This window comes from Hyla sarda, chromosome 4 (assembly GCF_029499605.1).
Source record: "Hyla sarda isolate aHylSar1 chromosome 4, aHylSar1.hap1, whole genome shotgun sequence".
NCBI lineage: Eukaryota > Metazoa > Chordata > Amphibia > Anura > Hylidae > Hyla > Hyla sarda.
Window position 1 is genome coordinate 38,828,262 of NC_079192.1, and position 144,179 is coordinate 38,972,440.

General features: G+C 44.1%; 2 protein-coding genes and 2 long non-coding RNA genes across 9 annotated transcripts; 2 read left to right on the forward strand and 2 right to left on the reverse strand.

Moving 5' to 3' along the window:
• Window positions 1–8,944: 8,944 nt before the first annotated feature.
• On the reverse strand, window positions 8,945–70,993 carry LOC130367795 (intercellular adhesion molecule 5-like). Of its 6 annotated transcripts, none has more exons than XM_056570586.1 (7): window positions 70,962–70,993; window positions 36,475–36,786; window positions 31,783–32,070; window positions 26,953–27,225; window positions 21,752–21,982; window positions 19,348–19,614; window positions 8,945–9,522 (listed from the first exon to the last, which is right to left on the reverse strand). In XM_056570586.1, exons 1-7 carry the CDS (start codon window positions 70,984–70,986, stop codon window positions 9,326–9,328), a joined length of 1,593 nt encoding a protein of 530 aa, XP_056426561.1. In that variant the 5' UTR covers window positions 70,987–70,993; the 3' UTR covers window positions 8,945–9,325. The 6 variants fall into 6 exon arrangements, with proteins under 6 accessions (XP_056426561.1, XP_056426560.1, XP_056426563.1 ...); XM_056570585.1 differs by lacking the exon at window positions 70,962–70,993 and adding an exon at window positions 57,646–58,480; XM_056570588.1 differs by lacking the exon at window positions 70,962–70,993 and adding an exon at window positions 52,676–52,870.
• On the forward strand, window positions 53,043–62,222 carry LOC130367798 (uncharacterized). The gene is made up of 3 exons (XR_008892178.1): window positions 53,043–53,111; window positions 61,041–61,192; window positions 62,162–62,222. It is a non-coding gene; the product is annotated as an uncharacterized LOC130367798 (long non-coding RNA).
• Window positions 70,994–94,604: 23,611 nt separating the features above from the next.
• On the reverse strand, window positions 94,605–96,334 carry LOC130367799 (uncharacterized). Its single transcript, XR_008892179.1, has 3 exons — window positions 96,250–96,334; window positions 95,901–96,165; window positions 94,605–94,668 (listed from the first exon to the last, which is right to left on the reverse strand). It is a non-coding gene; the product is annotated as an uncharacterized LOC130367799 (long non-coding RNA).
• A 634-nt stretch (window positions 96,335–96,968) lies between these two features.
• Window positions 96,969–102,753, forward strand: LOC130367341 (uncharacterized). Its single transcript, XM_056569752.1, has 5 exons — window positions 96,969–97,086; window positions 97,515–97,591; window positions 99,346–99,621; window positions 101,223–101,320; window positions 102,478–102,753. The coding sequence occupies exons 2-5, from the start codon at window positions 97,546–97,548 to the stop codon at window positions 102,751–102,753; spliced, it is 696 nt and encodes a 231-aa protein (XP_056425727.1). The 5' UTR covers window positions 96,969–97,086; window positions 97,515–97,545.
• Window positions 102,754–144,179: the final 41,426 nt, after the last annotated feature.

Below are 144,179 nucleotides of genomic sequence, written 5' to 3' on the forward strand. Positions count from 1 at the left end.
CTGGCACTATGCGGGCTTTGTAAACCCATGTGGCCTTCAATTCCGGACAAATTTTCTCTTCAAAATCCCAATGGCGCTCCTTCTCTTCTGAGCATTGTAGTTCACCCGCAGAGCACTTTAAAATCACATATGGGGTATGTTCCTACTCAGAAGAGATGGGGTTACAAATTTGGGGGGGCTTTTTTCCTATTTTCCCTTTTGAAAATGAAAAATTCAGGGTAACACCAGCATTTTAGTGAAAACATTTTTTTTTTTTTTTTACTCATCCAACTTTAATGAAAATTCGTCAAACACCTGTGGGGTGTTCAGGCTCACTATACCCCTTGTCACATTCTGTGAGGGGTGTAGTTTCCAAAATGGGGTCACATGTGGGTATTTTTTTTTTGCTTTTGTCAGAACCGCTGTACAATCAGCCACCCCTGTGCATATCACCAATTTAGGCCTCAAATGTACATGGTGCGCTCTCATTCCTGAGCCTTGTTGTGCATCCGCAGAGCATTTTACACTTACATATGGGGTATTTCCGTACTCAGGAGAAATTGCGTTACAAATTTTGGGGTCTTTTTTTCCTTTTACCGCTTGTGAAAATAAAAAGTATGGGGCAACACCAGTATGTTAGTGTAATTTTTTTTTTTTTTTACACTAACAGGCTGGTGTAGCCCCCAACTTTTCCTTTTCACAAGCAGTAAAAGGAAAAAAAGACCCCCAAAATTTGTAGTGCAATTTCTCCCGAGTACAGCGATACCCCATATGTGACCCTAAACTGTTTCCTTGAAATACGACAGGGCTCTGAAGTGAGAGAGCGCCATGTGCATTTGAGGACTAAATTAGGGATTGCATAGGGGTGGACATAGGGGTATTCTACACCAGTGATTCCCAAACAGGGTGCCTCCAGCTGTTGCTAAACTCCCAGCATGCCTGGACAGTCAGTGGCTGGGAGTTGTTGTTTTGCAACAGCTGGAGGCTCCGTTTTGGAAACACTGCCGTACAAGACGTTTTTAATTTTTATTGGGGGGGGGGGGGGGGGCAGTGTAAGGGGATGTATATGTAGTGTTTTACTCTTTATTATGTGTTAGTGTAGTGTAGTGTTTTTAGGGTAATTTCGCACTGTCGGGTTACGGTGAGTTTCCCGCTGGGAGTTTGCGCTGCGGCGAAAAATTTGCCGCAGCCCAAACTTGAAGCACGGTCTGTTAGTACATGCTGGGAGTTGTAGATTTGCAGCAGCTGGAGGCACACTGGTTGGAAAATCTTCAGTTAGGTTCTGTTACCTAACTCAGTATTTTCCAACCAGTGTGCCTCCAGCTGTTGCAAAACTACAACTCCCAGCATGTACTAATCACCGAAGGGCATGCTGGGAGATGTAGTTATGCAACAGCTGGAGGTACCCAACTGCAACTCCCAGCATGCCGAGACAGCTGTTTGCTGTCTGGGCATGCTGGGATATGCAGTTTTGCAGCATCTGGAGGACTACAGTTTTTAGACCAGTTCACGGTGATCTCCAAACTGTGGACCTCCAGATGTTGCAAAACTACAACTCCCAGCATGCCCAGACAACAAACAGCTATGTGGGCATGCTAGGAGTTGTAGTTTTGCAAGATCTGGAGGGATATAGTTTAGAGACCACTATATAGTGGTCTCAAACTGCAGCCCTCCAGCTGTTAGAAAACCACATATTCCAGCATGCCCAAACAGCTGTCTGGGCATGCTGGGAGTTGTAGTTTTGCAACATCTGGAGGGCTACAGTTTAGAGACCGCAGTCTCAGACTGTAGCCCTCCAGATCAACTTACCAGCTTCCGTAGGATCCAGTGAGCCATCCTCTTCTGACGCACGTCACGCCGCCCGCCGATCACTGTTGCCGCAGCCTCCGGATCGGTAAGTGGACGTCGGCGCCCGGTCCCCTTCGGTTCCCCGTTCTGCCCCGCCTATTGTGGGTGGGCAGGATGGGGGGAAAAAGAAAGTTAACCCCGCCGCCCCCGGTCTGCTATTGGTCGTCGCCTCTGGCAATCAATAGCAGACCAATAGCAGGGATAGGAGGGGTGGCACCTCTGCCACCTCACTCCTATGCCTACAGGGGGATCGTAGGTGTCTTAGACAACCGCGACCCCCCTTATATTCCGAGTCACCGGGTCACCATAGACCCGTATGACCCGGAATCTGATTGATATCAGCAGTCACCCCGGTCCCCGCCCGGCGCGAGGCGGGGACCGAAATTCCCAGGGGCGTATGGATACGCCTTGGGTCCTTAAGTACCAGGACGTCAAGGCATATCCACACGCCCTAGGTCCTTAAGTGGTTAAAATACCTCCTGTGAAAAAGGGGAGGGGTGCACGGCTACAGAGGGTGCTATTCCCCCTAAGTTGCACAGACAAACAAAAGAAAAAATAGCTGCAAACTTCTTTTTTGTATACTCTGTATTTGCCACAGCAGCATGCACTCGTGTATTAGGTAGTTGTGCTGGCTATTTTTCTAGTCAGTGTGGGAGGCCTCAGCATTAAGCTCAAAGTCCTTTGCACCATACTACAAGTCACAGCAAGTCTACAGGGCTCCAAAGGGTTGCACAGCTTCTCCTCTACTCTAATCTGCACTGTGAGGATTGTAACATGTAGTCCTGCCTCAGCAAAGACAGTTATCCGTAACCTGGCATCATTATATTTCTTATCCAGTGCCTGGCCCAGGAGAAGCTGTCCTAATCTCAGACCGTGTAGATTAATGGTGCCCTGGCATCACGATCACACCCATACACCCTGAACACAGTACCCCCCCAAATTGAGTGCCACATATGTATAACATTACTCCTCAATTATTTTGATCTCCGGTATATTAGGATATCCCAAAATAACACATTGCTGTGTGGGGTAAATACACTCAAAATAACCGTGGCTACATCTGTATAACAATGTAATTGCAATTGTGGCTATGTGTCTTGGAGCAGCTGACCTATACAGACTGTAACCTTTGAGGGTTGTCCAAAAACATGACAGCGGTATCCCATTACATCTGCCTAAACATTTCACTTCCACCAGAGGTGGTTTCCTCAGTTTACGTGGTTTGATGCTGGATAAGATCTTGGAATTTCTCCAATGTTATTTCATGTAAAACCAAACAAGGCAGAAATGAACTGGACACTTTGTACTGTACACTGACTGCAGTTTGGAAACCACCCAAATTCCATGGATTATTGGGAAACTGTAATGTTCTCGCCGTGTAGATATTCCTCACTAAATGAAGCCGTAATGATTTAGAACTGTTGCTGTATAGAAGGGACCGGCTGCAAGTATGTCCACTCTTTCCAGGGACACCCAGCAGAATTGTGAACAAAGCTCTGAAGTGTAATGCCGGCTATAACTCAGTAAACTATGAGAATTGCAATGTGAAAATTCCATAGTAAAATGGAGCACAAAAGATGTAGAATTGGTGCTTATTTTCTATGTATATTTACTGGGACTTCACCTGAGGATTCCACTAGAAGAATTAACATTTTCTTCCTTCCAGCAGAATTCGGATTCTCTTCGGATATTCTGTCACCCAAATTCTGCTGTTTTCACAGAAAAGTGGAAATCCCATTGATTCAGTTCCATTTGGATTCTGCCTTCATTTTCCATAGTGTGAAAGAGACGTAACATGACCACAAGACCCAGCCTGACCAAAGGTCTGATGACCTGAACTGACAGCTCTGTGGGGGCATTTAAAGGGGTAGTCCAGTGGTGAAAAACTTATCCCCTATCCTAAGGATAGGGGATAAGTTTGAGATCGCGGGGGGTCCGACCGCTGGGGCCCCCTGCGATCTCTCTGTACGGGGCCCCGGCTCTCCGCCGAGATAGCGGGTGTCGACCCCCGCACGAGGCGGCGGCCGACACGCCCCCTCAATACATCTCTATGGCAGAGCCGGAGATTGCCGAAGGCAGCGCTTCGGCTCTGCCATAGAGTTGTATTGAGGGGGCGTGTCAGCCGCCGCCTCGTGCGGAGGTCGACACGCCCCCTTCCAGCGGGCTGTCGGGGCTCCGTACAGGAGATCGCGGGGGGCCCCAGGGGTCGGACCCCCCGCGATCTGCAACTTATCCCCTATCCTTATGATAGGGGATAAGTTGCTCACCACTGAATCACCACTGGACTACTCCTTTAATAGCATTGGGGAGCACTTTGACTTCCTTTGGGGGATAACTATAGTTATAAGGGCACTGGGACAGAAACAGGCACAGCAGCAGGATGGTACTGTAGTAAGGGCCTCATGTTCGAGTTCTGGGGGCGGAGGGATACAACATGCACCTCCCCCGGTGTAGATGCCAACATTATTGTACTGGCCCCGCATCCTGACCACAGAGGCCTTTACAGTGGTCAGAAGTAGGTGACTGAGATTTGTTGGTCTATACAGGAGCTGTGTACTGGAAATGATAGGTGTGACATTGTGTTGTTGTGAGGTCAGGTGTTTGTATTGATAATTCATCACATCAAACTCTAATAGAAGACTATAACACAAGGATTTTAAACATAAGTGTGTGAAATTCCACAATAAAGCTTTTGGCTTTTTTAGGTACTAGTACTCCTTTTTAGCTGCAGGTGCTAGTGCTAATACTCTCCTGTGACTTCCATTCCTAAAGGGTTAATGCCGTACATCGGTCCGGTTGGCAATGTTTGAAGGTACATGTGAGTGTTCACTTATGTGCAATTGAGTAACCTTTCCGTAGGATGCAGTGACCTTTCCACAGAATTCATGTACAGAACTATCTTGTCAAAGAAAAAAAAGACAACTCAATCTGCTTCCTGCTGGAACACATCCCGACAGGTCACCCGACAGGTCATGAGGATGCCGCCCTTACAATGGATGATGAGGAGTGGCATGTGTTGGTAGCCCCTGGACGGGCGGGGAGCAGGAATTTCCTTTTGCAGAACTTTATGATACAGGGGGGATAAGAGATTGTTCATGTCAGGCTACAATATAAGAAAGACCTGACACAGCATTGAGTGGTGTCGGATGAGGGTAATGTGCAATTAACCTTTTCGTGACGCCAGGGTACGGTTAGCCTATACACCACGCGAGGTTGAGCCAGCTTCTACTGGGCCAGGCACGGGGTAATAAGTACTCTGGCGAAAGGTTACGGAAACACAGACTTTACTGAGGCAGGATAGATGATAAAATCTGTTACAGCTCAGATTGGTATAAAGAGAGGTGCAAGATGAACTTTGGAAGCTTATCGGCTTGCTGGGACTTATAGTTGATTGGGCTATGTATGACTGACTTGCTGTAGGGTAACCCACGCTTGCCTTTAGTGACTGTATGACTGACTTGGATCCCCGGGACGTAAGTGCTTAGAGCTAGGCTTGACATTCACCTGGGTACTGGGGTTATTCTTTAGCAGATGAGTGGTTGCAGGATTAGACTTGAGGTCTCCTCAGAACATCTCACAGACTCACTTCAGACTTCTCCAATCTGTACCTCAGCATAAGACTGACCTCTGAACTCCTACCACACTATATTTGGAGCATTCCCATTGGGCAGATAAGTCACATGGTCCAGGGACGTCCGGGCCCCCCTGAAGCTCCGGGCCCCATACAGGTGTATGGGTTGTACCCCCCTGATGGTGGCCCTGAAAGTCTCTATTTAGGATTTAGGGGAGTATTTAGGTCCAGTGATCTTGCGGAGTTAACAGGGATTGAAGTAACTCACAGTTTTTCAGAGATGGCCGCGGCCGCAGGGCTTAGGCCTAGCAAGTGCTGATGACAGCTGCGCAGATCCGTCCTCATCAGCAGCGCAACGTACGTTGGAGCGGTGCTATCCCGGTCTCTGCCAGTGCACAGCACTTTGTTTTACATGCTGCTATTAGGTCTGTATCCCTTCATGCTGCATCCACAGGCAGCTGTTATATGCACATAGCACTTTTTCTAAATGTTTACACTGTTAAGCTCTGTATATGAGCTTATGCCATATATTCCATTATTTATGTACCTTGATCTCTTTCTGTGCAGAGCCGGTGATATCACCATCGATTGTTGTATTCCTCTTTCTCGCATAAAATATTCGTTTGGAGTTTATATTTTACGGCCTGCACTGGTTATTTGGGTGTCACTAGACAGTAGACAAAATTCAGTGTAACATCCTCCCAATACTGTGTCCATTGGTTTGTATAATGATAAGGATTATATAGGTTGGAGCCATAAGAAAACCATGCGGTGCCACTGTCAAACCTCCTGTTCCCATTGATTTCGATTGGAGATGGGGAACCGCACAGAAAAGAAGAGAAAGCTCACTAACTTCTTTTCACGCAGTTATGCTCTGAAGCTCCCATTGAAGTCAGGGAAGGGTTCCCCTGTTTTGGGGCCTGGTTACAACTGTGACCTCTGTGACCCCTATAGCTGTGCCGCTGGACAGATAGATAGATACAGTAGATAGATAGATATGTGGTGGTCCGGTACAGGAGTTGTACCCCTGTACCCTAGCTGCCTTTTCAGGCAGCCTCCCTACAGTGCCCCCTGGCCCCCTGCATAGTTATCTTTATGCTGTGTATTGTATATAAAAGTATTATGTCTTTAAGAATTGTTGACATGTGATTAACCAGTGTCATGTGATTGTAACCCAGTGAGGTATCAGTGACCATGTGACCTTAGGGTGATCTATGGGACCCCTCCTAGTCTCCCCCATATAAGCTCTGGGAGGAGCTAGCTCGCTCTCTTGAGTTCCTGTTAAGTCTTTGCTGAGGTCCAGTGCAGTCAAGTCCTAAGAGTCTGTCTGGAGTCCAGAGGAGGCCTCAAGTCAACCACGCAGCCACAAGTCTACAAGCCCTACAACCCCCAGGTCCCAGTCAGAGCCTGGTAAGCAACAAACGGGGTATAGTCAATCTCAGTCAAGTCAGTCAAAGTCAACCTGTCTTCAGTCAGCATGGCCTGCATCAAAACTGTCCCAGTCCACTACAAGTCCCAGCAATCCCTAAGGTCTCTGAAGTCACTGGTTCCCTCCGTGGGCCTGGCTAAGCTGTATAGACTATTCCACCTGTCTAACTCAGTAAAGCTGCCGTTGTTCTGTAACTTGATGTCAGAGTCATTATTGGCCCCCATGCCTAGCCCAGGATCCAGCGGTATACCTTCGGTTGGTATAGATGATAAACCATGCCCTGGCGTCACGAACACAATGGGTTAATGCCATCTGCCCCTAGGGTAATTCCATCTGCCCTGCATCACACCCTCTGCCACAGATAGATAGATCCAGTAGATAGATAGATAGATAGACGTGTCATGGGAGGCTAGATAATTTATACTGTTGTTACCAGGATGATTCAATTGAGCAAAACAAGTGATGAAATAAATTGAAATGTATTCACTATAAATCAGCAAACACAACACATTACACAGAATACAGAAATAAAAGCACAAGTACCTTTGGGCCTAGGGCAAAACTAACCTTCCCTAGGTACCATGGTATAAATTCCAATAAAACCAAACAGTCCTGTGGTTGTAAATAGTCCAAACAGATGGTAGGTCCAAGTCCTTGGTATTCCCTGGGCTGACCTGCGAAAAAACTCTTTCCTCATTTTCTTTCCTGGGCCCAGAGTTTTGAAAACTGCTCGCACCCCTTACTAGACAATACCCACACAGCCCACCAGAGGTCATAAATACCAGTGCCGACTAGAGATGAGCGAACTTACAGTAAATTCTATTCGTCACAAACTTCTCGGCTCGGCAGTTGATGACTTATCCTGCATAAATTAGTTCAGCTTTCCGGTGCTCCGGTGGGCTGGAAAAGGTGGATACAGTCCTAAGAGACTCTTTCCTAGGAATGTATCCACCTTTTCCAGCCCACCGGAGCACCGAAAAGCTGAACTAATTTATGCAGGATAAGCCATCAACTGCCGAGTCGAGAAGTTCATGACGAATCGAATTTACTGTAAATTCGCTCATCTCTAGTGCCGACCACTCTTATTCTACCCTATTAAATCCCTTTTTGATTGCGTATGGAATACATAGAATTAGTTTCTGAAAATGCAAATTGAGCCTAATAGATGGTCAGAAAACAACGGCCATCTATTGACTACATCTGGGAAATACATTACTGGGTATTCCATCATCACACTGGTATGGGATATAGTCTGCACCATGGCTGCAAGATATACAGTGGTCCCTCAACATACGAGGGTAATTCCTTCCAAATGAACCATCGTTTGTTGAAACCATCGTATGTTGAGGGATCCGTGCAATGTTACATATAGGAGGTTATACTCACCTGTCCCTGCCGCTCCGGACCTGTCACCGCTGCCCTGGATGTTGCCGTCCATCGCTGTCGCTGCGTCCCTGTGGTGTCCCCACCGCTCCGGAACGTCTCTGCTGCCCGGGATCGTCGTTCCTTATCGCCGTCATCATGTATATTGGATGACGGGACGTCGCGCGCGGTGACGTGATGATGACGAAGGAGAGCGCCGGCGATGCAGGGGATCCCGAAGAGGACGGTCCGGAGCCCCGAGGACAGGTAAGTGACCACCGTAAACGGCTATCCGGCGGGTTCGGAAGCAGTCAGCGCTGCCGGATAGCCGTGTATGCGATGGCCCCGATATACAAAAGCATTGTATGTTGATGCTGCCTTCAACATGTGATGGCCTCTGAGAGGCCATCGTATGTTCAAATGATTGTATGTATGGACCATCGTAAGTCGGGGGGGGGTCACTGTACATTATCGACAGACCCCCAAAACACAGATCAAGGTAATAGGAGAAAAGGACCTTTATTAGGGAGCCTGGGTACCCCCTTCTTCACCACAAGATGATAGATAGATAGAAAGATAGATATTAACTAGATATAAGTGTATTGATCTACAGTACGTCTCTCTGTATAATGACTGTGAACCAGTGTTTTCCAATCAGAGTGCCTCCAGCTGTTGCAAAACTACAACTCCCAGTATGCCCGGACAGCCTTCGGCTGTCCGGGCATACTGGGAGTTGTAGTTTTGCAACAGCTGGAGGCACCCTGGTTGGGAAACACTGCTGTAAACAGTTGTGTTGTCTCAGCAGTTTCTAACATTCTATTTTACACTTTCAGCCTAAATCTGATTGGTTGCTGTAGGAAACACTTGTATATTTTTTTTTTCTAAACAAATAATATTTGCTGGAATCTGATTGGCCGTCATAGACAACACCTCCTTTTCCTATTCGTCAGAATTCCCCTCTGTGTCCAGGACAAAGTACAATGATTGGGGTTTCCATGGTGACGGGCAGACATTGTCCTCATTGGCTCCAGAGGCCACAACATGGCGGCTCAGAGAAGAGTCCATATTTACATGGTTGGGGCTCACTGCCCGGGTTATGATGTTCCAATAGGAATTTCAGTCTTACAGCCTCAATATTAAACATTAGATGCGTCATTCGCTGGGCTCTCCGGTGTGGGGCCACTATTTTGGGGTATTTGGCTCTGGGTCAGATTTGTCACTTCATAAGATTCCGTTCTCTCTTTTTTCCACAAGATACACCAGAATGCGACTACAATGGCTACAGTGAGCACTACGCAGATCACTACGCCAATGATCAGTCCAATATTCATTTCTGTAAAGGAAAACAGAGACACCAATCAGTGAGATGTAGATCTGTTCATGCTGAGCTGCCTTGTTCATGAATAGAATTCCTATCTCTATCTTATATGAAGGATAGCCTTATACCTATCTCTATCTTATATGAAGGATAGCCTTATACCTATCTCTATCTTATATGAAGGATAGCCTTATACCTATCTCTATCTTATATGAAGGATAGTCTTATACCTATCTATATCTTATATGAAGGATAGCCTTATGCCTATCCCTATCTTATATGAAGGATAGCCTTATGCCTATCTCTATCTTATATGAAGGATAGTCTTATACCTATCTCTATCTTATATGAAGGATAGCCTTATGCCTATCCCTATCTTATATGAAAAAATAGCCTTATGCCTATCCCTATCTTATATGAAGGATAGCCTTATGCCTATCCCTATCTTATATGAAAAAAAATAGCCTTATGCCTATCCCTATCTTATATGAAGGATAGCCTTATACCTATCCCTATCTTATATGAAGGATAGCCTTATGCCTATCCCTATCTTATATGAAGGATAGCCTCATGCCTATCCCTATCTTATATGAAGGATAGCCTCATGCCTATCTCTATCTTATATGAAGGATAGCCTCATGCCTATCCCTATCTTATATGAAGGATAGCCTTATGCCTATCCCTATCTTATATGAAGAATAGCCTTATGCCTATCTCTATCTTATATGAAGGATAGCCTTATACCTATCTCTATCTTATATGAAGGATAGCCTTATGCCAATCCCTATCTTATATGAAGGATAGCCTTATGCCTATCTCTATCTTATATGAAGGATAGCCTTATGCCAATCCCTATCTTATATGAAGGATAGCCTTATGCCTATCCCTATCTTATATGAAGGATAGCCTTATGCCAATCCTTATCTTATATGAAGGATAGCCTTATGCTTATCCCTATCTTATATGAAGGATAGCCTTATGCCAATCCCTATCTTATATGAAGGATAGCCTTATGCTTATCCCTATCTTATATGAAGGATAGCCTTATACCTATCTCTATCTTATATGAAGGATAGCCTCATACCTATCTCTATCTTATATTAACAATAGCCTTATGCCTATCCCTATCTTATATGAAGGATAGCCTTATGCTTATCCCTATCTTATATGAAGGATAGCCTTATACCTATCCCTATCTTATATGAAGGATAGCCTCATACCTATCTCTATCTTATATTAACAATAGCCTTATGCCTATCCCTATCTTATATTAGCCCCTTAACGACGCAGGACGTATATTTACGTCCTGTGCCGGCTCCGGCGATATAAAGCGGAGTCGCGTTGCGACCCTGCATCACATCACATCACATCTCATCAACGGCCGGGACCCGCGGCAAATACCACACATCGCCGATCGCGGCAATGTGCGATATTAACCCTTTAGAAGCGGCGGTCAAAGCTGACCGCCGCTTCTAAAGTGAAAGTGAAAGTATCCCGGCTAGTCAGTCGGGCTGTTCGGGACCGCCGCGGTGAAATCGCGGTGTCCCGAACAGCTTACAGGACACCGGGAGGGCCCTTACCTGCCTCCTCGGTGTCCGATCGACGAATGACTGCTCTGTGCCTGAGATCCAGGCAGGAGCAGTCAATCACCGATAACACTGATCACAGAAGTGGCGGATCCAGGGGGGGGGGGCAAACGGGGCAATTGACGCCCCCCCCCCCCCCCCCGCTCCCCCCGCTCCCTAGCATGGTGGAGCCGAAGCTGTAAGCTCCGGCTCCACCATTCACTAACCTTACACACACGCTATGCGTACACAGCATGTGAGCTGCGGGGACGAGATCCACTAAAAGCCGGCGCGAGGATGTGACGTCATCGCGCCGTCCCCGCGGCCTGCATACTGGAAGTAAAGGTATGCTCAGGGATTAGGGATATGCGCTATTGTTAGGAGGGGGGGTCAGAGAAAAGGGAATATTTCATGAGGGTCTGCAGGGCAAAGCATAGGGGGCATTATATGTGAAGAGCACATGACAGGGGGGCCCCCTGTCCTGTGCCCTTCACATATAATGTCCCCTGTGCTGTGCCCCTCACATAATGCCCCCTCTGCTGTGCCACACATATAAATTATATGTGTGGGGCACACAGCACAGGGGGCATTATATGTGTGGGGCACAGCACAGGGGGGCATTATATGATATAATGCCCCCCTGTCCTGTGCCCCTGACATATAATGCCCCCTGTGCTGTTCCCCTGACATATAATGCCCCCTGTGCTTTGCCACACATATATATTATATGTGTGGGGCACAGCACAGGGGGCATTATATGTGTGGGGCACAGCACAGGGGGCATTATATGTGTGGGGCACAGGACAGGGGGGCATTATATCATATAATGCCCCCTGTTCTGTGCCCCACACTTATAATGCCCCCCTGTCCTGTGCCCTTCACATATAATGTCCCCTGTGCTGTGCCCCTCACATAATGCCCCCTGTGCTGTGCCACACATATAAATTATATGTGTGGGGCACAGCACAGGGAGCATTATATGTGTGGGGCACAGCACAGGGGGCATTATATGTGTGGGGCACAGGACAGGGGGAATTATATCATATAATGCCCCCTGTGCTGTGCCCCACACTTATAATGCCCCCTGTGCTGTGCCCCTCACATATATTGCCCCCTGTGCTGTTCCCCTCACATATATTGCCCCCTGTGCTGTGTCCCACACATATAATGCCCCCTGTGCTGTGCCCCTCACATATAATTCCCCATCATGCGCCCCTCATATATAATGCTCCCATCATGCGCCCCTCACATATAATGCTCCCTGTGCTGTGCCCCTCACATATAATGCCCCCATTCTTTGCCCCTCACATATAATGCCCCCATCATGCGCCCCTCATATAGAATGCCCCCTGTGCTGTGCCCTTCACATATAATGTCCCCATCATGCGCCCCTCACATATAATGCCCCCTGTGCTGTGCCCCTCACATATAATGCCCCCATCATGCGCCCCTCACATATAATGCCCCCTGTGCTGTGCCCCTCACATATAATGTTCCTGTCATGTGCTCCAAACATATAATGCCCCCTGTGCTGTGCCCCTCACATATAATGCCCCCTGAGGGGACAGGACATGGGGCTTTATATGTGAAGGGCACAGCACAGGGGGCATTATATGTGAGGGGCGCATGATGGGGGCATTATATGTGAGGGGCACAGCACAGGGGGCATTATATGTGCGGGACGCATGATGGGGGCATTATATGTGCGGGACGCATGATGGGGGGTTTATATATGAGGGGCACATGATGGAGGCATTATATGTGAGGGGCAAAGAATGGGGGCATTATATGTGAAGGGCACAGGGGGCATTAAATGTGTGGGGCACATGACAGGAGCATTATAAGTGAGGGGCACAGCACAGAGGGCATTATTATGTGGGGAGAACAGGACGGGTCATAATTATTATATGTAGGGGTACAAGATGGGGCATTATTACTATATGTGAAGGCACAGAGTGTTTTGCCTTTCAGAAGTATAGTGTATATTATGAGGAATTTCTGGGGTGGTACATTTTTTAGGGGCCACAATACATTACGATATTTTACTCAGAGGGTGCACTGCACAGCAAGTTATATTCAGAGAGTGCAGTGTGTGGTAGTATTAGATTTAGAGGGCACAGTATGTGTTAGTATTATATTCAGTGGGTACAGTGTGTGATAGTATTATATTTAGAGGGTGCAGTGTGTGATAGTATTATATTTAGAGGGTGCAGTGTGTGACAGTATTATATTTAGAGGGTGCAGTGTGTGATAGTATTATATTTAGAGGGTGCAGTGTGTGACAGTATTATATTCAGAGGGTGCAGTGTTTGGTAGTGTTAAATTTAGAGGGCACAGTGTGTGGTAGTATTATATTCAGAGGGTGCAGCGTGTGGTAGTCTTATATTCAGAGAGTGCAGTGTGTGGTAGTATATTTAGAGGGCACAGTGTGTGATAGTATTATATTCAGAGGGTGTGGTGTGTGATAGTATTATATTCAGAGGGTACAGTGTATGGCGGTATTATATTCAGAGGGTACAGTGTGTTGTATATTCAGGGGGTACAGTGTGTCAGAATTATATTCAGAGGGTGTGTGCCAGTATTATATTCAAAGAATACAGTGTTTGGCAGTATTATAATAATTATTGTTTTCATATAGAGGATCAGAATGTGCTGACATAGTGAGGAGACGTCTGGGCATCAAGTTCTGCAGAGAGAAGATTTAGCTGGAACAAATCCTGGCGGTATGTACCATCTGAATTAGATAAGGAAAGACTATAGAGAAGACGTCACCTGTAATCACTGATATCATTGTGTATTCTCCTCACTATAGAGAAGACGTCACCTGTAATCACTGATCTCTATAGTGAGGAGAATACACAATGATATCAGTGATTGCAGGTGACGTCTTCTCTATAGTGAGAATACACAATGATATCAGTGATTACAGGTGACGTCTTCTCTGTAGTGAGGAGAATACACAATGATATCAGTGATTACAGGTGACGTCTTCTCTATAGTGAGAATACGCAATGATATCAGTGACTACAGGTGACGTCTTCTCTATAGTGAGGAGAATACACAATGATATCAGTGACTACAGGTGACGTCTTCTCTATAGTAAGAATACATAATGATATCAGTGATTACAGGTGACGTCTTCTCTATAGTGAGGAGAATACACAATGATAAGACGTCACCTGTAGTCACTGATATTACTGTGTATTCTCCTCACTATAGAGAAGACGTCACCTGTAGTCACTGATATCATTGTGTATTCTCCTCACTATAGAGAAGAGTTCATCTGTAATCACTAATATCATTGTGTATTCTCCTCACTATAGAGAAGACGTCACCTGTAGTCACTGATATCATTGTGTATTCTCCTCACTATAGAGAAGATGTCACCTGTAGTCACTGATATCATTGTGTATTCTCCTCACTATAGAGAACACGTCACCTGTAGTCACTGATATCATTGTGTATTCTCCTCACTATAGAGAAAACGTCACCTGTAGTCACTGATATCATTGTGTATTCTCCTCACTATAGAGAAGACGTCACCTGTAGTCACTGATATCATTGTGTATTCCCCTCACTATAGAGAAGACGTCACCTGTAGTCACTGATATCATTGTGTATTCTCCTCTCTATAGAGAAGACGTCACCTGTAGTCACTGATATCATTGTGTATTCTCCTCACTATAGAGAAGACGTCACCTGTAGTCACTGATATCATTGTGTATTCTCCTCACTATAGAGAAGACGTCACCTGTAGTCACTGATATCATTGTGTATTCTCCTCACTATAGAGAAGACGTCACCTGTAGTCACTGATATCATTGTGTATTCTCCTCACTATAGAGAAGACGTCACCTGTAATCACTGATATCACTGTGTATTCTCCTCACTATAGAGAAGACGTCACCTGTAGTCACTGATATCATTGTGTATTCTCCTCACTATAGAGAAGAGGTCATCTGTAATCACTGATATCATTGTGTATTCTCCTCACTATGTCCCATCAGAGCTGGAGTTACTTGTAAGTTCTGCAGTTATGATGGGTGAAACAACAACTCTCAGCATAACCTTACCACTGCTTAGGTCATACTGGGAGCTGTAGTTTTAAATGGTAAAAATTTCTTTAGCACTTTCCCATTCTGTGGCAATTGGTATATTTGATTATTATGCTGACATATGAGCATGGCCAAAAAGTCTTAAACAAGGTTAGGACTGTAGGATACATTTAATAATATTGTAAGTTCTGTAATCTTTTTTTTCTGTGCGCCAACACAAAATACTCTAATAGTGCCCCTCCCGAGACTCGACTCTGGATCCGCCCCTGGATCACAGGCGTGTTAATACACGCCAGTGATCAGCATAGGAGATCAGTGTGTGCAGTGCTATAGGTCCCTATGGGACCTATAACACTGCAAAAAAAAAAAAGTTAAAAAAAAGTGTTGATAAAGGTCATTTAACCCCTTCCCTAATAAAAGTTTGAATCACACCCCTTTTCCCATAAAAAAAAATAAAACAGTTTGAATAAAAAAATTTTTACATATGTGGTATCGCCGCGTGTGTAAATGTCCGAACTATAAAAATGTATAATTAATTAAACTGCACGGTCGATGGCGTACGCGCAAAAAAATTCCAAAGTCCAAAAAAGCGTATTTTTGGTCACTTTTTATACCATTAAAAAATGAATAAAAATCAAAAAAATGATCAAAAAGTCCGATCAAAACAAAAATCATACCGATAAAAACTTCAGATCACAGCGCAAAAAATACCGCCCTGTACATGGAAAAATAAAAAAGTTATAGGGGTCAGAAGCATTTAGTCATGATTTTTTCCAGAAGTACGACAAAATCAAACCTATATAAGTAGGGTATCATTTTAACCGTATGGACCTACAGAATAATGATAAGGTGTCATTTTTACCGAAATATGCACTGCGTAGAAACGGAAGCCCCCAAAAGTTACAAAATGGTGTTTTTTCTTCGATTTTGTCGCACAATGATTTTTTGTTTCTGTTTCGCTGTGAATTTTTGGGTAAAATGACTAATGTCACTGCAAAGTAGAATTGGTGACGCAAAAAATAAGCCATAATATGGATTTTTAGGTGGAAAATTGAAAGGATTAGGATTTTTAAAAGGTAAGGAGGAAAAAACAAAAGTGCAAAAACTGAAAAACCCTGAGTCCTTAAGGGGTTAACAATAGCCTTATGCCTATCCCTATCTTATATGAATGATAATCTTATGCCTATCTCTATCTTATATGAAAAATAGCTTTATGCCTATCTCTATCTTATATGAAGGATAGCCTTATGCTTATCCCTATCTTATATGAAGGATAGCCTTATGCCAATCTCTATCTTATATGAAGGATAGCCCTATGCCTATCTCTATCTTATATTAACAATAGCCTTATGCCTATCCCTATCTTATATGAAGGATAGCCTTATGCCTATCCCTATCTTATATGAAGGATAGCCTTATGCCTCTATCTTATATGAAAAATAGCTTTATGCCTATCTCCATCTTATATGAAGGACAGCCTTATGCCTATCCATATCTTATATGAAGGATAGGCATAAGACTATCTTTCAGATAGGATAGGGATAGGCATAAGGCTATCCTTCAGATAAGATAGTGATAGGCAAAAGGCTATTCTTCATATAAGATAGGGATAGGCATAAGGCTATCCTTCATATAAGATAGGGATAGGCATAAGGCTATCCTTCATATAAGATAGGGATAGGCATAAGGCTATCCTTCATATAAGATAGGGATAGGCATAAGACTATCTTTCATATAGGATGGGGATAGGCAAAAGGCTATTCTTCATGTAAGATGGGGATAAACATAAGGCTCTCCTTCATATAAGATGGGTATAGGCATAACAGGGATGATGTACTTGGAGGGATTCAACAAATGGAAAAGGATTTATGTAAACTAGAGGAATGGTCAGAACTCTGGGCACTGACATGTAATGTGAAAAAGTGTAAGATAATGAACCTGGGATGTAAACACCCTTGGACAGATAACAGAATATGTGACACAGTCCTAACCTCAGTATCTGAGGAAAGGGACTTAGGGTATGTTCACACTGTGGAATTCTGCAAGTATAATTCCGCGCAGTGAACAGTACCGTCAGTGTGAATGGGTCTTCCGAGAGACCCGTCCACACTGCAGAATTTCAGCGGCGGACAATTGTGCCGCTGAAATAGTTCCGCACAAAGAAAAAACATGATCTCTAGTTCCACGAGTACTGCATAGCCATCAATGGTGACAGTGCAGTGCCCCACGGTCCTACCGCCGAAGTATTTTTGGCGGTGGCCGCCTGACGAGTGGAGATTCTGCAGTGCAAACATACCCTTAAAGGTGGCAGACAATGTAATAGAGCAGCGGGAAATGCCAGAAGAATGCTTGGCTGTATAGGGAGAGGTATTAGCAGTAGAGAAGGAAGTGCTCACGGGTGTATGGGGAGAGGTATTAGCAGTAGAAAAAGACAAATGCTAATAGATATATAGGGAGAGGTATTAGCCTTAGAGGGAAGTGCTCAAGGGTGTTTAGGGAGAGGGACTAGCAGTACAAAGAGGGAAGTGCTCATGGGTGTCTATCCCTGTTACAAATCTTTGTGTCATCAGCAAAAAGACCAATACCGAACCATCAATATCGCTGATAAAGAAATAAAAAAAATAAATGGGTCCCAGTACATTTCCCTGAGGTCCCCACTGGTGACAAGATCTTGCTCTGAATATTCTACATTGACTACAACCCTCTGTTGTCTGTCCCTCAGCCACTGCCTAATCCACTCAACAATATGGGAGTCCAAGCTCAGACTGTAGTTTATTGATAAGTCTTCTATGTGGAGAGTGTCAGAAGCCTTACTAACATCTAGATAACCAATGTCTACTGCCCCTCCACCATCTATACAATGTCTATTGCCCCTCCACCATCTATACAATGTCTACTGCCCCTCCACCATCTATACAATGTCTACTGCCCCTCCGCCATCTATACAATGTCTACTGCCCCTCCGCCATCTATACAATGTCTACTGCCCCTCCGCCATCTATACAATGTCTATTGCACCTCCGCCATCTATACAATGTCTACTGCATCTTCACCAACTATACAATGTCTACTGCACCTCCACCATCTATACAATGTCTACTGCCCCTCCGCCATCTATACAATGTCTACTGCCCCTCCGCCATCTATACAATGTCTATTGCACCTCCGCCATCTATACAATGTCTACTGCATCTTCACCAACTATACAATGTCTACTGCACCTCCACCATCTATACAATGTCTACTGCATCGCCGCCATCTATATAATGTCTACTGCCCCTCCGCCATCTATACAATGTCTACTGCCCCTCCGCCATCTATACAATGTCTATTGCACCTCCGCCATCTATACAATGTCTACTGCATCTTCACCAACTATACAATGTCTACTGCACCTCCACCATCTATACAATGTCTACTGCCCCTCCGCCATCTATACAATGTCTACTGCCCCTCCGCCATCTATACAATGTCTATTGCACCTCCGCCATCTATACAATGTCTACTGCATCTTCACCAACTATACAATGTCTACTGCACCTCCACCATCTATACAATGTCTACTGCATCGCCGCCATCTATATAATGTCTACTGCACCTCTTCCATCTATACAATGTCTACTGTACCTACACCATCTCTTATTTTAGTTACCCAATCAAAAGAATCAATAAGAATAGTGTGACATGATCTCCCTGAAGTAAACCAATGTTGTTTTTCATCCTGCAATCCATGGGATTTTAGATGTACCGCAATCATATCCTTTAGGATGGTTTCCATTAAATTCCCCCTTATCGATGTCAGGCTTACTGGTCTATAGTTGCAGATTCCTCTCTACTACCTTTTTGTGAATGGGCACAACATTTGGTATTTTCCAATCTTCCGGGACAACTCCTGTTACCAGTGATTGGTTAAATAAATCTGTTAATTGTTTTGCTAGTATATAGCTAAGCTCTTTTAATAATTTTGGAAGAATCCCATCAGGCCCCTGTGACTTATTTGTCTTTACTTTAGACAGCTGACATAGAACCTCTTCCTCTGTAAATACACATGCATCATATGATTCATTAATCTGCCCCCTAACTGAGGTCCTTTTTCTTCATTTTCTTCTGTAAAAAGAACATTGAGGCAGTACACTAGTCCTTTATCCTCTTCTACTTACCTTCCTTCTTTTGTTTTTAATCATTGACAACTCCTTTATTTCAAGGATATTGTTACTCACCAGACACAACCGTCACCTCCCGCTTTGTACTTGATTCTCCATGCTGGTTCCTGGCCACACATATGTAGGTTCCACTGTGGGTCTGAGCTGCTGTGCGGATAATGACTGAGCTTTTATCTGCGGAGTATGTGACCTTGGCATTATTGGGGATCTGCCAACTGTATGTGGGATCCGGTAACCCCTCCGACTTACACGTTATATTTAGTGGATCTCCTATTGTAATTTTTGCATTGGTAGAAACAGTCAGGACTGGGATCATTGGTTTATCTGAGGGAAAAAAGGAAAATAGATGTTTTTATAAGAAATCTTGAAAATGGATATCCACAAGGTGGCGCAAAAGAATAGGGGGTGGGACCACTATAATCTGTGTTCTCCCGATTGTCACATTGACTGTTTCATAGGATTTCCCCCTATTATGGCCTTCTAATCAGGACACCAATTTTTCTTCTTGGACCCAGTATAAATTAGGGAGACTTGAAGGCAATGCTTCCTGGGAGAATATATGCTAATTAGCTTCTCTATTGCCACCTATAGGACAGAGGTTTTTTTCTGTGGACTTACCATATATACTCGAGTATAAGCAAACCCGAATATAAGCCAAGGCCCCTAATTTCACGCCAAAAACCCAGGAAAAGTTATTGACTTGACTATAAGCCTAGGGTGGGAAATACATCATCCCCTCATGTAATCATCCAGACCCCCTTCATCACATCCCCCCCCCCCATCGGCTGTCCGGGCATGCTGGGAGTTGTGGTTTTGAAACCTCTGGATTGGTTGAAGACCAATGCGGCCTTTGTCATCATCCAGCCCCCCCCCCCCTTTGTTTTGTACTCACCTCCCCTCGGCGGGAAGTTAGGGTGAGCTGGTCCGGGCCATCTATGCTGCAGGGACCGTCCGGTGGGGATGGTTAGTCGTTGTGGGCTGTCCATTTTCACCGGGGGGGGCCCTCTTCTTCGCGTTTCGGGCCTGCCCTGGAGTAGTGATGTTGCCTTGACGACGATGCACAGGGACGTTCATACGCAACGTCCCTGTGTGTCGTCATCAAGGCAACGTCACTAGTCCGGGGCCTAGCCCGGAGCGTAGAAGAGGGCCCCCTGGTTAAAAAGGACAGACTGCAATGACTAACCATCCCCACCGGACGGTCCCTGCAGCATAGGTGGCCCGGACCAGCTCACCCTAACTTCCCACCGAGAGGAGGGGGGGGGGGGGGGGCTGGATGATGACGAAGGCCGCAGTGGTCTTCAACCTGCTGACCTCCAGAGGTTTCAAAACTACAACACCCAGCATGCCAGGACAGCCGATGGCTGTCCGGGCAAGCTGGGAGTTGTAGTTTTGAAACCTCTGGAGGTCCGCAGGTTGAAGACCACTGAGAAGGGATTGGCAGGCGGAGAGTTCACTCGAGTATAAGCCGAGGGGGGCGTTTTCCGCACGAAAAATCGTGCTGAAAAACTCGGCTTATACTCGAGTATATACGGTATAATTCTGTCCAGTAGTGGACATTACAGCTCCTAGAAAGGCTGTCACACAGTTTTCCTAGACTCCTGATTTCCCTGGAGTGGGTTAAATTTTCGTAAATGAGTACACAGGTTTGAGAGCAATAGGAAAGCTGGATGAATATGCTATTCATAATTGGTGACACATTTATTTGTCTCCAATTTACTTATAAGCCAAGGCAAGAAGTGACTACAAAGAGCATCTCTTGATCTGGAGGACCAAGTACAGAAGTGATTTTCCAGGCAAAATTTCCTGAATAGCCATCCTTGGCCTCATGTAATACTTTATTTGCCCTTTTTGTGGCGCTGCAGGGTAGCTGTCCACTTGCTGCCAATTTTCCCTAGAGATTTGAGCTGATTGCTGGGGGTTACTTTTCATTACCAAGAGCAACTGCTAATTACTCCTGCAGTGGCCTCTGCTGGAGAAATGTGGCATTACATGGACCCATTCAAAAATAAAAAATCCACTAGAGGAAAATGTCTTCTTTTTTTTGTTTTTGTTACTGTATATATGCAAAACTTCACGGCATACATAAGATGCGTTCAGTAAGATCATGTGACACCTAGGCTCATCCTTCCCTAGTCCGTGCTCATCATATAGGAGCTATGTTAGCCACTGAGGCTGGTAACTTTGTGATGGTATTGGACATACAGTATTTATTCTCTCTTTTGTATGCTTTTATGTTTTGCCTATAGAAAGTAACATAAAAAGAGAAGAGAAAATGTTTCCCGTAGCTGATACAGAACGTGGTTATTGTTTGCTGTGTATCCGTTTTCTACAGCAGCTCTGCCCCCTACAGCTCAGGACAAGGCTATGTCAATGCTCGGTAAAGATGCTGATAAAGATTGTTCTATGCCGTATAAGTTTAGCGTAACAATGACGACAAGATCATAGAGGGCAGCAGACGTACATTGCACGGTTACATTGATCTCCTTCGATACGTTTCCTCTCTGGTTTGTTGCCTGACATGTATAAATCCCGGACATGTCTCTTGTTATTATATCTCTGTCCTTTATATAACGTCCATCGGCTCCGCATTCTACTATCGGCTTTGGGTTTCCGTCAGCCTGACATGAAAATGTCTGTCCTTCTACCAAAGGTAAAATCAAGGGGCAAGAACTTTCAGGGAACTCTGGGGGATCTGAAATGGAAATAAAAACATTAACTATCACATCTATCATTTCTATATCATATCTATCCAGGAACAGCCCTACCATGGGACCCGGTGGGACCATTGGTCCCAAGTGGCACTTTGCTGCATTTTTTTTTTTTTGGGCCACCTAGGTCCATGGTCGGACTGGCTCTGCTCACAGTTCTAAAGTGGCCGCGGCACTAGCGCAGCCTGAGCTGCTTAATAGTGTAGTGGCCACTTTAAGACAGGGAGCCGGTAGGGACTTCGTGCAAGTGGCGTTCCTCCGCAGACCTGCACAGGAGAAGGTCAGTGACATCACTCATCAGGCTGACGATGGAGAGCAGAAGCGCTGTTCAGCCCCTATGAGTGTGTTTATATGTGTCTGTGTGTTGGGGGAGAAATCTGCTACTTACCTAATGTGGGGAAACTATGCTGCCTACCTAATGTGGGGCAACTGCTGCCTACCTAATCCTGCAGATTAATGGGAGTTGCATTGATGTGGAGCTCTTGAATTTGTAGTGCAATTTTATAGCATAGTACTTTTTTTTCTTTTGGACCCAGACAGCACAATAGAGAACCTATATAGATGCACCAAACTGACACAGTATTATGAGTAAATATAAATCTTTATTATAATCAGATAAGATAAAACATGATAAAAAATCAGCAGCAGTTAGAAAGAAAACGACTCCGAACACAAATATTAAATAATGTCCAATAGGCACATGGAATGGCACATAAATATAGGTATACAATACTCAATGAAAAGTGGACTTAAAAACAAGCCACAATACATGTATATATATATAAAGAATACACCTAAAGGTGCCTAAGTAAACCCAGTACACTAATGTAAACAAAAAGGACATATACAGAAGTGTAGCTAGTATAGTGTCATTTGCCCAGTGCTATCGGCAGTATGAATACAGGGAGACAAGGATGTTGACCATACATATCTGAGGGGAAACAAACCACCTCGGTAAAAGTTGGAGCATCGGTTGTCCCTGAAAAAAGTTTTATTAAACATATAAGACTGTCCATGCACCTAGCCAACTGACACCCAGCTATACTTACAAAGGTCGGGAGACTAGGGGTAGGCTCCTGACCTTTGTAAGTATAGCTGGGTGTCAGTTGGCTAGGTGCATGGACAGTCTTATATGTTTAATAAAACTTTTTTCAGGGACAACCGATGCTCCAACTTTTACCGAGGTGGTTTGTTTCCCCTCAGATATGTATGGTCAACATCCTTGTCTCCCTGTATTCATACTGCCGATAGCACTGGGCAAATGACACTATACTAGCTACACTTCTGTATATGTCCTTTTTGTTTACATTAGTGTACTGGGTTTACTTAGGCACCTTTAGGTGTATTCTTTATATATATATATACATGTATTGTGGCTTGTTTTTAAGTCCACTTTTCATTGAGTATTGTATACCTATATTTATGTGCCATTCCATGTGCCTATTGGACATTATTTAATATTTGTGTTCGGAGTCGTTTTCTTTCTAACTGCTGCTGATTTTTTATCATGTTTTATCTTATCTGATTATAATAAAGATTTATATTTACTCATAATACTGTGTCAGTTTGGTGCATCTATATAGGTTCTCTAGTATTTTTGGGCACCGAACAGTGGTTTATACCCTGTTTGTTTTTGGCCTCAATTTATTGGTTTATATCCAGACAGCACAATGTCTTGGGCTCGACCTCTATCTATCTATCTATCTATCTATTTATCTATCTATCTCGTATCAATCTATCTCAAATCTATCTATCTATTTACCTATCTATCTATCTTTCTCATATCTATCTATCTAATGCAAATAAAATGGCACTACCAATATCCAGAGTAAAGAAGAAATTCGGGGTGCCCGCATATCTGGAACCTGGGTCCGCCGGTTCCTTAATCCAGACAAAGAAAATATGATGCAGCACTCCACAGGTAGCAAATAAGGTGGTTTTATTCCATCATGTGCATAGACAACGTTTCACCAGTCTCACACTGGCTTTTTCAAGTGAATAATAGTGATACAGGTGGGTATTTATAGACCGCCCACTGGGTCATGTGACACAAGCAATGCATGATTTACATATGTAAACAGAGACGATCATGGTACATTGTGCAATAAATAATGCAAAAACATAGTGCTAAATTCATATATAAACATACAGTAATCATCAGTTATATAAACATATACGTTTTACTTAAAATGTAGATAGTGCAGTGACTGATCCATAATTACGTGTATAGCCGTGAATGCCTTCCGGGGTCCCACCACGAGGTTTCCTGATCCCAGGCGCCAAAGCGCCGGGTGTGTAGTGTGCATCAAAGCAGAAGAGAAGTACTTCCGGGTCGGGAGAGCGCGTCCTCGTATCCATAGAATCAATTCACTGGTCAAGACCAGTATATGGAGGGTTAATCCAATCACTTTTCCAATAGATTACCCCTTGGGGCAATCAAATAGTACCCTAATTTCCCATATACCAACTAAAATGCATATACTTTATTAAAAACTAATCAAAGATAAACCACACATTTAAAAAGTATCAGAGCAGTATTCCTTAGTTTGGATCTAATGTCTTGTAGTATCTCTCTCACTGAGATTGTTTATTGATATCTGTTGCTGAGTGTGCCTGCAGCTCACACTCTGCTTACTCCGGAAACTGCTCTGATATGGTTAAAACACCCTACTCAGCCCCCCCCCCCCCCCCCGACATGTTTCGCTACTATGTAGCTTTGTCAAGAGGTATAGGACTTCAGAAACCCCATACCTCTTGACAAAGCTACATAGTAGCGAAACATGTCGGGGGGGGGGGCTGAGTAGGGTGTTTTAACCATATCAGAGCAGTTTCCAGAGTAAGCAGAGTGTGAGCTGCAGGCACACTCAGCAACAGATATCAACAAACAATCTCAGTGAGAGAGATACTACAAGACATTAGATCAAAACTAAGGAATACTGCTCTGATACTTTTTAAATGTGTGGTTTATCTTTGATTAGTTTTTAATAAAGTATATGCATTTTAGTTGGTATATGGGAAACTCGTATCCATAGAAACCCGACTCCAGACTTCCGGAGTCAGGTTTCTATGGATACGAGGACGCGCTCTCCCGACCCGGAAGTACTTCTCTTCTGCTTTGATGCACACTACACACCCGGCGCTTTGGCGCCTGGGATCAGGAAACCTCGTGGTGGGACCCCGGAAGGCATTCACGGCTATACACGTAATTATGGATCAGTCACTGCACTATCTACATTTTAAGTAAAACGTATATGTTTATATAACTGATGATTACTGTATGTTTATATATGAATTTAGCACTATGTTTTTGCATTATTTATTGCACAATGTACCATGATCGTCTCTGTTTACATATGTAAATCATGCATTGCTTGTGTCACATGACCCAGTGGGTGGTCTATAAATACCCACCTGTATCACTATTATTCACTTGAAAAAGCCAGTGTGAGACTGGTGAAACGTTGTCTATGCACATGATGGAATAAAACCACCTTCTTTGCTACCTGTGGAGTGCTGCATCATATTTGCTCTATCTATCTCATATCTATTTATCTATCTATCTATCTCATATCTATCTATCTATCTATCTATCTATCTCATATCTATCTATCTATCTCATATCTATCTATCTATCTATCTATTTATCTATCTATCTCATATCTATTTATCTATCTATCTCATATCTATCTATCTATTTATCTATCTATCTATCTCATATCTATCTATCTATTTATCTATCTATCTATCTATCTCATATCTATCTATCTATTTATCTATCTATCTATCTATCTATCTCATATCTATCTATCTATTTATCTATCTATCTATCTCATATCTATCTATCTATCTATTTATCTATCTATCTATCTCATATCTATCTATCTATCTATCTATCTCATATCTATCTATTTATCTATCTATTTATCTATCTATCTATCTATCTATCTCATACATATCTATCTATCTATCTCATATCTATCACAAATCTATCTATAAGGATCCCACCATAGCACATGAAGTCCATACAAAAGTGTGTTTTTATTTCATTAAAAAAAAAGAGTGCCAATTCATGTACTTATCATATGGAGTTTGTATTTTTTGTGATATGCTTTGGCCCTGTGATGCTGGTGGAGCCCCCCTCATGAATAGTAGGTGTGAGTGGTTGTTTATCAGTATTTTGTACCTGAGCATTGTGGCTGATCTGCATCATAGTGGGAATAGATGCCTAATCTGCCCTTGTACCAGTAACCAGTAAGAATGGCCGCTCCTCTTTCTTTCTTTTTTTTTTTTTAATGATTTTTCCCCTCCATTTTTCTGTGATCTTTTCACGTGGTGTATTAATTACTAATATAAATATTTATGCAAAAAATATATACAGTGACCCCCCGACCTACGATGGCCCCGACATACAAAAGCATCGTATGTTGAAATTATCGTATGTCGGGACCATGACATAAAAGGCTATCCGGCAGTGCAGACTGCTTCAGCTGCCGCCGGCTAGCCATTTAGTGTGCCCCGTGTGCTCCGGTGATGGTCACTCACCTGTCCCTGACGCTCCGGACCGTCCTTTTCAGGATCCCCTGCATCGCCATCGCTCTCCATCATCGTCATCCAATAGGAGCAGCGTGCGCAGCGACTTGATGACAGCGATGAAGAGCGACGATCTCGGTCAGCAGAGAAGGTCCGAAGCGGTGGGGACACCCCGGGGATGTGGTGACAGCGATGGAGGGCGACATCCAGGGCAGCGGTGACGGTCCGGAGTGGCAGGGACAGGTGAGTATAACCTCCTATATGTAACATTGCACGGATCCCTCAACATACGATGGTTCATTTGGAACGGATTACCATCGTATGTTGAGGGACCACTGTAAGGTTTTATACTGCAAAAGAGATGAGTTGTCTTCGAAACTCTTATGGACAATGAGTAGCTCAAACACAACCACAAAACACTTACATTGTATTTGTAGGGTCTGAAATAAAGATCGGGATATGCCCAAATTCTCAATAATATAAGCTGTGCAGGTGACGACAAGGCTCAGAGTTCTCCTGCTTGCTGTGAATGTGTGGGTCAGCATAGAGGTCTCCTCCCTCCGCTCTTCTTTACCATCCACACTAATAGACAGACCATAAGGCTCGGGTCGTTTGTTAGTTATATGACAAGTAGCCGTCACATTCTCACCCAGGTCTGTGACATTTCTGGATAGAGAAAAACTCACGGCAGGAGGCTCTGGGAAAGAGGATTGAGAAGTTGTTACTATGAGCAGATACAGGAGGTGACATTTACCATCATCTGTAGCATAGTCAGGATAAGCGGAAGGGCTCCTACAATACTACTACAGCTAAGGCTGGGTTCACACTACGTTTTCTCCCATACGGGAGCGCATACGGCAGGGGGGAGCTAAAACCTTGCGCTCCCGTATGCCTTTGTATGCGCTCCCGTATGTCATTCATTTCAATGAGCCGACCGGAGTGAAACGTTCGCTCCGGTCGGCTCATTTTTGCGCCGTATGCGCTTTTACAACCGGACCTAAAACCGTGGTTGACCACAGTTTTAGGTCCGGTTGTAAAAGCGCATACGGCGCAAAAATGAGCCGACCGGACCGAACGTTTCACTCCGGTCGGCTCATTGAAATGAATGACATACGGGAGCGCATACGGTGACATACGGGAGCGCGAGCTTTTAGCTCCCCCCTGCCGTATGCGCTCCCGTATGGGAGAAAACGTAGTGTGAACCCAGCCTAATACTAAGGAACATGCACCTTAAATATCAACATAAGAATCCCCAGATGTCAACTGGTGCCAGAAAGTGAAGCAGATTTGTAAATTACTTCTATTAAAAAATCTTAATCCCTCCAGTACTTATTAGCTGCTGAATTCTACAGAGGAAATTCTTTTCTTTTTGGAACACAGAGCTCTCTTCTGACATCATGACCACAGTGCTCTCTGCTGACATCTCTGTCCATTTCAGGAACTGTCCAGAGTAGAAAAAAAAATCTCCATAGCAAACATATGCTGCTCTGGATAGTTTCTAAAATGGACAGAGATGTCAGCAGAGAGCACTGTGGTCATGATGTCAGCGGAGAGCTCTGTGTTCCAAAAAGAAAATAATTCCCTCTGTAATATTCAGCAGCTAATAACTACTGGAAGGATTAAGATTTTTTTACTAGAAGTAATTTACAAATCTGTTTAACTTTCTGGCACCAGTTGATTCAGAAAAAAAAAGTTTTCCACCGGAGTACCCCTTTAATCCAACCAATCCTCCAACTCCCGGAATGTTGCACCATATACTATACCAGTGGTTCCCAACCAAAGCGCCTCCAGCTGTTGCGAAACTACAACCCCCAGCATGCTGGGAGTTGTAGTTTTGCAACAGCTGGAGGCACCCTTGGTAGGGAAACACTGACCTATACTATATACTACTATATAGTCCAACATGCTGGGAGCTGGGAGTTGTGCTGAGCCACAGGATGTATCCAGGACATGCTGGGAGTTGTAGTTAGTAACTAACAGCAACTCCCAAATTTAATTTAAAAAAAGCGATCAAAAAGTTACATTAAAACGAAAATGGTACTGTTGAAAACTGCAGATCGGGGCGCAAAAAAATGAGCCCTCATACAGTCCCATTTAAGAAGAAATAAAAAAAAGTTATAGGGGTCAGAAGAGGAAAAAAAATTCCCTGCATATGTTTATCCTGTGATGTCACGCATATATAATGAATTATGCAAATTAGCATGGCCAGTATTTTATTTTTGCAAGAAAGGTGGCAACTCTACTGGCACCGGATCTGAATACGTCATCAATAAACCGATTATTCCTTATGTTTAAAATGGGTACTCCCGTGGATCAACTGGTGCCAGAAAGTTAAACAGATTTGTAAATTACAAATATGTCAAAAATGGAGAGGCTCCTGTGGAAAGTTTCACCAAGTGACCTGGGCAGCTCAAACTGGCACCTGTACCTAAGGTGTCTGAAAAAGGCTACTAAATAATGGAAACTATTGAGGCTCAAGGTCTGTAGATAAAGTACACACTTGTTTATTGATAAATAATAAAAATAAACAATAGGATATCAAACTGACACTCTGGGATCACAGGGCCCTTGTGTAGCCGTGGTCGGGAAACCGCATACGGCCGAAAAAGCAGCCGACCGGAGGCTGCGGTTCACTCCAATCGGTTCCCTATACGGCTGAGTGCGGGCGCCGCATTTAAGCCCCGCCCACCCCTCCTCCCAGCCGTATACGGGAACCGTAATGACAAACCGTAGTGTGAACCCAGCCTTATTTTGCACTTGTTATCTGTCTTTTGAAATGCAACAGTTCTGTAGCAATTAGGTATCCACACTTTAGAGGTCGCAGAGGTAATGATGTTCCTCAGTGTAGCGATTACAAACAGTCTCTGAATACAGTAATTGTTCAGTCCACTACCGCTGGTAACAGTAGTCAGTGCCGGCAATTGCTTAAAACTATGCGCATAGTATATAATAAATGGAAATCTCTCACCGGTCCAGATGTTGGGATGTCGATCTTATAGTTACCACTCCGTGTTAGTAGCGATGTCTAACAGCCGTCTATGCCCGCTCTCCGGCCGGAGAGCGCACCGCTGGAGTCTCGGCCGACTCCTAATTCCGTGGAGCTTGCTGATGGTGGGCGAAGTATTCGGAGGCTGCAGCGCTTCGGAGTGGCGTCCTCGTGGAGGTAGCACGCGCTTTTGGTCTATGACCGCACGTTCTGTAGATAATCCGTGGTGGTTTCTATAGACTACAGATAGTACAAACGTGGTCTTAGAAGTCTTTTTAGGGGGTCGCTGGACGCGTTTCAGCACCCACTAGGTGCTTTCTTCAGCAGCTAAAGTATATAAGTCCTGGGGGTCCGAGTTGGTTTATTATATAGGGTTAGACTCCGCCCCTCCCAATAATGATGTCACACAAGTAAATAAACATTGTAGTAAATCTTGTTATGTGAATGTCAGTGTTATCAATGAGCCAAATAAAGGGGAACACTACATTTACTAGAGTAAATAGATGTCTATATAAATATATTAATGTCTCAATAGATAAAAATTACTAAGAATAAAATAAATAAATAAATATTGAACAATATATTAAAAAAATACTCTAATTTAGAAACCAATATATAGATAAATAAATAGTTACATATATAAATAAATACATGTATTTTGGTAATATTGATAATATATAAAAAGGGATAAAATATTGGTGTCTTCCATGGATCATTATGATTATATATAACTAGATGGTTCGGAAGACACCTCTTATAGCTACCATATATTCTAGCGTAAATTATATAATATGCCCAGATAATGATAAAATTACAATAAAAATACCAGAAAACACCAATAAGATAGGATTTTCTGGTATTTTTATTTTTATTGTAATTTTATCATTACTGGGCATATTATATAATTTACGCTAGAATATATGATAGCTATAACAGGTGTCTTCCGAACCATCTAGTTATATATATTCATAATGATCCATGGAAGACACCAATATTTTATCCCTTTTTATATATTATCAATATTACCAAATAACATGTATTTATTTATATATGTAACTATTTATTTATCTATATATTGGTTTCTATATTAGAGTATTTTTTTATATATTGTTCATTATTTATTTTATTCTTAGTACCCTTAATCTTAGTAATTTTTATCTATTGAGACATTAATATATTTATATAGACATCTATTTACTCTAGTAAAGTTAGTGTTCCCCTTTATTTGGCTCATTGATAACACTGCCATTCACAAAACAAGATTTACTACAATGTTTATTTACTTGTGTGACATCATTATTGGGAGGGGCGGAGTCTAACCCTATATAATAAACCAACTCAGACCCCCAGGACCTATATACTTTAGCTGCTGAAGAAAGCACCTAGTGGGTGCTGAAACGCGTCCAGCGACCCCCTAAAAAGACTTCTAAGACCACTTTTATACTATCTGCAGTCTATAGAAACCACCACTGATTATTTACAGAACGTGCGGTCATAGACCAAAAGCGCGCGCTACCTCCACGAGGACGCCACTCCGAAGCGCTGCAGCCTCCGAATACTTCGCCCACCATCAGCAAGCTCCACGGAATTAGGAGTCGGCCGAGACTCCAGCGGTGCGCTCTCCGGCCGGAGAGCGGGCATAGACGGCTGGCTGTTAGACATCGCTACTAACACAGAGTGGTAACTATAAGATCGACATCCCAACATCTGGACCGGTGAGAGATTTCCATTTATTATATACTATGCGCATAGTTTTAAGCAATTGCCGGCACTGACTACTGTTACCAGTGGTAGTGGACTGAACAATTACTGTATTCAGAGACTGTTTGTAATCGCTACACTGAGGAACATTATTACCTCTGCTGACCTCTGCTGTCCATTTTAGGAACTGTCCAGAGCAGCATATGTTTGCTATGGAGATTTTCTCCTGCTCTGGACAGTTCCTAAAATGGACAGCAGAGGCCAGCAGAGAGCACTGTGGTCATGACATCAGAGAAATCCAAAAAGAAAAGCATTTCCTCTGCAGTATATAGCCCCTAAAAAGTACTGGAAGGATACATTTTTTTAATAGAAGTAATTTACAAATCTGTTTAACTTTATGGCACCAGTTGATTTAAAGAAAAAAAAGTTTTCCACGGGAGTACCCCTTTAAGGATATGATCATGGCTCTGTTTGTACGTCACTTCACCTTCCATGGATGGTTCTGGTTCTGGGTGAAGGTATCGAGACATTATGATCTGGTGGATAGGAGGAACCCCAACAACTTACCATAGATATATACATTCACCGTAGTCTCATTGGATAAATTAAATAGGTAAGATTCACAGCGGATGGTTTTCAATCCCAGAAGTGAGTAAGAAGCAGTTGGACGGACCCTCCCCTTTACGGTTCCTTCCTCTGTCACAACAGGAATAACATCTAATGGGGCGTCATCTATGGATATGTTCAGTCTGACATCTTGTGGGGGAAATCCATTGGAGACCAGACACTCCATTATAAATATGGTCCCATTCTCTATCCATTCCTGCACCGATATAACAGGAGCTTCCGGCAGCGCTGATATTACGAGAAAAATATATATATTAATGTGAGATATTAGTAGAGCTTTACCAGAATTATGTCAGTTGCCCTATAATTTTATATTGACGGGTCCCGGTCCCAAAAGTCCCTTCAGGTAGAGTCGCTCAAGTCCACAGGGCTCTCCTGCAGGATCCCCCTAGGTCATGATTATTGTATATTACTCATGTACATTTATTATAAGTATTGTACAGTGAATATAAACTATGTATACAGGTTATTAGGATGTTTACACTGTATAGGACCTTCCTAAGGTCATGTGACATGGTCATGTGATATGTGATCACCTGATCACCCAGAGGCACAGGCAACCAGCTACCAATGGGCTTTAGTCCAGCCCCTTGATATATAAGGAGCTGTAGTCTCCACACTAGTCTCTTGAGTTCCTGCTCTTAGTTCCTGGGCAGTAAAGCAAGCACAAGTCCTGTACGAGTTCAGTCCAGTACAGCTAGGCCAAAGCCTACAAGTCTGCAGCCACATCTAATCTGTAAGTCTCATCTATGTCTACAAGTCAAGTCTCTACTGTCCCTACCAAAGTCATAACAGTAGTACAGTGGCCTGCATCATCATTATTATCACTACAGTCCAAGCCTGAGAGGTTCCCTGTGTCCCGGTCACCTCTGTGGAAGTTGTCTATCTGTAAAAAACATTGTACTGCCTTTTTCAGTAAAGTTTCAGTTGCATCAAAACCTGTTTTGGACTCTCATTTAATATATGCCGTTTCTGGGTTGGTTGCCGGGGGTACCCTAAACCATACAACCACTTCCTGGCGTCACGAACACTAGGGGTTTACAACATCTGGCCCCACCACTTCCACTGCTACACCCCGTGGTCCAGCCATACACCGTGGGTCAACACAATATAAAAAAAAAGGTGAAATCTTATCTTTAATATCTTTTAAGCTGAGAGACGATCATATGAAATTAAAGGCCTAAAGCCTAAACTACTAAGAGGTTCTGAGGACAACATCTCCCCTCCTGATATCTGACAGGACCAGCATTGTCAAGGACACATTAGGACAGATTGACTATTGCAATTGAACAATTTTCACCAAGTAACTTGTGTACATGACTTGTACAGTTCTTATGTGTTTTACATACTTTTTAACCTCACCTGACATGGCTTAGTGGTAAAACCATTTAGGCTAGGTTTAAAACCATTTAGGCTAGTTTTTGGAAAATTTTCACTGCAGTTTTTGAGCCAAAGCCAGAAGTGTATTCATAAGGAATAGGACATATAAACATAGGCGTGTGCACGGGGTGTGCCGGGTGTGCCTGGGCGGACCCTAATCAAGCCCAGGCTCAGGGGCGTCACTAGGTCATTTTATTGGGGGCTTGGGCCCCGGATGTCAGCTGCCCCGGCTTTTTTAAAAAATCTTCCTCCATTTTTTTAAATATATTTATAAAACAGTGGGGCCGCTCTGGCCCCTGCGAGGTCCCCTTCGCGGGCACGCAGAAGGGGACCCCGCTCAGGGCAGGTCCTCCGGTCCCAAGATCATTAGGCCGGGGACACTGCTACTTTAGGAGTAGCACACTTCCGTGCGCAGGCACACCCCCTTCCCCGGCTGCTCCGAGCAGGACGGAAGCTCGGAGCTTAAACCACTGCAGAAGCCAGCAGCCAGGCGTGACCAGCAGCCACCCAACCTGATCTACAGCCCGCCCGATGTCATCTGCAGCCCGAAAAGGTAAAAAGGGCGGGGCGGGGGGTTGTTGGGGTCAGGGATCAAAAGATTGTGAAGGAGGGGGTCTGTGGAGGGACAGTCACAGAACAGTGTGAAGAAGTGGTGGCAGAGGGGGCTGGGAAGGGGCAAATGTACAGGAGGAGGGGACAGAGGGGCAGGGGGCAGAGGAGTCTAAAGTAGGGTGCCACCTGGCCGGTATTTATATAACCAATCCACCAACTCCCAGAATGTTGCACCATATACTATACCAGTGTTTCCCAACCAGAGTGCCTCCAGCTGTTGCAAAACTACAACCCCCAGCATGCCCGGACAGCTGTTGGCTGTCCGGGCATGCTGGGAGTTGCAGTTTTGCAACAGCTGGAGGCACCTCTGGTTGGGAAACACTGACCCATACTATATTCTACTATATAGTCCAACATGCTGGGAGTTGTAGTTTTCGTTTGGGGCAGCTGCTGAGCCACAGGCTGTATCAAGGCATGCTGGGAGTTGTAGTTAGTAACTAACTGCAATTCCAGAATTTAATCAAAAATACAAAAGAAAGCAATCAAAAGGTCCCATCGAAACAAAAATGGAACCGTTAAAAAAACACAGATCGGGGCGCAAAAAAAACGCCCCTCATACAGGACGTATAAGGAGAAATAAAGAAAAATTTTAGGGGTCAGAATAGGAGAAAATATCCCCCGCATATGTGTATCCTGTGATGTCACGCATATATAATTAATTGCGTGTATATTTTGTGTGTTTTTATACACTGTTTTTGCCCTTTATATGGAGTTTATCCTGAGAGACTACTTATACTCAAGTGCAATAAGATAAATGTGTGCTAATCCATAGGTGGCAGCCTGTATATTTTGGAGTGTAAGTCGATATTTTATTGGAACGTAATAAAAGGTATATTTTATTGTATGGAAGGTCCCTATTTAAATCAGTGTCTATATTATTAATGTACTGGGAAACCCATCATTTTAACCTGAAAAGTGTTAATTCCTACCTGCCAATCTAGCTAACAACCTACCTACCTGGTTTCCTACTTCCCTGGCTATCTAACTACCTGGATACCTACATAGCAAACTGGCTACCTGACTACCTACCTAGCTATCTAGCAACCTGAATATCTACCTAGCTAACTATCCATCTACCTAACTACCTGGCTACCTACCTATCTATCTACCTAGCAACCTAACTACATGGCTACCTAGCTAGCTAACAACCTACCTAGCTAATTGCCTACCTGGCTACCTAGCTAGCTACCCACCTATGTTGCTAATAACCAACCTTGCTACCTACCTAGCTATCTACCTAGCAACCTAACTACCTACCTGTATGGCTATCTACTTAGCTAGATAACAATCTACCTAGACACTTAACAAGCTATCTAGCTAACAACCAACCTAGCTATGAACATACCTAGCTACTGACATAGTTGCAACCTACCCATGTAGCTAGCTACCTACTTACCTGCCTACCTACCTATCTATCTAGCTAACAACCTACCTACCTTCAGACCTTCAAACGTATTTATCTAATGAGGGGGTCTTTGGTGGGGGATAGGCCTTCTTAATGGGGTACCTACTATTCCTTATTATGGGAGGGCATTGCACTGGAAAAATGCAGAGTCAAACATATTTTTCCTGCAGATGCTAAAGAGATGGTTTTTACCTGGAAGAAGTTGACATGTCAGTCTGATCCAGATGCACAAGAAAAGGAAAGAGGACATCGCTGATCAGAAATGATGTTACCTGTGAGTCCCTAGATGTAACTATAATCCCATATATGGTATACAGATCCTGTGTAAAGCTGGTATCTACCTTTATATGATCCTGGATACAATTACTTATATGGTATACAGGTTTGGAACAAAGTCCAAGACCACAGCACCAAAAATTATAAACTGATACGTGCAAAAGAGCTGTAGTTCATTGGTTCCCCAAAAGTTTTTTTTGAGGAACCAATAAATAATAGCAATTTTTTTCCAATTTTGGTGCTGTGGTCTTGGACTTTCTTGCATGTTTGGTATCCGGATTGGCTATCTGGATGACTACGGGGACAATGGATTTATCTAGTGCTGTCTTATCTGTTTATGTATGTGTGCATGCAAGCAAGAGTGTATTTGTGTGTTTGTATATGTGTGTGTATGTATATGTATGTATGTATGTATGTATGTATGTATATATATATATATATATATATATATATATATACGCATGCATGCGACGTGAGTTTGTGCTTTAGGGTGCACACCCTAATGCAATAGGCTGCGCACGCCTATGCATATAAAGGAATGACTTATACTTCTCCTCCCTTGCATGGATCCACTTCTGACTTTGGCTCAAAAACTGCAGGGGCAGATATCCAAAAACTGCCAGAAAAAAAAAAAACAAGTGGAAACTTAGCCTTATAAAAGGGTCATGGTTGGGTGCACCCATATTTTGGCTCAAAGTAATAGTCTAAACATATACTAGACATTCTAAAGTTGAGCAGGATTTATAAATCTGGTGCATTTTAGATTGTCCAGTCTAGCTCTTCACTAAGTTTTGGACAGTATCAGTAAATATATCTCAAGGTGTGGATTCACAGCTACACATCCCTCCTCCCCCTCTCCCACTCCCTCCCCCCCTCTTCCTTCCCCTCCCCTCTCCCTCCCCCTCCTATTTGAACCTTGTGCTAAAATAAATAACAATTTTGGGCATGATCCAACTTACTGTAGGTCTGCACAGTTATCTCCGAGGACTTGGCCATGTGGCGTTCTGATCCAAGTTGTAGGACGGCCTCACAGGAGAAGTTCATAAGGTTGTCTCTGCGTCTAGCGGTGAATGTATATAAGTGGCTCACAGTCTGTCTGTCCTTCACGTCGGGTCCTTCATAGGATTTGTTGTTGATGATATCACCTCCTCTTGTGATGTATATGGTAAGATACTCCAAAGGAGCAACTTCATAGACCGTACAATTAATTGTATATTCTTTTCCTTCTTCTATCTTCGTCGGCATGTCTATAGTGACTTTGGAAGGCAGAGCTGCAATGACATTAGACATAAATACATTTTAACACTAAATAGGCTCAAAACGTGTCAGTCTTGCTGTTTTTTGTATGTATCACTGTTCTAAATACAACACCTGTTACCTGCACTAGGACCATATAGCAATCATGATGCCATATCCTTTGGTAGGCAAAGTCCCCTCTGAGCCTCCTGGAACGGAAAGAGTTATAATGCCATGCACTAGTACACGTGTTCTAGCTACAAGGGCATGAAATTGTCGTGTGGATGAGGAATCCATGTTCCAAATGTCCAAATCTGCTTTTGGGGTATTGTTTACATTTTTGTTTGCTATCTTCTATGTTACCCTGCCATTTTAGCAGACACTGAAGCATCACAGATGTGTAAGAGTTAAAGATTTTTACTACCACCAATGGTGGATTTCTTTGTAAAAGATGAGTGGATCATTGGTCACATGATTCTCCCCAGTCAGTTTCTATGTAGAATGTTTTGGAAAGGGCAGAGGGAGGAGTTTCCAAGCCTAAAGCATCACCCGAATAATTGGATTTAAAAAACAACAATAAGACAACAAAAAATTGTTTAGTCTGACACAGGACAGAGAAGAGTACACACCTAGTCAGAGTCTGGCTCAAGCTTGGGTAGTGTGAGGTAGTCTCTTAGCTCGGTTTCTTCTAGGTAGACCAGTTTGGTCAGAGTTTAACCTGCTTGGTCCAGTCAGGCCTGGACAGTAATGTGTTTGAGATAAAGCCTGCTGCAAGCAAGATAACTGAGACTTGTCTGCATGAGGGAACCAACTACTGTTCCAGTTGCTATAATCTTCTTGACAGGGGTAATGTCAAGTCCCTCCACTTCCTCCCATCCCATACCGTTCAAATAAACACTTAACACCAGAATGGATTAAATTGGCCACGGCAGCCATTTTATTAATATTAACATGTAAACAAACAAAGTAAATACAACTTGACCATCCACAGAGGAGGTCCTCGGAGCCTAACAAGCCCATTGGTGGTCCCCCCACTGACTGTGCACACAGGTTCCTTTTACCTCCAGCCGATCCACCCACTGGCTCGGAGGCACAACCACAATGAACCTGCATGCCCGACCGAGGCCTTAGCCTCCCATCCTTCTTTTACTCTTCCCAGAACCACCAGCCATGAACCTCTTCTTCCCCGTTGTCCAGAACCAACTTTGGTTTCCTCCACCACCTTAAAACATCTTCCTGTTGCTCCCAACTCCCTGCAACAATGCAAACACCTGAACCCCTTAGGTGTTTGCGTCCCGCAAGGCCAAACACTTCAAATCAGTACCTATGGCATTTAAATGAATCCCATCCCATCTCCAAAAAGCCCCTTTCCCAGACTCCAAATCGGAATGGCGTACAGCAACTGAGCCATTGTGAGCCACAAATGTACTCATTGCCCTGTTAACCTTTATCCAGGCCTTATTGATGCGATTCACTGACCTTGCCAGCTTCCAAACCTTTCTTGGTACAATGTCCGACCAGACCATGACAGTCCACGGATACATAGCTCAGATGCGAAGAATATCAAATTTCATATCCCTCACAAACTCTCTAAAAGGGTCGAGCCCCCAAATCATTGCCACCTATATGAAGCACAAGGACATCAGGCTCCCTATCCAGATGGACAAAGCTATTAAAATCTGGCAATATTCTCCTCCACAACATTGCTGACCAATCCGTCTCACCACCGCCACCTGCGGAGAAAATCCAAGTTGCCTCCCGTTCGGCCTGGCCGCAGCACTCAGCACCCCCCAATGGATGTACGATTGCCCCATGATCCACACCAAGCAGAGAACTTCTGAAAAAACATAAAACAAATAGAACAAATACACACAGGCCCTCATTTACTATTCTAAACCTGACGTTTTGTTGTTTTTTTTGGCGCATCTTTGTCTGCGACATGTCGCAGACATCGTGCACCAGTCTGCGACACGATGCGACATCTTTTCCCAACGGACCCGATGTGGATTCTCCCAAACCAGAAAAAGGGGCGTAACCCGACATTTCTGCACTTTCCCACGTATTTATAAAGGTTTCCAACCCGAATTTGTTGAATTGTTGTGGATTTTTTCCCGACAACTCAGAGGAGTTGGAAACCAAAACCAACAAAACCCACGTGCGACAAACAGGATGCGACATAATAATAAATACCAGGTGAAAAAAGCAGTCGGTAAGAAAGCAAGATAGACTTACAACCCAATTTTCTAAGTAAATGAGGGGCACTGTGTACAAGAATACCCACAAACCAACACGGAACCCCCAAAACTACTAAGTCAACCTGACATAGAATCTAAGAAAAATGGATTCCCACCTCCCAATGTGCCTAATCATATCCTCACTCAGACCCCACTGTGCCACCTCAGTAGCAGCCCCGATACTAAAAGAATGCCCACAAAACCTTTGATTATCGAAACCTTCAGCCACCAAGCAACGCCAAGACACAGCCAAAAATTGGAACCTGGACAAAAAGACCCATCACCATGCCTTAGGGAGGGGCCATCAAAAACAGGAGACCCTTAAGGATACCTCCGCAAACATTCAACCGGACACACTTCAGCCCCTGGAACTGCAAACAACACAACCTGCTTCCCTCTGCCAAACTGATCCATCTTGGAGCTGCGCAACCTAAACTCCACTCTATCAGCAAACAAATCAACATCATCATTCCACAAACCCACTGCCCTCCTGGTAGATGGGCTAACTCCCCTAAGCGCAAAGCCCCAAAAAAGGCAAAAAGAAACAGCTAGCCGGAAAAGAACAACCTCCCCTTCAGAGGAACACACAACCCCCAATCTACCAGTCAACAACCCTAGAAGCTGAACTGAAACTGGCCTCTGCTGATAAGCCACACACCAACACTTCTTAAACCCCCTGAAAGCCTGCCGGACCAAAAAGGATTTAGTTACATTCCCCAACCCCTGGGCCCGGCAGCCGAATGAAACACCAGCCATAAATGTATTCACCCTGGACACCGACCACCCCTCCTCCCTGCAATGAGACAATAATAGCTGCTTATCTGCCCCCATATCTGCACCAAACAGGCCACACCACTCATTCCACTGCCGCCACGCTGCCGTGTATGCAGAACATAGAATGAGCCACAGAAGCCGGAATCAAACCATCCGCTGCATAATTGGCATATCCCACAACTCCTCCGGGCACTGGAATCCCTCCACATTCACCTGGGGTACCAGCAACTGGAACCGTGACCACTGTGAATGAGAAAGGGCATCAGCAATCCCATTCTTCACCCCAGGAACATGCACTGCCACCACCCACACATACAAAGATAAACACAACAGCACAAAGTATTGCAAGAACTGAATCACTGGAGGCGAAGAAGCCGACAAATTCTGAATAGCCATCGTCACCCCCATGTTGTCACATTGAAAGCAAATCTTTTTATTCCTGAACCTGTCCCCCCAGATGGCAAAGGCCACCACAATGGGAAACAGCTCGAGCAAAACCAAATTTTTCAAAACTCCTTCAACAACCCACCTGTCCGCCCAAGGACCAGCACATCAACTTCCCTGACAAAAAACTCCAAAACCAACCCCCCCTGCAGCATCAGTATACAATTCAAAATCTGCTGCATCCACCACCTCCTCAATCATCAAAGACCTCCCATTATACTGATCCAAAAAAGTGGCCCATACTCCAAGATCATCCCACAATTCCTGTGACAACTTGACAAAATGATGCGGAGAAGCCACCCCGCTGTAGCCCTAGACAACTTTCTACAAAAAATTCTCCCTATGGGCATGATCCGTAGTGTTGAGCGGCATAGGCCATATTCGAATTCGCGAATATTCGCGAATATATGGACGAATATTCGTCATATATTCGCGAATATTCGCATATTCGTTATATTCTCGTTTTAAATTAACACACGTGAATATTAGCATACACAAAATTAGCATGTGCGAAAATTCGCACATGTTACTTTTCGCATATGCGAATTGTCGCACATGTTAATTTTCGCATATGTGAATTTTCGCACGCCAGTCTCACACAGTAGTATTAGAGCCTTCTTTACACCACACAAGCTGGAAGCAGAGAGGGGTGATCACTGTGATGTGTACTGTGAAGAAAAAAAAAAAAAAACACGAATATTCGTAATTACGAATATATAGCGCTATATTCGCGAAATTCGCGAATATGCGATATTCGCGAATAATATTCGAATTGCGAATATTCGGGAGCAACACTAATGATCCGACATGCGAAGTTAAGTTTTTCCAGAAGAGATTGATGGGCCCGCAACCTAATCTTCTTACTCTGACAAGCCACCTGCACCTCCTCCCGCAAACCCACCAACTTATCCCCAGGCAATCTAAACTCCATCAAGACCGTATCAATGTCAATGCCAAAAAATAAAGAACAACACTAGGACCTTCCGTTTTGTCTGGTGCCAAGGGGACCCCAAAGTGCCTAGCTACTGACGCCACCACTGACTCCATAGTGTGCAAAAGGTCTGAACACCCATTAGAACCCGGGTGGCTGATACACAAAAAATCATACAAATAATGGATGAGCGACTTCCAGCCGGACACGTCACGGACCACCCATTCTAGAAAAGTACTAAAACATTCAAAATATGCACAGGAAATAGAACAACCCATGGTAAAACACCTATCTACAAAATACCCTCCATCCCAAAAACACCCCAACAAATGAATACATTCCGGATGAACAGGCAAAAGGCGGAAAGCCGATTCTATGTCCGTTTTCGCCATAAGGGCCCCTGGATCATGGAACCGGATCCAACGTATTGCCGCATTAAATGAAGTTTAAGGGAAAAACCCAAGGGTGCTCACCTGGCCCCCTGGGTGCTGTGGTCCCAGCAGCCGAAGATCCGGATCCCACAAGCCGTTCATTTGCGCTCGGTCCTGCCAGAACCCGTTCCTCAAGTTGCAGCAAGGAACGGTCCGTCCTGGGAGCCAGCTGGCACAGCAGGTCCCCTACTGATGACAGCAGAGGCCAGTGCGTCAGAAACAGGCGCCTGCCCCCAAGGCTGTCCCTCACCTGTGACGTCACGCCCCTTCCGGAGCCTCCTGCGACAGGGCCAGCTGACTGCTGCTTGCTCCTTCCCTGCAGCCGCACCACTGACTGTGGGCTGTGCAGCGCTCTGGCCTCTTCCCACTCCTCCTCACTGGTATCGCTCTCCCCCACTGGCACCACCGCACGATGGGCTCTGCTCCCAGCTGAATTCTGCCTATATTTGCCCTCCTAAATGGCATATATTGTGCTAAGGTGTATTCCTGGATGGTGAAGGCCTGGTGTATACTAGGTAATGGTGGGTAAGGTATATAGTATGACAACTAGTATCTTGAGTACCTAATCCTGGTTATTAATTCTTGATTTTAGTCCTTGATATCATCATTTCATTCATACATGGAAAGTTTCTTTAGTTTCCAACAAATTCTTGTTGGTATATTATTGTTTTTTGTCAATGAGTGTATCCTTTCCTTAAATCCAAACAATTCTTTTCGCTTACAATTAATAAAAACTCTAAATTTCAGGGTGAACAAGTATTTTAAGAGTTATTTCTACATCAGAACAAAAAAGTCACCAAAAAGAAAAAAACACTAACCATGCAGGGTAGGTTGGTGAGCACACTATCAATACTACACCAAAAAAAAATTTAAATTAGGGTGGGTTCACACTACGTTTTCACGATACGGGGACCGGATCCGGCTGGGGGGAGTGTAAACAGGGCACTCCCATATCCCAGCCAGACCCGGCCCTGATCTCATTCATTTGAATTAGTTGACCGGAGTCAGATAGTGACTCTGGTCGGCTCATTTTTGCCCTGTATCTGGTTTTTCTGACCGGACCTAAAAACCGTGGTCGGCTTATTCAAATAAAAGAGATCAGGGCCGGGTCTGGCTGGGATACGGGGGTGCCCGTTTTCACTCCCCCCCCATCCGGATCCAGTCCCCGTACCGACTAAACATGGTGTGAATGCACCCTTACACAAAATATAACTTTATTGAACAATCATGTAATAAAAAGAAGAAAACATATTAAAATATGGACAACAGGACACACACTGGATAATAAGTATGGTGGGGAACCTGAACACTGGACCACAGGATAAATATGTAAACATATATGCAAGACAGAGTTACCATACAGCAAGTAAAAAGACAGCAGATCACAAATATATTGCATTAATATATGGATCAGATGGTAACAAAAGACACCATATCGAGCAAACAAAATCCTAGAAGTCTAACAAGAGAAGACTCTTGAAACCATGTGTGGTGCCATACCCATAGATACCCACCCCAACGCACATTTCTCTGGCAGCTTCGTCAGGGGGCGCCTCACTCTGTTCAGATACCATAAGGTATGAAGTAAGGAGCTCAGGTATTCTTGTGGACCGGCCATTCATTGTTGGTTCGGCATTGAGCTTTTTTTTTTTTTCTTTCAGGGCGGTTCTCACAAGATGTTTTCAGTTCACTTTGTTTTCTGATTTGTTAGAGTCTACTTGCATTTTCTTCTTCACATTCTTCAGCTCATTTTGTGGCACATTTTTTTTTACCATTTGTTTATGGGAGTGCTTTTTTGTTCGAGGCATTGTTCCCTCCTCTAATTCCCATTGTCTCTTAGCCAGGGCTCGAAAAATCCCAAGCAACTATAGGGCCACCTATAGGCCCAGCCCTACTGTGACTATAGGCAAATTCAACTCTGGCTACATTTTTACTCTGTGACATCTACATTAACAGCAATTACCAGGATTCATAGAGGCAGCACTGAGTAAACACGGCTTGAGATAAGGATAAGAAAACTGTAGTTATGTGATGCTGTGATAGTCTGAAGAAACCGTTGTAAACTATATGTGGCTTTGACTATATTTTGTGTGGTTTGACAAGAAATTCTATCATAGAGCAGAATCACCTCACAATTTGAAGGCATTTTACAGAATACAGAGGTATCTACTGAAGTGGCAATTCCATAGGGGATGCTATTTTGTGAGAAATGGAGAATGGGAGTTATCTGGTGTGATTGTTTAAGATATACCGTATTTACTCGAATATAAGCCGAGGCCCCTAATTTCACCCCAAAAACCCAGGAAAAGTTATTGACTCGACTATAAGCCTAGGGTGGGAAATACATCATCCCCCCCCCCATGTCATCATCCCCCCCCCCCCGTCATCATCCAGAACCCCGTCATCACCCCCCCCTTCATCATCACCGCCTGTCAATCCCGTCATCAGTGGTCTTCAACCTGCGGACCTCCAGATGTTGCAAAACTACAACTCCCAGCAGGCCCGGACAGCCATCGGCTGTCCGGGCATGCTGGGAGTTGTAGTTTTGAAACCTTTGGAGGTCCGCAGGTTGAAGACCACTGCGGCCTTTGTCATCATCCAGACACCCCCTTTAGTTTTCTACTCCCCTCCCCTCGGAGGGAAGGAAGGGTGAGCTGGTCCGGGCCATCTATGCTGCAAGGACCGTCCGGTGGGGAGGGTTGGTCATTCCGGGCTGTCCATTTTCACCGGGGGGGCCCCTCTTCTCCGCGCTCCGGGCCCGGCCCAGGACTAGTGACGTTGCCTTGACGATGACGCACAGGGACGCGCATGAACTCGGCTTATACTCGAGTATATACGGTACTGTATATATATATGTGGTGAGAAGACATGTGCAATTCGTTTCGTAAGAAATTAGTTTTTGTCTGAATTGTTCATATTTTGTACATTCGGAATGATCTGAATGTACGAAATGTTTACATCCGAATGAATCGGAATTCATAACAAAACGAATTGTACATGCTTACAAAATTGTGAAAAACAAATTTAATTTTTGTTAAAACCAAATTCTTTTAAATTTAGAAGCAAGGGACCAGTATGGGGAGCACGGTAAAGAAGAGACCCGCGGAGATCAGAACATTGGAAGACATGTAAGATAATGTATAATTTATTGTGATTTATTAATACATGATGTAATGTTGAGTGAAGGAATGCTGCCTGAATGATTGGTGTGTTTGATCGATGTGTTTGATTGACGGGTGATTTATGTATAACGTGTCATGTTGGTTATTTTTATTGTATTTTTCATGTAGACATTTAGAGTAAAATATGTGATTTTAATATATATTTATTTTATTTACACTAGCGCTAACCCAGTGTTTCTGTTACCCAACAAACCAGGGAGCCTCCAGCTGTTGCAAAACTACAACATCCAGCATGCCCTGACAGCCAAACGCTGTCCGGGCATGCTGGGAGTTATAGTTTTGCAACAGCTGAAGGCACCCTGGTTCGTTGGCAAACACTGCGCTAAGTTACCTATTTCTGTTTTTTCTTTTTTAAATTTCCCTCTCCCTTTATGGAACTGGTTTAGTAGGTTAAAGGGGGTATTCCAGGCCAAAACTTTTATATATATATATATATATATATATATATATATATATATATATCAACTGGCTCCGGAAAGTTAAACAGATTTGTAAATTACTGTTGTTAAAAAACCTTAATCCTTCCAATAGTTATTAGCTTCTGAAGTTGAGTTGTTGGTTTTCTGTCTAACTGCTCTCTGATGACTCACATCCCGGGACATGTGCAGTTCCTATGGGGATATTCTCCCATCATGCACAGCTCCCGGGACGTGACATCATCATTGAGCAGTTAGACAGAAAACTTCAGAAGCTAATAACTATTGGAAGGATTAAGATTTTTTAATGGAAGTAATTTACAAATCTGTTTAACTTTCCGGAGCCAGTTGATATATATAAAAAAAAGGTTTCTCCTGGAATACCCCTTTAATGAAATGCATAGTTAATTGCCATGGGAAAAATTTTTACTGACAAAACCACAGACATAATTTGATAATTGCCCTTTAGAACGTTTGTGATTTGATCAATGAAAAATTTTCCCACAGCAATTGACCATTCAGTGAAGTGTGAGGGGAATTTAAAAAAGAAAAAACAGAAATAGGTTAGCGCAGTGTTTGCCAACGTACCAGGGTGCCTCCAGCTGTTGCAAAACTACAACACTCAGCATGCCCGGACAGCCTTTGGCTGTCCGGGCATGCTGGGTGTTGTAGTTTTTCAACAGCTGGAGGAACCCTGGTTAGTTGGGAAACAGAAACACTTGGTTAGCGCAAGTGTAAAACAAGTATCTAACATATTTTACATTTTCAAAAAAAATGCACATTGCATAAAAATTTATGTATTAACAATAAATATATACAGTGTTCCCTCAAGTTACAATATTAATTGATTCTGGGACGACCATTGTATGTTGAAACCATTGTATGTTGAGACCAGAACTCTATGGAAACCTGGTAATTGGTTCTAAAGGCACCAAAATGTCATCCAAAAATAGGAAAAAGTGAGAATTAAATAATAATATGTAGATAACTAATATAGATAAAGCAAATCCTTACATATAAAAGTAATAAAGATCTGCTGGGAGCTGTAAATCACTCTTTGTCAGTGTTTCCCAAGCAGGGAGCCTACAGCTGTTGCAAAACTACAACTCCCAGCATGCCCGGACAGCCAAAGGCTGTCTGGGCATGCTGGGAGTTGTAGTTTTGCAACAGCTGGGGGCACCCTGCTTGGGAAACACTGGTCTATGTAGAGGACAGGAGCTTCTTCAGGGTCCTGTACATTACACACAGTAACAAAGTAAAAAAGTAACAAGGAGCCGCCCTCACCTGGTGTCCAAAAGAGCAGCTAACCCTGGTACAGGTAAAGAGTACAGAACATGTAATACCTCCCTGTACTGTAGGGGGCGCTATTAGACACCAGGCAGTGCATTCGCTTCAGTAACACAGGAGTTTTACCAGTGAATGCCCATTCTGATTGGTCAGTTCATTGACATGTTTCTGAGATCTGGACTGTCCATAGCATTGTATGTTGAGTCTGGTTTCAACTTACAATGGTCCAGAAAAGACCATTGTATGTTGAAACTATTGTATGTTGAGGCCATTGTAAGTTGAGGGATCACTGTATTAAAATAACATATTTTACTATAATTATCTACATAAAAAAATATTATAAAAATAACCAACATGACACGTTATACATAAATTATTCGTTAATCAAACACATCAATCATTCATGCAGCATTCATTCATTCAACATTACATTATGTATTAATTAATCACATAAAATTAAACATTATCTTACCTGTCTTATAATGTTCCGATCTTTGCGGCTCCCTTCTTTTCCTGCACCCGCTCCCGATAATGGTCCCCTGCTTCTAAATAAGAAAGAATTTTGTTATTAAAAAAATCAAATTTGTTTCTCGCAATTCCCTACAGCATCTTTCTTTTTCGTGGTACCCCGGCAAAAGGGCTAAAAAGAAAAAAAAAAGTAACGATACAAAACTAAGTTAAGTGAAACTAAGTTAAGTGATACCGAATCTATCCGAAAAATCAAACCCGAAAAAATTACTGTACCGAAAATTTTACCCAAAACGAAAAAAAAAATATATAACGAAGCGAAACGGAAATTTCCCTTGTGCACATGTCTAGTGATGAGGGTGTGATGAGGGCATATTGAATTACCCTAGGGGCAGATGGCATTAACCCCTTGTGTTCATGACGCCAGAGCGTGGTTTATCCTCTATACCACCTGAAGGAATACCGCTGGATCCTGGGCTAGGCACAGGGGGCAAATAATGACTCAGACGCCAAGTTACGGAACAACGGCAGCTTTACTGAGTCAGACAGATGTAACAGTCTATAGAGGTTGGCTAGGTCCACGGAGGTGACCAGTGACTTCAGAGACCTTCGGGCTTGCTGGGACTTATAATGGATTTAAACAATTTGGATGCAGGCCACGCTGACTTGAGACAGGATGACTTTACTATGACAGACTATGACTGAATTCACCCCTTCTGTAGCTTACCAGGCTTTGACTTGACCTGTGGGGCAATGGACTTGAGAATCTGTGGCTGCTTGACTGACTCCTCTGGACTCCTCTGGACTCCAGACACACACCTAGGACTTGATTTCACTGTTCCTCATCAAAGACCCTAAGAGCGAGAGCAGAGGCTTCACCCAGGGCTTATATTGGGGACACTCTGAAGGGGTCCCATAGGTCACCGATACACTGTATGGAGGCTGCCTGACAGCAAGGGTACAGGGGTGCAACTCCTGTACTGGGCCACAATATATATATATATATATATATATATATATATATATATATAGGTTGAGTCCCTCAGTGACCTGGGGGCTCTCCTGCAGTGTCTCCCCTGCTGTTACTTTAACCCCTTGGGGACGGAGCCCATTATGACCCTAAGGACGGGAGCATTTTTTGCAAATCTGACCACTGTCACTTTAAGCATTAATAACTCTGGGATGCTTTTACTTATAAATTTGATTCCGAGATTGTTTTTTCGTGACATATTCTACTTTATGTTAGTGGTAAATTTTCGGCGATACTTGCATCGTTTCTTGGTGAGAAATTCAAAAATTTCTAACTTTGAAGCTCTCTGCTTATAAGGAATATGGATATTCCAAATAAATTATATATTGATTCACATATACAATATGTCTACTTTATATTTGCATCATAAAATTGATGAGTTTTTACTTTTGGAAGACACCAGAGGGCTTCAAAGTTCAGCAACAATTTTCCAATTTTTCGCAAAATTTTCAAAATCTGAATTTTTCAGGGACCAGTTCAGGTTTGAAGTGGATTTGAATGGTCTTCTGGTTAGAAATACCCCATAAATGACCCCATTATAGAAACTGCACCCCTCAAAGTATTCAAAATGACATTCAGTCAGCGTTTTAACCCTTTAGGTGTTTCACAGGAATAGCAGCAAAGTGAAGGAGAAAATTCAAAATCTTCATTTTTTACACTGGCATGTTTTTGTAGACCCAATTTTTGAATTTTTACAAGGGGTAAAAGGAAAAAAATCCTCTCAAAATTTGTAACCCAATTTCTCTCGAGTAAGAAAATACCTCATATGTGTATGTCAAGTGTTCGGCGGGCGCAGTAGAGGGCTCAGAAGCGAAGCAGCAACAATGGGATTTAGGAGAGTGAGTTTTTCTGAAATGGTTTTTGGGGGGCATGTCCCATTTAGGAAGCCCCTATGGTGCCAGAACAGCAAAAAACCCCACATTGCACACTATTATGGAAACGACACCCCTCATGGAACGTAACAAGGGGTACGGTGAGCCTTAACACCCCACAGGTGTTTGACAACTTTTTGTTAAAGTCGGATGTGTAAATGAAAATATTTTTCCACTAAAATGCTGGTTTTTCCCCAAATTTTACTTTTTTTACAAAGGGTAATAGGAGAAAATGCCCCCCAAAATTTGTAACCCCATTTCTTCTGAGTATGGAAATACCCCATGTTTGTACATGTGCACTGCGAGCGAACTACAACGCTCAGATGAGAAGGAGCGCCATTGAGCTTTTAGAGAGATAATTTGTTTGGAATGGAAGTCGGGGGCCATGTGCATTTACAAAGCCCCCCGTGGTGCCAGAACAGTGGACCCCCCCACATGTGACCCCATTTTGGAAACTATACCCCTCACGGAATGTAATAAGGGGTACAGTGAGCATTTACACCCCACTGGCGTTTGACAGATCTTTGGAACAGTGGGCTGTGCAAACAAAAAAATTCAATTTTTCATTTTCACAGACCACTGTTCCAAAAATCTTTCAGACCCCTGTGGGGCATAAATGCTCACTGTACCCCTTATTACATTACACGAGGGGTGTAGTTTCCAAAATGGGGTCACATGTGGGTATTTATTTTTTTGCATTTATGTCAGAACCGCTGTAAAATCAGCCACCCCTGTGCAAATCACCAATTTAGGCATCAAATGTACCCGGTGTGCTCTCACTCCTGAGCCTTGTTGTGCGCCCGCAGAGCATTTTACGCCCACATATGGGGTATTTCCGTACTCAGGAGAAATTGCGTTACAAATTTTGGGTTTTTTTTTTTCCTTTTACCTCTTGTGAAAATAAAAAGTAAAGAGCAACACCAGCATGTTAGTGTAAAAAAATTTTTTTTTTACACTAACAGGCTGGTGTAGACCCCAACTTTTCCTTTTCATAAGGGGTAAAAGGAGAAAAAGCCCCCCAAAATTTGTAGTGTAATTTCTCCCGAGTACAGCGATACCCCATATGTGACCCTAAACTGTTTCCTTGAAATACGACAGGGCTCCAAAGTGAGAGAGCGCCATGCGCATTTGAGGACTAAATTAGGGATTGCATAGGGGTGGACATAGGGGTATTCTACGCCAGTGATTCCCAAACAGGGTGCCTCCAGCTGTTGCTAAACTCCCAGCATGCCTGGACAGTCAGTGGCTGTCCGGAAATGCTGGGAGTTGTTGTTTTGCAACAGCTGGAGGCTCCGTTTTGGAAACACTGCTGTACCATACGTTTTTCATTTTTATTGGGGGGGGGGGGGGGGACAGTGTAAGGGGTGTATATGTAGTGTTTTACTCTTTATTAGGTGTTAGTATAGTGTAGTGTTTTTAGGGTACATTCACACTGGCGGGTTACGGTGAGTTTCCCGCTAGGAATTTGCGCTGCGGCGAAAAATTTGCCGCAGCTCATACTTGAAGCAGGAAACTTGCTGTAAACCCGCCCGTGTGAATGTACCCTGTACGTTCACATGGGGGGGGGGGGGGGGCAGCTGTTTCAAAACTACAACTCCCAGCATGCACGGTCTGTCAGTACATGCTGGGAGTTGTAGTTTTGCAACAGCTGGAGGCACACTGGTTGGAAAACCTTCAGTTAGGTTCTGTTACCTAACTCAGTATTTTCCAACCAGTGAGCCTCCAGCTGTTGCAAAACTACAACTCCCAGCATGCACGGTCTGTCAGTACATGCTGGGAGTTGTAGTTTTGAAACAGCTGGAGGCACACTGGTTGGAAAATACTGAGTTGGGTTCTGTTACCTAACTCAGTATTTTCCAACCAGTGTGCCTCCAGCTGTTGCAAAACTACAATTCCCAGCATGTCTGATCACAGAAGGGCATGCTGGGAGATGTAGTTATGCAACAGCTGGAGGTACACAACTACAACTCCCAGCATGCCGAGACAGCTGTTTGCTGTGTGGGCATGCTGGAATTTGTAGTTTTGCAACATCTGGAGTGCTACAATTTAGAGACCACTGAACAGTGATCTCCAAACTGTGGACCTCCAGATGTTGCAAAACTACAACTCCCAGCATGCCCAGACAGCAAACAGCTGTGTGGGCATGCTAGGAGTTGTAGTTTTGCAAGATCTAGAGGGCAGTATAGAGATCACTGTGCAGTGGTCTCTAAACTGCAGACCTCCAGCTGTTGCAAAACTACAAATTCCAGCATGCCCACACAGCAAACAGCTGTCTGGGCATGCTGGGAGTTGTAGTTTTGCAACATCTGGAGGGCTACAGTCTAGAGACCACTATGGTGGTCTCAGACTGTAACCCTCTAGATGTTGCTAGGCAACTACTCACCGGCTTCCGTCGCATCCGGGAGCCGTCCTCTTCTGCCGCACGCCGCCGCAGATCGCCGTCGCCGCCGCCGATCCCCGTCGCTCCGCTGCCTCTGGAGGGGTAAGTGGACGTCGGCGCCCGCTCCTCTTCGTTTTCCCCGTTCTACCCCGCCTATTGTGGGAGGGCAGGACGGGGAAAACGAAAGTAAACCCCTCCGCCCCTGATCTGCTATTGGTGGTCGCGTCTAGACCACCAATAGCAGAGATAGGAGGGGTGACAACCCTGCCACCTCACTCCTATCGCTACAGGGGGATCGTGGGTGTCTTAGACATCCGCGATCCCCCTTCTATTCCGGGTCACCGGGTCACCATAGACCCGTAATGACCCGGAATCGGCGCAAATCGCAAGTGTGAATTCACTTGCGATTTGCGCCGATCGCCGACATGGGGGGGTCTAATGACCCCCCTGGGCATTTGCACGGGGTGCCTGCTGATAGATATCAGCAGACACCCCGGCCCGGTCCCCGTCCGGCGCGCGGCGGGGGCCGAAATTCCCACGGGTGTATGGATACGCCCTTCGTCCTTAAGTACCAGGACGCAAGGGCGTATGCATACGCCCTTCGTCCCCAAAAGGTTAATGTTGTTTATTGTACTATATGTTTAGTCAGTATACTAATGTATAGTGAGTATAAAAGACCTTTGGAGGACTATTGTAATTGTCTAAAGGACCTGTGAGATGTTACATGTTATGTTTCTGTTACCCAGAGGGCCCCAGCTTAACACATGACCCGCAGCTTGACCTATGGGCTTTTGGCTCAGCTCCCCTTTATAAGGGGGCAGCCAATACAATTCTAGCTCTTCTACCATCACTCTTGCTGAGGAATAGTGGAGACCAGATGTCTCAGTGCTAGTGTAAAGCTACCTGGTAGGCCTCAAATCTACAGTCATTCCAGTAAGTCAAGTCTATGTCTGCTGTCACTATCTACAGTATAGTCAAGCCTAAAGTCAAGAATCAAACGTCTATTACAAGTATAATTGGTCCCAGCAAGCTGCGAGGTCCTTCTGTGTTCCTGGCCACCTCTCTATGATTCTGGCCGAGCTGTAGAGACTATAACAACTGTCTGACCTCAGTAAAGCCTCCGATAAACCATAACCTGTTCGTGGACTCTCATTTCACTGCCTAGCCATTGGGATAGCGGAGATATCGTTTGGGTTGTTCCTGATACCCAAAATCCACTCTGGTGTCATGAATATTAGAGGTTAATAACACCTTGTCCCTGGGGTTAATACCATCTGTCCCATCCACCTACACCGCAACACCCCGTGGTCCCGCCATTCACCGTGGCTCACCACACACACACACACACACACATACATATATATATATATATATATATATATACATTGATTACTTATTCCTTTGGATAGGGGATAAGATATTTTCGGGCAGAGTACCACTGGCAACCACTGCACCACGTGCCATTTACCACGTACCAAGTATGGACTGTGTACAGTAGTGGTTTAAAACTGTGGCCCTCCAGATGTTACAAAACTTCAACTCCCAGCATGCCCGGACAGCCACTGGTGTACAGTAAGACCAAACTGAGGTTTAGAGTGAAACTTCTAGGCCCACAGACCAGAGCTGTACCACTGCATTGTGATATTGTTGCCCCAGGGTCCAGATGCCACTATTACCCCCACACCCATATTTACACATTGGGGGAGATTTATCAAAACCTGCCCAGAGGAGAAGTAGCTGAGTTGCCCATAGCAACCAATCAGCTCGCTTCTTTCACTTTTGAAAAGGCCTCTGAAAAATGAAAGAAGCGATCTGATTAGTTGCTATGGGCAACTCAGCAACGTTTCATCTGAACATTTTCCCTGTTCAACGATGGCGAGAACAAAAAGAGGAACTCTGTCCTGTCCACACGTGAGATGTCGTAGACCGCAGTTTGTTGCCACATCCTGCTCGGGATGTTCTATGCCGGAAACTGTTATACATTGTATATTTTAGGCGGGTATTTCTAACAGAACATTATATAGAGTCCTACAAGAAATGTCTTCTGATAAAAAGACAAGTGGAGATGTCCAGATTGTTAGGGTTAAACATGTCATTTGCCCTTTTGTTGATTTCTTTCACAATGTGATGTTGGTTGTATGAGTGAATGTGTGTATTGAGTGAACGGAAGTTTGTGGTTTGATGTTGGCAAATCAAAGGAAACAAGTTGTGAATCAATTTCCCCCATTGTGTTTTATAGAAATGTGACAACGGCTTTACTGGGAATAAAGACTATCCATAGAATTCTATATTGGGCTGTATTGGGGGGTAAGGTAGGGTACAACATCCCGAATTCTGCAAAAACATCAGTACAACTGTGGTGTCCCAGCACCAAAGGCTGTGGACCGCCTCGGATATGCCTGTTGCACTTGTGTTGGACTCTTTATTGTTTACTGTGATATTGCGATTCACTGTAGCATGGTATTATATGTGTACTGTACCCTTAAGACAGGGAGATGCAGAGTAACCAGGTGACCCTGTTACCCAAAGGGGAACCCCCAAATTGCTCTGTAGGGGGGAGGAGGTGTCCCAGTTTAGTTCAGAGTTGAGCTCCAGTTCAGAGTTCAGCTTAGAGCTGAGAGGTGTGTGCAGAGCTCCATGTGAGCTGCAGTGTGGAAAGGAGGTGGAAGAATTGTGAGGTGATTTGATGTGAGGGAAGCCTAATGAAAATCTCTCATCAAATCAACCCCACCATTCTGCAAGTGTCTCCCATACAGTTGGTGAGTTCACACCCTGGCGGTGTCAGTGAAATTGGACCTTAGCAGAACCCTAGCCAGCGTGGGATATCTCCAAGTCTCAAGTCTGTCATATCCAATAGAGAGTCAATTCAAGTGGGTGGGTTACACTGCATCCCTTCTACTCTGCTCTGTCCTACAAGTATTGTACCATCTGCTCCTTCCAGTTATACATAAACAGGTGTCGGTGTGTTTATTGCTGGGGTTTTGATAAATCTAATGAATATGAATGTAGAAGCCTATTTTCCCTGTTCAACGATGGCGAGAACAAAAAGAGGAATTCTGTCTGGTCCACACGTGAGATGTCCTAGACCGCAGTTTGTTGCCACATCCTGCTCGTGATGTTCTATGCCGGAAACTGTTATACATTGTATATTTTAGGCGGGTATTTCTAATGTACGTTTTATAGAGTCATACAAGAAATGTCTTTTGATAAAAATGATGTGGCCCTTTTCAAAAACTGGAAAGAACAGGTCACAGATATAATGAGAAACTTACTCCCTCCTACAGAGCTTGGGTGTAGAGCCCTTCAATAACCATGAAACAAGTACTGTATGTAGTAAAAAACAAATTGTGAACATTATTTAGCCAACCAAAAATCTAGGTGGTCCAACTCTGGGTGTTACAACTAGCAGTGCTAGATAAGGAGGGCCACCATCCACATATGGTGCCACAATGTTGTCGCCCCAGCTATTCAAAGAGGAGTACCCCGCCCACAGACATCTTATCCCCTATCTAAAGGATAGGGGATAAGATGTCTGATCACAGGGGTTCCACCACTGTGTCCCCCCCCCCCCGATCTCAGTGCAGCACCCAGCATTCTAAACAGTTGCTGGCCCCTCAGACATCCAGTGCACGGAGCGAACTTCGCTCTGTGCCGGATGACTGGCAATGCGGGGCGAAGGCTGGTGACGTCACGCCCCACTCGTGTTGTCCCGACCATTCCCCCTCAATGCAAGTGTATGGGAGGGGGCGTGACTTGCATTGAGGGGGCGTAACTGTGACATAACCAGCCTCCAGTGCTGAAACCAACGCTTTAAACAAAGGCCGGTGCAGCACAAAGATTGCAGGGGTCCTGTCGCTCCTTTGGATAGGGGATGTCTAGGGGTGGAGTACCCCTTTAAGGTTATGTTCACACGAAGGAATTTCTGTGCTTCTGCTTGGATTCCGCTCTGCCAAACTGGGGACAAAAACATTTCTGCTGCACTGAAAATACCCAAGAGCACAGTGGCCTCCATAATTGTAACATGGTAGAAGTTTGTAACAACTAGGACTCTTCCTAGAGCTGCCATCCCACCAACCTAAGTAATCATGATGGTAAGAGAGATGACCCAGAACCCAATGGTCATTCTGGCTGAGCTCCAAAGATCATGTGTGCCAGGGATGTGCACAGACATTTGGGGGAGCAGGGGGCTCAAGTAGTAAAAAATGGCACTTCTAATTAAAAAATGTTTGTAAAAACCTTACATATGTTAACACAACACAATTCCTGAGGTGAGGGACCTCCGGCAGTCATGTCAGCTGAATGGGACCTGTATCACCCCCACGGAGGTCCCAATCAGTAAGGGCATTATAGGGCAGGTGCATTAAAGGGCAGGGGCTCAAGCCCCCTTTCGATTCTATATGGGCCCATCCCTGCTGTGTACAGATGGGATAAACTTCCAGAAGGTCAAACAACACTGCAGCCTCCACTGATCAACTGGCTCCAGAAAGTTAAACAGATTTGTAAATTACTGCTATTAAAAAATCTTAATCCTTTCAGTACTTATGAGCTGCTGAAGTTGAGTTGTTCTTTTCTGTCTAAGTGCTCTCTAATGACACCTGTCTCGGGAACAGTCCAGAGTAGAAGCAAATCCCATAGCAAACCCTTTCTACTCTGTGCAGTTCCCGAGACAAGCAGAGATGTCAGTAGAGAGCACTGTTGCCAGACAGAAAACAACAACTCAACTTCAGCAGCTGATAATTATTGGAAGGATTAAGATTTTTTAATAGAAGTAATATACAAATCTGTTTAACTAGCTTGAGTCAGTTGATTAAAACATTTTTTTTTCCCCCTGAATACCCCTTTAAGACTTTGCACTTGACGGTATCTAAATAGCAACGATTTTCTTTAAAGGCATAGTGTGTCTCCAGCTGTTGCAAAACTACAACTCCTAGCATGCCCGGACAGCCAAAGGCTGTCCGGGCATACTGAGAGTTGTAGTTTTGCAACAGCTGGAGGCACACTGCGTGGAAAACACTTGTGAAACTACACCTTTAAGAAGATAATACCTGCCTCATGGGAAAGAACAATGATTAAGTAAAGATGGGAGAGTCTAATAAAATAACTTCTCCATAGGTTTACAAGTAGAGATGTCCAGATTGTTAGGGTTAAACGTGTCATTTGCTTTGGTTGCATTTAGTCGATTTATTACAAAATGTGATGTTGGTTGTATGAGTGAATGTGTGTATTGAGTGAATGGAAGTTTGTGGTTTGATGTTGGCAAATCAAAGGAAACAAGTTGTGAATCAATTTCCCCCATTGTGTTTTATAGAAATGTGACAACGGCTTTACTGGAAATAAAGACTATCCATAGAATTCTATATTGGGCGGTATTGGGGGGTAAGGTAGGGTCCAACATCCCGAATTCCGCAAAAACATCAGGACAACTGTGGTGTCCCAGCACCAAAGGCTGCGGACTGCCTCGGATATGCCTGTTGCACTTGTGTTGGACTCTTTATTGTTTACTGTGATATTAAAATTCACTGTAGCATGGTATTATATGTGTACTGTACCCTTAAGAAAGGAGATGCAGAGTAACCAGGTGACCCTGTTACCCAAAGGGAACCCCCAAATTGCTCTGTATATAGTGTAGGGGGGAGGAGGTGCCCCAGTTTAGTTTAGAGTTGAGCTCCAGTTCAGAGTTCAGCTGAGAGTTGTGTGCAGAGCTCCATGTGAGCTGCAGTGTGGAAAGGAGGTGGAAGAATTGTGAGGTGATTTCGAGGGAAGCCTAAAGAAAATCTCTCATCAAATCAACCCCGCCATTCTGCAAGTGCTCCCCGTACAGTAGCAGAAGCCTAGCTAGTGTGGGATATCTCCAAGTCTCAAGTCTGTCATATCCAATAGAAAGTCAATTCAAATGGGTGGTTTACACTGCATCTCTTCTACTCTGCTCTGTCTTACAAGTATTATACCATCTGCTCCTTCCTCAGTAAAAGACTGTTATACATAAACAGACGTCGGTGTGTTTATTGCCCCGTGCCTGGCCCAGGAGAAGCTGTCTCCACCTTGGACCGTGGAGGTTAACGGTGCCCTGGCATCACGATTTGACATGTATATCTTGCACCCCCATGCCACCACAAAACCAGGGAGTCACGAACAAGATAATTTCTAATTACACATCACACATCACACATCATTAACTAATATAACCGAATCTCTTCTTAACCCTTGTGATGCTGGTTTATTATCAATGTCCAGATACTCACTGGGAAAAACTATAGGCACAACCGTCTCACTGATCGATGCGATGAGTCTGACAAGAAAACTGTTGATTTGCTATACCCTGCTATACCCACAAAGAGTTGTGTTGAATAACAACCATAGGTCTGCAACATCTGTACCCGACTAAAATGAGTGACATACTTTACTGTGATCACCTCTCCCATCATGCCGATTCTGTAGAACCTACCTTGGTTAACCAGTATGATGGTACAAAGTACAAGTAGAATCGGGCGAGTCCCCATGGTGAGATGTGCTGCAGTAGCAGGAGGTGAACTCCAGTTGGCGGGTGTGGAGATAAGAATAAATTCAATGTAGGATGCCCTCAAGAGAAGAGAGTAGCCCAGACTTGTATGTTCCTCAGGACGCCTTTCTTGTAGTCTTCTAATAGTTTCCCTTCTTCTTTGGTTACTGTCTTATCTAGTTCAGACTAAGTTAGTTTTTCTCTCTCGTGGAGTGTCGGGCTCTGCAGGTTATCTCAGTGCTAGTCCCCAATAGTGAGCTCACGGCAAGGAGGTGGGAGGATAGACAGATGTAGATAGGAAGTCACTGTGGTACATTTGGCAAAGTACTGACTTCCTGCACTGTTTTGTACTTTCTGAGTATTGCTGCCGCATATCTACTTGTACCCTGGTCTCCCTCTCTCCTTTTGTATCCTTAGTTTATTACACATTCTAGACTCCCCAAAAATGTGATCTCTTCAGCACCCCATTCTGGATATTAAGACACTTATCACAAGATCTGTCAGAAAAAGTAGCGACCAGCACATCTGTCCTCTTTTACATATATGTATGTGATACACAACTGTTTTTTCCAACTTTGCTTCATGGGAAAACCCCATTAATGGGCCGTTACAGAGACACCTACGAGTGATGAGGTGTTCAATAGGCTGAAGTCTTGCCCGACCCAAGCTCCAGTGTTGGCTCATGTGCACCCCAGAAAACCACATGTACTCCACATGGATGCTTTTTATTAAAAGCAGCAAAACTGCACCAAAAATAAGTCAACTCGTTACTCTACCTTCTTCGTCGTGTTTGGTAAGAAGGCCTGGCTACTAGTGAACATTTTGTGTTGGAGTTTCACCTTGCCATTCATCGGGCTATTTAAAGTATTTGTTACAAAGGAAGGACTGAAGAAGGTTTTTAGATTTGCCGATCAGACTTCTGGTCATTCAGGGCAGTGAAATAAGACCTGTTATGACTATGTATAAGTTCTGAAGCCACAGATTGGTTCCTCAGTGAACAGATTGGTAAAAGTTGTATTAAGAATGGGTCATTTATGTGGTTAGTCTTGCGGGGAGTGATGGATAGGGGCCAGATTTAAGTTGTGTAGACAACAGACAGAGATAAATAGATAGATAGATAGATGTGAGATAGATAGATATGACATAGATACGAGATAGATATGATATAGATAGATATGAGATACATATGAGATAGATAGATATGATATATATATATATAGATAGATATGAGATAGATAGATAGGCCGTGGAAGACGGCTGAAACGTCGCGTCTCAGATGTTTTGGTGAATAAAAGCCACATTACGTCCCACATCCTTGAGTGCTGCTGATTTCACTGTTGATGTATCGGACCCTGACCAGGTTACTCCAGCTTGCACCAACCCTCTATCTCCAGTGCTGCCCATTTCTCTGGACATAGATATGAGATAGATAGATATGGGATAGAGAGATAGATAGAAAGATAGATAGATAGATAAAATCCAAAGAGAGCAGCACTCCTGTAAATCTTCACAAGAATGGTGGGGTGCACACAGTCACAGCAGATCCAGGTCACAGATCTCCATTGGTAGCCAACGAATAGGCGACAGCACTCCCATAAGGTGTAAATAAGCAGTCTTTATTCACATAGACATGGTGGCGACGTTTCGGCTGGCTCACCCAGCTATTATCGAGCCTCGAGGCTCGATAATGGCTGGGTGAGCCAGCCGAAACGTCGCCACCATGTCTATGTGAATAAAGACCGCTTATTTACACCTTATGGGAGTGCTGTCGCCTATTCGTTGGCTAGATAGATAAATAGATATCCAAGGGAAAAGACCGCAGCACACATGTAGATTCCAAAAAAGTGCAAAGGTTTATTGTGTCCTCACAACATAAGGTGCAACGTTTCTGAATCCTCTCGACTCCTTTCTCAAGTATGTTTGTGTGGACTCAATAAACATTTGCACTTTTTTGGAATCTACATGTGTGCTGCGGTCTTTTCCCTTGGATGTTTGTTGGATTCCGTGACCGGGAACCCGATGACGGCGTGCACCTTATACTTTGGTCTTTTGGGCAGTAGTGCTGCTTATTAGGATTTTTTAGATAGATAGAAATCCAGAAAACAGCAGCACACAAATTGTGAAAAAATTTGGAGATTTATTCCATTATTCCAGTGCAAAAAAAAAACAGAGCAACGTTTCCGCAGCCTCACAGCGCCTTTCTGAAGCTTGAGAGCTTGAGAAAGGTGGCATGAGGCTGCGGAATCGTTGCTCTGTTTTTTTTGCACTGGAATAAAGGGAATTAATCTCCACATTTTTTCACAAATTTGTTTGCTGCTGTTTTCTGGATTTCTATTGTGAGTGGAACCATTAACCTGGGCTCCCTTACAGCATGCACCCAGTGAAACAGGTTGTGCTGCTCTTCTTGGTATATATAGATGGAAAGATAGATATGAGGTAGATAGATAGAATAAAGGAATGTCCACAGCACACTATGATATGACATAGTCATAGCTAATGGACACGTGTTGTCCCGGTGAGTGAGCGTTCCCATTTCTACTGCATGTTTTGTTTTTTACTATAAACGGATGTGATGTATTAGCAATCATCATCTTATTAATGTATATGTAAGAATTGTACATAAATTAATAAGCACCACACATGCGCTCTATGTATATGATGTGATATTGATGCACTGTATGTGTTTTTGATGTGTTTTGTACATGATGTTAACACTAGATTGATTTATTAATGACACTATTGGCACCAGATTGGTGCCCTTACATACAGTGTAATGTGCACCATTTGTACTGAGCTTGAGAAGGGCCAGGTGAGCTTGTCGAAACATTGATTTTGCACACTCGTTTTTGATGGAATAAATTTTCACATTTTGGAATAGTGTGCTGTGGATATTCCTTTTTTCTGTTCAGTACAAGGACCCTTGACCCAGGTCCGGACTTTGCGTGCACCATTTATGGACTAAATAAGCTCTAAGGAGGTGCCGTTTTCCTACAGTGATATATAGAAAGATAGATATGAGATAGATCGATAGATAGATAGATAGTTTACTGCTGAAACAAGCACATTTCTCTGCTTAAAAAATTGACTTTGTAGTAAGACTACTCAGACTGGTATTGGAAAACAACAATTTCCTCTTCAACAACCAATTGTATATGCAAAAACGGGGGACCGCAATGGGAAGTAACGCGGCGCCAACAAACGCCAATATTTTTATGGCGAATTTTGAAAATCGTTATGTCTATGTATCTCCCCACTCTGGCAGTATACTAGAGTGGTGGAGATACATAGATGATGTCTTTTTAATATGGATTGGTACAATAATAGAGTTATTGTCTTTTCAGTAGCATTTGAATAGCAGGGTTCTGGACATCAAATTTACCCTAACCCACTCCACACAATCCATTAGTTTTTTGGACATCATGGTGACCATCAACAATGGACGACTAACTACAGATCTATATACAAGGGAGACAGATAAAAACACCTTACTAAGGTATGACGGCTGCCATCTGAGACCTAAGGGAGGATCACTGACACCCAGGACAAACTGGATCGAGCACTTGACAAAATGACATGCAATTTCAGGCAACGGGATAACCTAGGGACCTCTTAGAAAGACAAAGAGAACGTATTGGGACAAAGACAGGGGACATTGGACAGGAGACATCTAAAGATAAACAAAGTCCACATGTGGCCTTTGTGAGCACGTATAATGACCTATCCCCAGACATTGGGAAAATTATCCATAAACACTGGTATTAACATCCCTGAATTCAGGACTCCACCTTTACTTTCCTTTAGGAGGGCAGACAGTCTAAACGATAAACTTGTCAGAGCTGATGTCTCTGACAAGACTGGACCAACACAGAAATATTTGATGGTACAACAGAAGGGCAGCTATCCTTGCAGGTCTTGCATAAATTGCAAGTACATGGTCAAAGGGAACATGTTTATACATCCAGACACACAGATACAGTATCAAATTAGATTTTATCTGACTTGTACTTCTTCCAATGTTGTCTATGTTCTCTGGTGCCCATGTGGTCTCCTCTATGTCGGGAAGACCACATGGCAAATGAGAACTAGACTTAATCAACATCGCTACTCCATTCGTAAGAAAAAATTTGATTTGCCGGTCTCTAAACATTTTGCCGAAAAAGGACATAGTAAAGGTGACTTAAGATACATGATTATAGATCATGTCCCACCCCTGAAACGGGGAGGAGATAGACAGGGAATGTTAAAGAGACGTGCATTAAAATGGATCCACACGTTGGGTTCCCTGAAACCCAGGGGACTCAATGTTGAATTCAAAGTATTGACTAGAGTGATGGGGAGGTAGATTCCTCGACTAGGACCCCAGGAAAATGAACATTCATTTCAGTGTATTTCAGTACAAACCTTTGTATTATATAGGTTTTGATATGTAATTAACGTTTGTTCTTTCTCTTTTCTTTTTCAGTGGAATTACGGATGGAACTACACTCACCGAACCTTGAAATATTTTTCTTGTGTCCTCAATAAATTGATTTATTATGTATATATTTTCTGTATTTCATTTTTTTCAGGGTGGCGGTTGCTATAGGGAACCTCTAGGATTGTGCCTTGTGCTGGTGTACAGTTTGCACCATTTCTTTTCTTCTTTCTTTATATCTAAAGTAGTAAAAGGAATTACTTTTTTTCATCTTTAATTTTTTTAATTTTTTTTAATTTGTTATTTTTTTCATATATTTTTTTCATTTTTTACTTTTATTTTCATTATTTTTATTAATTATATTTATTCAGTATGGGTGCATAATAGTGTACCCTCCCTCGAGCAGAGGGTTAGATTCCAATTGCCACTAAAACTGGAACCATGAGGTTCAAATTAAGTAGGGGGGGAGTAAGTCTGCACTATGGGCATTGCTCCCATCTATTTGCTGGGGGCATGGATTATGGGGCAGCAACTGAGAACGGACACTGACTGGCCAGGTCACGGTCTCAGAATTTGTACCTCCCTATTCAAAGTTCATTACAAGTGGTCTAAGAACTTGGATCCTAAGAGCCTATATATACATTTATTTTATATTATTATATATTTTTTTATGTATTAATTTAATATTTTTTTCCATTTTTCTTCTTTTTTTATTTATTGTTTATTTTTGGCTTTATTATTTTTAGTATTTTTTCATCTTGTTATCTTTTTCTTTTTTTCATTTCTCTTATATCATCTAATATATGGTCCATACAAGTGTGGGTTAAAACCCACACTAAAGATGGCTTCTCCTCTATTTTTTCTTTTCTGCGCATGTCTTAGGAAGGTTTCCTGGGTTGTCATAGCTACCACCAAGACCGCGCACATATCAAGTTCCTCAGTTTGACAGCCACATATTACGCAATGGCTGCGCGTGCGCATTTAGTTTTCGCATGTAGCGCTGACATACCCGATACGCATGACGCGACGGACTCTTCAGTCCAGCTGCGCATGCGCATTGGGATTTTGTCGTGCGCAAGCTCTTTCACTTTGCACGCTTCTGCATAGTTTTGGTTGGCGTGCATGCGCCCCTCTTATGTTTACAAACGCCGGGACACATGGAGTGGGTGAGTGTAGCATCCGATATAGCACTGTAAGATCTTTGTTTTTATTGGGCACGGGGGTGTGATTGATAGTACAATCACAGCCTCATTATGGTGATTTCACTGTATATACACCAGAATATGTACACATGAATTTGTCGTATATAGGACTGTATAATATGCACATTGTAATATACATTGTAATGTTGTGGTACACTTGGTATGTTTTTGATCTTTGTTTTGTACATTGTTTATATATTATTATTTCACTAATTGCACTTCTTGGTACCTAATTGGTATCCTTATATATATGTTGTGAAACACAGTTTGTACTGAGCTTGAGAAAGGCCAGGTGAGCTGGCAGAAACGTTGCTGCGACACTTTTTTGGAAAATGGAATAAATCTCACTTTTTATTGAATTAAAAGGGTTCACCGGTGCTTACACATCTTATCCCCTATCCAAAGGATAGGGGATAAGATGCCTGATCACGGGAGTCCCGCCGCTGCGGACCCCCGGGATCATGCACGCGGCACCCCGTTTGTAATTAGTCCCCGGAGCGTGTTCACTCCACCGACGACGACAAGGCTGGCGGCATGTGACGTCACGCCTCCGCCCCCGTGTGGCGTCACGCTCCGCCCCTCAATGCAAGCCTATGGGAGGGGGCGCAATTGCTCCGGGGACTAATTACAAACGGGGTGCCGCTTGCAAGATCACGGGGGTCCCCAGCGGTGGGACTCCTGCGATCAGGCATCTTATCCCCTATCCTTTGGATAGGGGATAAGATGTGTAAGCACCGGAGAACCCCTTTAAGTGTGCTGCAGATTCATCAACTTTTTTTTAGATAGATAGATAGATAGATATGAGATGGATAGATGAATGAATATAACAAAGAACTTCAGCAGCACACCTGTAAATGAAAGTGCAAAAAGTGGGGTTTTATTGACCCATATCAAATGCGACTTCTCAATTACTTTGGTAGTGCTGCCTACCTTTTGGATAGATGAATGAATAGATAGATAGATATGTAGATAGATATGAGATAGATAGATATGAGATAGACAGATATGAGCTAGATATGAGATAGATAGATAGATAGATATAAGATAGATATGAGATAGATAGATAGATATGAGATAGATAGATATGAGATAGATAGATATGAGATAGACAGATATGAGCTAGATATGAGATAGATAGATATAAGATAGATATAAGATAGATAGATAGATAAATAAATAGATAGGAGATAGATATGAGATAGATAGATAGATAGATAGATAGATATGAGATAGATAGATATGAGATAGATAGATAGATAGATAGATAGATATGAGATAGATAGATAAATGAATACATGGCTTGACAAAGATGGTGTGATACCATTGAAACGCTGTATAACATGGGCAAATAAAGCTCAATTCTTTTGCACCTTATGCTACCTGGGTGTGCTGCGATTTCTTATAGATAAATGAATAGATAGGTGGATAGATAGATATGAGATAGATAGATATCAAATAGATAGAGTATGTAGATAGAAATGAAATAGATTTATATTGGTAGGTTGGAGTAATGAAGATTAGTGTACTAAGGATACTCGGCTGGCTTGTAGTCAGCTCATGATGCCAGGAGTAAGGTATAAACATGTGGTGATGTTGGGGATGTTGGTTGTAGTAGTTCTGCTGACAATTTCATTTACCACAATTCCAAATGAAGTTGTCGTCCGTATCCAATCCCCGGGAAAATAAATCTTCAAAAGGAGAGTATCCGGATAACTACTTTTAAAGTTTGCTAAACAAGTTGCAGGCACAAAATACATAGACAACAATGCCAGAGACATGGCTGCTGTAATTTGGGTACAGTTGTGGTGGACTTGGTGAGGAGCTACAGTCACAGTAGGACAGACTTGACAGAACTGACTCTATTGCCTGGACTTAGGCTGACTAAAGACTGTTTACTGACTTGGCTTAGACACTTGACTGGGTACTTAGCTAACAGTGTCCCATTTGTGGTGCATTCCACTGAGGTCTTCATTGGGGGCAGTCCATGGAAACTTAAAAGGTCCCTCTCCCTCACCTACATTTAGTTTAGTTGCAACACAACTGGCTTGAGGGCATCCAGCCAGAGCCGCCATCAGGGGGGTACAACCCATATACCTGTATGGGGCCTGGAGCTTCAGGGGGACACGGCCGTCCCTGGACCTTTTTTTTTTTGCTTGTCAGTCAGTGAGTGGGCCCACCGCCACTCTTGACTGATTACTTACAGTTACGGCCTGTCACTGTGTGTGCTGCCGCGGTCAATGCTGCTTCCTGGAACCTCTGGGGCCGGCTGTCTCTTTAAATTTGCAGTGGCTGGCACGAGGTACTACTTACTCGTGCACAGCTGCTGTACATTCATACAGCCGCCGCCGCACTGTAGCGCTGTGACTGAGCAGAGGAAAGTCTCTCTGCTGCCAGCTGCTGACTGAGCAAGTCAGGTGCGCTGCAGCTCTGCTCCGCTGGCTGGCTAGTGCTAAGGTGAGTGGTGGCAACGGTGGGAAATGAGCACTACTGCACTAGAGCCATGAATGTAAAGAAAAAAAATATATAATGTGATTTGGGGCTGGGGGGGCCGGAGGCGGAGCAGCACTTCCTAGCACCGGTGGCAGGCAGGCGAGCTGGGGCCTGCTGCCTGGGGAAAAGATATGAGGAATAATTGATATGGGGGCAACAATTAGCAGCAAAAAGGGGTGTACAACAACGATATAGTGGCAAGTTGTGCCCCGGCCCATGTAGTTGTTGTAGGCCCCTCTTTGCTAACAGTTTTCCGCTCATATAGTTGTAGGCCTCTCTGAGAGGGTCCCGGGCCTACCGCAACTATGGGGGCAACTATATGGAGTTTGGGTAGGCCTCTCTGTTCATAGTTGCTGCTTCCATATAGTTTGGGTAGTCCCCTCTGTTAAAGGAGTAGTCTGGTGAAACATCCAAGGATAGGGGATAAGTTATAGATCGCTGGGGGGGGTCCAAGTTATAAATCGCACAGGGCCCTGGGAGTTTCCCGGAAGCTGATGTCTTTACCCTGCATGAATCCGCTGCCTGCACACCCCTCCATGTATTTCTATGGGGTACATTAAGGACCGCTGGGGCCCACCGCAATCTCCTGTACGGGGCCCCGGCAGCATGCGGGAAGGGGCGTGTTGACCACCGCACGAAGCGGCGGCTGACACGCCCCCTCAATGCAACTCTATGGCAGAGATGATGTTTTAGGGGACATATGAAAAAAGGTAGTGTAGAATCTGATTTGAAAGAGTAATCCTTTTGCTTTTAAGGTGTTTTTTCTTAAATGTGCCGGGGGAAGATTGCTAGAGCAGATTAGAAAAGGTAGAGTAGTTAGTGTTAGTGTAGGGTCCTGCTCAAAAGAGTCTACCTTGTCGTGGTGGCAGGCTTTATATTCTTTGGTCAAAAAATTATTTATTTTTACTGTCTTTGTAGTATTAAAAAGAAATAAAAAGAAATTGGGAGTGGGTCGTAGGGGAGGTATAGGGCAGAGTCAGGGGCCTATGGGTGGAGTCGGGGCAGGTAACCATGCGGGGGGGGGGGGGGGGGGCCTTTAGCTGTGTAAGGGGCCCCAAAATTCCTGATGGAAGCCCTGCATCTAGCAGAGGGGCCCCAGACACTAATCTGTCACATGGATAGGTACGGCCCGGAGGATTGCCCATGCCTTTACCCAGTTGCTATAGGGCCTGTCAGACTTGCTCTTGTTCCTAAAGCGCCGCTTGGGGAGTGGTTTCACCTTGCTAGCTGAATCTGCCATTAAGCAGTCCATCTAGCTCTGGATCTTGTTAGTGCAGCTTGGGTCCTACCCTCATTGAAGGTATGAGGGCAGGACACAGTAATACAGTTCCTCACTGGACATATGTGGAACTGTAGACAGCAGGTGGGACTCTGGCCTGACTGACAATTATGGTCTCCTCCCTGTCCCAAGAGACTCGGGTAGAGGCAAGACTGACTTCTCCTGATTTGCTACAGGGAGGCATGTGGTTACTCACCAACTCTTTAGAGTAGATAACAGTTAACTTTTACATAGCAGTTAAAGGCACAGTAAGAAATACTGCAATACATAATATTGGTCAGAGGCAGGTACCTTAGGGGACAACCATCCGAACAGAGCTCAGGCAGCGAAGATATCCTGCTCTAGGACACCACAGGTACATAGTTACATAGTTTATAATGTTGAAAAAAAGACCAGATAGTCCAAAAGTCCAAATAGATCAACATATATATATATATATATATATATATATATATATATATATATATCCCTTTTGTGTCCCTACTGTGTTGATCTAGAAGAAGGCTGATGCCAATTGCCCTATACTGGGGGAAAATTCCTTCCCAAAACCAAATATGGCAACAGAATAAACACCCGGATCAATGTTCTGCCCCTAAACTAGTTACCTGTAATGTTATGCTATTTAGAGGAGACCCATAGATAGAAAGACTTTTTTGGAATGATGAAATGTTAATTAGCCAGGTATGTAGGTAGGTAGCTAGGTAGTTAGGTAGCCAAATATGTAGGTAGCTAGGTATGTAGTTAGAGAGTTAGGAAGCCATGCATATAGGTAGGTAGCTAGGATATTAGGTAGCCAGGTATGTAGGTAGCTAATTAGGTAGCCAAGTATGTAGTTAGTTAGGTAGCCATGTAGGTAGGTAGTCAGGTAGCCAGGTATATAGCTAGGTAGTTCATGTTTTTAAGTCCCACCTGCTAGTTCTGCAGAATAGCACTACCAGTGTTTCGTGGATCCATCTTTAAAGCAAAAGCAGCTATATCATTATTTAGTGTTTGTCACCATGTAATGTCTGAAAAACAGTAGCTCAGTTTTCCATAAGGGAATGAATCACCTAGATTTTTTTTTTAGTTGATGATGACCCCGTAGGTGTAGAGCCAGGCAGATAAGAGTCAAAGACATGGAAGTACCATTTAAACAGGACATGTTCTGTTTTTATTTGCCAACAATAAAAAATACAGTCTTGTATACAGGTAAAATAAAATAAAAAACAGCCTTGTCTATACAGGTGGCTAAATCAGAGGGTCAGGTTCCTTAAAGCCTACAGACTGAGTAACACCTATTTTTAAAGCCAATTGACAAGCTGTCTTCAGCACCTGGGCTGATCTAGGCCATGCTGAAAACCAGGAGTTGCCCAGGAAGGGCATGAAAAGTCCCACTACCAATCTGCCTTCATTCCATAAAAATCTAGGACCCAAAATAGGACTTGCCAGTTCCTAGCAGCTATAGTCTGCGAGGGATTTAACTATTTCCTGGATTTCTTATATATCACCCACCTTTCCCTGGATAACATATGCACTTCCTAAAACCTGGTAGCTGCAATAGAAAGTTACCTTCAATAAATATAGCGATCCCCAACCCCCATTCCTGTCAGTGTCTCACACTATCTATGTGTCTCTCTAGAATAGAAAACCTTGCAGCACTCACCCATTTCACAGCACTGTATCACAAGTGGCACTGTGTATTATGTGGCACTGTGCTTGTCACTGTTAAAACGTGAGCAGGGCTTAGCGGGAAGGAGATTCCCATGGGCTGTAACATTTACTATGATTTAAAACAGAAACTATATAAAAGCTGGCATATATAGAATCATGGCAACTCAAATACTATCCGATTAGAAAAACAAACTTTATTAAACACTGCACAGAGAACTTTAAATACATTAATTTACACACACATATATATATATATATATATATATATATATATATATATATATATATATATATATATATATCACTGGGTGGAGGAAAAAAATAACCCTACAACAACCCAATATGGTGACTATCCCACCATGGATAGCAAATAACAAAGTGGTACTCACAAATGCAAATGAGGAATAAAAAACAATAGTTTAGAACAAAATTCCATAATAGTAAATATATGAATACACTGTGCAAATATATCACATAACCCAGACGTTGTTATCGCACACCATGAGAAACATTAGCACCTAAATAGTCAATGAGTGAAGCCAATAAACAGTATAAAGGGGCCCGGATCCTATGAATAACACTCAAGCGTAGAACCCAACATAAATGTCCTATAAACAAACTTAGAAGTAAACATGATCCAAAAAATTTATATATAAAGTGGTGAAATAAGAAATGAAGCGACGTGGAGAATCCATGGCTCCTGTAGGGCGATCCGTGTGTTCTGCTACTCAAAAAAGAAGGGAGGAACTGGCATAAATTATACCTTCTGTTTGTTAGATATTAGATATTACATAAATAAATAGATAGATAGATAGATAGATAGAGAGATAGATAGAGAGATAGATAGATATGAGATAGATAGATGGATATGAGATAGATAGATAGATAGATAGATAGATATGAGATAGATAGATATGAGATAGATAGATGGATATGAGATAGAGATAGATAGATATGAGATAGATAGATGGATATGAGATAGATAGATAGATAGATATGAGATAGATAGATGGATATGAGATAGATAGATAGATATGAGAGAGATAGATAGATAGATAGATAGATAGATGGATATGAGATAGATAGATAGATATGAGATAGATAGATGGATATGAGATAGAGAGATAGATAGATATGAGATAGATAGATGGATATGAGATAGATAGATAGATATGAGAGAGATAGATAGATAGATAGATAGATAGATAGATGGATATGAGATAGATAGATAGATATGAGATAGATAGATGGATATGAGATAGAGAGATAGATATGAGAGAGATAGATAGATAGATAGATATGAGATAGATAGATATGAGATAGATAGATAGATAGATAGATAGATAGTAAAAAGAGATCTTGTCCACAGCACCAATTCCAAAAAAGTGTAGATTTTATTCCATAATAGGTGTCAATACAGCAGCGACGTTTCAGTCAGCTCAACCTGACCTTTCTCAAGCAGTATATCCATAGTGTTAACCACGTTTATATAAGGGTATCAATCACACCAGATACCAAATAGAATAAACAGCAATTAGTGAATAAAGTGCATAATAGTGCATAACCAGAGTGCATATAAAATATTCAATCACAAAAAATTAATAACACAATATATCAAAATTGTATACATAATTGTTAAAACACACACATCATACAGTGCAAAAGATATTAAGATAAATGCTTAATCGCATTTAATTTAGTCAAGTGATACCCATTAGTGTTGCTCACGAATATTCGCAATTCGAATATTATTCGCGAATATCGCATATTCGCGAATTCGCGAATTTCGCGAATATAGCGCTATATATTCGTAATTTTTTTTTTGTTTTTGTTTTTTCAAAGTACACATCACAGTGATCACCCCTCTCTGCTTCCAGCTTGTGTGGTGTAAAGAAGGCTCTAATACTACTGTGTGAGACTGGCGTGCGAAAATTCGCATATGCGAAAATGTAGCATATGCAAGTTTTCGCATATGCGAATTTTCCCGTATGATACTTTTGAATATGCTAATATTCACATAGGATGATTTTCGCATATGCGACTTTTCGCATATGCGAAAATAAAACGAGAATATAACGAATATTCGAATATTCGCGAATATATGACGAATATTCATCCATATATTCGCGAATATTCGCGAATTCGAATATGGCCTATGCCGCTCAACACTAATACCCATGTGTAGGAAATAATAAAGATTAAAAAGGTGGGGGGAATAAACACTCACCGGATGACCACATACTCAGCGCCATTACAGTAACAAGCGTGGGGTAATGCAGACTGCGCCTGCGTCACCTGTTCAATGAGTGCTTGTCCATGTCTACGCAACTCAACCAATCGGTTACAGGCATTGTGGTTCCCACGGAGACGGGCGCAGCGTTACAGCACGCATGCGCACATCCCCATGAGTTCGACAGCGCCATCTTGAAAAAGGCAATGAAGCCTCCTTAATACATATAGATGTACTAGTAAAATGAAATGAAAAAAATTAGTAATTTTCAATCTAATTTGTCCCTGTTTGGGATATGCACAGTGGTGAGGAAGCATCCCAGTCCCCCATTCATAGAGATCACTTGCTCTTTTACAGGCTGCCAGCATAATCAATGCGTCACCTTACCCCGGGAAACGGAGTCAAGTGCCGCATAGTGTGCACGCAGTCATGTACCCCCAGCACGTAAGTGCGAGGGGACATGTATGCAGCAACATATATCACTGGCAGCCCTAGGACCCTCTCGGTCCATCAGTCACATTCAGAGACTCACTCCCAGGGACATAAAGGGACCATCAACTACTGAGTAGTGGAGAAACTTTTTTTGATAAAAATTTTTTTTTTTTTTAAATATAAAAAAAATATAATAAAAATAATAAATAGAAATAAAATAAAAAGTCAAAACAAAAAGATAAAAAAATAGTGCAAAAAAAACACAAACAAATATATGTAGAGAGCAAAAAAATAATAAATAAAAAAACAAAAAAATAAAAAATCTTCTTACGAGGCCTCATCCCCTTCGTTACGTTAGTTGGACATGCAAACAACTCATGAACACATAGACAGTAGTATACACAAAATATTTTATTTCTTATAATAATTATTATGCAAATATACAAATCATCAGATGACTGTTCAAAGCTTCCCCAAATCCACCTAAAAAAACAAAAGAAGGGCAGATTAGTATAACTTCATCATGTATAGTGATAACACAAAAAGATATAGCATTACCAAACTTCAATATCCCGAATTACATATATTGGAGGGTTATTGGGTAACCACTCTGTGGGGGGTCTTAAACTCCACATTCAGGCGCCCTGGTTTCAATGAGCCAAGTTTAAAAATCCATTTCAACTCTAATCTTTTTAAAACAGCTTGTCTATCCCCACCTCGTTTGAGTGGAGGGACATGATCGACTATAACAAATTTTAACTCCTTCTTTGTGTGTCCAAAAGTCGCAAAATGACTCGATACCGGCAAATCTAACTTTTTTTTAACGTATTGTGTACCTATGTTGGTATAAACGTGTATTCAGGTCCCACGTGGTCTCCCCCACATATAGGAGGCCACATGGGCACCAAAGCACGTAAACCACATAAGAACTATTACAAGTTAGGTAGTACTTAATGGAATATGTTTGTCCACTCAATTTAATGTGAGGCCAGAAGGAACATTGCTGAGGATGCAGGGTTCTTTAAAGAAAAACTTTCTAACAATGAAAGCTTTAAAGGCATGCATGCATGTGCAGACAGTCATGAGGACAGCAGTGAGGAGGAAGATGGAGAGGCGGAAGGTGATGGAGAGTCAGGTGAAGTTGTGGCGAGTGAGGGAGATGCTGCCCCTAGTGCATGTGACCCCCCCCCCAAGATAGCTACCCTGAGCCCTTTCAGGTGGCGTTACCTTCCAGTGATGGGGAGATGGAGGATAGCTGTGAAGAGGACCCAGCTAGTGGAGGTTTGCTGAGAGCTATTGTGCAGCAGGAGTCACCTACCCGCTTTGAGGATTTTGCCTTTGGTGAAGATCTTGGCAAGGATGATGTAGTGAAGAAAAGGAAGAAGCAGGAAGTTCAGGAAACTGTATCTTTTGTGTTTCATCCATTCAAGCAGTCTGGGCCAGCTGTCAAGTTGGTTCAGGCTGCTGGGCCCCCCAAATTGCCAGACCCCGTTCCTGACGTGGACCGGGGCCAGCAAGGGGGGTACAGCATGGCGTCTGAAAAGGCTGTAGGCGCAATAGATGTGAAGCCCACCCATCCTGCCGGTAGGGAGTGGCAGGATGGGCTCATGGTGGGAAGTGGCGAGGCAAGCTATGCCGCCGCGTGCTCGGGGGGCGGTTCCCCGAGTGCTGTGGGCATTACCGGAGCTGCGGGGCACTCCCCTGTGAGGGGGGGGGAGTGTCTGGGCGCCGTTGGCAGAGAATGGTGGGTCCAGGTGCTCGAGGGGGCGGTCCTCCAAGTACTATATGTTCTGTGGGCGCTGCGGGGCACTCCTCTGTGAGGGGGGGGGGGGGTGTCCGGGCATCAGAGTCCGCTGTAGAGCCCGTGTGGACGGGCACAGCTGGCACGGTGGGGATTCCCTGCGTGTCAGAGAGTGTGGGCGGAGCTAGGGTGCACTTGGGGGGGCAGCTTCAGACTCCAGAAGGGACATCGCCCATGGAAGAGGAGCCGTTAGCGTCAACCCCAGCAGCAGCTAAGCCAGCAAAGAACATTATTAAACCAGCTATACTACAAGTCCCAGCCAGCCCAGAATCTGTTAGGCAGGAAATGAGTGGAGGATGTGAGAGTGCTGAGTGCAGTAGTGTTGTGGATGTGACTGCTCCTAGGAACTATGCCTATGTCACTGCCGGGGGTTCAGGGCGGTTTCGTCTCTGTCCGGCTCTGGAGGCCACTTGCAACAGCGCCTCCTAGAGGCTCTACGCAGGGGCGACAGGTCGATCCAGGTAGAGGTAAGGGGTGAGGTCGACCTGTCTTTCTGGATAGAGAGGCATGGTTTAGGGGCTTTCCGAGAGCAGAATGGGGAGGTGGTTTAGTCCCTCCTGACAACCGGGCAGAACAGTAACCATAGGAATGTGGTCCATCTGATTTCGAGGGGCGAGGATGCGTGCCCACCTCGCTCTAAAGTGGTTGAGCTCCTCCTTCAGATGGAATTCAGGGCAAGTGACATCTTTGCCCTGATTCACCCCTACGGTTCGGCCGGAGGGTCTCGAACTCTTCTGGTCAAACAACGAAGTGGCAAAGAAGGAGCCCGGCTGGCGGGATTTTGCCGTCAAGGCGATTTCCCGTCAGAACCGTTTTGACCCGTAACGAGTCACTTTCTTGTTACGACATCATGACCTGGCTCGGACGGTATGGGGATGTGACGGACATGCCCAAGAAAAACTTGGATGAGCACGGGATCTGGTCTGGGGCCTGGACGTTTTCCGTCAAACTCAAGCGTTCAGGGAGTACGGTTGCCCACATTCTGTCAGCCGCCTTCCTTGGACGCGATAGGATCCAGGTCTTCTACCAGGGGCAACCTAAGGTCTGTCACAGGTGTGGCAGCCCCACCCACTTTAGCGCAGCCTGTACTATGCAGGTCTGTTTTTTGTGTGCTGGGGTGGGTCATCTGGCCGCATCCTGTAGGCAGATCCGGTGCCACCTGTGTGGTGTCCTCGGGCACCCTTTTAGCCATTGTCCTAGCGCCTTCGCCCGTGCAGCGGCCGCTCCAGCTGAGGAGAGCTGCAAAGTTGCCACGGCTGGGGAGAGTACGGGCAGGGATGGGGGCGCAACAGGGCTAGTGAGGAGGAAATAGGGCCCTGCCAAACTAAGGTGGGAGGAAAATCGTAGAAGGAGTAGGGAGCTGGTGAGTGCCCAGGTGGCGGGGGTAGCTCCGGCCCCTGCTCCTGAAGCTGGCCCTGTAACCGCTGAAGCCCTGGAGGAGAACGTGCTGGATGAGGACATCAGGAGACTTCACAGAGAGAAAGGCAATATGGCCGACCCTTCCGATTCCTCCCACTATGAAAGTGTGGATGAGAAAAGTGGGGTGAGGCCCAAAAAGAAAGATAAGGGCAAAAGGAAAGGGAGAAAGAAGAGGTCAGAGCCCTCTGAAGTTCCTGGTACTATGTGCCAGGTCCAAAACAGAAGCCTGACTGCCACCCCTCTGATTGACCTGTCAAACCGATACCTTGTCCTCGATACCATCTCCTCCCCCTCCTTGGAGGGGGAAGGTTAGGACGAGGTGCCTAGGGAGAAGGAGCCTCTGGGTGGAACTGGGCCCTGTCCTGTTGAGGCAACTTCCTCAGAGGGCAGGGCTAGACCAGAGCCGGACAGAGACGGGGACCATATGGATCAATCGGAGTGTAAAAAAAGATCCAAGAGTGGTTCTGCCCTCTCGTCTTCTTCGGGGAATGAGGGGGCAAAAAAGAAGGGAAAGAGAAAGTAAAGGGTGTGGCCGTCTAATTTAATCACCCTGTATGGCGGCACTCACCCCATTGACGCTGGCATCTATTAACTGTTCCAGCATAAAGTCTGATACGGCTAGATTTGCAGCCTTTTATTTTCTCGGCCGTGTTGAAGCCGACATTTTCTTTTTACAGGAGACCAGGTTGTCAGATCTAGCCTCTCTGGTAAAAGCCAGAAGAGAGTGGAGGCGCGGTCCCTCCCACTGGTCTCTTGCGGCTGAGCCATATAGTGGGGTGGCGGTTCTTTTTACTGCTCCTGTTGAATGCCGACGGGTTATTGAATTAGAAATGGGGAGGTGGCTGATCTTAGATGTCTTCATGAAGGGACAAGAGCTCCGGCTTATTAACATCTACGCCCCGCAAACTAAGTGGGGCCGTAAAGATCTCTTTATTAGGAATAAGCCCTTTCTTTTTACGAGTCGGCAGGTAATCTTTGGAGGGTACTTCAATAATGTCACGAGGTCCCAAGATAGGAGAGGCTCCAATGGTCCGCTGACTTGCAATCGTGTGGGGCTGATTAGCATAGCTAGAGAAGCTCGCCTAGAGGACGCCCACATCCGGAGCCCCTCGTGCCACATGGGTTTCACCTATCATCAAGGTAGTAGCAGGTCTAGGATAGACAGGTTTTATTTAAAGGAGGAAGCCGTCTCTTCCGCAGTGTCTGTGGTTGAGGTGGAGTTCTCCGATCACTGTATGATTTTGTTTTCCCTGAATGTTTCAGAGACCCCCCGGATGGGAAAAGGTTATTGGAAGCTGAATTCGTCCCTCCTGGAGGAATAGGAGATAAGACAGTCCTTTGAGGATTTTCTTCAGAGTCAGGTACCTTTACTGGGCCTGTGTAGTAGTAAGTCAGATTGGTGGGAGATATTCAAGAAACGAGCTGTGGGGTTCTTCCGCCAGCTCTCGAGCCTCAGGTCCCTGAACAGGTATCGCTTGTATCAGGGTCTGAGGAGGAAACTTGAGCTTCTTGTTTTGACTGGAGGTAGCCGAGAGTGAAATCCTTGCTGATGAGATGTCAGTACGATAGGCATGCATCTTTGGTTTTTGAGAGGGATTTCGGGAAGTACCGCTTGCCCGACCCTTACAGAAACTGTAAGATGTCAGTGAGTAGTAAATTCATTTCAGGACTGATTGATAATACAGGGTCTCTGAATCGGTCCAAATCAGGGATCTTGGAGGTCGTCAGATCCTTCTACTCGCACCTCTTGGGGAGGAAGGATCTAGATCGAGACAAGATGTCGGTTTTCCTGGTTGAAACCATTCCTGAGCCAGGGGTAGACCCCTCGCTTGGCGTTTTGGCAGAAGAGATCAGGGAAGAGGAAGTGAAACTGGCGATCAACGGGCTTTCCCCCAAGAAGTCGCCAGGTCCGGATGGCTTAACATCTGAGTGGTACAGGACCTTTAAGGAGTCTTTAGCTCCCCTCTTGACTGAGGTATTCAATGAGTGTCTCTCCTCGGACACTCTGTCGAAGTAAATGAGGAGGTCCGTCCTGATTCTTCTCTCAAAGAGTAAAGATCCCAGCCGTATTGAGAATTGGAGGCCCATAGCTCTTCTCAATACGGACAGGAAGCTTCTGGCTAAGATACTGTTTAATCGGTTGGTGAAGTTTGCACCCCGGCTCCTTTCGGAGGCCCAGCACTGCACTGTTCCAGGCCGAAGCACCTTAAGTGCTGTCCTTAGTGTCAGGGAGGCAGTGGAGCAGAGTAGTGCAGGTTTCTGGAAGGGGTACTTGCTGTCCTTGGATCAGGCCAAAGCATTTGATCGGGTGAACCACGAGTACCTCTGGTCCGTCCTCCTGAGATATGGCTTACCGAGTACTTTTGTTAATTGGCTTAAGATCTTGTATGCAGGGGCAGAGAGTTTCCCACTGGTGAACGGGTGGTCTGGCCACTCTTTTGGAGTGGGGTCCGGAGTCCGTCAGGGTTGTCCTTTGAGCCCGCTGTTATATGTGTTCGCGATCGATCCCTTCCTTAGGAGGGTGAGGAGGGAGAGAGAGGGAGAGAGAGGGAGAGAGAGGGAGAGAGAGGGAGAGAGAGGGAGAGAGAGGGAGAGAGAGGGAGAGAGAGGGAGAGAGAGGGAGAGAGGGAGAGGGAGAGAGGGAGAGAGGGAGAGAGGGAGAGAGAGAGAGAGAGAGAGAGAGAGAGAGAGAGAGAGAGAGAGAGAGAGAGAGAGAGAGAGAGAGAGAGAGAGAGAGAGAGAGAGAGAGAGAGAGAGTTGATGTGGTGATGTCGGAGGTGGAACGCTATTCGGAGGCATCCGGGTCTAAGATCAACTGGGATATGTGTGAGAGTCTCTGGACACCCTTCCAGGGCCCCAAGAATCAGCAAAAGTCTTAGGCATCACATTCGGCCAGGATGATTATTCCACCAAAAACTGGGATGGTAAGCTCCAGGATTCCACTAAGAAGGTGGACTAGTGGAAGGGTTGGTCTTTGACCCTCAGGGAGAGGGTGCACCTGATCAAATCGTACCTGCTCCCCTTGTTTATTTATCTGGGCAGCGTATGTATCTTGCCAGAGGCCTACTACATTAGGATCTACAGCATGTTTTTCCAGATGTTATGGAGGAACAGGATGAACCTAGTCAAAAGGGAGGTTACGTGCCGCACGAGGAGACAAGGGGGTTTACCTATGGTAAACCAGGTGGTGTTCTTTACGAACACCTTCTTGAAAGCTAACATTGCAAACCTCTGGAAAGAGAGGACTCCTCCGTGGGTACACTCCTGCAGGGAATGGTTTCGGCCTTTCTTCCAGGAATGGGAGAGAGGAGGGCGAGTGAAGGACCTCCGTACACCTCATGGATATCTTCCAGCTTATGCTACCCCGACTCTGAAGGCGATACGTCGGTGGGGTCTGGGAGTATGGGAGATCAAGACCCAGTCAAGGCAGTTCCTTGACAAACGAGTTCTGTTGACCCACTTCCAGAAGCCTCTGGCGCTCAGGGACTGCCCAGGTTGGGATCTGAGGGTGGGGTTGTACCTTTTAAACATGAAAAGGATCCCCCAGAAGTTTTGTGACTTGGCCTAGTGCTGCTTTCAGGGGAAGCTATATGTAAGGGACAACCTGAAGTACAGGAACTCTGATGACCGGGGATGTCCTCGAGAAGAGTGTGGGGACACGCTGGAAAGCATGGACCACTTCCTGCTTCATTTTCCCTTTAATATAGGGGTCTACAACCGGGCGGACACTTCCATCGGCTGGAGTCAACTTGCCGGCCTTACCTACCCGAAGTGGGCTTATGGGGCATTTAGGAACTTGGGTGGCCAAGACCGGGGCACTTTATTCTTAGTTAGCTTAGTGGTTAGGTACTACACATGGAATGCACGGTGTTTAGTGTCGACCCAACAGAAAATCCTCTCCGAGGTGGAGGTCTGTAGGAATATCACCGGTGACCTTGGGAAGATCAGGTCTTTGGAGTATGGCAGTCTTTCTTTTGATGTGCCCTAGGTACTAGTTCTTTTGGGTAGAGTACCTTTATTTTGGTTAGGGATAGAGATAGGGTGAGAGTAGGGTCAGTTTTAATGGCGGGATAGAATTAGGGAGAATTGTAGGGGGAGTTAGGAAAATTGTAGGGGGAGTTAGTTTAAAATGATTTAGGTGTATCAAGTCTGTCATCCTTCTTCCTGGTGGAGGGCTAATGCATGCACACGCTAGCTTTTTGTTTTGTTTTAAGCTGATATGTATTTGTGGGTGGTGGTGTGTTTTTGTGTTTTTGGGGACTGACATGGGTCAGTTAAGGACAGGACTTTGTAAATTGTAGAGGAACGGTATGGACTCTGACCCATGTGCAGGAGGGGTGGTGTGGGTGAGGGCACAGTTCTAGTGTAGGGATTTTCCTAGGGTTTTTTGTTGATTTTGTAGGTTTCTGTAAATAGAGTGCATATATTTATGTTTATATACTATATTTTATTTATATGGTTTTGTATCTATATTGTTTTATATTGTCTCATATTATAGTTAAGGCAGTCGGACCAGTTGTTGTGTTGATATGTGTTTTTTGTTTATATATTTTTATTTATTTTTTTTGTTCCTTTGTTTTGTTTCCCAAGTATGGATGGTTTTGAGTTACAGCCGGGTAGTGCTAATTTTATGTTGTGATAAGCCAAGTTGTGCTGTTTTTTTTTTTTTTTCTTCCCCCGGGTATGGATGGTTTGAGTTACAGCTAATTGTATGTTTATATTTTGATAAGCCAAGTTGTGCTGTTTTTATGTTCATTTTCAGTATGTGTGTCAGCGTGTTTTTGTTGCTTTCTTTTTGCTTTGTAAAGCTGGGCTGGCCGTTAAGGCAGGGTTTTGTTTTTTATTTATATTATAGCTGGTTAAGCTGTTTTATTTATTTATTTATTTATTTTTTTTGTTATATTGGATAAGTTTTGCATTTTTATAATAAAAAGAGTGTCAGCAGAGAGCACTGTGGTCAGACTGGAAAGAGCTACACAACTTCCTCTGTAGTATACAGCAGCTGATAAGTAATGGAAAGATTACGATTTTTTAATAGAAGTAATTTACAAATCTGTTTAACTTTCTGTCACCGGCTGATTAAAAAAAAAAAAAATTATAAAAAAATTGGATTTCCACTGGAGTACCCCTTTCAGACTGGTGGAGGCCCAGGTCCCACCTCAGAGATCCAAACCCCCTATCTAATTTACATTTAGGATGGGAGGCCATGCATGTCCATTGGCCTCTCTACTGAAGTCTAGATGAGTTATGCTATTTTCACTATATAGTTTAATGTAAATCTCTGGAGGTTTGTGTAAAGCCCCTACTATACCTTTCTAGATTAACATAGTATACAAAAAAAACATATATAATACCAAGCGATATACTTTTTTATTTTCCAGTGGGAGCCTATGGGTAACATACCCAAATTTATTAGCAATAGGATATGTCACAGATCCTCCCAAAGTATACCACCGATGTACTGTAGGAATTTAAACTAGATGTGAACATAGTCTTCTAGACACATTTGGGCAGGTGACTCTCTTGGACTTCCAAATAGAGAGTCACAAACCAGTATGACCACAACTCCTCCTACTGTATATAAACACAATCAATGGTATCAGCGAGGGCTTGAAGTGGAGTCTGTATTATTTATTTGTTGGCGGATGGCATTACACTGTAGCATGCACTTAACAATGTTTGCACTCTAATGTATTTTATGCTGTTCCTCTGTTTTGTTATGTGGCCATTTTCTGGTGCTACCCTATACAGGCTGGGAGCAAGTGAGCCCCTATGCGCAAACAGGCCCATAGACTTACACTAGGAATGCCTTTGAATGTGGGAGCATATATCTGTTTACACAAGCCATGAAGGTGAGAAGTAATCCTTAGGGGGTCTCCATTACCTATACACATAAACTGTATGTGGGGCATACTGGCCTATGAGAAGCTCTGCATCTAGGTAAGGTAAAGTGTATAGGTAATGGAGACCCCCCTAAGGATAATTTCTCACCTTCTTGGGTTGTGTAAACAGGCACAATTACTTTGCAGACATATAATAGGTGGTACAGCCTTCCAGGGATCGGCATTGGCACTTGCCAGCCATGAAATACACCAGAGAAAACCACCTGGATTTCGGGTACAGTCCACCAAATAAAGGGTAGCTGATACAATCACAACTAAAATAAATTTTTAAGTCAATACATAACGCGTTTCTGGGTTTAAGAACCTCTTCATTAGATGAGAAGGGCGTGAATGTTTTTTGAGCCAAGTCAACAGAGACTGAGTTTGGCCATCAACTAACGTCTGTCTGGTTTTACTCTGTGCCTTAACGTCAGGGCATACTAACCTCCATCCCACCAGACAACACATCAGGGAGTGCCCCAGAAAAACTTAAGTCAACATCATCTGTGTGGGCCACACCTCATTGGCTCAGCCCGTGGAGCATGGAATAACCTGAGGATTCCCTTGAGTCCTAATCTGCAAGTTCATTCTTTTGGCGGCAGCATTTCAACGGGGGAAACGTCTGCCGCTGAAATTCCGTTAGTGTGCACTGTGCAGAAGCTGCACCGGAATTTCCAATCAAATTACTAAGCGGAATTCCAGTCTAAAATTCCGTAGTGTGAACCCGGCCTTAGGGTACAATTATAATTTAACCCGATTTTCTTTTGTACATTTGTGTCTGAATTTTGAGTTTCTACATAATCTGCAAAAGACAGGATTGGGCAAAAAGATATAGTTCTGAAAAGTCACAAAAAATTGTTTTGTTTTATGGGTTTTAAAAATGATATCAGATAAATGGCGGGCATCTCCTGAGAGTTGGATCTCTTTAAGGGGAGGCATAGGGTTGGCTGACAAGGTCACCAGGTTTAAGCCCGAGTGACTTTTTTGTTTGAGGGTACCTAAAGGAAAAGGTTTTCAAACATTGTTTTCAATCTTTTGAGGAATTTGAAGAAAAGGGTCTTACAGGAAATCAACGTCATTCTACCTATTCCAGAGAACTTCCGGGAACGTCTTCAGCAACGTATTGCCAACAAAGGCTGCTATTAGTCTGATATGATTTTTAAAACCAATAAAAACAGTTTTAACATATACATTTTTTTCTAGATGTTATAGATTTTCTATTTTTGTTCATTTTTTATACTTTGTTAATTTTCTATGTTTTTAAAACACATTCATATATTTTACAGTGTCCCAACAACCCTTCGTGTCAATTCTGTAGAACCTACCTTGGTAAACCAGTATATCGGTAAACAGTACAAACAGAATCTGGTGAGTCCTCATGGGGAGATGTGCTGCAGCGGGAAGGGGGACAATTCAGACTGTGGGTAGAGAGATAAGGAGGATTTGAGTGTAGGATGCCCACAAAAGAAGAGAGGCACAGCCTTGTAATATCCTCTGGATGCTTTTCTTGTAGTCTTCAAATAGTCTCCTTCTTCTACGGTTACTGTCACCACGTACGGTTTTCTCTCTCCTGAAGTGTCGGTCTCTGCAGGTTATCTCAGTGCCAGTCCCCAGTAGTGAGCTCAGGGCAAGGAGGCGTGAAGGATAGATAGATAGGAAGTCACTGTGGTACTAACTTCCTGTAGTGTTGTGTCCTGTAGTGTTGAGTATTGCAGATGAGTCTACTTATACCCTGATCACTCTTTATTTGTATCTTATGCATTTTTTTAAGCAGCACACATGTTACACTCCCGAAAAATGTTATCCCTTTAGCCTCCTATTCCAGACATACACATGTCCATCACAACACGACCTGTCAGAAATATTAGTGACAAGGCCATTTTTTATTTCTTGCATTAACATACTATACATCTCAGCAAAGCCCTCACCCACAGTGAGGGACTGGCTGCCCCGCCAGGTCGCTTATTCATTGATTTATTTTATTCATTTACTGTATTCACTTATTTAATTTTATTCACCAGACACCAATGAAAACTACCTTGCTGGTTCTGCCTGATGACTGTGAAATATGTAGGACACATTGTCAGCCAGAAATTGACCTCAACAGACCCAACAAGGTCCAAGCTATGTCCTACAAGTTTGGGTACAGTTTGGGTTACAAAGACCCTGACTGCTCTCACTGTTCACCCTGGAGCATCGCGCTACAAGATGAAAAGACCACTGATTTTGTCTCAAACAAGTTATACTGACCAAGAATAGAAGCTGAAATTAAGGGACACTGCAATTCCTGCATACAGAGCATCTTTAGGAAGACTTTACCGACTTGATCGGCCCCTCTTGTTAACATCATCCATGATGGCCCACTTGAGCTAGTCAGTATTGATTTCCTCTCTGATTAACTCTGTTTACTGTAGTGGTCACTGACCAAAGGAACCACTGTTCCCAAGGAAACACCAGAGGGCAATCACTCTGTCCAAGACATTGGGCCTCATTTACGAAGCGAATGCCGACCAGAGTGTCTGCAACACGTCTGCACCAGTGTGCGACAGTGTGCGCCTGGAAAACCCGACAAAACCAACATTGCACTGTGAAAATCCGAAAAATGGGTGTTGTCTGCCAAAAAGGGGGCATGGCCAGCCCAAAAAGGGGCGTGGTTTACTAACCCAACCTATTTACTATTGAATGCACAGAAAATCCTGTGGATAAATGGCCCCAAATTTCCACCTAGAAAAAGCTTGTAAATCTGTCAATCCCCATAGTATATAGCGTGGAATCCTGCAAGACTGAAACAACATTTCCCACTAGTAAAAACCCGACACTCTTAGTAAATGAGGCCCATTGTGTGAGAAGTTCTTGGTGTGGTATGGGTTGCCAGTCCACATTTATACTGGCCAAAAAACAGACAATGAAAGTCTAAATGACTATGAATAATTAAGATAATTAACTATACTCTTCTTAGCATGTTAGGCACCTTGGATGGGAAGTGGAAAAGACACTGGATCAGGCACATCTAAATGGGACATTGGGCCACCTATAATGCTGATTTATGATAGGATAGGCCATACCACTGAGGTCCCCAGGGCAACACTGACCAATTTTATTGGAATGTGTCCATATTACATGTTTACATGTAGCATTGAAGTAATTTTTATGTGACTGATTGTAGTCACTAGGGCAAGGGTATAATCCCTGATGGAAGAGAATTTTTATCTATCCAAGGGACTAATCTTCAACCAAACATTGAGGACTGCTTATCTTAAGAGGGGGAGTTTGCAGTATCCTGGAACCTGTTATGCTGCTACTGAAGTAAAAAGATGTTGTGGTAGTAGATGGATACAGTGTGTCTAATTTAGTACAAGCACTGTGAGTCAGAACATGTATTAAATATTACACAAACACTGAGATTTACATAATTTGCAATGGTTTATGAGATAGATATGAGATAGATAGAAGAAATAGTTGATCAAGTTTACCCATGGCCAAATAAGCAACAGGTCTCCTTGGTTATACCCCAGTTCCTCAAATCTGTTACCCCACCATGCAGCAGGATGGAGGTTGTGTCAAACCAACAAAATAACTTACTTTTAAATTTAAGGTATAATAGACAAAATTACGGAAACTGTCACATCACACTCACATACACCACAAGTACGAAGATAGTGCTGTGAGAACTTTATTAACAAAATGCACCAAGAGAAAAGCAGAGAAGCAATCAAACAGAAAAACTTTGCCTTATGTGTTTATTCTGCAGCCATGTCTGTAACAAATACAGTAAAAAAAATTGTCAAGTCCCAATATCCATCAAACATGGAACAGTATAAATCAAATGGGGTCAATGCAGGCAAGACTCAAATCAACATTTTACTGGATACTTTCCAATAAAATGTTGATTTGAGTCTTGCCTGCATTGACCATTTTTTCATCCTTATCTTTCCTCCAGCCATACCCTCCCAACCCGACCTGTTAAATCAATTACTCATCCTTAAGGGACTACAGTGGTTTAAAGTTAAAACTGAGGCCTAAATCACCAATCCAACTTATAATGATGAGTGACTGTGGGCTAGACGTGGGCTGAAAATTTGGCTATATTCAAATTTTAGATAATAAATACTATACATCGGGGGATCACAATAAGTTCAAAATTCCTTGATTCCCGTCACAAATGCGCCAGGGACCTTTTTAGTAGCTCTGAACAAAGTCATACTTCCCCTAGTGGTGGCAGAGAGAATTACAGTCTTTAGCTGGATTTTTGTTCCTGTACTGCTGAGAAGGAGATATCCAGATACTCGGATGCCCTAAACATGTACGGGCTGTGTGGACTGGCCATTTAGCTATTTGACAGAGGTGAAGCTCTATGGTCTAAAGGAGCCAAAAGAAATACATATACTATAATATAGCTTAGGTGGTGGAAAAGGGGCAGTGACGGTTTATACCAATGGGACCTTCCACCACTCTCATCCCTCCTGGTCACTCATGAACACATGACAAATTTCAAGTTTTTGGTGGAAAATGCTCAAGGATGAAGACTATGGACCGTTCATCACTTACTGTAGAAGATCGAAATGACAGCCATGATCCAAATTACTGTAGGTCTGCAGAGTTATCTCCGAGGACTTGACTGTGTAGCGGTCTGATCCAAGTTGTAGGACGGCCTCACAGGAGAAGTGTATACGGTTGTCATCCCGACTTGAGGTGAATGTAGAGGAGTGACTCACAGTCTGTCTGTCCTCCACGTGTGGTCCTTTAAAGGATTTGCTATTGATGACATTGCCTCCTTTCTATATGTATATGGTAAGACACTCCAAAGGAGCAACTTCATAGACCGTACAGTTGATTGTATATTCTCTAGCGATCTTCAGGTCTATAGTGATGTCAGAAGGTAATGCTGCAATGACATCAAGTATAAATTATGTATGTATGTATGTATATATATATATATATATATATATATATATATATATATATACACAGAATGGGGAAAAAAGTATTTAGTCAGCCACCAATTGTGCAAATTCTCCCACTTAAAAAGATGAGAGAGGCCTGAAATTTTCATCATAGGTATACCTCAACTATGAGAGACAGAATAGGGGTAAAAAATTCAGAAAATCACATTGTAGGATTTCTAGAGAATTGGCAAATTCCTCAGTAAAATAAGTATTTGGTCATTTACAAACAAGCAAGATTTCTGGCTCTCACCTTTCTTTAAGTGTCTCCTCTGTCCTCCACTCATTACCTGTATTAATGGCACCTGTTTGAACTTGTTATCAGTATAAAAGACCCCTGTCCACAACCTCAAACAGTCACACTCCAAACTTCACTATGGCCCAGACTAAAAAGAAGGACCAAAAAGAAGTCGAAGGCCACCAGAAACAAAATTGTAGACCTGCGCCAGGCTGGGAAGACTGAATCTGTAATAGGCAAGCAGCTTGGTGTGAAGAAATCAACTGTGGGAGAAATTATTAGAAAATGTAAGACATACAAGACCACTGATAATCTCCCTCGATCTGGTGCTCCATGCAAGATCTCACCACGTGCTGTCAAAATGATCACAGGAACAGTGGGAAAAAATCCCAGAACCACACAAGGGGACCTAGTGAATGACCTGTGGAGAGCTGGGACCAAAGTAACGAAGGCTACCATCTGTAACACACTATGCTACCAGGGACTCAAATCATGCAATGCCAGACGTGTCACCTTGCTAAAGCCAGTGCATGTCCAGGCCCATCTGAAGTTTGCTATTTGGATTGGATGGATTGGATTTGGATGATCCAGAAGAGGATTGGGAGAATGTCATATTGTCAGAAGAAACCAAAGTAGAACTTTTTGGTAAAAACTCAACTCGTGGTGTTTGGAGGAGAAAGAATGCTGAGTTACATCCAAAGAACACCATACCTACTGTGAAACATGGGGGTGAAAACATCATGCTTTGGGGCTGTTTTTCAGCAAAGGGACCAGGACGACTGAGTCGTGTAAAGAAAAGAATGAATGGGTCCATGTATCGTGAGATTTTGAGTGAAATCCTCCTTTATATCAGCAAGGGCATTGAAGATGAAACGTGGCTGGGTCTTTCAGCATGACAATGATCTCAAACACACTACCCGGGCAACGAAAGAGTGGCTTCATAAGAAGCATTTTAAGGTCCTGGAGTGGCCTAGCCAGTCTCCAGATCTCAACCCCATACAAAACCTTTGGAGGGAGTTGAAAGTCTGTGTTGAATTTCAAGTCCCCCTCTTTTATCCATAGAGACGACTAGCTAAAAAGTGACCCTCACTTTGAAGGACCCAACATCTGTCATACTTTGTGTCTCCTGCAGTGGCAGAGGGACTGAACATTTGCTGCCAGCTTCCCTTGCAACTGACCACCGAAGGTCCTATACACAGTGTTGTCTGAATCTGCAATAGGCAAGCAGCTTGGTGTGAAGAAAATAACTGTGGGAGCAATTATTAGAAAATGGAAGACATACAAGACCACTGATAATCTCCAGTGGAGTATCCCTTTAAGTAATTCTGGGAGCTGTATATTTAAATGGTGAAAACTTCTTTAACACTTTCCTATTCTGTGGCAACTGGTATATCTGATTATTATACTGGAATTTCTCACAATGCGCTACAACAGTGATGTCTGTCACAACAGGCTAAAAATTTACTGAGGGGGGGGGGGGAGGTATGGGGTGACACCATTTTCTACCGCACCGGGTGACACCAACCCTAGCAACGCCACTGCCGTATGCCATGACTATGGCGGGAATTTCTACTTCATCATACATACAATATAAGGTGGATTTCTCCCAGTCATCAACAAGAAGTTCAACTGCTATCCAGTTGGGCCCCATTACTTTACGGACCTTCATTAATCTGGATTCCAGAAATGTGCCTTTAGGAATGGGGGTAGAGCAGTTAATCCAAACAGTCTCTCCAAATGGGGCGAACAGCTGAGAACTTGGGGCTTTGTCCTGCACATAGTTATCAGACCTCACTGCAAAGAAGATCATAAGACATTGTTTTATACAGGGATAACATCTTAAAGATACATTACAATTCTCACAATCACCTTTATGTATCTCATGTTATAAAAACTAATATACAATGACAATATTCATGTCCTTGCTGTTATTTCTGAGGACAGGAAGATAACATTATGAACCGTACAGTTGATCGTATTTTCTTTTACATCTACCAGCTCAGTTTGCATGTCTATAGTGATGCTGGAAAGTTGCAATCAAGCAGTAAGTTCCTAAGTTGAAATCCCCTAAGTGGGACCAAATTGGGACCAAAGTGTCAATACTTTGTGTGGCCACCCTTATTTTCCATCACTGCTTTAAGTCTCTTGGGCATGGAGTTCACCAGATCTTCACAGGTTGTGGTTCAAGTAATCCATGTCCTTAGTCTCTTAGGGGGGCATGTATCAATGTTGGTGTATAATAGATTGAAATGTAGACGTTTTCAGGTGGTGCAAATTTGGCGCAATTGCGCCAAATTTACCATTTTAGCGCAAGGCCCTTGATAAATTGGGTTGAAAGGTCACAATTGATCCAAGGTGGACAAGAGTGGAAGTTGCCTTGCAAAACGGTCTATCCTGCATCAAGGTATGTTGGTCTATTCAGTGATACATGTCTGTTGTTCCCAAGGCATTTTCTTTATATTAAGGTTGTTGTTTCTGCATTTTCCTTTAACATTTAGATAATGTCCCAGGAGATTGCAGAGGATTTATCCTTCGCAGGAGATACTAGTGCACCTGGTCCCTCTAATGTGTGTGTTTATAATACTCGTCGTTTAGGGTATAGCAAGCATAAAAACTTTTCCCAGCGCGAAATGTTGGTTTTGGTTGAAGAGGTATGTGTTAATCTTTTTTGTGTTTAAAATTTGTTTGTCATTCGTCGTGTTTGATTTTTCATTTTGGTGTGATTGATATTGTAGGATATAGTATTTTCTTTGGAAACTAGACTTTTTCTTTGTTTTGCTAACATTCAATGCTGCTTGTGGTTAAAGCTAGTATTTATTGCAGTCTTCTTGAAACTGGGGCCCTCCCGATGTTCTCCAACAACAATTCCCAGCATGGCCGTACATCTGTTGGCTGTCTGGCCATGCCTGGAGTTAGTTTTTTTTGCAACATCTGGAGGGCCCCAGTTTGAAGCCCGCTGCTTTCTTGTTTGTTAACCTATTTGTTCTTGTTTTATGTTAAATGTTGTCCACATAGACTTGGTAGTGTTTTAATATGTGTGTGCTTTCTACACCTGTACGTCTCATATTATAAGTTACATTGTGTTATCTAATACCCCAGGACCATTAAAGTATATGTGTTTTGATGGGTATTTTACACAGTGTTATTGATTTGTAACAAAAGCATGATGGCCCTGGTTGCACTCTTAAAAATATGCTGCCTTCAATCTGGCCAATCAATTATCTCCGGTTCCAAATCCCTTAGAGCCTGTACACATGTGCTTGCTGTGTGTCTGATTTTAGCTAGTTAGCTTGTAGGCACATTGGTGGAGATTTATCCAAACCTGGGCAGAGGAAGAGTGGTGCTGTTGCCCCTGGCAACCAATAAGAAAGCTTACTTCATTTTTCACAGGCATCTTCAAAACTCCAAGAAGCAATCTGCTTGGATGCTATGGGCAACTGCCCTACTCTTCATCTACACAAGTGTTGCTAAATCTCAACCATTTTGCTTTTCTAGCTTTGGAACAATTGTAACTATCTATCTTGTTAAGTTCCCTTAAAAGCAAGACTTGTGTGAACATAAGCTTTTAGGTGTTCATTACCTATCCTTTTTTTTAGCCATATTCCTTACCCACATTTGCCCATTTTTTTTTTTTTTTTTTTTTTGGGTCTGGTTTAGTTTGGTTTTTTGGTTGGTGGTTAATTCAAATGTATTGCAGATTGTAATCTTAATGACAATTTTTATTTTTTTTTTTTAGGTTGTTTTGCGATTTGACGACCTGTTTGTAAATAAGTCACAAACGACTCTTGGTTTTCGGAATAATCTGTGGAAGGAAGTTCTCGTTTGTGTTAATGCAGTTGGAGTGGATAAGAGGAATGTGGGGCAAATAAAAAAAAAATGGAATGACTTGCGAAGCCAAGTCAAAAAAAAAATGGGTATTTTAACCAAGCAAAGGCGAGGAACTTCTGTTGTTCCTCATGTTAACATACAATTTAGCACCATGGAGGAACTGGTCAGAAAAACTTTTGCCACTGAACAAATAGAAGGGGTTGCTGATCTGGATGTGATGGCTTTAGCACACCAGAGGCATGGTGAGTTATTTCCTATTTGTTCTCTGCTTCTCATCTAAATTGCTGGTGATCGCGCCCCCTCCCGTAGGCTTGCATTGAGGGGCGGAGCACGACGTCACACGGGGGCAGAGGTGTGACGTCACACGCTGCCGGCCTTGTAGTCGCCCGTAATCAGAGTCGGAGACAACCCGCTGCGGAGACTGATTACAAACAGGGTGCCGCAGGCATGATCACAGACGTCCCCAGCTGCGGGACTCCCGCAATCAGGCATCTTATCCCCTATCCTTTGGATAGTGGAAAAGATGTGTAAGCACCGGAATACCCCTTTAATGTTGGCATCTTCGTAGTCAAATGTTAAAGGGGTACTCCCCTGGAATTTTTCTTTTTTTTTTTTTTAAGTAATCAACTGGTGTCAGGAAGTTAAAGGGGTTATCCTGGAAAAAACTTTTTTTTTATATATATCAACTGGCTCCAGAAAGTTAAACAGATTTGTAAATTACTTCTATTAAATAAATCTTAATCCTTTCAGTACTTATGAGCTTCTGAAGTTAAGGTTGTTCTTTTCTGTCTAAATCCTCTCTGATGACACCTGTCTCGGGAAACGCCCAGTCTAGAAGAGGTTTGCTACGGGGATTTGCTTCTAAACTGGGCGTTTCCCGAGACAGGAGTCATCAGAGAGGATTTAGACAGAAAAGAACAACCTTAACTTCAGAAGCTCATAAGTACTGAAAGGATTAAGATTTTTGAATAGAAGTAATTTACAAATCTGTTTAACTTTCTGGAACCAGTTGATATATATCTAAAAAAAAAAAAATTCCTGGAATAACCCTTTAAATAGATTGGTAAATGACTTCTCTTCAAAAATCTTGACCCTTCCAGTACTTATCAGCTGCTGTCTAAAACCAATACATTTTTCGTTTAGTTTTTTTGGTCTGACAACATTGCTCTCTAATGACACCCCTGTCCGTGTCAGGAACTATCCGGATTAGAAGCATTTCCCCCTAGAAAACCTATCCTCTTCGGGATAGTTTCTGACACGGACAGGGGGTGTCAGTAAAGAGCTGATAAGTACTAGAAGGATCAAGATTTTTTAATCAAAATAATTGACAATTGTGTTTAACTTTGTGGCACCAGTTGATTCAAAATATAAAAAATCAAAATGTTTTCCAGTGGAGTGCCCCTTTAATGCTCATGCAAACATTTGCAAAAACAGTGTCTTAATACACAAATGGCTTCTCCACCATGTTGTAGTCTATTTTGCCAAATGTGTAACCCTCTAAATTGTGAGTTGCCCATAGCAAACAATCACAGACATTATTTAAGTTTAAAATAGGCGTGTGACAAATCACTACAGTGATCTGTTTTTGACCCCCCAAGAAAATGTCCTCATTTAGCTTGGGTCAGGTATTTGCTAATCTCCCCCCTTGTGTTCTCCAAAATTGTGAACACAAAGTCAAATTTTCAATTAACCTTTATTAAGTCTGTTAAAATATAAATGATGATTTTGCAAAATGTAACACAAACACACCTAAAGTCCGTAAACCCAAGTGAAAAGATTATTTCTAAACATTTAACGTACTGGTGCACCAAAGTAAAACTCACGACATGTGTGATCTCCAAATTCAGACATACTACAACATATATGTTACAATAAGGGCTCCTCACTATGCACATACCAAAGTGTGTTACATACCTGATATCCCCTTAACAAACACTTAGGGGGAGATTGGACAAAACCTGTCCCGCAAAAAGTGGCTGACTTGCCCATAGCAACCAATCAGCTTGCTTCTTTCACGTTTAACAAGACCTTGGCAAAATGAAATAAGCAATCTGCTTGTTTGCTATGGGCAACTCAGCAACTTTGCCTCTGGACAGGTTTTTACTAAGCTCCCCCACTGGGCGTATATATTGCGTTACGGTTATTACTGCTGTCCTTTTTTGTACTAACTCTTTTTAGTGTTCATAATTTTTTTTTTTTTTTTTTGGGTGTTGTTCTTTGGAGAAGACAATACTTCACCGATAGCACCACCAGTTGAGGAGCCCGAAAGACCAGATGATCAACCACCAACTGCGGACATAGCACAGGAGACAATTCCCCAAGAAATTGAGACTGGGTCAATTGAGGAAGATATCAACAATGACATAGGGTTCACTCCAGCTCAAACTCGGTTCTTAAATGATTATACTGAGTGAAACCAGGCAAATCTTAAGGTGATTGCTAACGCTGTCGTAAATATTGATCATTCCTTGAAAGTAATGTGTCAACTCTATGCCCAAAGTCTACAAAGCCAAGGTGTCAGCCAAGTAGCAGTTGACCCACCCACCATTGTTAACATTAATGTTGAGACACATCCAAGCACTAGTTTGGGTAGTGTGTCACCACAACCTGCCTCATTAAACTTGTCTGTTGAAGGAGATGTGGCCTCAACCTCATCAGGGCTCACTTTACATTCGGTTTCAAATTATTCTGGTTTATTCCCCCGGTCTCGCTCATTAACACCAAACATAAATACTCAGTCAGATTTATTTGCTCAATCCCCTCCTCAGTTCTAGATTTGTCCACACACAGGGTAACATGCCCCACACCACCAGTTCTTGCCTCACAACAGACCAATAATCCTTCCTCTACTAGGGCTGAATATTTGATGGATGTCAAAACAGAAATGGGGTCAGTTCTCTGTAGTTCCCTTCCACCTAAAAAAAGGCTAAAATCTTTTCCAAATTTTGATTGTTAGCTAACAATTTGTTTGTGTTTACATCTAGTTGTTGTGGACTTGTTCTAGTTTGTTTTAAAAAAAAGGCGTAGATTATGTCCCTTTAAACATGACTACCTATCTCACGTGCATTTTTGTTTTTCTTGGAAATTTAGTTAATTTTCTTATTTTTGAAAATTTTACCAACATGTATAAGACAGAAAGGCATCTTCCTCCTTTTTTTTTTTTTGTTTTTGCTTCCATAAATGTGAAACAATCGCACAAACATATAACTGCTATGTTTTTTTTTGGCGAATATAATACCATATGTAAATATATACAGATATGTACAACTCTAATCTGATTTGAGTCTTAACTTGTGTGGTGTGTTATTTTTTTGAGAAAAGATAAATAATTAAAACAAATGTGTGGGAAGGTAAACTCCTTAGTATAATATCCAGGTTTACTTAATTGTCTCTCATAGTTGTGTATTCCTAAATGATTGCCATTTTTGGCTCAATTATACCAAGAAAATCCCAAAAATTAAATGTGGGGGGAACAATCAGGAGTCAGTTAACACAAGACAAAACAAGTAGTCCACAGCAGGAAAATACAACATTTAATCTGGCCAACTGAGTTTCCAAGGTAACATTTAATCTGAAAGACACTACTGTAAAATTAAATATGTAAAAGGCTCTAACACATTTCCAAAATAATTTTGCAAAAATTAGTTTCTAAAGAACCGATGTGTAATTTCCTGCTGTCTTGCCCGACCTTCATGCGTGCCTTCTTGTCTATATTCCCCTTGACATGCTATATGTTCGCGTAAATCTGATGCTATTTCAATAGGAATTTGATGAGTATTTGCAATATTATGTAGAATATAGCATGCAATAACAAGTTTACCCACAAATTCTGGCTTGTAGAGTAGGGCACCACCAGTGATATCCAGGCACCAGAAACGGCTTTTTAGTATGCCAAAAAGCCTCTCGACCTGGGTTCGTGTTTTAACATGTGCCCTATTGTACTTTTTCTCTGCAGCTGTTGAAGGATTTAAGTATGGGGTCATCAGCCAAGACTGCAAATGATACCCATTGTCACCTGCAAGAATATAATAATTCCATATTAAAAACATTTTAATTCCTGTCCCCCTTTTTTGTTATTTTCAAAAAGGATAATAATGTGGAAACGGTAGAGGCCATCTGGCTCAAAATACTACTTATCAACAAACCACACAATAGCTGCATAAGATGACCTGGGTAGCTGAAGGAGAGATCCTGTGGATTAACTGCATCACCATACATGAAATCACACATCTTATCCCCTATCCTTTGGAAAGGGGCTAAGATGCGATGGACAACTTTCGTCCAATGCAAGTAAGCTATCCGTGTTTGAATGTGTGCAACTTGCCCAAAATTCAGAATACAGAGCTCTCTAAAAACAGGGAACTAGTCCCTTTACACCAAACACATATGAATGAATGAACATCATTTTACATGATTGTAAAGAAATGTGCCGGAACCCACCTAGAAGCAAGCCATCTCCAAAGGAACCATTTGCAAACATGTTTCCTAACAAGCTCTGTTGTAAAATATAGGAATCATGGTTTGAGCCTGGGTATGATGCCACTACATCCAGAATTTCAAAATTGGGCCCACACACAATTTGGACATTGAGGGAGTGGAAAAGTTTACGATTGCGGTAAATTGCCTCAAATTGGGCCGGAGGAATCAATGCCACATGTGTGCAATCGATAAGGTCAAGAATGTTTGGGAATCCAGCCTTTGCATAAAATTTAGCCATCATTTGCCTCTGTTCCAAACTGGTTAGCGGAAATTTAATATAATCATTTACAACATTGTAAAGGGCGTCAACCACTTCGTGAACAATCCTTGAGAAAGCTGACTGACTTATTCCAAATTTGGAAGCTACACAATATTGGAAGGAGCCCGATGCGAGATAATGCAGCACAGCTATTAACTTTGTCATTCCAGGAATGGCTTGACTACGTTTTGTCTTTCTTTCCAAACTAGGTTGGATTTTGCTGTAGAGTTCTTCAATTGCTTGTCGACTTAATCTAAACTGCTGTCTTATCTCCATTTCAGAAAAAGAACTGAGTGCCACACGCTCTCTGAACACTCTTGGCTGACGACGTTTTGTGATTAAGGACTGAGGTTGTGTTTCCTCATTCTGCCTCATCATCATTATGGGTAAGTGTGCCTCCATTGTAATCTTGTTTTAGTGAGACTGTAAGAAAACAAAAAATCAAAAAAGGTTAGCTAGATACAACATTTCTTAAAGGGGTACTCCATTTTCACCTAATCTACATATCACTAAAATCTTTATCTAACCTGAGGATTTCAAGGTCCAGATTCCTCCTTTGCTATCCTGCACAAGCCTAACACCAATATTGTAAAAATAATGCGCGCACTCGATCCAGTCGCTATGCATCTCTGCTCTATTATGGTGTTTGGACTGACCCCAGGGCCAAATCTGTGTGTTCCATGCTGTTAGTAGTTCTCCCCAATTTGGTCAAGATGTGTTACCCCAAAAAAATTAGTACAAAACAAGTTTGGAATGCTTCTGATGTTAAAAAGCAAAGAAACAAAGAAAATTCCCTAAACAAAAATGTTAATCTTTGTGGAATACACCAAGTTATGGCGAAGGAAACCAAAAAAAAAAAAAAGGGCCGTAACACTGGAATGTAAGCCTCAAAAAGCCTATACGTTACTGACCTACTGGACATTGCAAGGTACGTTGCCGAAACTTTAACCACAGCAAAAAAAAAAATGTGTCCGCAAAATTGCCTATAACAAAATCGCAAAATGAACAGACATTTACATGGCCCAACATTATCTGAAAAATTTAGCAAACTACTAAATTAGCTAAAAATAATTAGATCAAATCCAGATTAATTAGATTTGGTTTGGGGAGGGGGGTGGGTGGTTGCTGATGAAATTGCAGTAATATATAGTATAGGTCAATGTTTCCCAACCAGGGGTGCCTCCAGCTGTTGGCAAACTACAAATCCCAGCATGTTGGACTATATATTAGTATCTAGTCTAGCCTATATTACATACTCCTATATAGTTCCACATGCTGGGAGCTGGAGTTTTGCAACAGCTGTAGGCACCCCTAATTGGGAAACATTGATATATACTATCTCCTACTATATAGTCCCACATGCTGGGAGTTGTAGTTTTGCCTTACCGTCTTACTGTAAATTAATCAGCACCCCCTTCCACAACCCAAATCAAATTAGTTTTATTGATTTAATCAACATTTGATAAAAAGCCTAATAAGTTGATTTTGTTGGGGGGGCAGGCAGGCCTTTAGCTGTTTAAGGGGCCCCACTATTTGGGATGGCAGCCCTGCCTAGCAATACATACAGGTTATAACATTAAACCTCATCTACATTGTTGTTAATGTTTGCAATTTTTGGCCTGATTACCCATTATACCATTTGAAGGCTGCCTTACCTCAGTCTCTCCAGGTTGCTCGGTGTGAGTGTGAGTAGCTCCGCCATTTCTTATTTATTTCGCGGGGTTTTGGTCCCTGGTAATTTTATTTTTGGCGCAAGTCCGTTTAAAAATTGCGCAATTGCGCCAAAAAAACAAACTAATGCACGGCGCCAACCAATAGCAAGAGCCCAAACCAGTTAACCAATGCCTATCATGCCTGGGGGACATGTGATCGCAACGACGCCGCTGGGAAACAGTAAAGAACGCCACTGCGGAGCTGCAACTGAAAGGAAGGTATGTTTCAGCCAAAAGCAAAAAACATTTCTCCATAACATTAACTTAGGTAAGTTAGATTATAAAAACCTACTGCTCGTTATCCCATGGTCCAGGATGCAAGTAAGGAGGTCAGTTAAAGACAGTTTGAAGCAGGGAGACCATCAGGGGGGAGACAGGCGGGACACCTGGAAGGAGCACTGGTACAGTCAACAATGTCACTCACTGGCGGACAGTGTAATAGAGACATCATTGCTGCGCAATGAGCATGCGGACACTCATGTTCCCCTCACATAGAATGACCACCTGACATTTGCCCCTCACCTAGAATGGCCCATGTCCTGTGCCACTTGCGTAGAATGCCCCCTGAGGGGGCAGGACAGGAAGCATTATATGGGAGGGGAACATGACGGTACCATTAGATGTGAGTGGCAGAGGACATGGGGCACAGGACAGGGGGTATTAGCTCGGAGGGGCACATGACAGGGCCTCCCCCGTCATCTGCCCATATAATGGCCATGACTTAGAATTCACCCCTGTCATGTGCCCCTCCCACATAATGCCCCCCATTACATGTGACCCTCACATCTAACGCCACCCTGATGTGCCCATCACTTCGAATAACCCCTGTCCTGTGACCTTCACATATAATGACACGTGGTGAGGGGGTGCCTCCATTTTTATTTTTTATTGTTGGCCCAAAATTAATTAGAAAGACCCTGATAGAGGGCATACAGCTACCTATGTTGCCATACAATTTGATAGTCGTGCACAAAGGGTCACTAGGTATTTTGGCAAAAAACATGTTGGTTTGGTAAAGAGGCAGCATTTTGTGTGTGAATTTTAAACCAAATGTTTGTGGTGTGCTCTCCCAGGTTCGGTGTTTACCAAAACCGAAAAGCTGATTGTCAACTCAGAGAAGACGTCACTTGTGAGTAGCCCTATGTCATTTGGCATGCACATCAAATAATTAGCAACACATTATTTGACTGCCCTGTAGTTTGATCGAATGTAATTCTGTAAAACTATTTAGGATCCCAAATTTTTGTGCTGGCTGGGCGGGGGAAGCATTTCTTCCAGGTGGGGTGGGTGGCGCTTTGGGAAACAGACCTCAAGCTGGTTAAGGATACATTACCTTTGTTAGTGCAAACATGGCCATCTAAAATAATTTCTAACATAAAATTTTGCCCAGTTGGCCCAATGCCTTGGACCCACCCTAAAAAATTTGAACATATGGCTAGGGTAAATTTTACAAATATTAATGGAGACATGTTTTCAGACATAGAACACTGTGATGTTTCTTACTTCCCTTTAAGTCAGATAAATCCATGCCTGATCTTCTTTGGTATCATATTTCAGATCTGTCAAGAATTCAAAAACGTGGGTGAGGATGTCCAAACAACCACGCACTGAGCAGTCCAAAAGTGTCACGTCAGGTAGGCTACATTCCATACTGAGATGAGAACATTATTTCATACAACACAAAACTCCAAATGGTCGTGTGATGTTACGCAGCATGCTGCATGTGTAAGTGCTTGATTGAAGCCTAAAATGACCACGATGAGCTGACACACTTTACCAATGTGCGAGGCAAGGCACATGCCAAAATCTCGCACACATAGATGGAGATGACTAAAAACCTGCCCAGATGTCCAATTTCGCAGGTTGACGGAGAAATTTTTTTTCGGGATGGTTGAATTTGGTGGAGGCATTGTTTAAAATGAAAACTGCAATCTGATTGGTGGTGCTTTGAAACGGGTCAACTTCTACTCTGTAACAGTTTGTAAAAAGCTACAACAATGTGTAGCTAGGCAGATGGCTGAGGCAATGTTTGAGGCTACTGCACATGCACACAGCAGCTCGCACATTGCAGTGGGTCTGCTTGGTGCTACCTATTTTGGTTATGTTCACCCTCTTCAGAGTGTGAACAGAATCTCCAATAGCTTAATTCAGCCAGCGGAGATTCAGACTGCCAGGCGGCCGCTTTAGGACCGCGCCACACTGCCCCATCAACATTGACTGTAATTACATGTTATTGTTGTGCTTTACATTCATTGGCAAAATATTGCACAAATGAAATTCCACAGTGTGAACAGGTCTCGGGGAGACCCATTTGCAATAATGTAATGTTCACAACACGGACTTACGATTGTGGAATTCCGCGCAAAGTCCGTAGTGGGAACATACCGTTACAATCCAAGCAGGCACATGTCAAGGCAGCATACAGTGGTCATTAATTGGCAGCTAAACATCATCAAATCTGCTGGGTATCCATTTAGATGAACGTACACTCAGATTTAACATGGAATGTGGCTGTGTTCAAAAACAGAGAAAGTAATTGTAACAAGTGTAGAAACAGTACAGTGGTCCCTCAACATCAGATGGTAATTTTATCCAAACTACCCATCGTGTGTTGAATCCATCGTATGTTGAGGGATTGTTGCAATGTAAAAAGTACATTATATACTGACCTGTCCCCGCCGCTCCTGATGCTGTCCCATGGGTTCCTGCTGCTGTCCCGCTGCTCCGGCATCTTCTTCGGGGTCCTCCGGCATCTCCGGCATTTTCTACGGGGTGCGTGCCTCGCTTTCTGGTGACGTTATTACGTTGCTGCGCCGGGACGGCATGCCCAGCGATGTAATAACTACACCAGAAAGCGAGGCTCGGACCAGGGGGAAGTTGCAGGAGACGCCGGAGAATCGCAAAGAGGACCTGGAGCAGCGGGGCTAGGTAAGTGAAGCTGCCGGGGATGCTTAAACTGCTATCCCACAGCAGCTTAAGCATTTTGGGCTGTAGGATAGCAGTTAATGCAATGGCCCCGACATCTAAAAACATCGTATGTCGATGCTGACATCAACATGCGATGGCCTCTGAGAGGCCATCATATGTCGATTTGATCATATGTCGGGGCCATCGCATGTCGGGAGGTTACTGTACATGATATGGGAGTAAAATATGTGTTGGACCTATTCTTTTGCCAATTTTTAAACATGTGCAGAGCAAGAGTATTTCATTTGGACATTGCAACATTTGGGTTGGTGGTCTGCCCAAAAATTGCTACTGTCAAGTCCAACACTGTTCCTCTGCGTGTGGGTATTTTGGCTTTTAAAAAGCTTAGAAAAATATGTAACAAATTAGAAGCACAACATATATAACAGATATTTCATGATTCCACTTTTCATTCTTTCAGAGAAAAGACAGTCCACAAATGCAAGACAACGGGGGCAAACCTTCCATCATAAAGAACTTGTGGATATGGTTCGGCTCATTGATGAGTTGAGTGCCACACGTGCCCCAAGAGGGCAGGTGAACCAGCAAAAACATGACATAATGTCTCAAGTAGCTACCTATCTTAAGGAAAAATATGGAACATTCCACACTCCCAAACAAGTAAAAAAACGGTTCTCCGACTTAAAGGTTCGCGAAACTCGTAGACTGGGGTCTATTCGCCGACAGATTGCTGAAGGTAAGTACATATATTATGCTAAGTAACACTGACAAAAAAAAAAAGAAAATTAGGCAAAACAGGGAAGTAAAGCCTAGGGGAGTTCATTAAAAACATGTGAAAAGGAGATGTTGCCCATAAGCACAAATTTGACGCACTCTTTTAATTTCAAATGTGATTGTTATAAAGTAAGTAAGCCAAGTTTTTGTTGGGTTGGGGAAACTAGTTAGGATTACTTTGTTTTCTGAACTATGGGGCCATGTTCGTGGAGTTAAGGTGTCAAAAGAAATCTTTAAGTTTAAAGGAGTTTGTCAGGAAAACCCACACTTTTGAATTTCCCAAAAGTAGATAGGTTAAGTAGGTGATTGTGGGTGTTCCAATCCTGCTAACCCCGCTAGCTCCTGTACAGGGTCATGTAAGGTAAGTCTGTATTAAGGGTTCCAACAAAGGGACACGGTGCATCGGCCAACACACCCCCACCATGTATCCCCCTTCTTATTTTTCCTTTCCCGCAGTGTGAAGAATGTCACATGATGCAGAGTTGCTGTGGAGACGGGGGAAGCCACGACAGGTTAGCTGACGGAGTGTTTATCCACGTCACTTCCGGCACCAGCGTGTGCGTCCATTTCGTATCCGCAGCAACGGAGCATCGTGAGCGCACTTGTATGACGTAATATATGAGGAATGTTAGGGCGGCGGATGCTTGTTAGCTAGTCCCCACCTCTGTTTTACGTCAGGATTAGGGTCAGGTATTTAAGGGAGGATATGGGAGTACGACAACAAACTGGAAGAAGCACTTTACGTGCAAAACGGGCGTTGCTCGTGCGGTTGTCTGGCCACCTGCACCATTTTGTATGTTCACTCATGCTGCTGGAAATAAAGAAGCTTCTTTTGAAGTATATCCCAGATAGATGCATGTAGGGTGTATGTTGGCTGGTAATTCCAGTGAGAAAGTTCAAACAACGCTTCATGCAGACTTCCAGTGGCATGTACAGGATAGCTGTGTGCCCTACAGGTGATAAACCCGCCAATCGAATTTGAATGGGAACAATTATATTAATTAAAAGGTTAACTTTGCGGCACAAAATGTTTGGGATTCAAAGCCTTTGGGTCACTTCTACTTAGTAACAATGCCTTATTTTTAAGGCACAAAACATTGGACATATGTTTGACCTATTTAAGAAATGGAACAACAGGTGTCTCCCTCCAGGTCCCGAGCACATTTCCACACATCTCTTGTCCTGACTTTGGACTCCTGCTTGCCTGGCAGAAGTCCAAAAGCTATTAGTGCAGAGATGGTGTGTGCAGCCTTAGCCAATCCTATCTCATTTCACAGTGAACTGGTCTGGCCTGGGTGTATCATAGTAAGTGAGGAATTTCTCCCTTCTATGGCTTGAGATGATGTAATGCCTGATGATGAACCACCCTTCACAGTGTGGAAATCTGACTGAGACTAAGGCGAAAAAACATTCCCAGAAATGGTTAACGTATTTCAGAAAAATCAACATGGCTTAAACATTAATGCATATGAATTTTGGTAACGTATTTTGCCAATCTTTTAAGTGGTTAGTCAATCAATCCTTTCAAATAAATAATATATAATCCACAATCCTAATTTTCAGAACATGAGCCAAAGGAAGACACACAGTTGCAGGCAAAATGTACAGATGAGGAGGAGCCAAGTGTTAGTGGCAATTGCAACAAGCCAGATGAGAATCAGGTGAGTCCGGCTTAGTGACCTCCTTGTGGCACAAACTTGCAAACACACATAATTAGGCATCTTGGCCACTCTCCTTTGGATAGTAGCTAAGTGGTTAATGTAAATTAACCAACGTAAAAGTTTTCTTCTTGTGTTTCTATTTTTATTACAATTAAAACCTTTCTGAGTCGGGAAAATTTAGATTCCAAATACAAAACATAATCATTAGGCTGGGTCCACACTACGTTTTGTCCCATACGGGAGCGCATACGGCAGGGGGGAGCTAAAAGCTCGCGCTCCCGTATGTGACCGTATGCGCTCCCGTATGCCATTCACTTCAATGAGCCGACCGGAGTGAAACGTTCGGTCCGGTCGGCTCATTTTTGCGCCGTATGCGCTTTTACAACCGGACCTAAAACCGTGGTTGAATGGCATACGGGAGCGCATACGGTCACATACGGGAGCGCGAGGTTTTAGCTCCCCCCTGCCGTATGCGCTCCCGTATGGGACAAAACGTAGTGTGGACCCAGCCTTACTTAGCAGATTATAGATAACACCGAGAAAATCTAAATGGGAGAAAAGGAGATATCAGATGCAAAGTATTGGAAGGGAAAATCAATTCGATCTCCGAACTAAAAATATGTTGACCTTGCTGTCCACATTTGATTGCTTTGATTGCTCAAATCAGGGTTCACGCAAGAGCCCCACTTTGAGGCTGCAAACACCGGTAAAAAGTTTTGCAAAAAATGAAAAGTTGTGTCAGGGCCATCACTTGTTTATCGATTACACAAAAAGCATTAACTATTCAACAATGTTTTGGGGGCAAGATGTGTAATAGAGATGAGCGAACTTCTCGGCTCGGCAGTTGATGACTTATCCTGCATAAATTAGTTCAGCTTTCAGGTGCTCCGGTGGGCTGGAAAAGGTGGGTACAGTCCTAGGAGATTTATCCACCTTTTCCAGGCCACCGAAGCACCTGAAAGCTGAACTAATTTAGGCAGGATAAGTCATCAACTGCCGAGCCGAGAAGTTTGTGACGAATCGTATTTACTGTAAGTTCGCTCATCTCTAATGTGTAATCCACTTTATTATATTAATATGTACAATTTACCAGGAACGCAACATCCTAAATTGACTAAGGACATTATTGATGCAAAATGTGTCTAATTCTTTCACAGGAAATGTTGGTTTGCCCGGAAACAGAATATTTTACATTGCATTTGCAACCCATTGATAGTGAAAAATTTGAACAACTTCCAGAGCCACAAAGGGAGAATCCAGAAACCAAAACTATTAGATTTCTGGATCGGAGGCTATGTCAAATGCAAGAAGAGTTAACTAGCCAAATGTCCACCTTAATCCAAAAAATGGAGGAGAAAATAAATGCAAAACTTGACCATGTGCTCGCTCGAATTACTGTTTTGGAAGAAAAATGCAATGTTTTGAATCCGTAAAAAACCCCCAAAAAATACACGTTTCAGTGTTAGGGTGGTTTCCCACCCGGTTTTTACAGATACTTGATCGCATACGTCAGGGAGAGGAGGAACCGCTCCCTGCCGCATGCGGTCCCGTATCTCATATAGTTCTATGAGCGACCGGAGACTAACGCTGCCTCCGGTCTGCTCTGATTTGCAAACGTATGCAGTTTCTAAAGGGACCTTAAACCGCAGTTGACTGCGGTTTAAGGTCCGGTTAGAAACCGCATATGTTTACAAATCGGAGCCGACCGGAGGCAGCGTTAGTCTCCGGTCGCTCATAGAACTATATGAGATACGGGACCGCATGCGGCAGGGAGCGGTTCCTCCTCTCCCTGACGTATGCAGTCACATATCTGTAAAAACCGCATGGGAAACTACTTACATATGTTGGAGATTTTGTTGTCTGTATCTTTTAGGTTAACTGTTTAATCCTTCTTCCGGATACAACTACTGTGATCTCCTGTACGGGCCCTGGTACTACACATGAAGATAGCGTTTTGGGCCGGAATGATGCTGCGCATGACACGCCACTCCATGTATCGGGAGAGTATATATGGTGTGGAGTGTTGTACACTGCATCATGCTGGGGACAGACACACCACCTTCCTGCGTAATGCCAGAGCCCCATACAAGAGATTATGGGTGACACAGTGGTCAGTCCCCCGCAATCTGTAAGGCTGGCTTCACAGCAGAATTTTATTCTTGGCTGAACAGATGCGATTTCCAAAGTTAAAATCAGCTGAAATCAGATCAGTGCTGGGACATGTCCGCACCCATTAACTAGTACGGTACTGCGGACCGGATCATAGGCTGCTAGGGAGGACATGAGATATTTCTCCAAACCTGTGCAGAGTAAAGGTTGGCCAGTTGCCCCTAGCAAAAAGATTGCTTACTTCATTTTTCATAGGCCTTTTTCCAAATGAAATAAGCAATCTTATTGTTTGCTAGGTGAAAAGCAAAAAATGGTACTCTAGACAGGTTTGGAGAAATCTCCCTCATAGGGGGAGATTTAACAAAACCTGTGCAAAGGATAAGTTTGACAGTTGCCCATAGCAACCAATCAGATTGCTTCTTTAATTTGGCCGAGGCCTTGGGAAAAATGAAGGAAGCAATCTGATTGGTTGCTATGGGCAACTGCACCACTCTTCCTCTACACAGGTTTAGTAAAATCTCCCCCTCTGATCATGAAATGTTGTCAGCATGTGAGATATTTGACACAGAGTGGAAATCATGCCAGACCATCATTTTCTGTGCATATGGAAAAACAGACATGAGTTGACCCAAAAAATATTGTACGCCCTAGCAAACTACAATCAGGTCAGCAGTCCACTAATAGTTAATGAATACGTGCATGTTTCGGCACAGATTCGAGGTCAGCTGATTATAGATTAGGAAATCGTATCTGTTGTGCAGACACTAAAATTGTGTTCTTAAGACGACCAACAGATTCACATATGTTTATGGTTTGGTGGGAAAATAGTCAAAATAGTAAAAGTACATGTTGAGAATGTAAAAAAAAGGATGCTGACTACATTGTGAAATAACAATGTAGTTAATTTGGAATATGTTTTTTTTATTTTTTTATGTTTGTAAAAAATAAAAATATTTTTGAAAAAAAAAAGTTTGTTAAGTGTAAACGGAAATAACGGAAAGCACTGGCCAATTACATCACATATTCTAGAGACACTTGCACAAAAAAATGAATTTCAACACCCATGCTTGCTTGCCTTTAAACAGTGGAGCATCAGACATTTTCTATGTGTCCTTGCTACCACTCGTAGATTTTTAGACGATTTTGACAAAAATAAGGCAATTGCGCCAAAAAAAAGGTCTAAATTTTTTGAGCGCAAATGATAAATAACAGTCCACTGGATTAAGTTGTCTACGGTACACCAAAATGGTGACAACTTTAGAAAATCATCCACCAAAAAAAACGCAACCCAAATGCAAAAAAAACGCAATTGCGCAAAATCGGTAGACGGGAAAACTAGTCTAAAGGCAATGATACATGTCCCCCTTAGTCTTCAGCAAACTGTTCCCTAGGCTTTCTTGTGCTTCATCTTTAGAAGAGGCTTCCTTCTAGGATGCCAGTCATGCACACTAATTTGATGGAGTGTGCAGGATATTTGTAGCCAAAGTTACAATTTCTATTACATCTCCTTATATAAATATTGTACTGTGTATGCTAAAAAAAAAAATTCTGGTCTAGATCCACCTTTTGAATTAGTGCAGAGGACAGCTTATTTTAAGAGGGGGAGTTTGTGGTGGCCCAATAAAGCATCTCCAGCTGCTACTCCAAGGCTAGTCTGGTGATTGAGTTAAGGCAAGGTGTGCTGGATGCAAAGTATAGGTCTTAAAATTTGTATAGATATGCAAAGTGTATTTTATGCATAAAATGTATTTTTGTGCTTGCATCACAAGTCTAAGCGTGCACTGAATCTGTCCCAAGTCTGCCTCATTTCCTGAGGAATAGGGTCTAAATCAACATACCCCTAGTGACTCTTAATGAGACTTCGCCCATGTCAAAAGCACATGTCAGTTCCTCAACTCACATTTTTCATCCTGAGAAAACTTAAAGTCTGTGAACCCAGGTATAGCTACCTCGAAAAAATAGGCAACACCATCACTAGTCCTGTCTTCCTGTTATACATTAGACTAACCCAGACCCACAGTAAGAATAGTTCTGCCCTTCAACATTTTCTTTAAGAGGTTTGCAAAAGTAATGCTTGCTCTTTCTGAGTGTTGCTGTGTAAGAGGGGGCGTGAAAGAGGAGTTTCAAAAACTGTGATGATCTGTTGTGCGGAGTGAATCTGTGGAGTGGGTGCGACTGCCTATAGTCCACATTCATATTTTGGGTAAGTTTTTCTCTTTTGCACATAGTGGGATAACTGTTAGAGTTTAAACACCCTTTTTCATTTATTTTTTTTTTTTTCTCTGTTCCACCTCTAGGGGGAGGAGGAGTAGATTGGGCACAGGTGTATAAATCTTAGCTTGGGACTCTTATTGAGAGCTTGCTCTTTCTGAGTAAGAGGGGGCGTGAAAGAGGAGTTTCAAAAACTGGAGTTTGAAAGCAGGAGGTTGAGATCGCTGTGAGTGTTAATTTTTGAACCCACAAGGTCTACAAAAAATTTTAAGTGTAATTTTGACTGTCTGTTTTTTCCTATACATTTGTGAAATCCCCATAACTAGATGGCCTCCATGTTGGAAAATGCAGTCCAATGTACATCCTGTTCAATGAATGCAATCCTTGAACAACAGTTTGAGGGTGCATATTGTTGTGCGAGATGTGTGCTAGTTGTCCGTTTGGAAGCCCAGATCCTGCATCTAGAGGGGCGACTGGCAACAATGAGAAGCATTAACAACATGGAGAGGAGTCTCCTGCTCACTGAGCAGGCACTCTCGGGAATAGAGGTGGGGAGGACAGTGGGACAGAGTTGCAGGACAGTCAGGCAGTTAGCTGGGTTACAGTTAGAAAGAGGGGTAGGGGAAAAAGTGTCAGGGAGGCTAGTCCTGAACTGGCACACCCCAACAAGTTTGCCCGCTTGGCAGATGAGGGGGATGCCATTACAGAGCTAGCAGAACTGCAGCAGGATACCGCCTCTGACCGCCAGGGGGGTGTCTGCTCCAGTAAGGAGGGAGGGAGGAGTACAGGGCAGGCCAGACAGGTACTAGTGGTGGGGGACTCAATTATTAGGGGGACAGACAGGGCAATCTGTCACAAAGACCGGGATCGCCGAACAGTGTGTTGTCTGCCTGGCGCACGAGTTCGGCACATCGCGGATCGGGTTGACAGGTTGTTGGGCAGTCATGGTACATATTGGCACCAATGACAAAGTAAGAGGTAGGTGGAGTGTCCTTAAAAATGATTTCAGGGACTTAGGCCGCAAGCTTAAGGCAAGGACCTCCAACGTAGTCTTTTATGAAATACTACCAGTACCACGAGCCGCACCAGAGAGGCAGCGGGAGATCAGGGAGGTAAACAAGTGGCTCAGAAGCTGGTGTAGGAAGGAAGGGTTTGGGTTCATGGAGAACTGGGCTGACTTCGCTGTCGTTTACCGGCTCTACCGTAGGGACGGGCTGCACCTCAATGGGGAGGGTGCAGCTTTGCTTGGGGAGAAGATGGCTAGAAGGGTGGAGGAGTGTTTAAACTAGTGACTTGGGGGGAGGGAACCTACAGCAAAGAGGGGGAAGATAGTGTAGATAGAGAGGTGGGAATTATAAATGTACCTGGGGGTGGAGCGGAGGGAGGGGTTAGAATAGTTAATAGGAATAAGCTTCATTGGAAAATAAAACTTACACCCTTGAATCCCATTAACCCCAATAACATAAAGGATGGAAATGTAAAGTGTATGTTCACAAATGCCAGAAGCCTAGCAAATAAAATTGGGGAGCTTGAGGCCTTGATACTGGAGGAACATATTGATATAGTTGGGGTCACTGAGACATGGCTGGACTCCTCGCATGACTGGGCTGTCAATCTGCAGGGGTTTACATTGTTTCGCAAGGATAGAATGAAGAGAAAAGGTGGTGGAGTCTGTCTGTATGTAAGAAGTGGTATGAAAGTCAGTGTGAACGATGCCATAGTGTGTGATGATTCTGAGGATGTGGAATCATTGTGGGTAGAATTACAAAAGGAGGGAAATATTGAAAAAATAGTATTTGGTGTAATCTACAGACCACCTAATATCACTGAAGAGATAGAAGTTCGGCTTCATAAACAAATAGAGAGGGCCGCCCGGGCAGGTACAGTGGTAATAATGGGAGATTTTAACTATCCAGATATAGATTGGGGTCCGGGGTTGGCTAAAACTACAAAGGGGCGATAATTCCTAAATTTATTGCAGGATAATTTTATGGGCCAGTTTGTGGAGGACCCAACAAGAAGTGATTGTTACACCGAGCGTTCCGGGTCCCCGCTCCTCCCCGGAGCGCTCGCCACATTCTCGCTACTGCAGCGCCCCGGTCAGATCCACTGACCGGGTGCGCTGCGATACCGCCTCCAGCCGGGATGCGATTCGCGATGCGGGTGGCGCCCGCTCGCGATGCGCACCCCGGCTCCCGTACCTGACTCGCTCTCCGTCGGTCCTGTCCCGGCGCGCGCGGCCCCGCTCCCTAGGGCGCGCGCGCGCCGGGTCTCTGCGATTTAAAGGGCCACTGCGCCACTGATTGGCGCAGTTGTTCTAATTAGTGTGTTCACCTGTGCACTCCCTATGTATACCTCACTTCCCCTGCACTCCCTCGCCGGATCTTGTTGCCATTGTGCCAGTGAAAGCGTTTCCTAGTGTGTTCCTAGCCTGTGTTCCAGACCTCCTGCCGTTGCCCCTGACTACGATCCTTGCTGCCTGCCCCGACCTTCTGCTACGTCCGACCTTGCTCTTGTCTACTCCCTTGTACCGCGCCTATCTTCAGCAGTCAGAGAGGTTGAGCCGTTGCTAGTGGATACGACCTGGTTACTACCGCCGCTGCAAGACCATCCCGCTTTGCGGCGGGCTCTGGTGAATACCAGTAGTAACTTAGAACCGGTCCACTAGCACGGTCCACGCCAATCCCTCTCTGGCACAGAGGATCCACCTCCTGCCAGCCGAATCGTGACAGTAGATCCGGCCATGGATCCCGCTGAAGTTCCACTGCCAGTTGTCGCCGACCTCACCACGGTGGTCGCCCAGCAGTCGCAACAGATAGCGCAACAAGGCCACCAGCTGTCTCAACTGACCGTGATGCTACAGCAGCTACTACCACAGCTCCAGCAATCATCTCCTCCGCCAGCTCCTGCACCTCCTCCGCAGCGAGTGGCCGCTTCCGGCCTACGACTATCCTTGCCGGATAAATTTGATGGGGACTCTAAGTTTTGCCGTGGCTTTCTTTCGCAATGTTCCCTGCACTTGGAGATGATGTCGGACCAGTTTCCTACTGAAAGGTCTAAGGTGGCTTTCGTAGTCAGCCTTCTGTCTGGGAAAGCTCTGTCATGGGCCACACCGCTCTGGGACCGCAATGACCCCGTCACTGCCTCTGTACACTCCTTCTTCTCGGAAATTCGAAGTGTCTTTGAGGAACCTGCCCGAGCCTCTTCTGCTGAGACTGCCCTGCTGAACCTGGTCCAGGGTAATTCTTCCGTTGGCGAGTACGCCATCCAATTCCGTACTCTTGCTTCCGAATTATCCTGGAATAATGAGGCCCTCTGCGCGACCTTTAAAAAAGGCCTATCCAGCAACATTAAAGATGTTCTGGCCGCACGAGAAATTCCTGCTAACCTGCATGAACTCATTCATCTAGCCACTCGCATTGACATGCGTTTTTCCGAAAGGCGTCAGGAGCTCCGCCAGGATATGGACTTTGTTCGCACGAGGCGTTTTTTCTCCCCGGCTCCTCTCTCCTCTGGTCCTCTGCAATCCGTTCCTGTGCCTCCCGCCGTGGAGGCTATGCAAGTTGACCGGTCTCGCTTGACACCTCAAGAGAGGACACGACGCCGCATGGAGAATCTTTGCCTGTACTGTGCCGGTACCGAACACTTCCTGAAGGATTGTCCTATCCGTCCTCCCCGCCTGGAAAGACGTACGCTGACTCCGCACAAAGGTGAGACAGTTCTTGATGTCAACTCTGCTTCTCCACGCCTTACTGTGCCTGTGCGGATATCTGCCCCTACCTTCTCCTTCTCTACTATGGCCTTCTTGGATTCCGGATCTGCAGGAAATTTTATTTTGGCCTCTCTCATCAACAGGTTCAACATCCCGGTGACCAGTCTCGCCAGACCCCTCTACATCAATTGTGTTAACAATGAAAGATTGGACTGTACCGTGCGTTACCGCACGGAGCCCCTCCTAATGTGCATCGGACCTCATCACGAAAAAATTGAGTTTTTGGTCCTCCCCAATTGCACTTCCGAAATTCTCCTTGGACTACCGTGGCTTCAACGCCATTCCCCAACCCTTCATTGGTCCACAGGAGAGATCAAGAGCTGGGGTACTTCTTGTTTCAAGGACTGTCTTAAACCGGTTCCCAGTACTCCCTGCCGTGACCCTGTGGGTCCCCCTGTAACCGGTCTCCCTAAGGCTTATATGGACTATGCTGACGTATTTTGTAAAAAACAAGCTGAGACTTTACCTCCTCACAGGCCTTATGACTGTCCTATTGACCTCCTCCCGGGCGCTACTCCACCCCGGGGCAGAATTTATCCTCTGTCCGCCCCAGAGACGCTTGCTATGTCTGAATACATCCAGGAAAATTTAAAAAAGGGGTTTATCCGCAAATCCTCCTCTCCTGCCGGAGCTGGATTTTTCTTTGTGTCCAAAAAAGATGGCTCCCTACGTCCTTGCATTGATTACCGCGGACTTAATAAAATCACGGTAAAGAACCGCTACCCCCTACCTCTTATCTCAGAACTCTTTGATCGCCTTCAAGGTGCCCACATCTTTACCAAACTGGACTTAAGAGGTGCTTATAATCTCATCCGCATCAGGGAGGGGGACGAATGGAAAACTGCATTTAACACCAGAGATGGACACTTTGAGTATCTAGTTATGCCCTTTGGCCTGTGCAACGCCCCTGCCGTCTTCCAAGACTTTGTTAATGAAATTTTTCGTGATCTCTTATATTCCTGTGTTGTTGTGTATCTGGACGATATTCTGATTTTTTCTGCCAACTTAGAAGAACATCGCCAGCATGTCCGCATGGTTCTTCAGAGACTTCGAGACAATCAACTTTATGCCAAAATGGAGAAATGTCTGTTTGAATGTCAATCTCTTCCTTTCCTAGGATACTTGGTCTCTGGCCAGGGACTACAAATGGACCCAGATAAACTCTCTGCCGTCTTAGATTGGCCACGCCCCTCCGGACTCCGTGCTATCCAACGTTTTTTGGGGTGCGCCAATTATTACAGACAATTTATTCCTCATTTTTCCACTATTGTGGCTCCTATCGTGGCTTTAACCAAGAAGAATGCCAATCCTAAGTCCTGGTCTCCTCAAGCGGAAGACGCATTTAAACGGCTCAAGTCTGCCTTTTCTTCTGCTCCCGTGCTCTCCAGACCTGACCCATCTAAACCCTTCCTATTGGAGGTTGATGCCTCCTCAGTGGGAGCTGGAGCGGTCCTTCTACAAAAAAATTCTTCCGGGCATGCTGTTACTTGTGTTTTTTTTTCTAGGACCTTCTCTCCGGCGGAGAGGAACTACTCCATCGGGGATCGAGAACTACTGGCCATTAAATTGGCACTTGAGGAATGGAGGCATCTGCTGGAGGGATCAAAATTTCCAGTTATCATTTACACCGACCACAAGAATCTCTCCTATCTCCAGTCTGCCCAACGGCTGAATCCTCGCCAGGCCAGGTGGTCTTTGTTCTTTGCCCATTTTAACTTTGAAATTCATTTTCGCCCTGCCGACAAGAACATTAGGGCCGATGCTCTCTCTCGTTCCTCGGATGCTTCGGAAGTAGAGGTCTCTCCGCAACACATCATTCCTCCTGACTGTCTGATATCCACTTCTCCAGCCTCCATCAGGCAAACTCCTCCAGGGAAGACCTTCGTTTCTCCACGCCAACGTCTCGGGATTCTCAAATGGGGTCACTCCTCCCACCTCGCTGGCCATGCGGGCATCAAAAAGTCTTTGCAACTCATCTCTCGCTTCTATTGGTGGCCGACTCTGGAGACGGATGTTGTTGATTTTGTGCGGGCCTGTACTGTCTGTGCCCGGGATAAGACTCCTCGCCAGAAGCCTGCTGGTCTCCTTCATCCTCTGCCTGTCCCCGAACAGCCTTGGTCTCTGATTGGTATGGACTTTATTACAGACTTACCCCCATCCCGTGGCAACACTGTTGTTTGGGTGGTCGTTGATCGATTTTCCAAGATGGCACATTTTATTCCTCTTCCTGGTCTTCCTTCTGCGCCTCAGTTGGCAAAACAATTTTTATACACATTTTTCGTCTTCACGGTTTGCCCACGCAGATCGTCTCGGATAGAGGCGTCCAATTCGTGTCAAAATTCTGGAGGGCTCTCTGTAAACAACTCAAGATTAAATTAAACTTCTCTTCTGCTTATCATCCTCAATCCAATGGGCAAGTAGAAAGAATTAACCAGGTCCTGGGTGACTATTTACGGCATTTTGTTTCCTCCCGCCAGGATGACTGGGCAGATCTTCTACCATGGGCCGAATTCTCGTACAACTTCAGAGTCTCTGAATCTTCTTCTAAATCCCCATTTTTCGTGGTGTACGGCCGTCACCCTCTTCCCCCCCTCCCTACTCCCTTGCCCTCTGGTTTGCCCGCTGTGGATGAAGTGACTCGTGATCTTTCCACCATATGGAAAGAGACCCAAAATTCTCTTTTACAGGCTTCATCTCGCATGAAAAAGTTTGCCGATAAGAAAAGAAGAGCTCCCCCCATTTTTTCTCCCGGAGACAAGGTATGGCTCTCCGCTAAATATGTCCGCTTCTTGGGACCACGCTATCTTGGTCCTTTCAAAATCTTGTGCCAAATTAATCCTGTCTCTTACAAACTTCTTCTTCCTCCTTCTCTTCGTATTCCTAATGCCTTTCATGTCTCTCTTCTTAAACCACTCATCATCAACCGTTTCTCTCCCAAACTTGTTTCTCCCACTCCTGTTTCCGGTTCCTCTGACATCTTCTCCGTAAAGGAGATACTGGCCTCCAAGACGGTCAGAGGGAAAAAAAATTTTTTGGTCGATTGGGAGGGCTGTGGTCCTGAAGAGAGATCCTGGGAACCTGAGGACAACATCCTAGACAAAAGTCTGGTCCTCAGGTTCTCAGGCTCCAAGAAGAGGGGGAGACCCAAGGGGGGGGGTACTGTTACGCCGAGCGCTCCGGGTCCCCGCTCCTCCCCGGAGCGCTCGCCACATCCTCGCTACTGCAGCGCCCCGGTCAGATCCACTGACCGGGTGCGCTGCGATACCGCCTCCAGCCGGGATGCGATTCGCGATGCGGGTGGCGGCCGCTCGCGATGCGCACCCCGGCTCCCGTACCTGACTCGCTCTCCGTCGGTCCTGTCCCGGCGCGCGCGGCCCCGCTCCCTAGGGCGCGCGCGCGCCGGGTCTCTGCGATTTAAAGGGCCACTGCGCCACTGATTGGCGCAGTTGTTCTAATTAGTGTGTTCACCTGTGCACTCCCTATGTATACCTCACTTCCCCTGCACTCCCTCGCCGGATCTTGTTGCCATTGTGCCAGTGAAAGCGTTTCCTAGTGTGTTCCTAGCCTGTGTTCCAGACCTCCTGCCGTTGCCCCTGACTACGATCCTTGCTGCCTGCCCCGACCTTCTGCTACGTCCGACCTTGCTCTTGTCTACTCCCTTGTACCGCGCCTATCTTCAGCAGTCAGAGAGGTTGAGCCGTTGCTAGTGGATACGACCTGGTTACTACCGCCGCTGCAAGACCATCCCGCTTTGCGGCGGGCTCTGGTGAATACCAGTAGTAACTTAGAACCGGTCCACTAGCACGGTCCACGCCAATCCCTCTCTGGCACAGAGGATCCACCTCCTGCCAGCCGAATCGTGACAGTGATGCCTTGTTGGATCTGATCATTTCCAACAACGCAGAGCTGGTTGGTAATGTAACTGTGCGGGAAAACCTTGGTAATAGCGACCACAATATAGTTACTTTTGACTTAAAATGTAGAAAACAAAGACAGGCGGGGAAGGCAAAAACATATAACTTTAAAAAGGCAAATTTCCCTGGGCTGAGGGCTGCACTACAGGACATAGACTGGGGGGAGGTGTTGTCAAATACTGATACAGAAGGTAAATGGGACATCTTTAAATCAACTCTAAATAACTATACAGCTAAATATATACCAAAGGGGAACAAATATAAACGATTAAAACTAAATCCTACATGGCTGACACATGATGTTAAAAGAGCAATAAACAAAAAAATAGCCTTCAAAAAAAACAAATCTGATGGGTCAGCTATAACATTTAAACAGTACAAGGAGCTTAATAAAATCTGTAAAAATGTAATAAAAACAGCAAAAATTCAAAATGAGAGACAGGTGGCCAAAGAAAGCAAAACTAATCCTAAATATTTTTTTAGATATATAAATGCAAAAAAACCAAGGACAGAGCATGTAGGACCCCTTAATAATGATAATGGGGAGGTTGTCACAGGCGATCAAGAGAAGGCGGAGCTACTGAATGGGTTCTTTAGTTCTGTATACACTATGGAAGAAGGAGCTGACATTGGCCAGGTCAGTGCTGGTAACACATCATGTACAGGTCAGTGCTGGTAACACATCATGTAATGTACTGAACTGGCTTAATGTAGAGATGGTACAAGGTAAGTTAAGTGATATAAATGTAAGCAAATCCCCAGGACCGGATGGACTACACCCAAGAGTTCTTAAGAGGTAAGTTCAGTAATATCTGTACCCTTGTTCATGATATTTAGAGATTCTCTGGTGTCTGGTATTGTGCCAAGGGACTGGCGCAAGGCGAATGTGGTGCCAATCTTCAAAAAGGGCTCTAGGTCTTCCCCCAGGAAACTATAGACCGGTAAGTTTAACGTACATTGTGGGTAAATTGTTTGAAGGACTTATAAGGGATTACATACAGGAATACATAGGGGATAATAGTATTATAAGTGATAGCCAGCATGGGTTTACTAAGGATAGAAGTTGTCAAACCAATCTAATTTGCTTTTATGAAGAGGTGAGTAGAAGCCTTGACAGAGGAATGGCTGTGGATATAGTGTTTCTGGATTTTGCTAAAGCGTTTGATATTGTCCCTCATAGACGTCTGACAGGTAAGTTAAGGTCTTTGGGTTTGGAAATTTTAGTTTGTAACTGGATTGAACACTGGCTCATGGATCGTACCCAGAGAGTGGTGGTCAATAATTTGTACTCTGATTGGTCCCCGGTTATTAGTGGTGTACCCCAAGGTTCAGTACTGGGACCGTTGTTGTTTAATTTATTTATCAATGATATAGAGGATGGTATTAACAGCTCTGTTTCTATCTTTGCAGATGACACCAAGCTTTGTAGCACAGTACAGTCTATAGAGGATGTGCATAAGTTACAAGATGACTTGGATAGACTAAGTGTCTGGGCATCCACTTGGCAAATGAAGTTCAATGTGGATAAATGTAAAGTTATGCATCTGGGTACTAATAACCTGCATGCATCGTATGTCTTAGGGGGGATTAAACTGTCAGAGTCACTGGTAGAGAAGGATCTGGGTGTACTTGTAGATCACAGACTACAGAATAGCATGCAATGTCAGGCTGCTGCTTCCAAAGCCGGCAGGATATTGTCATGTATAAAAAGAGGCATGGACTCAAGGGACAGGGACATAATACTCCCCCTTTATAAAGCATTGGTACGGCCTCACCTGGAATATGCTGTTCAGTTTTGGTCGCCTGTCCATAAAAGGGACACTGCGGAGTTGGAAAGGGTGCAGAGACGCGCGACTAAACTAATATGGGGCATGGAACATCTTAGCTATGAGGAGCGATTAAAGGAGTTACAATTGTTTAGTCTTGAGAAGAGACGTTTAAGGGGGGATATGATAAACGTATATAAGTATATTAATGGCCCATACAAAAAATATGGAGAAAAACTGTTCCAGGTTAAACCCCCCCCAAAGGACGAGGGGGCACTCCCTCCGTCTGGAGAAGAAAAAGCTTAGTCTCAAGGGGCGACACGCCTTCTTTACCGTGAGGACTGTGAACTTATGGAACGGTCTACCTCAGGAACTGGTCACAGCTGGAACAATTTACAGCTTTAAAACAGGATTAGATACATTCCTGGAACAAAATAACATTAATGCTTATGAAGAAATATAAAATCTCATCCCTTCCCCAATATCGCGCCACACCCCTACCCCTTAATTCCCTGGTTGAACTTGATGGACATATGTCTTTTTTCGACCGTACTAACTATGTAACTATGTAACTATGTAACTATGTAACAAGGACCTTGCCGTCATTTCATTGGTTTCTATCTTTGCCTCTGGAAGGACCCATTCCCACCTGTTATGTCAGGAAAATTTCACCTGAATAAGCTTCTCCATGTTTGACAATTTTCAGCAAAAGTTAAGTGGAGATCTACAATCTTCATATCTGCCTTAAGTTGTTTAAAAGAGTTTAGTAAAATTAAAAGTTGTTTTACGGAACCCTGCCTTTGTGTATGGGAATAGCTTCATTAGAAAAAAGGTTGTGGTACACCCAGGAACATTGGGTTACACCACTAAGCTACGTAATGCTAAAAATTCACGGACTACTACCCTCCTCATCACCCACTGCTTCATCCCAGTGACTAGCAAACAGATACAGCATCTCAGTACAGCTTGTCAGCTCCCATCATCTGGAAAGTTGTTGGGTGACTATGAGTAAAAGCTTTGCCTAATGCATAATACGTCCTGGAGAGTGTTGAATTGCACTTAATTTCATGCATACACTAAGGTCTTACAAAGTTTCAAGGGTTAACATTTCTTCACATTTCTTGCATATACTGTACAGAGTTGAATGGTCCTTTGGTCAGATGTTACATCTAGCCAATGATTCCAGAAGAAAGTCCCCAGTCTATCCTCTGTCTCAGGAGAAGGAGAGACCCTCAACCTGTTAGAATCTAGTCAGGTCTGGCCTTTGCCAGTGCCACATGTCTCTTAGCTCTGCCCCTGCTGCGTAGACAAATAAAGCGGAAATAACAGCCTCTAGGTTTGCTATATGTCTTTTACCTAGGTCTACAATCAAGTTGCTGTAAGGATATCATCTTGTAAGTTTCTAGTCTAAGCGTGGGAAATTTTTTTAACTTTACAAGAGAGGAGAATGCTGAACAAGGGCCTCTCTGAATTCATATTCCTACAGTTTGTATATGGGAACAGGTTCATTGGCAAAAAGATTGTGGGGTCGTGGGGTTCGCGTAGGGCTCACCCCTTTGCCATTGACATACAGTGGTCCCTCAACATACGATGGTAATATGTTCCAAATGGACCATCGTTTGTTGAAACCATCATATGTTGAGGGATCCGTGCAATGTAAAGTATAGGACAGTGGTCTACAACCTGCGGACCTCCAGATGTTGCAAAACTACAACACCCAGCATGCCCGGACAGCCGTTGGCTGTCCGGGCATGCTGGGAGTTGTGGTTTTGCAACATCTGGAGGTCCGCAGGTTGAAGACCACTGGCATAGGAAGTTATACTCACCTGTCCCCGCCGCTCCGGACCATCACCGCTCGTCACCGCCGCCCTGGATGTCGCCTTCCATCGCTGTCGCTGTGTCCCCGACGCTCCGGTAAGGCCTCTGCTTCCACGGCATCCTCGCTCTCCGTCGCCGCCATCACGTCGCTACGCACGCCGCTCCTATTGTATGATGGGACGGCGTGCGCAGCAACGTGATGACGACGATGGAGAGCGCCGACCATGCAGGGAATCCTGAAAAGGCCGCGCCGGAGCCCCAAGGACAGGTAAGTGATCATCAGCGGACCACACGGGGCACCGTAAACGTCTATCCTGTGGCAGCTGAAGCAGTCAGCGCTGTCGGATAGCCGTTTATGCGATGGCCCCGACATACAAAAGCATCGTATGTTGAAATGATCGTATGTTGGGGGGTCACTGTATATATCATGACTACTATGTTCTGTGCATAGGCAATCAATAGCAAAAAAAAAAAAGAAAAAAAAATTTACATTGACAAGGGGACATTGGTACCCCAAAATGCAACATGTGTAAACATGATAATAAAAATAGACGGATGACCTGTACACTATTGATGCTGCTGTTTAAAGTGCTGTATGAATATACTGTAAGGTTGTTTTATACACAGTATTTTGTGTGTTTTACCCACACTTAAAGGGGTATTCCAGGCAAAAACTTTTTTTTATTTATCAACTGGCTCCGGAAAGTTAAACAGATTTGTAAATTACTTCTATTAAAAAATCTTAATCCTTCCAATAGTTATTAGCTTCTGAAGTTGAGTTGCCGTTTTCTGTCTAACTGCTTTCTGATGACTCACGTCCCGGGAGCTGTCCAGCTCCTATGGGGATATTCTCCCATCATGCACAGCTCCCGGGACGTGACATCATCATTGAGCAGTTAGACAGAAAACTTCAGAAGCTAATAACTATTGGAAGGATTACGATTTTTTAATAGAAGTAATTTACAAATCTGTTTAACTTTCCGGAGCCAGTTGATATATAAAAAAAAGTTTTTGCCTGGAATACCCCTTTAATAGTGTTAAATAAAAAACAAAGTTCAGTTTCTTATGTACTAAAAGCAAATACAGCAATAGGGTCCTATACTTTATTATAACCCCCCCTCCCCCCCCCCCCACCCCCCCACGCCCCATCGTTCTAATTCTGTTGGTCCTACCTTGGTAAACGAGTATAATAATATATAGCGCAAGCTGGCAAGTCTTCATGGTGAGATGTGCTGCAGCAGCGAGGGGTGAACTCTTGACATCAGATACAGAGATAATGAAGATTTGAGTGTAGGATGCCCAAAAAAGAAGAGAGTAGCACAGCCTTTTTGCAGTCTTTTTCGATGTGTGTCCCCCTTCTATGGTTACTGTCTTATCTAGCTCAGACAAAGTCAAGTTCTCTTCCTTCTTGAATGTCTGGCTCTGCAGTTTAATTTGGTGACAGTTCCTGAAAGTGGGCTCTGGGTATGGGGAAGGACAACTGTATATGGGAAGTAACTGTGCCCCAAAAACTACCTTCTATCACTGTTATGTACTCTCTGAATATTGCTGTCGTGTCTCTATCCTGATGTCTCTCTCTACCTATATCATAATGTCTTTTCTTTCTAAACATTTACAGACCCTTCTGCTCATATATAGAGTTGAGCAATCCAAATGAGTATGAAAGAGGAGCACATGGTGTCAACACCATGTGAGAGTAGCAGAAGGAAGGCGGAACACATGACCTCAGGGTAGCCCAGAATACCTTGCAAGTAGAAGGATAACATGACCTCAGCTTAACCAATTGCCTAGCAAGAAGCAGGACGCAGTACAGCGCCGGTGACGTCACTCATCGGCGCCTGTACTGTGGAGGGGAGAAGATGCAGATATCAGGTGAGCATCCTTTTTTATTTTTTATCTCAACTCTTCATATACCTATGGGGAAGGGGGGGGGGTTACTATACATACACCTATGGGGAAGGGGGGTTACTCTACATATACCTATGGGGAAGGGGGGGGGGTTACTCTACATATACCTATGGGGAAGGGGGGGGGTTACTATACATACACCTATGGGGAAGGGGGGTTACTCTACATATACCTATGGGGAAGGGGGGGGGTTACTCTACATATACCTATGGGGAAGGGGGGGGGTTACTCTAAATATACTTATGGGGAAGGGGAGGGGTTACTCTACATATATCTATGGGGAAGGGGAGGGGGGGGGGGTTACTCTACATATACCTATGGGGAAGGGGAGGGGTTACTCTACATATACCTATGGGGAAGGGGAGGGGGGGTTATTCTACATATACCTATGGGGAAGAGGGGGGGATATGGCTGCATATACATGTGAGAAAGAGGGGGGTGTAGCTGCATATACACCTATAGGAAAGGGGGGTGTAACTGCATATATCTATGGGAAAGAGGGGGGTGTAACTGCATATACCTATGGGAAAGAGGGGGGTGTAACTGCATATACCTATGGGAAAGGGGGGGTGTAACTGCATATACCTATGGGAAAGAGGGGGGGAGTTAACTGCATATACCTATGGGAAGGGGGGGTGCAACTGCATATACCTATGGGAAAGAGGGGGTGTAACTGCATATACCTATGGGAAAGGGGGGGGGGTGTAACTGCATATACCTATGGGAAAGGGGGGGGTGTAACTGCATATACCTATGGGAAAGGGGGTTGTAACTGCATATACCTATGGGAAAGAGGGGGGTGTAACTGCGTATACCTATGGGAAAGGGGGGGGGGTGTAACTGCATATACCTATGGGAAAGAGGGGGGGTTAACTGCATATACCTATGGGAAAGGGGGGTGTAACTGCATATACCTATGGAAAAGGGGGGGTGTAACTGCATATACCTATTGGAAAGGGGGGGTGTAACTGCATATACCTATGGGAAAGGGGGGTGTAACTGCATATACCTATGGGAAAGGGGGGGTGTAACTGCATATACCTATGGAAAAGGGGGGTGTAACTGCATATACCTAAGGGAAAGGGGGGAGGTGTAACTGCATATACCTATGGGAAAGGGGGGGTGTAACTGCATATACCTATGGGAAAGAGGGGGGGTGTAACTGCATATACCTATGGGAAAGGGGGGGGTGTAACTGCATATACCTATTGGAAAAGGGGGGTGTAACTGCATATACCTATGGGAAAGGGGGGGTGTAACTGCATATACCTATGGGAAAGAGGGGTGTAACTGCATATACCTATGGGAAAGGGGGGGGGTGTAACTGCATATACCTATGAGAAAGGGGGGGGTGTAACTGCGTATACCTATGGGAAAGGGGGGGTGTAACTGCATATACCTATGGGAAAGGGGGGGGTGTAACTGCATATACCTATGGGAAAGAGGGGGGGATGTAACTGCATATACCTATGGGAAAGAGGGGGGTGTAACTGCATATACCTATGGAAAAGGGGGGGGTGTAACTGCATCTGCATATACCTATGGGAAAGAGGGGTTTAACTGCATATACCTATGGGAAAGGGGGGGGGTGTAACTGCATATACCTATGGGAAAGGGGATGTGTAACTGCATATACCTATGAGAAAGGGGGGGGGGTGTAACTGCGTATACCTATGGGAAAGGGGGGGGTGTAACTGCATATACCTATGGGAAAGGGGGGGGTGTAACTGCATATATCTATGGGAAAGAGGGGGGGATGTAACTGCATATACCTATGGGAAAGAGGGGGGTGTAACTGCATATACCTATGGGAAAGGGGGGGATGTAACTGCATATACCTATGGGAAAGAGGGGGGGGGGTGTAACTGCATATACCTATGGGAAAGAGGGGGGGTGTAACTGCGTATACCTATGGGAAAGGGGGGGTGTAACTGCATATACCTATGGGAAAGAGGGGGGGGGGTTAACTGCATATACCTATGGGAAGGGGGGGGGGGTGTAACTGCATATACCTATGGGAAAGGGGGGGGTGTAACTGCATATACCTATTGGAAAGGGGGGGTGTAACTGCATATACCTATGGAAAAGGGGGGGTGTAACTGCATATACCTATGGAAAAGGGGGGGTGTAACTGCATCTGCATATACCTATGGGAAAGGGGGGGGGTGTAACTGCATATACCTATGGGAAAGAGGGGGGGTGTAACTGCATATACCTATGGGAAAGAGGGGGGGATGTAACTGCATATACCTATGGGAAAGAGGGGGGTGTAACTGCATATACCTATGGAAAGGGGGGGTGTAACTGCATCTGCATATACCTATGGGAAAGGGGGGGATGTAACTGCATATACCTATGGGAAAGAGGGGGGGGGTAACTGCATATACCTATGGGAAAGAGGGGGGGTGTAACTGCGTATATCTATGGGAAAGGGGGGGTGTAACTGCATATACCTATGGGAAAGAGGGGGGGTTAACTGCATATACCTATGGGAAAGGGGGGGTGTAACTGCATATACCTATGGGAAAGGGGGGGGGTGTAACTGCATATACCTATTGGAAAGGGGGGTGTAACTGCATATACCTATGGGAAAGGGGGGTGTAACTGCATATACCTATGGGAAAGGGGGGGGGTGTAACTGCATATACCTATGGGAAAGGGGGGGGTGTAACTGCATATACCTATGGAAAAGGGGGGTGTAACTGCATATACCTAAGGGAAAGGGGGGAGGTGTAACTGCATATACCTATGGGAAAGGGGGGGTGTAACTGCATATACCTATGGGAAAGGGGGGGTGTAACTGCATATACCTATGGGAAAGAGGGGGGGTGTAACTGCATATACCTATGGGAAAGGGGGGGTGTAACTGCATATACCTATGGGAAAGGGGGGGTGTAACTGCATATACCTATTGGAAAAGGGGGGTGTAACTGCATATACCTATGGGAAAGGGGGGGTGTAACTGCATATACCTATGGGAAAGGGGGGTGTAACTGCATATACCTATGGGAAAGGGGGGGGTGTAACTGCATATACCTATGGGAAAGGGGGGTGTAACTGCATATACCTATGGGAAAGGGGGGGTGTAACTGCATATACCTATGGGAAAGGGGGGGGGTGTAACTGCGTATACCTATGGGAAAGGGGGGGGGTGTAACTGCATATACCTATGGGAAAGGGGGGGGGGTGTAACTGCATATACCTATGGGAAAGAGGGGGGTGTAACTGCATATACCTATGGAAAAGGGGGGGGGGATGTAACTGCATCTGCATATACCTATGGGAAAGGGGGGATGTAACTGCATATACCTATGGGAAAGAGGGGGGGATGTAACTGCATATACCTATGGGAAAGAGGGGGGTGTAACTGCATATACCTATGGAAAAGGGGGGGTGTAACTGCATCTGCATATACCTATGGGAAAGGGGGGGATGTAACTGCATATACCTATGGGAAAGAGGGGGGGTGTAACTGCATATACCTATGGGAAAGAGGGGGGTGTAACTGCATATACCTATGGGGAAGACAGGGGGGTGTAACTGCAAATACCTATGGGAATGGGGGGGGGGGTGTAACTGCATATACCTATGGGAAAGAGGGGGGGTGTAGCTCTGCTTATACCTATGGGAAAGGGGGGGGGTGTACCTGCTTATACCTATGGGAAAGAGGGGAGGGGAAGGTAGCTCTGCCTATACCAATGGGGAAGGGGGGGGGAATCTGCCTATACCAATGGGAAAAAAGGGGTTTAACTCTCCCTATACCTATGGGAAACGGGGGGGAGGTTTTTTTTTTTTTTTTTTTTTTAACTCTGCCTATACCTAGGGGGAAAGGGGGTGGGGGGACTCTGCTGCCTATGCCTAAGGAGAAAGGGTTGGTTAAATCTGTTTCTATACCTATTGGGAAGGGGGTTTAACTCTGCTGCCTATACCTACAGGGAAGGGAGGCTACCTAACGTTATACCTGGATGCCTAACTACTTACCTACATACCCAGCTACCTAACTATGTACATACCTGGCCTTCATACATGGCTGCCTAACTACCTAGCTAGCCCCCTACCTACCTAACTTGTCACCTACCTACGTATCTGGCTTCATGATCTACCTACCTAGTTACCTAGTTACCTGGCTACCTACCTACCTGCCCGTTTACTGTGCAGGACACCAAGGAGGGCATTATTACAGTTTGTGGGCCTATAGATGGGAAGATTGTGTAGAGGAGGGCACTGAATATATGCAGAGTCTGACATGTTTTTCCTGCAGATGTTAAGAGATCCACGTGATGGTCTTATCCGAACGGAGAAGAAAAGGAAAGAGGACGCCGCTGATCAGAAAATACGTAATTGTCCCAAAATGTAACTGTAATCACTTATATGGTATATACATCCTGTGTACAGCTGATATCTACCGCCATATGGTCCTGTATATAATCACTTATATTGTATACAGATTCTGTATAGTATACTGGTCTGTATATAGTGGTTTTATACAGTATGGCGGTATTATCCAGTTATTGTGTGGTGGTATATATTTACTCCTTGTATACTGGTCTGTACATAGTGGTTTTATACAGTATGGCGGTATTATCCAGTTATTGTGTGGTGGTATATATTTACTCCTTGTATACTGGTCTGTACATAGTGGTTTTATACAGTATGGCGGTATTATCCAGTTATTGTGTGGTGGTATATATTTACTCCTTGTATACCAGTATTATTAGTCATGGAAAATTACCTATGTTAAAGTGTTTCTTATATATATACATTTTAGTTTATTGTGTGTGGGATTTAGGTGGAATAGGGGCGTGGCAGAAGATTGACGAGCTGCAGAGCCTAGCAGGGGCCCTGAGTGTTGTCAATCCGCTCCTGGGAGGGGGGTGTGCCACACAAAGGGTCCGCCCCGGGTGCCAAATGCTCTAGGTACGCCTCTGATTGTTAGAAAACACAGTGGCCCTCATTTACTTAGAAAATCGGGTTGTAAGACTATCTTGCTTTTTTCCCCCCGATATTTATTATTATGTCGCATCCCGTTTGTCGCACGTGGGTTTTGTTGGTTTTGGTTTCCAACTCCTCTGAGCTCTCGGGAAAAAATCCACAACAATACAACAAATTCGGGTTGCAAACCTTTATAAATACGTGGGAAAGCTCAGAAATGTCGGGTTACGCCCCTTTTTCAGGTTTGGGAGAATCCACATCGGGTCCATCGGGAAAAAATGTCGCATCGTGTCGCAGACTGGCGCACGATGTCTACGACATGCCACAGACAAAGATGCGCCAAAAAAACCCGACAAAACAAGTCGGGTTTAGAATAGTAGATGAGGGCCAGTGTGTAATCACAGATTCAAGTGTGCCAGTTTTTTTTCTAGTGGTAAACATGAAGTTGGAATGTAAAACTTTTAAGAAACCAATGGCAAGAAATTCATAAATTTTATTTGAAAGCTGTCATCTGCCCAGATGGCTTTTAAACGTACCTCAAAGACAATTCGGGCGATTGAAAAGAAACTGCATAAATGAAGAAAAATTTGAAGAAGAAGCAGAAGAACTAACCAAGGAATTCAAACAAAAGAATTACCCAGAGAACATTTTAACGAAAGCACTCGAGAGAATAAAACAACAAGACAGAAAATCATATTTCGAAGACCGAAAAATGGATGGGAAAAATTAAAACGAACAAATAATGAAGATCATTTTACCATGCAATAACCAGTTTAAAAAAGTAGAATACTATTACTCCTCCGCTACAGTGCTCTTTAGTGGGCCGAATTGTGCGGGACTGCAGCGCTTGCGAGCGCACAGCAGACATCAGCTAACCAGCCTTGGAAAGCTGCGCCGGCTGATACTCAGTGACAGAACTTTATTTTAATATATTGCATTGTTTTTGTACTTTCTTTTATATGCAAATTATTTTTTATGTAAAGTATTCATTTATATCTTAAGCGTAGGGGATTGCAAGGATCCTGCACCCCCCCTGCTACTATTCTGCTATTATTCTGTGTATTAACTAATAAATCACTATTGTACTTTGGACTTTTGCTTACCTACTGTTTTATCCATTAATCATTAACCCTTTAGATACACGTTCCTCTCATACATTTACCATTTGCCCCTGAGTATTATAGAACACACACACATCCAGTCACTACAATACATATATATCCATCCAACATACTCATATCACAAAACACTCATACATTTTAGCTACTATTATTTATATTATTAATATCCAACTTAACCTACCGTATTTTTCGCCGTATAAGACGCACTTTTTCTTCCCCAAAACTGGGGGGGAAAAGTCGGTGCGTCTTATACGGCGAATACACCCCTATCGCGGCGGTCCCTGCGGCCATCAACGGCCGGGACCCGCGGCTAATACAGGACATCACCGATCGCGGTGATGCCCTGTATTAACCCTTCAGACGCGCAATCAAAGCTGACCGCCGCGTCTGAAGGGAAAGTGACACTAACCCGGCTGCTCAGTCGAGCTGTTCGGGACCGCCGCGATTTCACCGCGGCGGTCCCGAACAGCCCGACTGAATAGCCAGGTTAGTGCTTACAGGACACCGGGGGGGATCTTACCTGCCTCCTCGGTGTCTTCTCCATTCAGGGATCCCCTGTATGTTGGCGCTCTCCTTCCTCGTCATCACGTCGTCGCGTACGTTTGTCGGCGTGCGTAACGACGTGATGGCGGCGACGGAGAGCGAGGATACCCGGCCGGCAGCAGAGACATTCCAGAGCGACGGGGACACGTCGATGGAGCGACACAGCGATGGAGCGACATCCAGGGCAGCGGTGACGGGTCCGGAGCGGCGGGGACACGTGAGTATTACCTCCTATGCAGTGGTCTTCAATCTGCGGACCTCCAAATGTTGCAAAACTACAACTCCCAGCATGCCCGGACAGCCAACGGCTGTCCGGGCATGCTGGGAGTTGTAGTTTTGCAACATCTGGAGGTCCGCAGGTTGAAGACCACTATTGGGGTCAAAATCTTTATTTTTTTAAGATTTTGCCCCTAAAAATTGGGTGCGTCTTATATGCCGGTGCGTATTACCCACATCCACAACCATCATTTACATTAACTCCCTCCATATTCCATCTCACTTACGACGACATATTCAGATCAGTCCTTGAGAACCTGCCACCTGCCATTCCTTTTCTTTCAAACATAAAGTTGGTTAAAAAAAAATAATAAAAAAAACAATGGAAAAAGAATTATGCAATTTTTTAAAATTCTAATTAAAATATTTGGTAACGGAAAGGTCAAGGACGGGATAAAGGAAAGAAAACCCCTGTCATGGCCTCCACCAGTAAGCATGCTAGTGGCAAAATTGTGCCTTTCTTTTCTATTTTTCCCCACAAATAAAATCTTTTTTTGGTCATGCCGTACATGTTATGTTATGTTATATTCAAAAAGGTGTCATTACAAAGTACAATTGGTTGCACAATAAACAAGCCATCATCTATCTGTGGATAGAAAAAGAGTTATGGGAAAAACAAAAAAACACAAAAATATAAATTAGCTGGGACCTCAAGGGGCTAAGAACGCCCTCCTAGACTTCCAGCGCCAAAATGATCTTCCGGAAAACCGCCTAATGTGTGATGTTTCAACACGCTGGAACTCAACCTTACACATGCTGGACTTTCCCCTGCCATAGTCATACAATCACTAGACCTCTAGTAAGTACACACATAGCCCCTGGGTTACTGCGCTACTCCGCTAGTACTAGGATAGCCTTGTGGTATGGGCAATTGTTTTTGTGGGTGCTTTTGACACTGGCATTTCTACCAAATAATCTGCATACCAAGAATAATGTCAAGAGAGGAGTGCTACATAGTACTACAATATAGTAAACAGGAAAAACAAAAAGAGGAAGCATTAACCTATATTATTTCCTCTAAAAACAATTTCAGTGCAGGTTTCCCACCCTCCCATATAAAAATGACATCTAGAAATCTGCACCAGAGGACCAGATTCACACCCAGTTTGCCATCTGGGAAAATGGAGCCTTCCTCCCAGTGGCCCACATAGAGATTCGAATAACTGGGTACGAATCTGGTCCCCATCGCCGTGCCCACTTCTGCAGGTAAAAATTGTCATTATTATATTCAAAATAATTGCGGGTTAAAATGAACATAATCGACTCCCCTATAAAATCCACTTGTTCGGATGGAATGTTATTTTCTAAGCTTAGGAAGTATTCTGCAGCATTCCGGCCTTTTTGGTGTTCAATCGCTGCATATAAAGAGGTCATGTCCAACGTACCGATAATATAGTGATCCTTCCACTTTATTTCCTCCAGTAGTTTTAAAATATGTGGGGTATCTTTTAAATATGCCGGTAATTTGTTTACACAAGGTGGCAACTGTTGATCCACATATCTAGAAAGGTTGGCCGTAAGACAGTCTATGCCCAAAACAATTGGCCTGCCGGACAGGTTAGTTGTGGATTTGTGGATTTTGGGTATATAATAAAATACGGGTATCTTGGGGTTATGTGTAAATATATACTCTGCCTCATGTTTATTAAGAATACCCTTGTTTTTACCTATAGTGTTTAGAGCACATAATTCCATCTTATATTTTTCTGTAGGATATTTTTTTGTGAGTTAATAGGTTTTTTTGTCACTTAGCAGCTGTAGTGATTCCTTGGGTAGTCTTCTGAATTGAGTATAACTATGCTCCCTCCCTTATCGGCTGGACTTATTATGATATCGTTATTTAGTTATAGTATTTCTTATTCATCCTTATTTTTCTCAAGCCCTTAATAATCATATGTTCAAAGGTATAGAAAGCATCGGAGTATTCATTAATTGGACAGAACTTGGATCTATTTTTTAGGTCTGTATGTTTATATGTAGTTACTCTAGAAGTACCCCCTGCTTCCATATTCATGAATTTTATGATGCCTATAAAAGCATCACATTTATTAAGGGAGTTTTTAGACCTTGAAGCAGTTTTTTCTCCCCCATGAATAGATCATAATTACTAAGATTATATATATATATATATATATACGGGATGAGTATTTAACTCAGGACAAATTCACCACTCCTGGTGTGACGGAGCTTTCAAGTGCCACTAAGCACTCCGCAGGCATTTTGGGTAGGGGGAATATGCAAATCAGCTCATTACATCACCTTCTCAGGCAATGTTCCCTGGTATCAGCTTAGCTCCAGTTAAAAAATATAAAAAGCTAATCAGTATTAATGCCAAGCTAGAACTCTCTCTCCAGAAGGAAAGAGGACCCATCTGCAGACAGCTGTTTCAGGGTTCTTGCCCCCTCATCAGTACAGAGCAGGGTGATCTGGCTTGGTTGAGATGAGGGGCCTTAGACCAACTAAACGGGATGAGTATTTAACTCAGGGCGAGTTCACCACTCCTGGTGTGACGGAGCTTTCCTGCGGAGTGCTTAGTGGCCCTTGAAAGCTCCGTCACACCAGGAGTGGTGAACTCGCCCTGAGTTAAATACTCATCCAGTTTAGTTGGTCTAAGGCCCCTCATCTCAGCCAAGCCAGATCATCCTGCTCTATACTGATGAGGGGCAAGAACCGTCTTCTGCGCTCGCGGCAGAGCTTCGGAGAGTGGCACCTGGCTTCTTCTGCCCCTTTACCGTTAAGCCGGACTTCATTCAAATTCTTGGAGTCTGGTTCGGGAAGGAGGGAGCGGCCCTTAAGTCTTGGCAAGACCGACTAGGAAGGATAAACTCGAAGATCGGACTGTGGAGCTCCAGAAAGCTCACGATGGAAGGCAAGGCACTTGTCCTGCGGAGTGAAGTTTTACCTGTGCTCCCCATACCACTGTTTGCAAGGCCATCATCCGGACAGTGTTTGGCTTCGTCTGGGGCAAAATGGACAGAGTCAAGAGGACCGTGATGTACAAGGAGCCCCGCAAGGGTGGGAAGGGAATACCCGACATCCCCACTCTGCTGAGGGCCTCCTTTGCATGTGTCACAGTACAGCGGACTCTCGTTGAAAAGACTGGCTCAGTGGGCAGGTCCATGTCTCGCTTGCTTCTCATGCCCCTCTGGAGACAGCTGGGCTGGGACAAGTGGGACACCTCCATCCCTTACAACTGGAACACTCCCTGGTTCTATGGGGATGTCGTCCGGTTTGTGAGGGAGCACCAGCTGGAAGGACTGAAACCCGACCTATGGAAGGCGAAGACAATCCACAAGCTCATCCGAGCTAAGGACTTGACCGAGCTGGTTCCGGGACTCCCCACAGCCACTGCAGAGACAGTTTGGAATAATGTGGCCTCAAAGCGGCTTACCAATGGACACAAGGACTTGTCGTGGATGGCCGTCATGGGAGGTCTCTCTCTCAGGTCATTCATGCATGCCCGCGACCTGTGCAAGACCCGGTACTGCCCCCGGTGCCCCTACGTGGAGGAAAAACATCTTTCCATGTGTTTTGGCAGTGCCCCTTTGCACAGGGTCTGTTGGACGCCCTAGAACATGAACTCAGAGACTCAGTGCCCAGGAGCTGCTTATCGTACCATTCGGTGCTTTACGGTCTGTTCCCTGGGACCCACGACGTGGAGGCCATCCAGGAGGCCTGGCGCCTTATGAACTGTTTTAAGGACGCAGTGTGGCTTGCCAGGAACCGCCTCGTGATCAACAGGGAAAACATGTCCGTCCGGGAATGCCGCAGGTTCATCAAGAACCTACTTAGAGACTATTCCATCTTGGACAGTTCGGCCGTTGATGAGGAAGAAGAGGAGTGAAGACCCCTCTCCTTCTCCCATGTCTCCCTGAAGATACAGCCCAGCAGTTTGGCCCTGTGATCCGCCCCCTCCCCACCCCCACATAGTCACCCACACCCCTACTCCGATCACAGATTGTATTGTGTTGCTTTTTCGATCTCTTGTGCCTTTCTATTACAGGATTGAGCTGAGTGTTAGAGTAGCATGGTGTGCGATGTATAGCTTAGGGAACCTTTGCTGTGTATTGTACTATCATGCTTTGTGTGACTGTAATTTATTGTATGACTTGTAATGACTGAACGGAAAATAAAGCTCTTTCAATCAAAAAAGAACCCTGAAACAACTGTCTGCAGATGGGTCCTCTTTCCTTCTGGAGAGAGAGTTCTGGCTTGGCATTAATCCCGATTAGCTTTTTATATTCCTTGACTGGAGCTAAGCTGATACCAGGGAACATCGCCTGAGAAGGTGATGTAATGAGCTGATTTGCATATTCCCCTATATATATATATATATATATATATATATATATATATATATATTTGCACATCTGACCACTGTCACTTTAAGCATTAATAACTCTGGGATGCTTTTCCTAATCATTCTTATTCCGAGAATTTTTTTTGTGACAAAGTCTACTTTATGTTAGTGGTAAATTTTTCGTCGATACTTGCATAATTTCTATGTGAAAAAATAAAAAATTTCATGAAAAATTAGAAAATTTTGCATCTTTCTATCTTTGAAGCTCTGAGCTTGTAAGGAAAATAGACATACCAAATACATTTTATATTGAGTCACATATACAATGGGGGAGATTTAACATTCAATATAGATGTTATTTTCCGTCTATCATTGGCGCAGTCCTGTAATATTAGCAACATTTGTGCGACTTTTGTAGTAGACGTTTCCTACGTTTTTGAGTAGCAGTACACCTATTTCCGATTTAGACATTACACGCTGCAACGGAAAAAGTTAGAAAGAAAAAACGGCAGTAAAAAAAGAGTAGGGTACACTTTGAATGATAAATCTTCCCCAATATGTCTACTTTATGTTTGCATCATAAAGTTGACATGTTTTTACTATTGAAAGACACCAGAGGGCTTCAAAGTTCAGCAGCAATTTTCAAAATTTTTCAAAAAATTTCAAAATCTGAATTTTTCAGGGACCGGTTCAGGTTTGAAGTGGATTTGAAGGGCCTTCATATTAGAAATACCCCATAAATGACCCCATTATAGAAATTGCAGCCCTCAAAGTATTCAAAATGACATTCAGAAAATTTGTTAACCCTTTAGGTGTTTCACAGGAATAGCAGCAAAGTGAAGGAGAAAATTCAAAATCTTCATTTTTTACACTCGCATGTTCTTGTAGACCCAGTTTTTGAATTTTTACATGGGGTAATAAGAAAAAAAAGCCCCACAAAATATGTAACCCAATTTCTCTCAAGTAAGGAAATACCTCATATGTGGATGTAAACTGGTGTGTGGGTTCACTAAAGGGTTTAGAAGGGAAAGAGTGACAATGTTTTTTTTATTTATTTATTTATTTATTTATTTTGCTGTTATGGCTCATAGGGGCTTCCTAAATGTGACATGCCTCCCAAAAACCATTTCAGCAAAATTCACTCTCCAAAATCCCATTGTTACTCCTTCCCTTCTGAGCCCTCTAGTGCACCACAGAGCACTTTACATCCACATATGAGGTATTTCCTTACCCAAGTGAAATTGGGTTAAAAAAAAAAATTTCACTAAAGTGCAGTTTTTCCCCCAAATTTAACATTTTTACAAAGGGTAATGGGAGAAAATGCCCCCCAAAATTTGTAACTCAATTTCTTCTGATTATGGAAATACCCCATGTGTGGGCATGAAATGCTCTGTGGGCAAAGTACACTGCTCAAAAAAATAAAGGGAACACTAAGATAACACATCCTAGATCTGAATGAACTAATCATATGAAATACTTTCGTCTTTACATAGTTGAATGTGCTGACAACAAAATCACACAAAAATTATCAATGGAAATCAAATTCAACCCATGGAGGTCTGGATATGGAGTCACACTCAAAATCAAAGTGGAAAACCCCACTACAGGCTGATCCAACTTTGATGTAATGTCCTTAAAACAAGTCAAAATAAGGCTCATTAGTGTGTGTGGCCTCCACGTGCCTGTATGACCTCCCTACAACGCCTGGGCATGCTCCTGATGAGGTGGCGAATGGTCTCCTGAAGGATGTCCTCCCAGACCTGGACTAAAGCATCCGCCAACTCCTGAACAGTCTGTGGTGGATGGAGCGAGACATGTTGTCCCAGATGTGCTCAATCTGATTCAGGTCTGGGGAACAGGCGGGCCAGTCCATAGCAGGAACTGCTGACACACTCCAGCCACATGAGGTCTAGCATTGTCTTGCATTAGGAGGAACCCAGGGCCAACCGCACCAGCATATGGTGTGACAAGGGGTCTGAGGATCTCGGTACTTAATGGCAGTCAGGTTACCTTTGGCAAGCACATGGAGGGCTGTGCATCCCCCCCAAAGAAATGCCACCCCATACCATTACTGACCCACTGCCAAACCGGTCATGCTGGAGGATGTTGCAGGCAGCAGAACGTTCTCCACGGCATCTCCAGACTCTGTCACGTCTGTTACATGTGCTCAGTGTGAACCTGTTTTCATCTGTGAAGAGAACAGGGTGCTGGTGGGGAATATGCCAATATTGGTGTTCTCTGGCAAATGCCACGTGTCCCGCATGGTGTTGGGCTGTAAGCACAACCCCGACCTGTGGACGTTGGGCCTTCATGCCACCCTCATGGAGTCTGTTTCTGACCATTTGAGTGGACACATGCACATTTGTGGCCTGCTGGAGGTCATTTTGCAGGGCTCTGGCAGTGCTTCTCCTTGTACAAAGGCGGAGGTAGCAGTGCTGCTGCTGGGTTGTTGCCCTCCTACGGCCTCCTCCACATCTTCTGATGTACTGGCTTATCTCCTGATAGCACCTCCATGCTCTGGACACAACGCTGACAGACACAGCAAACCTTCTTGCCACAGCTCGCATTGATGTGCCATCCTGGATGAGCTGCACTACCTGAGCCACTTGTGTGGGTTGTAGATGCCGTCTCATGCTACTACTAGAGTGAAAGCACCGCCAGCATTCAAAAATGACCAAAACATCAGCCAAGAAGCATAGGAACTGAGAAGTGGTCTGTGATCACCACCTGCAGAACCACTCCTTTATTGGGGGTGTCTTGTTAATTGCCTATAATTTATACGTGTTGTCTGTTCAATTTGCACAACAGCATGTGAAAGTTGTGTCCTGAGTGGACAGTGTGATTTCACAGAACTGTGATTGACTTGGAGTTACATTGTGTTGTTTAAGTGTTCCCATTATTTTTTTGAGCACTGTATTATTATGTATTATTATTTTTTATTCTGGTATTGGATTTTGTATAATTATTTGGTTTTTAATATAGTAACTGGGCCATGGAATGCTCAGTTAATATACATTTTAGTGTATATAGTGTATTAATATGTTATGGATAGGGATGAGCGAATCGAATCTGATAAATCCAAATTCATTACGAATTTCAGGAAAAATTTGATTTGCAATTAATGCGACTATAGCCGTGATTTTATTGCACAAATCACTTCATTAAACTCCATTTAGTGGAGGCTCCAGGGCATCTAAATGGCAGAACCACATGTGAGGACATGGGGCAAGGAATCCTGGGAAGGTGGGATGACCCTGAATCACATGCAGCCTGCAGCCTATCAGCAGCCAGTGATGTCACAGCCCTATATAATCGGCAGCCATATTACGGCCAGTCAATTCAGCCTTTCACTGCAGAGAGATAGGTAGGGACAGATAGCACTGTGTGTTGCACAGAAAAGCTTTTTTCCAGCAGCGATTCACCTCCTAATGTTGCACAGAGAGAGGGACAGAGAGCAGTGTGTGTTTCACAGAAAAGCATTCTTACTGCAGCGATTCACCTCCCAGTCACTGTCTACAGCGATCTATTACAGAGAGGGACAGAGAGCAATGTGTTGCACAGAACAGCAGCATTTTTCTCCCCTCAGAAGTGCATACCACATACGTACATCTAAGTGGTGTACTATTTTGCTCCTGTTAAAGTCTCAAGGGCCTAGATCTGTGCAAGGCCAGGTAAAAGTATTCACCGGCTGGTGTTGTACACAAATATTTTTTTAAGCGTACTGTAGTGCATTTTCTCCACTCGTAATTGCATACCACATACGTACATATAAGTGGTGTACTATTTTGTACCTGTTAAAGTCTCAAAGGCCTAGATACTGTGAAAGGCCTGGCAAAAGTACTTACCGGCTGATGTTGTACATAAATACTTTTTTAAGCGTACTGTATCGCATTTTTCTCCCCTTATAAGTGCATACCACATACGTACATCTAAGTGGTGTACTATTTTGTTCCTGTTAAAGTCTCAAGGGCCTAGATACTGTGAAAGGCCTGGCAAAAGTACTTACCGGCTGGTGTTGTACATAAATACTCTTTTAAGTGTACTGTGGTGCATTTTTCTCCCCTCATAAGTGCATACCACATACGTACATCTAAGTGGTGTACTATTTTGTTCCTGTTAAAGTCTCAAGGGCCTAGATACTGCCAGGCAAAAGTACTCACCGGCCAATGTTGTACACAAATACTTTTTTTTTTAAACGTTCTGAAGTGTATTGTACTCCTCTCATATACGCACTAAGTATGTCAGGCAGAGAAGTGCCAGGATGTGCACAGAGGAGTGGCAGAGGCCTAAATTCTTCAGGCAGACATCGCAGCAGACTTGGGGCAAGTGGCACAGGGTTCGCAGCTTGCGGTCGTGTCTTGACCAGCAACCCATCTGCCGTCATTGATTGGTTAACACTTCATCAAAAGTGACATCTGACACCCCCCCAGTTATCAGTCGGTGGTTTCCTAAGACACAACCCTCAGTTGGCATGGCCCGCGAGCAGTCCCTGTCCTATGGTGTTCCCTCCCCCACAGAAGTATCTTATGCTGTGGGTTCAGCTCCACTATTTAGTAAGGATGATCTAGAGGACAGTCAGCAGCTACTGCCCAGCCAAGAAGTGGAGGAGACATCCGTCGCTTCCTATGCTAGATGAGCAAGCAGGGATGAGGAGAGTGACATGGGTGGTGGTTTTGCTGCGAGCATTCAGGCTCCTGAAGAAGACACTGTTGAGGAACCTGAGGAGGACTTCAGTGATGTGCAGAAACAACTCGATGATGATGATGAAGCTAATTTCACTTGGGAGCCGGGTGCAGAAGGGCTTCATCGTCATCCGGAGAAGAGGGTTGCAAGTTTCCCGTGAGGCAGCAGCTGAGCCAGCAAGCTGGTAGCATGGTTGGCAGTCAACATGTGGCAGAAGTGCAAAGTCTGGAGCTAAACGTACCGATGTAGACCACCTGCTTTGTGGCAGCCTACCTTCCAGGGAGGTAGTGGAACAGGGGTTCCTGGAGACGGCGGCAGTAGCAGTCAATCAGTGTGAACTGTTGGTCAGCTACTCTGCGTTGTGGCAGTTTTTCATCAAGCATCCGGAGGAGGTTAACCTGGCCACATGCAAGATGTGTCGGCAGAAGGTGAAGCGTGGCCAGGGTCCCAATGTTGGCACCACGGCCCTGTGTCAACATAGGCAGCGTCACCATAAAGTGGCCTGGGAGAACCGTGGCTCCAATGTGGTGGTCCAGCCTGCTGCATCACCCAGTGGCACGCCACTCCCTGTTTCAGCTGGCCAAGGCTCCACCACCTCAGCCGAAAGGAGCTGTGTGTCATACCCATCTTAGGTCGCTCCAGATGCTCCTGCTCCTCCTACTTTGAGTCAGTCATTCCGCCAGCAATCCATCGGCGAAGCCATGTCCAAGAGACAACTTTATGCGCCCACTCATCCAACAGCGCAGAAGCTGAATGTGCGGTCCAAGTTGCTGGTGCTGCAGTCCCTCCCTTTTTAAGTGGTGGACTCTGCACCTTTCAGAGAACTGATGGCTTGTGCCAAGCCGTCATTTTTTTGCGAAGAAGGCAGTACCACCCTTGCACAATTTTGTGGAACAGAAGGTGGGCCAGTCCTTGACCCTGTTGGTGTGTTCCAAAGTGCACTGCAGCGCCGACGTGTGAAACTGTAACTACGGTCATGGACAATACATGTTCTTTACGGCTCACTGGGTGAATGTGGTTCCTGCACAGCCACAACGATAGCAACTTGGACAGGTCTCGCCGCTTCTGCCTCCACACTCTAAGGCCGCCGGTCTTGTGACAGTATGCGACTTCGCCTCCTCATCCTCCACCGTGTCCTAAGCTTCCACTGCACTGACAAGTGTCAGTGCCCTTCCAGCATACCATGTGTGCAGGGCACGGTGGTGTCACACTGTTATTCACATGGTTTGCCTTGGTGAATGGAGTCACATAGGGGAGGAACTGGTAAAAGTCATTCATCAAAAAAATCGAATCATGGTTTACTCCATGAAAACCGGAAATGGAAACCATGGTGACCAACAAAAGGAAGAACATCTTGTCTGCGCTGTGACAAAGAAGCCTGAGACATGTGTGGTGTCCCAGTACCGTATTGCATACTGCACCTAGTGTAGAGGTCCCCAAAGTCAGAGTAACTACATTCAGGTAGGGTTCCTCAGGTGGGACAGCCCCTAGTCGCCTCTCCTCAAGTCTAATGCTAATATATGTATATATTTAATAATTATATATATTTTATCATAATGTATAGTGCTTACCTTGTTACGCGTCACAGGACCTTCGGTCATGTGACCATGCTAATAACCTCTATGGTATGCTGGAGGACCTTTGGAGGTCCTTGGGTCATGTGTTACCCACAAGTCTTTGTAATGGTGACTGACATCAGTATGGACCAATTGGCACTAGTCCAGCCCCTGCCCATATAAGGGAGCTGCGTCCAATTATAGCTCTCATGGGTTGCTGCTCTTGTGGATGCCGGACTAACAGGACGGTTCTGCACAACTTTCAAAGACGCACTAGGCCTGAACAACCACCGGCCTCAGCTGAACCAAAACCGTGAGTTCAAATCTATATCCCCGCTAATGGTAGCGTGACTACTGGACCGCAACTAAATCCCCTAAATCCAGTGGAACAGCGCACAATACTAAAAGACTCTAAATGCTAAAGTCCCAACCTTTGTCAGTCTCCCAGGAAAGCAGTTGTTATACTTAGAGACTGTTCTGTTATTGAAGCTTGCAGAAATTCCTCAGTAAAAGTTAATCTTGTTTCAGAAAACTCTACGGTTGTGGACAATCTATTATTATATACCTCGATATCGCTCTTGGGAAGGGTGGCAGGAGGACAAGCGTTACTGAGGAGCCCTCACCCTGGCGTTACGAATAGCAAGGGTTAACAAGCACCCTTTAATTACCACACAGCTACACTCCCCATACCCTACATACCCCAGGCTATCACGTAGCTTTTTGGCATCTCACGAACAGGATACGGGTGTGTGCTTCCAGCTGTTGCCACCAAGTAAAGTGTACTACCCCTGTATAAAAGACTGTACCCATGTGTGAGGAAGCACCATATAATTGTACGGAAGATTGCGTATGGTGCCGCGTGCAGAGAGCACACGCGAAAAGTAAGGGGGGACACGAAAATTTTATTGCTGCAGGAATGTGTAAAGTAAGGAATGAATGTATGCTACGATGCTCTGGTCCGGTCAGCAGTGCAAGAGTTAACCCGCTGCCGGAAAAGCGTGCGAAGAAAGACGCACTGCGCCAACACCTGCCCCTTGTCAGTGAGCGTATCACAGCCGAAAGGTAACTTGAAATTGCAGTTGTTGTTTCCGGGGGGACAGGAAGTCGGGGCTGCACCGATGATGTCCTTCTGGCCGGCAGCCAGTATATAGGGAACCTTGCACAGCGACCTCTTCAGTCTGCACAAAGGAGAGCCGGAAGGTACAGACATGGCGGAGAGCAGCGTTTCACGTGGCATGTGCACTAAGATGGCACCGGAACAAAGGAAAGTTGCAGCGGTTGTCATTCGATGAAGAGGGGGCCTGCAATCTTCCCCACTGCCCGATGATGAGGCCGACTGGCAGGACACCCCACAAGGGGACACCGCTGGGACGCCTGGAACTCCTTCACCGGTGAGACTGTCCCCTCACCACCGAACTTGGGGTTCGTGGGCTAAGATCCCGACAAAGGAATCCTCTGTAAGTGTTCGGGAGGGAGGAATCCCGGCAGGCGTCTCCTATTCTTCCCGCGGGTAACAGTTTTGGCGCTGCAGCGCTACACCGGCGGAGTGGAAATCAGCAGTCAGAGCTTTTTTTAGGTTAAAGATCACCTTTTATTAAAAAGTCATAAAAAGGATCAGGTGTGGACAACGCGTTTCGGAGGGGCTCCCTCCTTCGTCAGGTCTGCTTTACAGTGTGTTCAAACATTGTACAGTATATATACACATATATTCATACATTAACATTTGAATTTGGCGGGTTAGATTTCCATTGGAGGCTGAGTCTGTGATGTCAGCCTCCCCTTCTTGTGGTGATGTGTAAGACAGAGTGGGGTAGCTCTATAACACTGTGATTTTCTGCCCATTGAAATACATGGGCCCATTGTGGTCTATGGAGAACTCTCGGCAGAGGAGATGAATGATGTACAGGAGGAAGGGGGTTACGGACCCGGGCAGATCGTGAATGTGTAGTGAATATACGTTCACTCAGACTGGTATTATCATTAGTATATACCCTCCTGTTTGCCCCCATGATCAGTATATGACCCATGCATATACCTTCCTGGTTGTCCCCTACATTGTTTATGTTTAATACCCTCCTGTTTCCCTTATTACACAGTGAATGACTGATTTATGTATATACCATATACTCTGCCACAACTTTGCAAATTTAATTGTATCCACTCATTGCAAAATGCAAGTGTTTCCTTTCCACACTGCAGCACCCTTGTAATACACTGCTGCCATCTACTGGCAAACCACAACACCATCCATTCAGATCATTACTCACATTACAAACCATCCATTAATTTACACAACAAGCCTCGATACAATACATCCCTTTTCAATTAATGCCTTCGCCATACAAGGCATCTTATTGACCCAGTTCCCACGTCAATTGACCTAGATCTGACACACATAAATTAAAGAATTACTACACATTCACGATCTGCCCGGGATTGGAACCCACAGCTGGGTCTCCCATCCACTCCGTAACCCCTTCCCTCCTGTACAGCATTCATCTCCTCTGCCTAGAGTTCTCCATAGACCACAATGGGCCCATGTACTTCAATGGGCAAAAAAAATACAGTCTTATAGAGCTACCCCACTCTGTCCTACACACCACCACAAGAAGGGGAGGCTGATGTCACAGGGGAGGCTGACGACACAGCCTCCAATGGAAATCTAACCCGCCAAATTCCAATGTTAATGTATGAATGTATGTGTCTATATACTGTACAATGTTTGAACACACTGTAAAGCGGACCTGACGAAGGAGGGAGCCCCTCCGAAACGCGTTGTCCACACCTGATCCTTTTTATGACTTTTTAATAAAAAGTGATCATTAACCTCAAAAAAGCTCCGACTGCTAATTTCCACTCCGCCGGTGTAGCGCTGCAGCGCCGAAACTGTTACCCGCAGGAAGAATAGGTGACCCCTGCCGGGATTCCTCCCTCCCGAACACGCTACTATATTTTCCAATTCCTGACACTGTTACGTACACTAATTCTCTTCTCTTATACGTGTGTGAGATGCCCTGCCTGGCCAGTAGGTGCTCTTGCGAGGTAAAAATAATACACGTAATTAAAGGTAACCTAGGTAAGGTTTAACTGTTGTGTTCTAGGGATAGGAGCGTGTAGTCAATGGACCCTAGTAGCCAGTCTTATTGGTAGAAAGCCTCAGGCAAGCCAATATACTCTCAGTGTACTAAACAGGTAGCTAACGTGGCAAAAATATATAGTGATATTTAAATTGTCTAGTGAGTTTAGGGAAAAAAATGTTAAGTAGGATGTATCTCATGTGCATAATATCATCCTGTTACTAAATTCATGAACTAACCAATCCTGTTCATGAGTTTACCCAAACAAATGTATGTACTTCAAAGAAAATGTTAAGTAGCTTTATAATGTTGTACCCGACCTTCACTTCGTCCCTCTGTCTTAGGGGACAGACGTCAAGGCCGACTTATCTTAAGTAAGGGGGTTTATGGTGTCCCGGTACCGGATTGCATACCGTACCTAGTGTAGAGGTCCCCAAAGTCAGAGTAACTACGTTCAGGTAGGGTTCCTCAGGTGGGACAGCCCCTAGTCGCCTCTCCTCAAGTCTAATTCTCGAATGCTAATACATTTATACATTTAATAATTATATGTATTTTATGATAATGTATAGTGCTTACCTTGTTTAGTGTCGCAGGACCTTCGGTCATGTGACCATGCTAATAACCTCTATGGTATGTTGGAGGACCTTTGGAGGTCCTTGGGTCATGTGTTATCCACAAGTCTTTGTAATGGTGATTGACATCAGTATGGACCAATTAGCACTCAACCAGCCCCTGCCCATATAAGGGAGCTGCATCCAATTATCGCTCTCTTGGGTTGCTGCTCTCGTGGATGCCGGACTAACAGGATGGTTCTGCGCAATTTTCAAAGACACGCTAGGCCTCGAACAACCACCGACCTCAGCTGAACCAAAACCGTGAGTTAAAATCTAAATCCCCACTAATGCTAGCGTGACTACTGGACCGCAACTAAATCCCCTAAATCCAGTGAAACAGCGCACAATACTAAAAGACTCTAAATGCTAAAGTCCCAACCTTTGTCAATCTCCCAGGAAAGCAGTTGTATGCTTAGAGACTGTTCTGTTATTGAAGCTTGCAGAAATTCTTCAGTAAAAGTTAATCCTGTTTCAGAAAACTCTCCGGTTGTGGGCAATCTATTATTATATACCTCCCTATCGCTCTTGGGAAGGGTGGCGGTAGGACAAGCATTACTGAGGAGCCCTCACCCTGGCGTCACAAATAGCAAGGGTGAACAAGCACCCTTTAATTACCGCACAGCTACACTCCCCATACCCTACATCCCCCAGGCTATCGCACATGCACCCTGCTATCACACATGCACGGGAGCAGCTAGAGGAGCTAGAGGGTTATGAGGAAGGCGAGATACAGGACCCAGACACATCGTGGCAGTATGCAGTGGAGATGGAAGCAGAGAGTACCTCTGCGTTTCTTGCACAAATGGCACGATGCATTCTCACTTGCTTGAATAGTGACCACAGAATTGTCCCCATTCGGCAGCGGAATAACTTCTGGCTCTCCACCTTATTGGACTCTCGCTACCGGCACAAAATGTGGGCCTTTTTCACACCCACTCAGAGGGAGGACAAACTGACCTACTACAGAGACATCATACCTAGTCAGTTGGCCGATGCCTAACTGTGCCATCATCCATCCTCTCGCAGGTCTGACTCGGGGGACCCTCTGCGCTTCCACTGCCATAGCTGCTGGTGAGGGGAGGGGTGGGGTGGCAGGAGCAGTACCAGCTCCATCAGCAGCAGCCTGAGTCTACAGTCGCTGATGAGTGGCTTTCTTCACCTGCATAGTGAAGCAACTCATCAGCAGCAGGTAGACATGGAGCAGGACCTGAACCAGCAGGTGGTGTCATACCTTGACATAACCATGCCAACACACCTTGAAGATCCGCTGGATTTCTGGGAAGCCAAACTTGATTTGTGGCCGCAACTAGCAGAGTTTTCCCTGGAAAAGCTGTCCTGCCCGGCCAGTAGTGTGCCATCAGAGCAGGTGTTTAGTGCGGCTGGTGCCATAGTAACCCCAAGTAGAACTCGTCTGTCCATGAAAAATGTGGAGAGACTGACCTTTGTGAAGATGAATCAGGCATGGATCAGCAAGGATTTCTACCCACCAATGCCTGATGCATCAGAGTAGATTGACCATAGTTCCACACCAACACTTCACAAATATGGATAGTGCCAAACATGTTTAACCACTTGAGGAGCGGGGGGTTTTCCGTTTTTGCATTTTCGGTTTTTGCTCCTTGCCTTTAAAAAATCATAACTCTTTCAATTTTGCACCTAAAAATCCATATGATGGCTTATTTTTTGCGCCACCAATTCTACTTTGTAATGACATCAGTAATTTTGCCCAAAAATCTACGGTGAAACGGAAAAAAAAATCATTGTGCGACAAAATTGAAAAAAAAAAAAACGCCGTTTTGTAAATTTTGGGGGCTTCCGTTTCTACGTAGTACATTTTTCGGTAAAAATGACACCTTATCTTTATTCTGTAGGTCCATAAGATTAAAATGATACCCTACTTATATAGGTTTGAATTTGTCGGACTTCTGGAAAAAATCATAACTACATGCAGGAAAATTAATACGTTTAAAATTGTCATCTTCTGACCCCTATAACTTTTTTATTTTTCCATGTATGGGGCGGTAAGAGGGCTCATTTTTTGCGCCGTGATCTGAAGTTTTTAACGGTACCATTTTTGCATTGATAGGACTTATTGATATAAAAAGTGACCAAAAATGCACTATTTTGGACTTTGGCATTTTTTTGCGCGCACGCCATTGACCGAGCGGTTTAATTAATGATATATTTTTATAATTCGGACATTTCCGCATGCGGTGATACCATATATGTTTATTTTTATTTACACTGTGTTTTTTTTTATTGGAAAAGGGGGGTGATTCAAACTTTTAATAGGGTAGGAGTTAAATGATCTTTATTCACTTTTTTTTGCAGTGTTATAGCTCCCATAGGGACCTATAACACTGCACACACTGATCTTAATCATTGATCACTGGTTGATTGATCATTGATCACTGTGTAACCCCGCGTTATATCAGGAGAGCAGGACCAAGGATGTACCGGTACATCCTTGGTCCTTAAGGGGTTAAGGTGCTGCTCCCCAGTTACAGACATTCTTCGCCATCAGACCACAAGTAAGTATTGAGGATATGCATTAGCTAAAACAACTTTTCTTAGGATAAAATATACGTACTCAATTTTTTTTTTAAGTCAAACAAAAGGAAATGTGTGCAAAAAACACCATGTGCCACCTACACCACCAAGTATTGATGTGATGCAAAGACCTCTAAAAGGTGGAAGGGAACCACTAGAGCACTCCCACATCCAACATGTCCTCCAGTCCAGGAAATCCAGCACATGATGTTTAAACAAAAGAGCCATAGCAAACTATGTTCCGCTAAAGCAGCATATCCTTCTGGATTTCCTTTACCGTGTCTGGCTGAGAAAACCAGGTGAAATATACACCCCATCCACCACTTTCCCATTCACTTTACCACAGGCTTTACACCGGTTACAATGGACCATACGTTGTTCCCTTCCACCTTTTAGAGGTCTTTGCATCACATGAATACTTGGTGGTGTAGGTGGCACATGGTGTTTCTTGCACACCTTTCCTTTTTTTAATTAAAAATGGGGCCATATATTTTATCCTAAGAATATTATTAAAAGTTAATTTTTACGTAATGCATATCCTCAATACTTACTTGTGCACACTAACACTGTAAGAAAAGAGACTGTTTTCTTCTGCCTACCTGCCTCAGCTACTATTCTGATCCTGCCACCCACCTGATGCCACACATCTGATGCCAAGTTCTCCTTTTTTCACCCACCTTTGTCACCGGGTACTGGTATTGCCACCCACCACACCACTCTGTCACTGGGTAACTTTTGGGACTCCTAATGCTGCTGCCACCTCCAGGCTGTCTCGTTCTGCCACCATATGTTCTTCTCATGCTGATGCCAGCTCCAAGCTGTCTCAAACTGCCACCATAAATTCTCCTCATGCTGCCGCCACCTCCACGCTGCGTCATTCAGCCACTATATGGTCTCCTCATGCTGCCGAAAACTCCAGGCTGTGTCAATCAGCCACTATATGCTTCTGCCATCTCCAGGCTGTGTCATTCTGCCACTATATGTTCTCCTCATGCTGCCGCCATCTCCAGGCTGTGTCATTCAGCCACTATATGTTATCCTCATGCTTCCGCAACCTCCACACTGTGTCATTCAGTCACTATATGTTCTCCTCATACTGCCGCCACCTCCACACTATGTCATCCAGCCACTATATGGTCTTCTCATGCTTCCGCCGCTTCCAGACTATGTAATTTAGCCCCTATATGTTCTCCTCATGCTGCCGAAACCTCCAGGCTGTCTCATTCAGCCAATATTTGGTCTCCTCATGCTTCCGCCACTCCCAGACTGTGTCATTCAGCCACTATATGTTCTCCTCATGCTGCCGCCACCTCCAGGCTGTGTCATACAGCCACTATATGGTCTTCTCAAGCTGCCACAATCTCAAGGCTGTGTCATTCAACCACTATATGCTGCAACCACCTCCAGGCTGTGTCACTCAGCCACTATATGCTGCCACCAACTCCAGGCTGTGTCATTCAGCCACTATGTGGTCTCCATATGCTGCCGCCAACTCCAGGCTGTGTCTTTCAGCCACTATATGATGCTGCCAACTGCAGGCTGCCACTATGTGGTCTCCATATGCTGCCGCCAACTCCAGGCTGTGTCTTTCCGCCAGTATATGCTGCCGCCAACTCCATGCTGTATCATTGAGCCCCTATATGTTCTCCTCATGCTGCCGCCACCTCCACGCTGTGTCATTCAGCCACTATATGTTCTCCTCATGCTGC

Excerpts from the sequence above, each read along its gene's own strand:
- LOC130367795 (XM_056570584.1), bottom strand. The coding sequence starts at position 43,183 with ATGGCCGGTCCACAAGAATACCTGAGCTCCTTACTTCATACCTTATGG. Across the intron at positions 36,787-43,089 it reads GACGAAGCTGCCAGAGAAAT|CTCTGCCTTCCAAAGTCACT; the intron begins GTGCGTTGGGGT and ends ATGTCATTGCAG. Across the intron at positions 19,615-21,751 it reads GATCAATGTAACCGTGCAAT|ATAAACCAATGATCCCAGTC; the intron begins GTACGTCTGCTG and ends TTTTTCCCTCAG.
- LOC130367341 (XM_056569752.1), top strand. The coding sequence starts at position 97,546 with ATGTCCAAACAACCACGCACTGAGCAGTCCAAAAGTGTCACGTCAG. Across the intron at positions 99,622-101,222 it reads TCGCCGACAGATTGCTGAAG|AACATGAGCCAAAGGAAGAC; the intron begins GTAAGTACATAT and ends CCTAATTTTCAG. Across the intron at positions 101,321-102,477 it reads ACAAGCCAGATGAGAATCAG|GAAATGTTGGTTTGCCCGGA; the intron begins GTGAGTCCGGCT and ends ATTCTTTCACAG.